At 37.8% G+C, this 134,572-nt stretch overlaps 14 protein-coding genes across 27 annotated transcripts; 7 read left to right on the top strand and 7 right to left on the bottom strand.

The window, feature by feature from the left end:
* Positions 1-6,864: 6,864 nt before the first annotated feature.
* Positions 6,865-10,720, top strand: LOC103415006 (IQ domain-containing protein IQM2). The gene is made up of 8 exons (XM_008353365.4): positions 6,865-7,180; positions 7,849-8,400; positions 8,505-8,619; positions 8,705-8,770; positions 8,870-9,049; positions 9,133-9,372; positions 9,498-9,599; positions 9,713-10,720. The coding sequence occupies exons 2-8, from the start codon at positions 7,892-7,894 to the stop codon at positions 10,448-10,450; spliced, it is 1,950 nt and encodes a 649-aa protein (XP_008351587.3). The 5' UTR covers positions 6,865-7,180; positions 7,849-7,891; the 3' UTR covers positions 10,451-10,720.
* Positions 10,721-11,254: 534 nt separating this feature from the next.
* On the top strand, positions 11,255-15,377 carry LOC103414997 (protochlorophyllide-dependent translocon component 52, chloroplastic). The gene is made up of 7 exons (XM_008353357.4): positions 11,255-12,176; positions 13,170-13,357; positions 13,624-13,712; positions 13,801-13,985; positions 14,068-14,256; positions 14,392-14,579; positions 14,893-15,377. The coding sequence occupies exons 1-7, from the start codon at positions 11,655-11,657 to the stop codon at positions 15,146-15,148; spliced, it is 1,617 nt and encodes a 538-aa protein (XP_008351579.3). The 5' UTR covers positions 11,255-11,654; the 3' UTR covers positions 15,149-15,377.
* A 3,975-nt stretch (positions 15,378-19,352) lies between these two features.
* Positions 19,353-21,691, top strand: LOC103414987 (uncharacterized). The gene has a single exon (XM_008353346.4). It carries the CDS (start codon positions 19,742-19,744, stop codon positions 21,422-21,424), a length of 1,683 nt encoding a protein of 560 aa, XP_008351568.1. The 5' UTR covers positions 19,353-19,741; the 3' UTR covers positions 21,425-21,691.
* A 178-nt stretch (positions 21,692-21,869) lies between these two features.
* Positions 21,870-25,356, bottom strand: LOC103414970 (cytokinin riboside 5'-monophosphate phosphoribohydrolase LOG8-like). 2 transcript variants are annotated; one of them, XM_008353331.4, is made up of 7 exons: positions 25,175-25,356; positions 24,926-25,023; positions 24,751-24,781; positions 24,522-24,621; positions 24,225-24,295; positions 22,414-22,563; positions 21,870-22,087 (listed from the first exon to the last, which is right to left on the bottom strand). In XM_008353331.4, exons 1-7 carry the CDS (start codon positions 25,277-25,279, stop codon positions 22,007-22,009), a joined length of 636 nt encoding a protein of 211 aa, XP_008351553.1. In that variant the 5' UTR covers positions 25,280-25,356; the 3' UTR covers positions 21,870-22,006. The 2 variants fall into 2 exon arrangements, with proteins under 2 accessions (XP_008351553.1, XP_008351559.1); XM_008353337.4 differs by having other exon boundaries at positions 22,420-22,563; positions 25,175-25,353.
* A 22,644-nt stretch (positions 25,357-48,000) lies between these two features.
* Positions 48,001-51,887, bottom strand: LOC103414961 (phosphatidylinositol N-acetylglucosaminyltransferase subunit A-like). Of its 9 annotated transcripts, none has more exons than XM_070818677.1 (9): positions 51,724-51,860; positions 51,342-51,478; positions 50,365-50,938; positions 49,918-50,072; positions 49,377-49,467; positions 49,166-49,282; positions 48,969-49,066; positions 48,417-48,510; positions 48,001-48,334 (listed from the first exon to the last, which is right to left on the bottom strand). In XM_070818677.1, the coding sequence occupies exons 3-9, from the start codon at positions 50,494-50,496 to the stop codon at positions 48,239-48,241; spliced, it is 783 nt and encodes a 260-aa protein (XP_070674778.1). In that variant the 5' UTR covers positions 50,497-50,938; positions 51,342-51,478; positions 51,724-51,860; the 3' UTR covers positions 48,001-48,238. The 9 variants fall into 9 exon arrangements, with proteins under 9 accessions (XP_070674778.1, XP_070674780.1, XP_070674784.1 ...); XM_070818679.1 differs by having other exon boundaries at positions 49,918-50,050; XM_070818683.1 differs by having other exon boundaries at positions 49,918-50,086; positions 50,365-51,478; positions 51,724-51,887.
* A 12,906-nt stretch (positions 51,888-64,793) lies between these two features.
* LOC103414944 (transcription repressor MYB5) lies at positions 64,794-66,506 on the bottom strand. Its single transcript, NM_001328802.1, has 2 exons — positions 66,068-66,506; positions 64,794-65,871 (listed from the first exon to the last, which is right to left on the bottom strand). The coding sequence occupies exons 1-2, from the start codon at positions 66,373-66,375 to the stop codon at positions 65,106-65,108; spliced, it is 1,074 nt and encodes a 357-aa protein (NP_001315731.1). The 5' UTR covers positions 66,376-66,506; the 3' UTR covers positions 64,794-65,105.
* Positions 66,507-69,037: 2,531 nt separating this feature from the next.
* Positions 69,038-72,174, bottom strand: LOC103414928 (peptidyl-tRNA hydrolase, mitochondrial). Of its 3 annotated transcripts, none has more exons than XM_070818674.1 (9): positions 71,707-71,943; positions 71,331-71,535; positions 71,136-71,220; positions 70,988-71,055; positions 70,660-70,710; positions 70,503-70,576; positions 69,985-70,043; positions 69,823-69,899; positions 69,038-69,377 (listed from the first exon to the last, which is right to left on the bottom strand). In XM_070818674.1, exons 2-9 carry the CDS (start codon positions 71,436-71,438, stop codon positions 69,246-69,248), a joined length of 654 nt encoding a protein of 217 aa, XP_070674775.1. In that variant the 5' UTR covers positions 71,439-71,535; positions 71,707-71,943; the 3' UTR covers positions 69,038-69,245. The 3 variants fall into 3 exon arrangements, with proteins under 3 accessions (XP_070674775.1, XP_070674776.1, XP_008351510.1); XM_070818675.1 differs by having other exon boundaries at positions 69,823-69,889; positions 71,707-71,886; XM_008353288.4 differs by having other exon boundaries at positions 71,331-72,174.
* A 652-nt stretch (positions 72,175-72,826) lies between these two features.
* On the bottom strand, positions 72,827-80,895 carry LOC103407527 (uncharacterized). The gene is made up of 20 exons (XM_008346445.4): positions 79,442-80,895; positions 78,890-79,093; positions 78,246-78,350; positions 78,067-78,132; positions 77,821-77,985; positions 77,310-77,384; positions 77,070-77,224; positions 76,571-76,706; positions 76,423-76,492; positions 76,192-76,319; positions 76,046-76,102; positions 75,166-75,351; positions 74,981-75,073; positions 74,693-74,778; positions 74,541-74,607; positions 74,384-74,450; positions 74,169-74,305; positions 73,864-73,955; positions 73,671-73,737; positions 72,827-73,390 (listed from the first exon to the last, which is right to left on the bottom strand). Exons 1-20 carry the CDS (start codon positions 80,666-80,668, stop codon positions 73,226-73,228), a joined length of 3,348 nt encoding a protein of 1,115 aa, XP_008344667.1. The 5' UTR covers positions 80,669-80,895; the 3' UTR covers positions 72,827-73,225.
* A 7,904-nt stretch (positions 80,896-88,799) lies between these two features.
* LOC103414914 (uncharacterized) lies at positions 88,800-97,337 on the top strand. Its single transcript, XM_070817990.1, has 20 exons — positions 88,800-90,221; positions 90,824-91,027; positions 91,637-91,741; positions 91,878-91,943; positions 92,025-92,189; positions 92,571-92,645; positions 92,728-92,882; positions 93,285-93,420; positions 93,494-93,563; positions 93,671-93,798; positions 93,888-93,944; positions 94,518-94,703; positions 94,835-94,927; positions 95,122-95,207; positions 95,298-95,364; positions 95,453-95,519; positions 95,599-95,735; positions 96,038-96,129; positions 96,256-96,322; positions 96,686-97,337. Exons 1-20 carry the CDS (start codon positions 88,995-88,997, stop codon positions 96,848-96,850), a joined length of 3,348 nt encoding a protein of 1,115 aa, XP_070674091.1. The 5' UTR covers positions 88,800-88,994; the 3' UTR covers positions 96,851-97,337.
* A 1,339-nt stretch (positions 97,338-98,676) lies between these two features.
* LOC103414905 (ethylene-responsive transcription factor ERN1-like) lies at positions 98,677-99,905 on the top strand. The gene has a single exon (XM_008353266.4). The coding sequence runs from the start codon at positions 98,854-98,856 to the stop codon at positions 99,694-99,696; it is 843 nt and encodes a 280-aa protein (XP_008351488.3). The 5' UTR covers positions 98,677-98,853; the 3' UTR covers positions 99,697-99,905.
* Positions 99,906-101,131: 1,226 nt separating this feature from the next.
* LOC103414895 (tubulin alpha-5 chain) lies at positions 101,132-104,476 on the bottom strand. Its single transcript, XM_008353257.4, has 5 exons — positions 104,046-104,476; positions 103,134-103,348; positions 102,847-103,046; positions 101,968-102,476; positions 101,132-101,678 (listed from the first exon to the last, which is right to left on the bottom strand). Exons 1-5 carry the CDS (start codon positions 104,156-104,158, stop codon positions 101,366-101,368), a joined length of 1,350 nt encoding a protein of 449 aa, XP_008351479.1. The 5' UTR covers positions 104,159-104,476; the 3' UTR covers positions 101,132-101,365.
* Positions 104,477-110,237: 5,761 nt separating this feature from the next.
* On the top strand, positions 110,238-113,672 carry LOC103414878 (mitochondrial dicarboxylate/tricarboxylate transporter DTC). 2 transcript variants are annotated; one of them, XM_070817989.1, is made up of 7 exons: positions 110,238-110,609; positions 110,875-110,958; positions 111,432-111,493; positions 111,684-112,045; positions 112,853-113,067; positions 113,171-113,245; positions 113,322-113,672. In XM_070817989.1, the coding sequence occupies exons 1-6, from the start codon at positions 110,493-110,495 to the stop codon at positions 113,225-113,227; spliced, it is 897 nt and encodes a 298-aa protein (XP_070674090.1). In that variant the 5' UTR covers positions 110,238-110,492; the 3' UTR covers positions 113,228-113,245; positions 113,322-113,672. The 2 variants fall into 2 exon arrangements, with proteins under 2 accessions (XP_070674090.1, XP_008351464.3); XM_008353242.3 differs by having other exon boundaries at positions 110,245-110,609; positions 113,171-113,672.
* A 714-nt stretch (positions 113,673-114,386) lies between these two features.
* Positions 114,387-117,022, bottom strand: LOC103415448 (uncharacterized). Its single transcript, XM_070818553.1, has 10 exons — positions 116,719-117,022; positions 116,599-116,629; positions 116,455-116,468; positions 116,315-116,365; positions 116,152-116,221; positions 115,611-115,853; positions 115,379-115,502; positions 114,894-114,933; positions 114,719-114,786; positions 114,387-114,612 (listed from the first exon to the last, which is right to left on the bottom strand). Exons 1-6 carry the CDS (start codon positions 116,950-116,952, stop codon positions 115,780-115,782), a joined length of 474 nt encoding a protein of 157 aa, XP_070674654.1. The 5' UTR covers positions 116,953-117,022; the 3' UTR covers positions 114,387-114,612; positions 114,719-114,786; positions 114,894-114,933; positions 115,379-115,502; positions 115,611-115,779.
* Positions 117,023-117,635: 613 nt separating this feature from the next.
* Positions 117,636-133,541, top strand: LOC103414861 (mediator of RNA polymerase II transcription subunit 13). Of its 2 annotated transcripts, XM_008353226.4 has the most exons (23): positions 117,636-117,921; positions 118,232-118,375; positions 120,358-120,431; positions 120,583-120,710; positions 120,981-121,067; positions 121,188-121,275; positions 121,358-121,438; positions 121,887-121,964; positions 122,050-122,129; positions 122,398-122,476; positions 122,581-122,904; positions 123,252-123,311; positions 123,720-123,963; positions 124,625-124,891; positions 125,320-126,663; positions 127,364-127,613; positions 127,685-127,832; positions 128,703-128,790; positions 128,934-129,012; positions 129,580-129,875; positions 130,170-131,250; positions 131,682-132,053; positions 132,567-133,541. In XM_008353226.4, the coding sequence occupies exons 2-23, from the start codon at positions 118,352-118,354 to the stop codon at positions 133,166-133,168; spliced, it is 5,874 nt and encodes a 1,957-aa protein (XP_008351448.3). In that variant the 5' UTR covers positions 117,636-117,921; positions 118,232-118,351; the 3' UTR covers positions 133,169-133,541. The 2 variants fall into 2 exon arrangements, with proteins under 2 accessions (XP_008351448.3, XP_070674089.1); XM_070817988.1 differs by lacking the exon at positions 123,252-123,311 and having other exon boundaries at positions 117,710-117,921.
* Positions 133,542-134,572: the final 1,031 nt, after the last annotated feature.

Below are 134,572 nucleotides of genomic sequence, written 5' to 3'. Positions count from 1 at the left end.
CGTGGGTACTTCAACATGAAACCTCGAATTCCCTTGCAGAAACAGATCAGTGGTCATTAATTCCTAAAGCTAGTAAGAAAGTACATATATAATTAATCTAGAGCGCCACCGCATAACACAAATCATTCGGTTAAGCTCGTGATTGTGCTAACATATAGGTAGATGTGTAAGTTGTAGACAATATCGTCGTGATTAGTCTGTGTTTTTTAATTTCTGACACAAACATTAATGCAGATAATTATATAAGGATTTTTATCTCAAATGGTTTGTGAAATTGACCTAACTCCTCATTCTGATCCCTCAATTTCAAAATCGATCAACATCATTCCTGAAATTGACTATCACACCTTATTTAAGTTTTTTTTATTGTTTTAAATCACTTTTGATTGTGGTTTTAAATTATATTTCAACACGACAACATTTAATTGAACTTGTAGACTCCAAACGTGTGTCATGTCAACACACTAACGAAATAACTAATAAATCTTAACGGAATGCCCAAATTGAGGTGCAATAGTCAATTTTAAAGACAATATATATTGATCCTTTCTAAAATTAAAAGACCAAAATAAGGAATTAGATTAATTTCAAGGATCATTTATGATAAAAATCCTATTTATAATTGTTCAAACTTTTGAGTTTTATTATCTCCATGCAGTGTGAATGGGAATGGGATGCATGGTTGGTGGTTTAATGGGATGCATGGTTGGTGGTTTAATTTATGAATCGTGCCGGCTTGCTCAGTAGGTAAGATCGGTCTGCAAGTGTTGACCACATCCACATCCTCTGAGCTACCTAGAGCATGCAATCCCTTAATTAATTTCTCCAAGCTCCTTCCATGTATGCCATGCAGTCTGAATCATCTAATATCCCGAAACACACCGGTATCATTAATTTTCTTATTTCCTAAGCGATCTACAGAGTCAAAGAGTGATCGGTCGATATTCTAATAAATGACATTTTGGATGCGGTCCTTAATTATCAATGTTTTTTTATTGAAATCTTGGTGGTTTTAACTTTTGATTGAAGTTCTTGATATTAATATAATAATGTATTTTTATGTAGATTATTATATTTTTAAATTGAAACTAAAATTTGTAGTTATTTATATTAATGAGATTTTAAATGAAACCCATATTTTATGGGATTAAAAATATTAAAGATGAATTATACTCTCCAATATATTGTGTATGTGTATATATGTATAAATGTGTGTGGGTGTGTGTAAGTATAAGTGTTTTGGTGGATCACGAGGATTCTAATGGGGGTTCTGACAGAACATCACCGTGTAGGATCACCCTCAGGTGTTGTATTCTTAGTACTTATCTTGCTTGACTGCACTTAGACTATTTATGCTTTGATTGTGTATTTCACACTTAATCTTGCTCTAGCACTGTATCTTAGCTAGTACTCTAGTTGATTTGGTTTTTGTTTATTCGTAATTCCTTATATCTATTGCTTCCGTACTGTGCACATGGCTACGTCACCCTCGCGTGACGGCCAACAAGCCTTGATTTAGGTGGGAGTGTGTCATTTTGGGTCCCTCTACAAGTGTTTTTCCATTTATATTTAATTATGTATTTGCCTTAAGTATTCTATTGAAAAAACATTTGTGACTCAATAAATAAAACTGCTATCAAATGCCTTATTGAGTTATTCTTACGCATGACGGAAAATAATTCTCAAAATATAAAATTTGAATTTTTCTCAAAAAACATGGGCTAACCATCACGGTTTTGGTGGTTTTGCAAAATAGTACAAAAATCATCTTAAAATTTATATGTTTTCACCTTCAACGCACCATGAGGTCTTGAAATTTCACGTAAGAATTTTTCGTTGATTTTCTTGTGGATAAAGTCCCGTTTTGGGCCTAAATATTCTATTGAATGGTAAACCCATTTTCAAATGCCTTATAAAGTTATTCTTAAATATGACGGAAAGTAATTTGCATAAGTTTTTTTTTGAATTTTTCTTGAATACAGTTTTACGTAGTTTTGCAAAATAGTACAAAAATCTTCTTAAAATCTATATGCATTCACCTTCAAAGCACCGTGAGGTCTTAAAATTTCATCTAGAATTTTCGTTGATATTATGTGGATAAAGTCCCATTTAGGCAACGTTTTGGGCATACTACAATTGTTTTTTCATTTATTTTTAAGTTTTTTCATTATATTGAAATTACATATGTGGCTCAATAAATGGCAAAACTGCTTTCAAATGCCTCATAATTTTTTTTTTAAACATGATGGAAAAAACATGGTTTGACATTGCCTATACATGTGTTTGAAACTTTTCAAAACCCTTTTGTTACTCTTACTCAGTTTATGTTTCAAAAATTGACTGATCGCGGTTCCTTGCTCGACAAGTTCTTTGTTGGGTACGTGCTGACTTGCTTGACAAGTTCTTGGGTTTATGGTTTGGAAAAGAAACTGGGATTAAATATAATACTCCCCACATTGAAACTTAGTTTCTTGGTGATTAAACACCTTTGAAAATTAAAGAAACACATGAAAATTAACCAAGACCAGATGGGTCAATGAACTTGAAGAGAAAGGAACAACGTCAACTGTCATGACACTACCCCTTACGGACTACCATGTAGATGGATAAGACCCTTTCTATGTGGTGCGAGATATGGGCGGTATGAAAAAATTTATTAAGTATTGTTGTTAATCTATGTTTTAATAATATAGAGTAAATAATAAGATGATAAGTGAACAAGTAACATCACCTAACGATCAAATCCTACTATCTATCCACCAACTATTCCAAGTCAATTAATCCATATTTGCTTTAATAACCGTCCAATATTAGTAAGTTCAAGCTATATATGATGACGTGCATTTTGAGACAAGAATATTTTATTGGTAGGTCTATGGTGAGTAATCGCTATGTGTATTAAGCTCAGATTTGGATCATCTCCTGAGCCAATAGAGAGGATGTTCCTAACCAACCATTATGGGCCTTTGAATTTTCATCTAACGACTATAATTATTATAACTTTAAAGGAATTCCTCTTGTTTGTAGTCATTGAATAAAAATACAACGATCCACAATGGTTAATCAGAAGGATCCCCTCCATTGGCTCAGGAGAGGATCCAAATCCATTAAGCTCAAACTGGACAGCCAACTTCTGGACCGGTTTGACCGGCATTGATCAACCATGACCCACCAAATTTCAAAAGCCAAAGGCCGAAAGCCAAATCCAGGAAACGTCATCATAAGAATTAGCATTCTCTCTGGATTCTCTTTGTGAGGATCATAAATATTTTTAAATCGTATCTATTTATTGTACATTATTTAGTCATAAATCATTTTAAATGCTTTTATTTTAAATTAAATATAAATAATATCTAACGAAAAATGATTGTATGATATACGATGAAATGACACGATTTGAGAATCCTCAAAATTCTCACAAAAAGGATCGGAGAAGATCCTCCTGGTCATACTGTTTTAATGCAGAAGCACAGTAAAGTTGAGTTCACCTTTACAGTTTACTTGGTCGGCACTACTACTGCTACTCCGTTTACCACCATAATGTTTTAATGCAGCGTTGCTCTATATAATACGTCGGTGCTGACGACTACTACTCACAGTTAGAAACGCGTTTTTTTTCTCTGTTTCTTTAGTATCTTTGAAGGTAAGAAAACTACTGAAAAGTGTTTGAAAACTTTGAGTTTTAACGATAAGGACAAAATAAAGGGTAAAATGAATAGTAACATAATTGACTTTTTAGTGTAAAAATATGGTTTTTCGTTAAAGTGAAGAGTACTGCGGGTTTTTCGTTAAAACTCTCTTGAAATTATGGGAGCTGGGATTTCACTGGGAATGTCAATAGGGCACAAACAATTAAGCAGTCAAAGCTTGGCTATATAAAAAAACACAAGTTTTAAATCATTAGATTAGTTCACTTTTAATGGTTGAGATGCAATCTGACATGATATTTATTTTGACATATAATTTTTCAAACAAATATACATTAGAAATAAAAATAAAATCCAAAACTTTCTTAATTAAGAATTTGATTCTCTCCTCAATACTAATTAGTTGTTCTTTGATTCTCTCTTGTATTCCCCTTTATTTCCTTTTTCTCTTCATCATCTCCTCTATTCTGAAAATTTTCTCCAACTTCGTGTTCACATCTTCCGGTCAATTGCACCACAAGTCTGTTTTTCCACGTAAAAGCTTCGTATCCAATGGAACACATCACTACTATGGCGCTCTTGTAACTAGATTTTATTCACACCCTTACACATACTTTGTATAGCCTTAGAAATCATGTATTTTTTTAATAATACTGAGAAAAAAATCCAGTTTCCTCTCTCTCAGAATACTTTACCACGACGACGACTACCATCCGGTGGTTGGGTCTGTATCTAGAGATTAAGGATGTTGAGGACTATATTACTCTAAAACCACCAAATTGAGTGCGAATCTAAACCCTAAAAATTGAAAACAATAAGTGGTACATATTATTTGACAGCTGCTATATATAGCGATATCATGTCAACATTTTAACATGAAAATACATGATTTTAACAAAATTAACCGTGAACAGTTTAATGGTTTTGGGTCTGAATCTAAACCGCTATATAGCTACGTCAACATTTTAACAAAATTAACAAAAACTTGTGTTTTTTTATGGTGCCACGAATCCACCCCTAAATAATATGTAGCATGCTGCATATCGCTATATATAGCAGCTGTCAAATAATATTTATAGACCACGCGTGCTCTCCAGCTATGTTGCTATGCTCACTGGTATATACGGTTACTTACCACCTCAGCTTAATTAGGATCCATTATTGCTATTTGGATAGCAATTAGGAAGATGTTTTATATTATTGTTCATCGGATTAGCAAATAGGAAGACTTTTACTAAAATCAAATTTCCTATGTAACCCCAATTAATCCCATTGAAATGAAAAGGAACAAAGTTTTATCGTTGGTATAAACTCAAAATTACATGTACATCAGTACATCTAATTGTAACTTTGTAATTAATCATGATGGAATGAATCATACAAAATTACATGTCATTGTGTATATATAGTAGACACAAAGAGTTATTAGTGTTTTACTAATTATTAATATATATATATATATATATATATACATGTGTATATATATATATATATATGTATACACACACACACGCAAATACATATATCCTTGTTAATTTTTCTTTCTTTAAAGGGTAATGCTAGGTATATGCAGTTTTTAGATAAATGCAAACCATATGTTGTGTCAGTGTCACCAATAGAAAATATAAGCACGTTAATTAACACCTAAGTAATAATTCAATCATCAATAATCACATCATATGATTTACAAAATATGATTTAAATAACTAGTCGCTTTAGCATTACCCTTTTTTAAATAGCAGGCAAACCAAAGAGCACACATATATATGTATGTTACACTGATTAATTATAGTAGGATATAAAGTAGTTTGTTATAATTAAATAAGAAATGTTTCGTACGAAAATGCATGCACATATACGCATATATTTCATATATGTATATTGTAGACAGACAGCCTATATATAAACGCTTTAGTTTTGTTTCCTTGGACAGATAATATATATAATGTTTCTTGAATGTGTGGGAACTAAACAGAACACAAGCTTTAGACTTTTCAAGGAATTTTTTTTGTTATTAACTCATCAAACCTCTTGCATTTTGGTATTTTCAAGTCAACTTGTACGACATAGCTCCAACTATAGAAGCGAATGCATGGAAATTTCAAAGACTTTGAACTTTCACTTTCGAATATACACATATATAGAACAAATTCAATAGAGACCAATATAATTAACACAACAAGCCAAATTAATCATGTCCAACAAGCAACAACTCATCATATCCATCTAAAACACTACACATGTTCAAACACATCATCCATATCAAACTGATCACTAATTAAATGCCAAGTGGCTAGCTCCCCTCTAATTAATCACCATCACAATTTACGTATGAATAGATAGAGGAATGCATTTGTACTCATCACCCTCAAGTGGGGGTAATATGCTCACCGTTTTATTTATCACTATTAGATAAGTTTTGAAATTTATGTTGATCCACTATACATATATCAAAATTTAAGCTCATCTAACATGATAAATAGGATGATGAACTAAAATATTTCTCAGATGTAATTTGAACACACAAAAGCTTGAGAGTTAAGCAACGTTACCCATATTACTTGGAGGTACGACGATTCTATATAATGACATAAGTGCTGGCGACTATATGTGAGAGTCAATCTCACTTTGTAAATTGACTATGATTTCAAGTGAAAATGACACATACATAGACAATCAATTATGTGATAGTTTTCATAATATATATGAGAATTGTGCTACGCGTATATTGAGATTGTTCAAATTATGATGAAGTCAAAGACTTAAAATAATACTAGTCTGCTAGATGGATTAACATGAAAAAGAAAATGGTAATTAAGATAGTAGATATTAATCACAACAAAATTTGAACTTTTTATTCTAATTACTTATGTGATAGTATTTTATATGTTTATGTATATGTAACTTCATCATGAACTTTTTGTTTTAATCTTTTTAGAATGGGTAATATGTTGTTATATTTTGTCATTTGTAAAACCATTTAAAAGTTATATTTTGTCATTTGTATGCAGTTTTGGGCACATATAAGATTTGCCGACTTGGTCAAGTATCAAAATTAGTTTTTGTGTGTGAATTCTTACAATTTCTCAGAAAGAGGGAAGGAAGAAAAAACAAACAAAAACATAAAGCTTTATTTTTTGGTAAAACAAAAATTAAAGGAAAAAGAAAATTCTTTCAAATTTTGGTTATTTTCCCAGTAAAATCCCCAAATCCACGTGGTTGACTCTCTCCCTTCCCCCCCCCCCCCCCCCCCCGCCACACCTCTCTCTCTCTCTCTCTCTCTCTCTCCATCACCTGTGATGTTCCTATATATTATGCATCAATGGAAGGGAGAGTTTGAAAAGCACAAGATATTTGTACAGCAAGGAAGGAAGAGAGAAACTAACTCTTCTTTTAATCCAAAAGAACCCTTTCAAACCAAACCAAACCAATCCAACTCTCTCACTCGCCATTCAAATTCAAAACCTTCGTTTCTATTTTTACACAAAAATCTCTGTCTGCTCTTTCGTTGGCTGCAAGATCCTCCTTTTAAGGTAACAATGCCCCCTTTAATTCTGTACATAATTTCGCATTTCGCTCTTCTTTTTCTACTTGTTTTGTCTGTTTGCTGTTTGGGTAAAGTGAAGTTAGAAATGGTAAAAGTTTCTTTCTTGGGTGAAAGTTTGTGTCTTTATGATACTTTGATGAAATGGGTTTCTCTGGGTTTGCTCGAGTTCATGGAAATGTGCTTGTTCTTCAGTGATTTTTGTTTGAGTTTGAGTGACCAAGTAATGGGTTTTGTGGATCCCTGCTCCTTGTTTAATGAGTTTGTATGCAAAGTTTGATCCAATAATGCAAAAGATTATTCACTAAATGTGGATTCATGGTCTTTTTCAATGGTTTATGCAGAAGCATAAAATGATACCTCTTGTTCTTCAATTGTTTGCACATTGACAGATTTTACCTTATAGGCAATGCTATTACGAGACAATAGTAATGCAATTGCATCTGGATGTGTATGTTTCGTCACCTTTTCGGTTGTATGCCAAATCTTCCCATAGGCTATAGGTTTTGTAGATTCAAGCTCTTTTCATGGTGGGATAATTTAACTGCATGTTTACACCGATAGCAGCTTGATTTACCTTCATTCATGCTTTTATGCTGTATGATGGATTGTATGATATGAAATGTTCACTAAACCTCATTTATTTTGTTCTCTCAGGAGTCCGATTTGTCTGGGTTGATAAAACCGCTTTCACTGTCGAATGGGGATTTCCTTTTCTTGCCCATTTTCGCAGTACGGTGATTTGGAAAGTGGGTTAGAATCAGTCATTGTAAGGTCTATCAGCTTTGGACACAATGAAGTTAAAACTCCGGTTAGATCAGTTAGTTTCAATAGTGGTGATGCAGAACCCACAATAATGAAATCCTTAGGTTCTGGAAAGATGACACTTGAAACTTCTGTTAGCTTTAAAGGGAGAGAGTTAGAGAAAATGATGTTGCACAAGGCTCCTTCGTTAGAAAAGAGCAAGAACGATGCATCAGTCGGCCCTTTCAGCAAAGAAATGACCGTTGCACCAATCAGCCCCATTAGAAAAGAGACTGACATTCACTCCCCAAGATCAGAGAGTCCTCCGGGGATGGTCTGGCCCTCGCAACTTTTGGATCCCGCCAGCCCCAAACACATGGCCGCAATTAAATTGCAGAAAGTATACAAAAGCTTCCGAACCAGACGAAAGCTAGCAGATTGTGCAGTTCTTGTTGAACAGAGCTGGTATGCATTTCATTATCATGTGCTAACTAATCTTTCCATTTTATAAAAAAAAAAAATTAATGTGCTTTTATCTTATTAATTTTAAATTCTTTGAAATAATGTAGGTGGAAGCTATTAGATTTCGCTGAGCTCAAGCGGAGTTCTATTTCCTTCTTTGAAATTGAGAAACATGAAACTGCCATTTCGCGTTGGTCTAGAGCAAGGACCAGAGCCGCAAAGGTAAAATTTTAACAGATTACTATACTTCACTTTTAAGTTTCTCATAATTTTTTCAGGAAAACTAAGAATTTCTTTGTCACTGCAGGTTGGAAAAGGCCTATCAAAGAATGAAAAAGCACAAAAGCTTGCTTTGCAGCACTGGCTTGAGGCGGTAAGTTGATTGCATTAGACTGTTGATTTTTTCTTCTTCTATCTGTTATGACTCATGAGCCATTACTGATCTTGATTCTTTGTTATTGATTAAAAACAGATTGATCCAAGGCATCGGTACGGACATAATCTACACTTTTACTACCTTAAATGGCTTCACTGTCAGAGTAGAGAACCGTTCTTCTACTGGCTAGACATAGGAGAAGGGAAGGAAGTAAATCTTGTTGAAAAATGCCCTCGATCGAAACTTCAACAGCAGTGTATCAAGTACCTCGGACCGGTGAGCCTTTATGTTCTTATTGGTGATCATTTAATCTGTTTCTTCTGAAATTTTGTTACTGATTTGTATTCTTCTCAATGTAGATGGAAAGAATGGCCTATGAAGTTGTTTTGGAGGATGGAAAATTATTCTTCAAGCAATCAGGGGAGCTCCTCCATACAACCGGAGAATCCGATGGTGCCAAATGGATTTTTGTCCTCAGTGCTTCTAGAACCTTATATGTAGGCAAGAAAAAGAAGGGGACATTTCAGCATTCAAGTTTTTTGGCTGGAGGAGCCACATCTGCTGCTGGGAGATTAGTTGTTGAACACGGTATTATTAAGGTACGGCTATAGTACGAAAAACTCGTAAAATCTTCCTACTCTTTGCATACATACCATCGTTTTGATGGCAGAGATTGACATATTGTGATTGTTTCTAACATTGATTTCTTGTTAATTTTGTACAGGCTGTATGGCCTCACAGTGGTCACTATCGGCCTACAGAAGAAAATTTCAGGGACTTACTTTCATTCCTTGAAGAGAACAACGTGGATCTCACAGATGTTAAGGTATAAATTAAGAAAAATAAAACTTTATATTCTTTTACTACGATTTAATAGGTTTCAAGAGAAAATTAGTGGAAATCTTTATACTAATAATCCCGCTTTTCTGTTATTTTCAGTTAAGTCCTGTTGATGAGGAAGAGGAGGGTTCGCTTAGCAAGAAAAGAAGCAGTGCTCATATTAGATGCAACTCATCTGAGGAGGACTTGCTCTCAAATGTATGTGATTTAAAGACTGAAGAGACTATTGATGAAGAATTGATTCCGGAGGACAATGATTCAGTAGGACAAGCTGCTGCAATCGACTCTCATATGTCAAGCCAGCCGCGCTGTGTTAGCAGAAAATTGTCTAATCTTGCAATACCAAACAGGGAAAGGAATTTGGAGAAGGTAGAGAGCGCAACTCAACCTGCTGGTTCAAGTTGCAGCGGTATTCCAGTAGAAAATCCAGTTGATGGTTATGAAACGGTGGATGAAACTCTCCCATCGGAACAGGATTACATGGTTTCAAAGAAGAACCTGTTTGAAGAAAACCATGAAGAGACGGAGGAAGAAGCGGTTCCTCAAGAATCAATTCTCAAAAGGATTAACTCACACAAGGGAATGGAATCATTCCAACTTGGAAGACAGTTATCATGCAAATGGACAACGGGAGCTGGACCTCGCATTGGTTGTATGAGGGACTATCCCTCGGAGCTCCAGTTCCAAGCACTGGAGCACGTGAACTTGTCTCCACGAAGTGCTGCCGGTTTGAGGTCATACTTCTCTCCGCGGATCACCAGCGCATTGTCCAAGGGTGTTGACACCCACAAAATGTGTCGGGGAGGTGGAAGCACTCGTAAGCTCCCTGGCACTTGAGAGAGTGAAGCTTTCTTCAGAAAGCATTAACCTTCCTAGAACTCAGTCCTTCCAACTTTTTACAGGAAGTAGAGCACCCGCCGTTGCTTATGTCTCATGACTGAAAAATATAGATTCATTTATTCTTTTGTGTATAGAAATGATGATAAAGCAACAATTGTGTTTGTTCATTCCTTCATCTTGTAGACTTGTACAAAAGGAGATGACAAATCCTAGAATTTTGGTGGGTTTGATGCCCTTTCAATTTTAATACAAATCAAGATTCAATTTTTTCTTCTTGTACTCTCAACCTCATCAGATTCCCTACTTCTTGGAGTAATGTTGCACTTACTATATTTTCTATACCGTATTTGTAACACTGCTTAGAGGCATGACTCATTAACATATGTGGATCTCATTTCTAATAGAGAGGTGGTACAAATATGGTAAGAGTAACGTTTTTGCTATTTGAAGATCACAATACTTGATGATAGTAAAGTGATAATAACCCTAATTTCAATATCACTGAGGAGTTTTTAACACGGGCTTTAATTGAGTTAGGGTTTTATTTAATTTCAATTTCATTTTTTGGATTTCATTTAAAAGTTTGATTTCAATCTCATTAGTTTGATTCTAATTCAACAAATTCGTGCAACGTAGAGTTTTCTGAATAAAGGGTTGATCTTTGAATTGAGGCTCTTGTGTTTGTTGCTGTTGCTTGACAGAGATAAAAATCTAAACCTTTTGCTTTATGTGATGGTGATTGCTTGCTGCAAATATGATAGGCAGTGTGGAAAAAAAATGAAGACCCAGTCATTGGTTTACTTTTCCTCAGTTTTCGTTTGCACAGTAGAGCTGGAAGGGTGCTTTTCCTCTCTTTTTTTCTCAAACGAAAAGATCATATCATACCATATTGGGTTGAAATTACTCACTCTATCAAGAAATCGTGTTGATATGAACCCTTTTTTCAAACAATAGCTTCTAGATTTAGATTAAAAATTTGATTTATATTAGTGCTGCTTTTGCATTTTTCCCACCAACCAATTTGTTCCTTGGGGGGGGGGGGGGGGGGGCCGGGGGGCTGAACATGGAAAAACAAGGCCAATCGGTCATGGTATAATAAGTACCATGCGGAAAACAACTACGACCATCAAGAAAAGTTTGAGTACACATAGAAGACAACACTTTTACTTCCAAGTTTTTACCTCCAAAGGTGGCAGCAGTCATGGAAGCTCTGAGAATTTCATCTCTTCCATCACTGCAACTCCCCTCCAAATTTGACAAATCCCAACCCAAAAAACTTACTTTCTCTGGTTTTAACCCGCAACTCAGTTCACCCTTTTCACCGTTTCAAAGAACCGCATCATCAGCATGCAAGACTTTCAACGCCGTACAATCCTCTGTTTCGACCGAGCCTGCAAACCCACCCGACTTATCACTTGAGAACCCGACCCAAGAGGAGAAATTCGACTGGTACGCCCAATGGTATCCGCTGATGCCCGTTTGTGATCTTGATAAGAGGGTCCCACATGGAAAGAAGGTTTTGGGGATAGACGTGGTGGTGTGGTGGGACCGGAACGAGAGTGCTTGGAAGGTTTTCGATGATGCTTGTCCGCACAGGTTGGCGCCGTTGTCGGAAGGGAGGATTGATCAGTGGGGCAGGTTGCAGTGTGTCTATCATGGTTGGTGTTTTAATGGCTCCGGTGACTGCAAGTTCATCCCTCAAGCACCAACTGATGGCCCTCCGGTAAATAATTCTTGAACGAAATCCTTCACCTTCATGCAAGTAATATATATATACGTGTGTGTGTGTATATATATATATATATATATATATATATATATATATATATATATATATATATATATATATAGCTACTTATGGCTACTTATGATTATGGTTGTTGATGCACAAAACCGGAGGGGTCTTGGAACAACATAAATTCGGCTGTGAATTTGCAAGAAAGTAAAGAACACAAGATGTATCGTGGTTCACCCCAATATTTGGGCTACGTCTATACTGATATTGTATTTCTCTATTTGTGAGAGGATTGTGAGGGAAAGAGAGTTTTTGGATTATGAGGTTGAGGAGACCCTTTTATATACTAAGGGCTCCTTCCTTTTTACATATTTGCCCATTTATTTATTACATAATTACATTTGAGTCATCCGAGTATTTATACAAGGTCTAAATATGAAGGCCTAAGTATGGTATAAACAATGGTAAACCTTCATACAAGTTAATCAGATAGACTGCTAGAGATGCCACATAATACCATAGTTTTGAATGAAAGTATGATTTTGGTTTCTCTAGTTTCGGGCGAAGTTCCTCTTCGATTTCTGTAGTTTCAGTTGTTGCAATCTGACGTTTTTGTGTTGTAGCTTACTAATTGTTGCAGTTCACGGACGATGGCTTAATTATGTTAATCCATCTAATTCCTCAATTATGACAATTTGGCAGTTGAAATTCATTTCTTATTTCACCATACATCGAATCTAGTGAGTTATTCATCACCCAATCCTAGAGACGAACTGTGGCCTTAGTAATAGTAATAGTAATAGAAATAGTATTCAAGCCTTAGTAATAGTAATAGTAATAGAAATAGTATTCAAGTTTGAATCGAAACTCCTATGGTTGTTCTTCTTGCAGAAATGGTTCTATGGCAATAAATTACATGCTGTGGATGATTTGTAGTTTAAATAAGATGAATAGGGATGATGCTTTCACCTTAATATGCAGATTCACACGAATAAAAAAACATGTGTAGCTGCTTATCCAACAACGGTGCAGAATGGTATTGTGTGGTTTTGGCCAAATTCCGATCCTCAATACAAAGATGTTCTTGCAGATAAAAAACCTCCCTACATACCCGAACTAGATGATCCATTGTATAGTGGTCCAATGGGAAACAGAGAGATTCCTTACGGGTAAGTAAAGATTTTTTTTTTTTCAAATAGTTCCGATATGAAACTATTTCTCTACTGAGGCATAATACTCCTTTATAAGAAACCTTGTGAATCTGCATCCAGGTCTTATTTCCTCTTTCATGTCAAAGATTTTTTAGGTGCATCGATATGTAATATCGATTATTCTTATGTGACTAATGGATTCGAGAAAGCTTTGGTATAGGGAATTTTCATTTTTCAGCTTTTCCTCTTTTTAACTTTGCTTGTCATCTTTATTGCAATTCCAGGTATGAGGTCTTGATTGAAAATCTTATGGACCCTGCTCATGTTCCATATGCACATTATGGAATATTGCAACCACTGGAAAAACCCAAAGGCAAATACTAGCTTATGCATTGCTTTCATTAAGTTAATTTCGCTTTGTGTAGGAGGTTCAGGATGATTTACATTTCATTTCTTTACAGTGAAAGCTGATAGAGAAGGAGGTAAACCATTGGATTTGAGTGTTCAGAAGTTAGACGTAAATGGTTTCATCGCAAAGCAGGAATGGGGTCAGAGTAAATTTTTGCCACCATGTGTGTTCTACGTTTCTCCTCTTGATCCGCTTGAGCAGGGTAATGTGGCTGCATCATCAGCTGAAACCAAAAAGGTAGAACATTCTATTTTTCGTTCAAATCCTTTATCTTTTTATCCTTTTGTACATCTGTTTATGTGTCTGGTGATTTGTGTAGGTGTCATCAGCCCAGGGGCCACTTGTTGTAGTTTTTATTTGCATCCCAGTTAGTCCGGGTAATAGCAGGATGATATGGACCTTACCGGGAAACTTCGGCATATGGGTTGACAGGATTGTTCCGCGGTGGGTGTTTCATATTGGACAAAATCTGATTCTGGACTCCGATTTATATCTTCTTCATGTTGAGGTGACTTTTAACTCTTGATAGTAGGTTTAGAAATTATCTTGCTTTTCACTTGCTGAATGTGGAAGACACTAATTTTTTGGTGGAGCCTTTTCTTCTGAACAATAAGAAAAACATTCTAACGAGTTCTTCGCACAGGAACGTAAGATAATGGAAGCTGGCCCTGCCCAGTGGCAGAAAGCATGTTTTGTGCCAACAAAGTCAGATGCCCTTGTGGTTGGTTTCAGAAAATGGTTAAACAAGTATGCTGGCGGTCAGGTAGATTGGAGAGGCAAGTTCAGTGGGGCTCTTCCCCCCTCTCCTCCTAGAGAACAGTTGATGGATAGGTAACTATCACATAGTTATGAAGCAGGACTTAAACAACAATTTGATTACTTAGTTTCCGAAAATTAGAACAGTTTTTACTCCTTTCCTGGAAATAACTTCAAGCATCTCTCAGTTTGTACTTCGAATCTTCAGCCATTAAAAGATATAGAATTTTCCGGGGCACATTAAAAAATTTGGGTTTATTAGTTGAAATGCAAGCATTTGCCTTACCGGGTTGTGTTGTGGCCTTGAGAACCAAGTTAGAGTGCGTTAAAACTTAAAAGTCGTATATTGTTGAATCGTCATCGATGGGTTTTTGCACAACCTTTTCAGGTACTGGTCCCATGTGGTGAACTGCAGCAGTTGCAGCGCCGGATACAAAGGTCTGAAAGTGCTTGAAGTTGTCTTGCAGGTCGTCGCTCTTTCTTTAGTTGGAATTGTTGCAGCAACCAAGCAGGCTGCCATATCGGTGGCTGCAAGAACTATGCTCGTTGCAGCTGCTGTACTGTCATTCGCAGCTTCAAAATGGTTGGCTCATTTTATCTACAAACAGTTTCACTTTCATGACTACAACCATGCTCTTCGGTGATCTGGTTAAGCTTTGCTCACTGCGCGTAAGGCGTTTGGGGTTGCTATGTTTTTATTATAACTGCTTCTACTGTGTTGTGAGAATAAATAGCTTAAGAAAAACATGCAAGGGTTTGGTAAACTGGTAAAACTGCTTTTAGTTAAAGAAAAGACTGTATCAAGAGTGTTTAATAAATTTTTATATAAAACTATTGAGTGTGTAAAATAATAAAAAAGGACATGTTGTAGGATGATTATTAATTTAATTAAGTAGTTAAAAACTTAAAATATGGCTTATTATATTAACACCCAATAAATTGTTGAATAAACCCCACATACTTAATATACCCTACATTTGTTTTTTCAATGAAAAATTATCTTAATACACCCCACATACTTTCCTATAATACCCTCACACCTCACATTTACACTATATACCTTACATTTTCTACATGCACCCCATATTTTCTATACATTCCACATTTCTCAAATCTTATAAAGCTTTTGACTTGGACAAAAAATGCCGACTGGAATTTTGACAAAATATGCCGCTTGGGATTTAAAGCATATGTGGATTGTTTTCAATTCCACCATTAAAACCAATGTCGTTTGTTTTTAATATTTGGTGGTTATTTTAGATGTTTAATTCTTCATGTAATCCCTGTGATCCCTAAAAGATGAATACGAACGTAGAAGCTTGAATAACGTAGCAAAAGTAAGATTCAATAATTATCGATGTTGTCAGAATCACTACAACAATAAAAAAATTGAAGTCTTACCTCATGTGAAGTTTACGAAACATCAATTTCGTGTTTTATTCGTCAAAAATAATTTTTCTCAATTAACGTGTTTGTAGTTTCATTGGTTAGAGTTTTGTTCAACAATGGAGGGTCGAAGAGATTTTGATAGCTAAATAAAATAAATAATACATTAAAAGTGATTTGGAGTGTATTTAGAATTTTTATTTATTTTTTAACTTGATAAGGTCAAAATTGTCATTACATAATAGGGTAAATAAGTAATTTAATATTAAATTTGAGTGTTACTAGACCCACCCCAATATCTTATTTTTTCACACACATTATAATCTCACACACCTCAAAAAGGTGAAAAAATTAAAATATTATTTTTCCACTCACTATTATTCCTAAAATAACCTTTAATATATATGCTATAATATATCTCTTCCTCCTCTACTTGCACTTGCAAAAAACTGAAATCAAATGATTAAACACCTTCGAAAACGAGTGTGAAATTTGAGAGAGAGGACATGAACAAAAATGAAATGGTGGTGTTATAGATGAAGGAAGAATGAAGTGACAGAGAGGTAAAGAGAGGTCCAAGGAGAGAAAATAAAGGGGTGGGAAGAAAAGGACCGCTTGCGTGATTAGAGACAAACCGATGTGGATTCTCTCACTCGTCTTGTTTTTTTGGTTTCAGGTTTTTTTTTTCGAGTTTGAAAATGGAGCATGAGAACAAATTGAACCAACTTTGATTGGAAAGAACCCAACAAGACGAGTGAGAGAATCCTTTGAGTTGCATTGAGAGATGTTGGGTTCTTTCCAATCAAAGTTGGTTCAATAATCAAATTCACATTCTCCACAGTTGAGGACGTATTTTTCAAGATAATCTGACCCGACATCTCTCAAAGCAACTCAAGGGATGATGAAGAGATAATTTTTTTTTTCTTTTTTGTGCTAGTCCTTGATGTCATTTTATAAAAGGGTAAAATTGATACTAAATTTTTTATTAAAAAATGGGGTGAATTAATAAGACAGTGAGATGGGTTTATCACCACTCTTAAATTTTAATGTGGGGTGCATTCAACATTTTGTGGGATGCTAATATAAAATACCTTAAAATATTGGTCAATTCCAATTTAATTTGTCTTACTTTACCCCAGATCTAAATAATTATCATGGAAAAAAAAATTATAATATTGAAATAAGGTAGTTAAAATAGGATAGTGATATCCGCACATTTATTTTGATATCTCAAACATTTTTGTTAATTTTTGTCGTTGATATTCTTCAATTCATTCAATTCGACGACCGAAAATTGAAAGAGGTGTATAAGAAGTAAAAATTGTGTGTGGATAACCTTACCCCTTAAGAATGAGGATCCTCTTTGTGAGGATCTCGGGGATCCTCCAATTGTGTCTGTTTTTTGTATATCGTGCGGTCATAAATCATTGTAAATTCTTTTATTTAAAATTGAATATAAATAGTACCTGACGAATGCTGGTCGCACAATATATGATAAACGAAGACGATTGGAGGATCCCTAGAATCCTCATCCACCCCTTAAAATAACATCGAATATATAATAATAGTGTTGTCTTTCTCGGATTAATTGAAATACCATTAACTATATCATACATACTTCAAAGAGAATAAATATGTACAAGTTCAATATAAAAATAGTCTAATGAGATGCATTCGTCAAATTGGTGACTATGCTATTTCTGAATGCTTCCATCTCTCTTTGATCATGGTGATTTAAGTCGTCTTCTTCTTTATCATCACTATACCCCTCTTTACTAAAGCCTTCAGAGTCATCAAAATGCCTATTTCGTACGGAACGTCTCTCCTATCACGTTTAGAATGCCTTTTTATATAGTTATGAAGAGTCATTGTGGCAATACACAATTGAAATGTAACATGGAAACCAAAATAAGAAAATTGAAAGAACAAACGATGATTAACCCAAACAAGGCAACAGAACTTAGGATTAATTAAGTGGAGCAAAAAGAAAAGGTTTGGCTCTTGTACTGTGTTTCTGAAGAAGATGGGGATTTTCCTCACAGTTTCTTCGGTTCTTTACCAAGTGGGCTAATCACTATCATTATTTTACGAACAAGACTACTCAAATATAAATACGAACTCATACTTAAAATTTCTTAAAATTATTCGTTATTAATTTATATAACTTCGTATTTATAATTAGAACCGTTCATATTATAAATCACCATATAAAGATCACATTTGCAAAAAATCAATTAAAATTAGGTCGTTTAATCATCAAATTGTTTAAAACAAATGAATGGTATTGGTAAAAGCATTACGAACCGTCTAAGTATTTGTAACAATGGATTGACTAAATGATCTTAGTTTTAATTTATTATTTATAGATGTGATCTTTACAATGTCATTCATAGTATGAACGATTCTGATCATAAGCACAAAACTCTGTGATTAAAATACTAAGAGTTTTGAATATGAGTTCCTACTCATCTTTAATCATCCAAGTATTGCTGTTATTTTACCATCCTCATCTGTGATACACTGAATACCAGGCCGGAAATGCACGGAGGAGACCTTGGGTAGTCTAGAGATGTATAAGAATCCAAAAAAGTAAACTCCCAGGTCTCACTTTTGAATGATCCCTTGAGTTATTACAGTTGATATTGAGCTGCAACCCATTTGTCTATGTTAAATTTCAATTTTTCTTCAATAGTCCAAACAGATTAGTAATGCGGAAAATAGACGATGAAAATTGCATTGAATAAATACCATTTTAATTAAGAAAAACTAATGAAAATAGCTTGAAAACTTTTTTAACGATAAAGACAAAATAAAGGGTAAAGTAAATAGTACCAAGATTGACTTTTTAATGTAAAAATATGGTTTTTCGTTAAAGTGAACAATACAATGAGTTTTTCGTTAAAGTTCCTAAATTTAACTTATCAATCTTATGGATAAAATGTCAGACCATCCAGTAGTCCAAACTACTGAACATATACTTGTTGAATTCATGGCCGATAGTGATGATGAATCTCCTTGACAATGAGGAAAAACAATTATTAAGATGACTATGTTTATATATAAGTATGGCGTGACATTGGCCATTTAAAAATAATTTTGTACAATATTATAATTCTGGACAAGATTATGTATAACTCGTTTGATTGAGGATGATCTAATGTGAAATCCATGGTCATGTTAAAGGTTGTGTGGCATATCTATGGAGGGGAGATTATGATACCCCGAGTCTCACATCGGAATTGCGTGGGAAGATCTTGGGGAGTCGAGCGATGTTTAGTACTCGAGAACTCAACTTCAGCTAGCACTTTTGAACGAGATCTTGCACGTTTTTACAAGCTTCTGTTTAAGGCCCAAAGAAAAAGTATGGTCGAAATTTTAGGCCCTCTCAAATCCATGCATCCAAAAGGGCCCTAACAAAAGTACTTGTCCTATTAAACGACTGACGTGGGCAAATGCAAGCAGTGCAACTGTGCAAGTGAAACAGTCAAAGACAAGCCAGCGGCCAGCCAGCCGAAACCTCCTTCCGTCCCTTACAACTGAAGCTCCCCAAGTCCAACACTCATCCGCTTCTACACTCCAAATCTGTCTCGCACGACATTAACATCCAACCCACCGTCCTCAAAACAAAAGTAAACAAAAAAACAACCACTCAAGTAAAACTCAAAAGTCTCACACTTTGGTCTCTCTGTGCAGATCTCATCAATCAATCGCCTGTAAGTAAATCCCAAACTCCGAATCTCTGTTTTCCTTTCCCCATTCATTTTCTTCCACTTTCTCTCAAAACCCACCATTTTTCTACATGTATTCATAAGATCTGATCGGTTTTCCCACCTGGGTTTTCTCGAAAACTCATGAAAGAATCGAATCCGACCACGGAGCCCATCGGGCAAAACATCATCAAACTCATCAGCAATCTCTGTTTCTCAGTTTTTGTATTTTCGGTGCTTATAATTACTGTAATTGCCATCACCTACCAACCCCCAGATCCATGGCTGGAGTCAGCTCCGGCCTTAACGAAACTCTTCACCGCTTCCGAGAACGCCACTTTCAAAAATGATGACTCTGTCCTCAAAACTGGCGAGGATTTACCTCTTTCCCCCGTCGTTCCCCCGGCTTCTTCGGGTTTTGCAATCACGGAGGCTGTGATTGCGAAAGCCGAAGCCGAGGTCTCCAGTCCGACCAATTCGACCCTGTCGGACGGGTTGAATTGTGAGGATTTGGAGAGAGTGAATTGCTCTGACCCACGGGCTTTGATTGCGGTGGAGAGATTTAATTTGAGGTTGTTTAAGAACATTGTGTTCTTGGAGTATCAGACGCCGGTTAACGGGTCGAAAGAGGATGAATGTGACGTGTTGTGGAAATTTAGGAACAAAAAGGAGAAGTCTTGGAGGAAGTATAGGGATTTTAGGAGGTTTAAGCTCGGATTCGGAGTGAATTGTACTTATAAGGTGGTGCACGCCAGAGGGTGGCATTCAGGTATTAATGCGAGGGGGGCGAGGAGGATTAGTAGTAATGGCACCAGGGGTGGTGGGAATGCTAGAATCGCCCCACCAGTACGTGATGAACAGATCAATGATACAATCCCAAGCTTGGGATCGGATAGGAATTTTAGGAGGGGGAGGTACTTGTACTATTCGCGTGGAGGGGATTATTGCAAGGGGATGAATCAGTTCCAATGGAGTTTCTTGTGTGGTTTAGGTGAGGCTATGTATTTGAACAGGACGTTTGTGATGGATTTGAGTGTCTGCTTGGCGGGGAGTTATACTGCAAGTAATAAAGATGAGGAGGAGAAAGATTTTCGGTACTACTTTGATTATGAACATCTGAAGGAAACTGCCTCAATTGTGGATGAGGTTGAATTTCTGCAAGATTGGAAGAAGTGGGATCGGAGCCATAAGAGGAAAGTGCCCGTTAAGAAGGTTGCGAGCCATAAGGTGACGCCAATGCAGCTGAAGAAAGAGAGGAGCACGATTATATGGAGGCAGTTTGATGGTCCGGAGCCAGAGAACTACTGGTACAGGGTGTGCGAAGGACAGGCTGCTAAGTACGTTCAGAGGCCGTGGCATGCCCTGTGGAAATCAAAGAGATTGATGAATATTGTTACGGAGATAAGTGGGAAAATGGACTGGGATTTTGACGCTGTTCATGTTGTGCGAGGAGAGAAGGCACAGAATAAGGAGCTTTGGCCTCACCTCGATTATGATACATCCCCCGACATGCTTCTTGAGAAGGTTAAGACGATGGTGCAGCCTTGGAGGAATCTGTATATAGCCACCAATGAACCGTTCTACAATTACTTCGATAAACTGAGGTCACAGTACAAGGTTCATTTGCTTGATGACTACAAAGAACTTTGGAGTAACACAAGTGAATGGTACAATGAGACTAGCATTTTAAACAACGGACGACCAGTTGACTTCGATGGATATATGAGGGTTGAAGTGGATACCGAGGTTCTTTACAGGGCAAAGACGCGTGTGGAAACATTCTATAATTTGACGGCAGATTGCAAGGACGGAATCAACACATGCTGACCCAGGTTGGAGAAACATCTAGTTCCTTATTCCATATTTTGATTCACTTTTCGAATGATACAGTTGAATTCGTGTGAGGCTTATTGCTGTTATTTGCTTGTTCTTTTATTGTATTGGATGTTGGCAATTCATATTGATCATCAAAGGCTATATATGTTGTATTATTGATCACATCAAAGCCTATATCAGTTTTATCTCTTACAAGTTGTAGTCAATTCCATTGAACGAAAATTTGAATTGAAAAGTGGAGATCTCTTACAAGGTCTAGATCGATGCAGCACATTTAGATTTACATTTCAACCTGCAGATAATTTGAAACTTTTTGCATCGGTTTAACTCCAAAATTCCTCATGTAGCCATATCGTTCCTTAAAGTCGTCATTGGTGTTCTTAGTTTTACAGAATGCTTACACAGTTTATAGTTTTATGCATATGGGAATGAAGAATTATGTCTTAAGAGGCACATTTGTTATTGCATCTGGAAGGAAATACCATATCAATTGTATCAATTACATCCACAATCTCAAGACGCAAATTAAACTATAGAAAATCAAATGTAATTAAATTCAATCCTTGCTTTCATCTAAAACAAACCTTTTGCATGGTTTTCCTCCACATCCCAGTTTTGGGTTGGAGCCACTTGATTCTGCGAAGGCATGTATTCCTGCGGAAAAATAAGAAAACACGAACTTTTTTTAAAGCAGAAAATGATGTAACCAAGCTAAGAGCATCTCCAGTGCTTGTCCTCAATGGTATTTCCACATTGAAGTGATTTCGGGAATGCTTTTGTAAGGGCTAAAAGTGCTTCCTGATAACCAAAAGTGCTTATGGTTTCTAAAGCAGTTTTTGGTGCTGGACAAGGAAAGACCAAGTAGAAAGCACTTCCGATAGCAAATATTTTGTTGAACTTTTACTAGAAGCGTTTATGAGCAGAAGTACTTTCTAAAACGGGAATTTGACATGGAATAGTATGAAAGGAGAGAGTGATACCAGTACCTCCATCTTCTGTATCAGCTCTGTAGCAGTTTTTGCAGATATGACAATATTCCTAGCAGATAAATTGATAAACCCCTCTTCCACACCTTTGTCAAACAGACGAAGCAAGCAATCATAATACCCATCAATGTTCAAGAGACCCACCTGATTTTTGCAGACAAAAATATGTGGTATATTCATATGTTAATGTCAAAGCTACAAATTCGTAATGACATAAATTTGGTGGGTTAATATTATTGAAAAAGGTCAAATGTCCTTTTCCTAGTGTAAGGGCATGCTAATAAGGATTTGTCAAGGAAAGAGTAAGGCTCAATCACATTATATATGGGCCTAAAATTGGTTGCCAAGTCTTATTCATGGCCCATCCGTATCACACATCCATGGCTATCAAGCTGAAAGCAAGATCTGACTTATAACCAAATAGAGCTAAATACTTGCTAGCTAATTTGAATGGATGGCAACTAAGAAGGTCAGCTGCGCGATGGCGCGCGAGCAATCCAACGCATTTAGATCTCATAGTGAGGTTGATATGTATGTACAATCATAAACTGTATATGCGTTTAATATGACAGATCGTAACAAGATTCATTAAGAAATTGAAAGTTCTATTATCAATTTTTAAAGAATCTATTCTCTTATCACAAATGATGGATCTATAATCAAAATCACATAATTAGATCACGAATATGTGAGCTTATACATGAACTATCACCTAAGACCCAATTCCCTCCATTGCATAGAATGTGCAATGATATTTTCCCTTCCAAATTAATAGGTTATTTCACTTGCACGCCATCATACAAGAAACTGAGGAGAGCTAGATGAATGTGTAGGATGCAGTTCTTAGGACCTAGGATGGACCTTTTTATAATCATTTCAAATGAAAAGCTTATATATACCAAGAAGTTTTTTGTTTTGATGAACCTTCACATGTAACAGTAATTATCACAAGAATGAAAAACAATGATATGCTATAGGTGTGATTGCACACGTTCAAGATTTACCTTAACACACTAAATTTGATGAACAAATATGTCATGTAGTCGTCTTTTCCGCAAAAAGAAAAAACCAAGTGAATTCTATTTTCTTTTTTTCTTTTTCAAATTTCATAAAAAAAAAATCCACAAGTATGTCAGAAATTATAGGATAATGATTATCCCCTTCCCCTTAGTAATATCGCATGTTAAAAAATATATATATTTATAGACTAAATTTTGTAAACTAAATGATATGGAAATTAATAACTGAATTATTACTTAAAAGTTGATAATCGTGTTATTCATATTAATAACGCATTATTTAGTTTGCAAAATTTGTCTACAAAGATTTTTCAGGATGCTTGGAACATAGTCTGGTGTAATAAGTGTTATAATACAAGTGGTTGGAAACTTAAAAAAAAAAAAAAAAAAAAAAAAAAAAAAAAACTTCTAACCACTTATACTATGAAACTTGGTATAACGGGCTATATTCCTGGCCTATTGAAAAGTTTCTAGAAAGAGTGGAGCGGGGAGGAATCTTATTGTTTCTTACAATCATTTTGTTGTGGAAAATTTGTACGAATTATTAAAATTTTCCAAATATCTGAGTAAACAATAATATCATTAACGATGCCTATAGTTTAGGGTTATGCATGCCTCCTCACCCTATAGCACATGCAATCAAATTATATATGCTAAGTCCAATAATTCTACTTAGGTTATTAGCTAGCTAGTTAATTAGTTAATCCCAACAAAAATTGACAACTGAAAATAAAACTAACATGCAATTGTTGATACAATATGTATATATAGTAATATACTACTTACTGGTTTATGATGGATTCCAAGCTGAGACCATGTTATCATCTCAAGCAACTCTTCCATGGTTCCATACCCACCTATAGCAATTCGCAGTTAAGCCAGGCAAATATACGATTAATTAACAATGAAAATGCATGATACATACATGCATGCAGCTTAATTAATTAACAATGAACTATCATCAGAAGTTTATACATACTCTGATATTTGTAACTTTAGTTAATTTGTTTTGCTGGTTAATTAATTCAAATTAATACTGTAATTAAGGAAGCATATGAAACATGTGTGTGTATATATATATACCAGGCAATGCAATGAAAGCATCAGCTCGACGTGCCATCTCAGCCTTTCTTTCATGCATATCCGATACAACCAATACTTCTCCTACTGAATTGCCTGATATCTAAATAACATTCAATCACAACACAAAACAAATACTCATGAGTTAGCATTTATATGTGTGCAGAATACACACACACACAGAGAGAGAGAGAGAGAGAGAGAGAGAGAGAGAGAGAGAGAGAGAGAGAACCTCAAGGGGAATTAGGACTGTTGGGATTACTCTAGCCAAAGCAAAAACAAGAATATTAATCACTTGATTAATTAACTAAAGATTCGCAAATCATATTAGCTAAGAATATATATCTTCGAAATCCAAAGTTTTCTATTTTTATAATATTCGTGCTCATTGATTAGTCTTATCTTACCCAAGAACATGACATCCGCCATCATAAACTGTTTGAGAAACCAATCCCATCAACCCTACACTTCCTCCTCCATACACCAAATCCATTTTCCTCTCCACCTGCAAAATTAATCGATTAACTAAGAACCCTTGCAATTAAAACCCTCAAATCCATCAAGCAAATTCAATAATTAAACAAAACAAATCAATTTATTAATTAACCAGTGTGTTTTATTAGCTATATATATATATATAGGTTAGAATTACCAACCAGTTCTTTCCCAAGTTGAAGAGCTGCATCACTGAATATCTTTCTGTGCCCTGAATTACTTCCACAAAATACACACATCCTTTTGAACTTACCCATCAATTGCATGTTTCTGCTGAATAAGTCGCAGATTAAGATGTCTACCTATATACACACACCCATATATATACTCGATTTAACAATTCTCTGTACTGTAGAACTTGCATGACACGTGAGAGGTGATGCTATATATGTATATGTATATGTATATGTATGTGTGTGTGTGTGTATATATATATATATGTATGAGGTCCCACGTATATGAAAATAATGCAAGTATTTATCAATTTTCAGTCAAACAAGATTCTGCCTTTCTTTCAATCTCTTGTATTCTATATCTCATTTGTGTTTGGTGGGTGCACCAATAATATATATACCCTTCTCGATCTGCACCTTCATAGAATTTAGGAATACTTCTGATGCGGTCCTTAATCATTACATTGATTGACATCCTATTAGTTTTTAGATTTTGATCAAAGTCATTTGACTTTGTATACATCAACATATTAGCATTAATCAATTTCCATGTCAAGTATTTTATATTTTAAATTAAAAATTATATTAAATATTGTAATATAGACATCCTTCAAATTAAAATTTGTCCGAACATTTAAAACAATTAAATAAAATAAATTACCATATTTATGGGATATAAAATCCCATAAGATTTGAACTTTAACGTTTATGGGATTAAACAACAAACTCCACCATTAGAAAAGAATTGTTTTTTTATTGAATGTCATGATAAAAGTTAAATGTTCCTATAAGAATGTACCCATGTACAATTATAGTAATTCACAAGAATGTATCCATATACAATTTCAACATTAAAACCCATATGTAACAAAAACAAGAAAAACATTGTACCCATATAAATTCTTAATGTAAAAAAATAATTAAAGGATAGAAAAATGGAAGCAAACCATAAGACCAAATTAGTTAAGGGTACATACTATATAAATCTTATAGGAAAAAGTTATACATATATGGGTACAAAAAAATAAAAAGTTACAATGGTAGTATAGAATAAAAGTTGGGTACATGGATTAAGGAACAAGAGAAGAGAATGTACCCAATGAAATTAAAATTGCATTTAGAGCAATATAATGTTCATTTGTTACGATTTTGCAATATGATGGTCATGGAGAAAAAATAAGTTTGAAATTTTTTTGGTGAAAATTAAATTTGAGGATACATATTCAATATAATAATGTTGAATTTGAACATAAGCATAAATTTGAGTGATAGAATTTTGGGATTTTCAATTACAAACGTGATAATGTGGAAGAAATTATAAATTAAAATTTGTTGTAAAAAAATAAAAAGATGACATGGAAATATTTTATAGTAAAGTGTGGAGGTGTACAAAGTCAAGAAGTTAAGGGACTTTAATCAAAAACTGAAAACCAATAAAGTTTCAATCTATGAACATTGGTGACTAGGGACTGGATCTTAATTTTCCCTAGAATTTATGTAGAGGAGATTCACGCTTACTTTGATTTGGAAAAATCTTATTTGATCAACTAATTAAGCTCTTTTATTGTATTCAAATGCCAAATACATTGGAAGGTTTCAATTTAGAAATCTCACTCCTAATTGAAGAAAAAAAAAACTCACGAAATGTCCAAAAAAACTTTAGTTTTAATGAAAAATGATAAATAAAGGTGTAGTGAATAGTACCAGGAAAAAGTAAAAGTATGGTTTTTCATTAAAAGTGAACAGTACCATAAATATTTCGTTAAAACTCAAAAAAAAAAAAACTCCTTTGATATTTGGGTTAAGTCATACCCTCTCTCGCCAATATCGCTTAAATAAATAATGAAAATAAAAACAAAATTACATTTTGATATGATATTGTCTTTTGGCAGACCTATCTAGTGGCTAAAAACATATTTGACTCAATCGTACTAATTAGTTTAAATGGTATACTTTAAAATATCCTTTAATTTTTCATCATATATATCGAGTATTGTTATTCACACGTTCATTTTTACTTCTCACACTCTTGTTAATTGTTGTTCATTAATTTTTTTCAATTCGTTTGATTAAACATTCGAAAATTGAGAAAAATACGTAAGAGATGAAAGTGGATATGCGAATACTAGCATCCTATACATACACACATAGCAAAAGTTAGTGAAATTCTCATAGGCATGCATGCACTTTAAGCACATTGACCGCCTAATCATAAGCAGTCGTATCAATATGTCATATTGCTGGTTACTCCTTTTGGTTTAATTATGACCACGCTTCAATCCTATTTGATAATCTTGATGATTATTATGGTGCTTAATCCCATTGTATAATTTGCTATGCATGATTCTCATAAGTTTTATATGTTGATGTAGTCATTTTTCTTCAATTCAAGCTAATATATATAGCAAAAATGAAACTTTTGACGTAAATGTAGAGAGCAAGTTATATCAACCGCGATGTCATAATTAGGGCTGGGCATGAGTCGGGCCGGACCCAATTTTGAAGGGACCAGACCAGACCTGGGTTTAAAAGAAATGGGCCCGACCGGAGTGGGTATAACAAATTCTAATACAAGAATCGAACCTAACCTGGCTCGTTTGAACCGGGCCGATTCGGCTGGGTCCACGGGATCTTTTTTTTTCTCTTCTTTTTTAGCTCTCTCGAATCTCGATCATTCCAGAGATGTCGGACCACCACCTTTTCCACAAAGGGTCTTCGACAAAAAGGTCGTCCCTTGCACTCTCGCCTTCAAGCTTAGATCCTTTGTGTCACCAACGAGATCTCTAACAAATTTAATCATCGAAAATCTGATGTCATCTCGCCAAAGACGGGAGATAGTAGAGATGATGGAGGCCAAAAGAGGCGTCTCGTTCCCTTTCGTCTTCTCCTACGGCGAGACCAAGATTGATATCAGCGACCTCGTTTACCCAAAGCTTGATTTCCTGCGGGAATGTGGATTGTGGGATTTAATCAATGGTGGAGATTAAATCTCCACATATTGGATAATAGATACGGTCTGGCCGGGGCCCTATTTTCTTAGCAATTTGGACCCGCCTTGCCCCGCAAGTAACATAGAACCGTTCCACCCCGCCTTGTTTTAGATTTATACAAATTAGACCCGTTCCATACCCGCCTTGACCCGCTTGTACTTGCCCCTATCTGCGGGTCCAAGACCCGTTTGCCCACCTCTAGTCATAATAGCAGGTTATTCAATCCATATATAAGTTTTTTTCATGAATCTATAAGAACCGTATATAGCTCCCTGTGCTTGGAACACTTGCCAACTTTTTTCTTTGAATATCTTATTCTAAATGATCAATATTGGTGCACCCTTGGGCCTTGACCATCCATGATTTAATTATGACAGGCATTGATACTAAAATGGGGGTTCAAGCGTGCAATATTTATGATGATGATGTACAAGAGCCCACAACGGATTTAATTAAAATAGAAATCTCTCATGCTTTAATATGGTGCTTCACTAATCATGTTTAATTGCCTTTGGACTTGGGCAAGTTACCTTTAAAGAAGGGAAGTGTTATTAGCACTCCAAAAATCTCATTCTACAATCATCACAAATATATTTTTCTTCCCAAATATAGAAAATTAGGAGTGTAAAATGAGAATTTTAGAGTGTTAATAACAATTCCCATAAAGAAATGAAAAACAAAGAACAAAGGTAGGAACAAGAGGCACCAAAAGAATTCACTTTTCTTTTTTGTTAGGGTTGTGGAAGTTGAGAGTTCATCCTTAAATCAATTTGACAATGAAATCGCCAAACTCTTTATAAACATGTTTTTTTTTTAACTTTCATGTGGAATAGTTCTTCACATCTTCACAAGTCCGCCGGAGGATTACCGTCATAAGCACGACCCGTGATCAATCTTTCTTGGATGAGGTTGTCTTACAATTTGTTTTTCTTATTTTTATTAGGTATACCTTCGATATAACCGGTGCATGAATTCTTTATTCCTATCTCTATCCTCATTCGACGCGAATAAGGTCAAAGCTCTAATAATAGTTCAAGAAAGAAAAAAGGAAATTTGATAGTGAAACAAAAACATGGGCAAATGAAAGTGTTGGTGAAATGTCTCTGGCTTAATTTTGTCTCTTTTCTCCATTTTATTATGAAGCAATATTGCCGACTTTATGTCATTTTGATCCTTGAGAATCTGCTACAGATTTAACACAAATCAGCATGCATCTTAGTTTTCACATGCGAAAAAAACTAATGAAGGAGACAGTAAAAAGCAAGCACTACAGACTAGGATCAATGTTTGTTCCTGCCTAATTTACAATAGCCCATCGTTATTTAGACAAACCAAATAATTAGTAATTCTAATGATTGATCTAATGACTGTAGTTTGTATTAATTATATTATTCTGCTGTATCCCATCCCATGAGTCCAAAATGTCTGATTTAGATCCTTTCCTGAGCCCAAGATGAGGATTCTTCTGATCAAAGAGTGTGGACCGTTGGATTTCATCCAACGGCTATAATTATTATAATTTTAAAAGAACCCTCTTATTTGTAGCCGTTAAATTTTCATCCAATGACCTACACTCCTTGGTCAGGAGGATTCTCATCTTAGGCTCATGCTCAGGAAAGGATCCAAATCCCAAGTCCAAAATGTCATGCTTTAACAGGACAGAAACAGTAAAAACCAATGACCTAAACACAGTATGCATGCATTCTAAACAAGATCTTAATTGTTCAAGTGTTCAAATCATCGTAAGGGACTAATCGGGTACTAATTTGAGTGCTAACGAGCATTTATTTTGTTTCTACGAATGACTCTGCATCCTTAAATCATTAACGACAGTTTTCAGGAGCTAATGATCTGACTTATTAAATCTAATTAGCAAAGAATTAATTAACTCTCTCCCAGTTGTGTACAAAATAATCCTCTAGCAAATTAATAGGCAACCAATGTAAAGAGTAAAACCATGTGCAAGTAAATTTAATGAAACCTCATATCATGCATCGAGCTAACGAAAATAGATATCTCTCGTGTCTCTGTGTGTGTGGAATTATGACTGTATTTAGCAATTTGTGCATGTAATACCTATAGCACTTAGTCGTCTGCTTATGACAAGTAATACGTGGATGATGTGGACCTCTTTGCTCCAAAACGATGAACCAAAACTAATGCCGGGCCACTATTGCCAGCATGCTGATATTGGATAGAATAACCCCTCCAATTCCATATACTACGGCACATAGGAGAAAGAACGTTAGAAATATGAGTCATGTTATTCTTACCATGTTTTTATGAGTAATATTATTCTTACTATGTTTTTATACCACATTTATATACCACCTTATGTGGCATCTGATGTGGATAGCCATATCATTTAAATGAATCAGAATTTAATTTAAATTAAAAACATTTAATAAACCAATAATTTAAAAAAAGTTGGAATTAAATGGTGATTGTGGCATATGAGGAGTCTTCTCCTTCCTTCCCCATTCAATCATGCTTCTTCTCCCGTTTCTTTTTCCACGCCAGTTCTTTTACGCCATTTTTTTTCACCCTAGTTTTTTTCACGTTAGTGTGGACTACCACCAACGCCAGTACTTTTGTACCCACCCCACACTACTCACACTAGACGCCTATTTTTTTCACTCCATAGTACAAAACCCCACCTCTCATTATCGAGTAAAAAAGCTCCACCACCTCTTTCCACCTCTGGTCTCTAAGACACGCACCGATCATGGCCGACCAAGAGTACAAATTTCTCTCATGCATTGCATAGAATTGAATAGAATTGGTGTCAATGCAAGATTGAAGTAAATTCATTTAAGTAGTGGAAGTTACCTTCGACCCACTTTTGGCAATGGAGTCAAGAACGGTGACAGCCTCCGTGAACTCGTCATTCTTGCGGAGGTAATTCAAGTGAGAGTCTGTGAATTTTGGGAGGGTTTTTTTTTTTTTGGAAAAGGAGATTGTGGGTTTGGTTTGTCGTGGTAAGAATTCAGATGGGTTGTTGAATTTGGAAGGTACTATGGGGATTGGAGGTGTGAGTAGTGTGAAGTGGGTACAAAAGTACAAGAGAGGAGGGTAGTCCACACTAACGAGAAAAAAACTTGGGTGAAAAAAAATGGCGTGAAAGAACTGGCGTGGAAGAAGAAATGGAGAAGAAGCAGGATTGAACGGGAAAGGAAGGAGAAGACTCCTCGTATGCCACAATCACTATTTAATTCTAGTGTTTTTTTTTTAATTATTGGTTTACTGCTTTTTCTCCGTTTCTTCTTCCACGCCAGTTCTTTCACCCTGTTTGTACCATACTTGACCAATCCTGAAACTATTGAACATCGGTCAACGTTATACCGTCAAGGATCCAGAAGAGTTTCCTTCCAACCAGGAGGCCAATCACAGCGCAACACGTGTCGACATCAGAAGCCAATCATAGCGCAACACGTGTCAACATCAGAAGCCAATCACAACACGACACGTGTCAATGTCAGAATGAAACTAGAAACTCTCTTATATAAATAGAGATCATTCTCTCACAATATTTCTTAATGTCATTTGTACTAAATCATTCACTAGTACTCACTAAAGGATAGCTTAAACCTATGTACTTGTGTAAACCCTTCACAATTAATGAGAACTCTTTTACTCCATGGATGTAGCCAATCTGGGTGAACCACGTACATCTTGTGTTTGTTTCCCTGTCCCTATCCATTTACATACTTATTCACACTAGTGACCGGAGCAATCTAGCAAAGGTCACAAACTTAACATTTTTTGTTGTACCAAAGTCCTCACTGATTTTGTGCATCAACATTTGGCGCCGTCTGTGGGAAACGACACTTATTCCCACTCTCTTCAGCTTTGTCAAGCTGGTTTCCACCATTCGTACACTCTCTTTTGACCAGGCATCCCTCTCCAACATGGGGAGTGAAGGAAACCACAGCACACAGAATGACACCCCTCTTGCACCTAGTGCGAAGCAACGAAAGAAGGAAGGAAAGAGGGTTGTTCTTCAAGCTAAAGTCGATGAGCTAGAAGCTCAAAACAACAAAATAGCAATGAAGAATGGGGTTCTCCAGGAGCAGTATGAGAAGCTCTTTGAGACGCTCCACGAAACTATGCGTACTCAAACACGCGAGCTTTTTGCCCCTGTGGACATCAACCATCATCTGGGTGCCCCCCAACACGGAGGGTCACCTGCCTTCGACATGGGTATCCCTAATAAGGAGCGAGCTAATCATCAAAACATTGATCAACATGAGACTTCTCTCAACCTAGCTGCTTCGACCCAAAGCTAGAGAAGTAGAGGAATACACCTCATTGCAGAAGGGTTGGAAGGATCGAAAGCCGTTTATCGTGACTGCCGAGACTTCCTAAAGCAACGTCGAGAGAATCCCCTCCACATATGCTCGAAGATCAATGACCCAAGGGTTTCTGAAAGACTCGATCCCCTCCCACGACCCAGGCCAGCTGCCAATATAGGGAAGGAACGACATGTCCTAGAGGAACATGAAGGTACATGAGACTTTGAGGTATCCCGACAGACTCGCCCTAGAAGTCAGTACGGCGAGTTTAAGGAAAAATCACACGCCCTTGCTCAAACTTTCCTACTTTAAAGAGATGATATAGACTTACGAAAGAAAATTCCAGTGGTACATGACTCCACTCAAGACCCTTTTATCCTACAACTCCTTGAGGAAGTAAACAAGTTAAAGGCCGAACGTCAGGCCGAGATACCTGACTGGAACCAACCCAGGCCTGGCCCTCTCACAAGGAGGATCCTTGACACCACCCTTCAAGCGAAGACAAAACAAAAGCTTAGTTTACAACTCTATACTTAAAGGGAGGACCCAATTGAACACCTTAACCTTTTTGAGTCCACCATGGCATATCGGATGTACACCGACGAAGAGCGATGTCTTCTCTTCCCTTCCACCCTCTCTGGCGGAACTCTAAACTGGTATTGCCGTCTTCCACCTGAGATAGTAGACTCATTTGAGGAACTAAGGAAACTGTTTGTCTCTCAACACATCTTCCAGACCGATCACTTGCATCCTGCAGATGACTTGTACACTATTCGCAAGAAACCGGACGAGTCACTACGAGAGTATGCTGGTCGTTTCAACCATGAGTATTCTCGCTACGCTAAGGCAGATGACAAGACCACCCTCAAGGCCTTCACGGCAAGCCTACGTGATTGTTTCTTCAAGTACATGATCAATGCCAACACTTGGAATACTTACTCTGAGGTGATGGCACAGGCTTACAACCATACCTCCGCCGAGGCAAGGATATATCAAGGGAAACCCCCCATAACCACCCTTTATCAGCAAGTAGGGAGTGGAAGCCAGATCCAACCAAATGAGAAGACATCGACCTTCCAAACGGCAGCGGTGCCTCCCCCTGCCTTACTTAATACTTTGCCAAGTCAACAGACATATCAATCTCAGGGCAAAAGGAAAGATTTCCATCCTCACCAGTCTTATTTTAGTAAAAAGAGTAAGGGACACTACCGCGATAACCAAGGGTATCGCCATGATAATCCCCAACCCCAGGCAGTCAACACAGTGGGTCAAACAAGTGTCAGGACAACCCCAACCTCGAAGTATGAGGCATACACACCTTTGAACGCCACATGTGTGGCCATTTACCCCAGCATAGTACACTTGATACCGAAGCCAAAGCCAAGGCACCCGGATTACAAGCCCACGAAGAACATGAGCACGTTTTGCTGCTACCATGAGCATAACAGCCATGACGGCGAGAAGTGTATCACCCTTCGTGATCATATTGAAGCTTTGGCACGTGAAGGAAAAATTGATCAATTCCTCTTTCACCCTCCAAGGGGTAACCGTAACCAACGCCAGATAAATGTGATATATTCCATAAATGGTGGCATACCCATATCTAAATCTTTCAACAGGGCCAAGAAAAATAGTGAACGAGCTTTAAGGTCTGACCACCAAGTGTTTCACGTGGAAGACATCAGGGGAGGTAAGTATCAAAAGCATAACTGGGATCCAATATGTTTCTACCCTGAGGAAGAAAGAGGTATCATCTACCCTCATGGAAGCTCACATAGCCAACTTTGAAGTACAACGAATCTTGGTAGACACGGGGGCTTCGGTCAATATCATGTTTGCTGAAGCTTTCAGGGCACTTAATGTAGCTGAACACTTGCTCGACCGCTCGATTTCCCTTCTGATAAGCTTCTCCAGTGATATCGTGCAACCTTTGGGGAGCATACACTTACCTTTCACCATTGGTACAAGCCCTTACACAGCTACCATTACCACTAACTTCCTGCTGGTTGATTACCCAACGACATACAATGTTATCTTCGAATGCACATGCATCAATGATCTCAAGGCCATGGTATCCACACATATGTTATTGATGAAATTTCCAACCCCCTATGGCAATGGTTACATCAGAGGAGATCAACTTAGTGCATGATCATGTTACAACACTTCATTCAAGCAACAACACCTGCATGTGCCCAAGGAAACCCTTTCTATACATGACCAAGTCATAAAGACCAGCCCAGACGAAGCCAACTTGGATCTTCACGGTGGCAACAGTCAACCTGACAATCCTCAAGATGACTCTTTCACCCAGCAAGCACAACCCTCTGAAGAGTTGGAGAATGTCTCTATCTCAAAAGATTATCCGGATCGCATGGTGAAGATTGGTACCACCTTGTCACCACCCATTCGGTTGGCATTGATCTCTTTTTTGCAAGAGAACACTGAGGTCTTCGCCTGGTCATACGAGGACATGCCAGGCATCTCTCCCGATATAATCTGTCATTGCTTAAGTATTGACCCCAAAACTAAGCCAGTGAGACAGAAGCGAAGATCTTATGATGCTGAACGGTACGAGGCAATGAAGGCAGAAGTTGAAAAACTCAAAGGCATAGGCTTCGTCCGCGAAGTCAATTATCCAACGTGGGTAGCAAATGTTGTCCTTGTTAAGAAGAATCCAACCAAGGAAAGTCTCATGCTCCAAAAGGTCTTGTGGAGAATATGTGTCGATTACACCGACCTAAACAAAGGATGCCTGAAGGATAGTTTTCCTTTTCCTCTCATAGACAGACTTATATACTCTACGACAGGGTGTGAACTCCTAAGCTTCATGGATGCTTACTCAGGATACAACCAAATCCTCATGAACCCTCTGCACCAAGAACACACAGCCTTCACTACTGACAGATGACTATATTGCTATAAAGTCATGCCCTTCGACCTAAAGAATGCAAGAGCGACTTATTAGAGACTGGTCAATTTAATGTTCGCTAAACAGATTGGGAAGAGCATGGAAGTTTACGTTGATGATATGCTAATCAAGAGAAAACATGCTGACCAACATATCACCAACCTATCTGAAACTTTCACCATTCTGAAAAGGTATCGAATGAGGTTGAACCCCAATAAATGTGCCTTCGGCGTAGGCTCTAGCAAATTCTTAGGCTTCATGATAAGCCAACGGGGCATTGAGGCTAATCCCGAGAAGATCAAAGCAATCCTCAACATGAAGGAACCGGTAACTTCAAAAGACATCTAGAGCCTTACTGGCAAGGTGGCAGCCTTAACTAGGTTCATCTCTAAGGCCACAGACAGATATGCTCATTTCTTCAAAGCACTTAAGGGAAGTAAGAAGTACATTACATGGACTGATGAATGTGCTGAGGCATTCAAGAACCTCAAAGACTACATGAGTAAAACCCATTTGCTCTCCAAACCTAAGGTTGGTGACACTCTCATTATCTATCTGTCGGTATCAACTTCAGCAGTAAGTTCCGTTCTCATTCGAAATGATGGTAATGTCGAACGGCCTGTCTACTACTCTAGCAATGCCTTACAAGATGCAGAGACACGATACTCCAACATTGAGAAATTGGCTCTAGCATTGGTCATGTCTGCTCGAAAACTTCGCCCTTACTTCCAAGCACACTCTATCATCATGCTTACCAATCATCCTCTTCGACAGATACTCCAAAGTCCTGACACTTCCGGACGAATGATCAAATGGGTGATAACATTGGGTGAGTTTGACATCTCTTACCAACCAAAGCCAGCTGAGAAGGGCCAAGCAGTGGCAGACTTCATCGCCGACTTCACATATCCTGTTGACATTGTTTCTACGCCTAAAGAAGTGGTTTCATTACCCTCGGAAGCACAGAAAATAGAACCAACAACCCCAGCATGGAGTCTATATGTTGATGGCTCGTCCAACCAACAGGGTTGTGGAGCAGGACTAATCCTTACGACCCCTGACAAAGTGGCGATGAAGTATGCTATTCGTTTCAAATTCAAGGCGTCGAACAATTAGGCCAAATATGAAGCCTCCTAGTAGGCTTACGTTTGGCCAAACACCTTAGGGTTAAACGAATTGATATCTTTAGTGACTCCTAATTAATGGTTAACCAGGTCACCAACAACTTTGATGCTAAGGATAGCTCTATGGCAGCATATCTGGCACAAACACAATTGTTGCTTAAGCACTTCCATTACCAGATCACCCAAATTCCTCGAGCGGCAAACAGTCATGCAGATGCTTTAGCTCACCTCGCCTCAGCGGTGGAAGACAAGATTGGGAGAAAAATTCAAGTCAAATTGTTGGCAGCACCAAGCACCATGGTTGCGGAAGTGTGCAACTTACAACAGGGGATAGTTGGATTACCCCAATTTATAAATTCCTTGCTCATAGCACCCTTCCAAATGACAAAGTTCAAGCTAAGTAGATTCGATACAAGGCTACCCGTTACTTGATCATTAATGACCAACTCTACAAACGGGGTTTTAACTTACCATACCTAAGATGCCTTACGCCCGCAGAGGCGGAAACTATCATTCGGGAAATACATGAAGGAGTATGCGGAGATCATGCTAGATCTCGATCCCTAGAACACAAGGCTTTTCGCCAAGGATATTACTGGTCAACACTCCACTAAGATGCCATCAGAATATCCCGCTCATGTGATAAATATCAACGCTACGTAACTATTCCTCACTCCCCTCCCGAGCCTCTCACTCCCATGATCAGCCCTTGGCCCTTGGCCCAATGGGGACTTGATTTAATCGGCCCAATGCCTGCAGGGAAGGGCAAGATCCGCTATGCAATCGTTGCAGTTGACTACTTCACAAAGTAGGCCAAAGTAGAACCCTTGGCAACATTACTGAGGTAAAAATAAAAGACTTCATATGGAAGAACATCCTTTACAGATTCGGCATTCCCAATGCGATAGTCACTGACAACGGGCGACAGTTCGACAACAATAAGTTCAGGATGTTTTGCTCTAAGTTCAACATCAACTTATGTTTTGCCTCCCCAGCTCATCCCCAGTCTAATGGACAAGTTAAAGTCATCAACAAAATAATCAAGCGAACTTTGAAAACCAGCTTGGACAAGGCTAAAGGTTGTTGGCCAGAATTTGTACCCCAAGTTCTTTGGTCATACCGCACTTCGTATCGGACATCAATAGGAGAAACCCCATTCTCACTTGCCTTTGGTACAGATGCAGTTGTCCTAGTTGACCTTGAGCAAGCAACGTTTCGAGTCCAGAACTACATGCAAAGCGAAAATGACAAACAACTTACCCTCAACTTAGATCTAGTCGAGGAACACAGAAACCAGGCTCACTTAAGGAATGTCGCCTACAAGCAGCGCATCTCCAACTACTATGACTCCAGGGTCAAACCTCGTTCTTTCAAAGTGGGGGACTGGGTATTGAAGAAAAGATTACTCTGCGACAAAGTCCTGAGTGAAGAAACACTTTGTCCAAACTGGGATGGACCGTTTGAAGTTGTTGGCATCAGTCGCCCTGGCTCCTACAAGCTTAGAAGCTTCGATGGCAAGACCCTTAGCCATCCATGGAACGCTGATCACTTGAAGTACTATTACAAGTAAATTCACATTGTACAAGTGTTAAGCTTCAGCCGTTCGGCATTCTATGTAATGAAGATTGTTTGGCATGAATTCAATAAAGAAGTGATTTAGACAACTCGATCCTAATCCTCTTACATTTCTAGCAATGAAACACTCAGGTTCAAAGCTTTAACATGAATGCTTCTAACATGAAACAAAGTCTAAGTATATGTCAACAAGACTATACAAATAAACGAACAGCTTCACAGTATATTCGTTCAATCATACATTCCAACACATTCATACATAAGCCAACTGTGCTTTGAAATGGTTCAACATATTTTGTGTCATTCAACACTTGCTACAATGTGCCTAGACACCTTGCCCTTATTCTCACCAACCAGGTGATGAAATGTGAAGAATGAACTCATCTTCATGCCACCAACCAGGTGATGAAATGTACAACCCGTACTCTCCTTCATGCCACCAACCAGGTGATGACATGTACAACTAGTACTCCAATATCATTTGGTAACTTGTCACTCATGCCACCAACCAGGTGATGAAATGTACAACCCATACTCTCATTCATGCCACCAACCAGGTGATGAAATGTACAACTCGTACTCTAATATCATTTGGCAACTCGTCATTCATGCCACCAACTAGGTGATGAAATGTACAACCCGTACTCTCCTTCCTGCCACCAACCAGGTGATGAAATGTACAACCCGTACTCTAATATCATTTGGCAACTTGCCACTCATACCACCAACCAGGTGAAAAAGGAACTCATATTCATGCTACCAACCAGTTGATGAAACGTACAACTTGTACTCTCCTTCATGCCACCAACCAGGTGATGAAATGTACAACCCGTACTCTAATATCATTTGGCAACTTGCCTTTGATGCCACCAACCAAGGGAAGAAGGAACTCACCTTCGTACCACCAACCAAGTGATGAAAGCAACTCACCATTCATTCCACCTACCAGAAGACGAGTGGTACAACTTGTACATGTGAACTTCTAGCACTCACAAATAATCAAAAACCCTCAAGCTTGACAACTCAACTAAAGGAGCACTTATGCCCAACAAGAGTTATAGTCACCAACAAAGTCATATTGCAAGCCAACAACAACTTCAGTGCATGGCATACGAAGATCAAACTATTCAGCCCTCTTGCATCTGCTTCAAACATCGTAGAAAGCTTCACACACTCTTGATCAAGACAGTATAAAGCAAAACCAATTTATAGTGCTAACAAGAACTTCATCAGCGGAGGGCAACCACAATTCTCAAAAGCTTCACACTCTTGATCAAGACAGTGTGAAGCAAAACCAATTTATGGTGCTAACAAGAACTTCATCAGCGGAGGGCAACCATAATTCTCAAAAGCTTCACACACTCTTGATCAAGACAGTGTGAAGCAAAACCAATTTATGGTGCCAACAAGAGCTTCATCAATAGAGGGCAACCACAAGTCTCAAAAGCTTCACACACTCTTGATCAAGACAGTGTGAAGCAAAACCAATTTATGGTGCCAACAAAAGCTTCATCAATGGAGGGCAACCACAATTTTCAAAAGCTTCACACACTCTATATCAAAACAGTGTGAAGCAAAACCAATTTATGGTGCCAACAAGAGCTTCATGAATGGAGGGCAACCACAATTCTCAAAAGCTTCACACACTATTGATCAAGACAGTGTAAAGCAAAACCAATTTATGGTGCCAACAAGAGCTTCATCAAATGAGTTCAACCACAACTCTCAAAAACTTCACACACTCTTGATCAAGACAGTGTGAAGCAAAACCAATTTATGGTGCCAACAAAAGCTTCATCAATGAAGGGCAACTACAATTCTCAAAAGCTTCACACACTCTTGATCAAGACAATGTGAAGCAAAACCAATTTATGGTGCCAACAAGAGCTTCATCAATGGAGGACAAACACAACTCTCAAAAGCTTCACACACTCTTGATCAAGACAGTGTGAAGTAAAACCAATTTATGGTGCTAACAAAAGCTTCATCAATGAAGGGCAACTACAATTCTCAAAAGCTTCACACACTCTTAATCAAGACAGTGTGAAGCAAAACCAATTTATGGTGCCAACAAGAGCTTCATCAATGGAGGACAAGCACAACTCTCAAAAGCTACACACACACTCTTGATCAAGACAGTGTGAAGCAAAACCAATTTATGGTGCCAACAAGAGCTTCATTAATGGAGGACAAGCACAACTCTCAAAAGTTTCACACACTTTTGATCAAGACAATGTGAAGCAAAACCAATTTATGGTGTCAACAAAAGCTTCATCAATGGAGGGCGACTACAATTCTCAAACCTTCGAAGCAAATTCAAGACTGTTCGAAGCAAATTCAATTTATATGGTTCATCTAAACCTTCGACTACTACAAGGTGTGGCTTGCATCACAATCTCTTGCTCAACAGTATGAAAGCAAAATTTGTATATGTTGTCTTTCCCACATTTTCAAATTTCTAGTTTCCCAAAAACAAAAAGGGAAATTCAACAAAGCTTCATCAATGGAGGACAACTACAAATTCTCAAAAGCTTCACACTATCTTGATCAAGATAGTGTGAAGCAAAATCAATTCATGGTATCCAAAAAAAATGCTTCACCTACAAAGCTTCAACTCCAAAGCTTGACCCACAAAAGCTTGACCCATAAAAGCTTGACCCACAAAAGGTTCACCTACAAAAGCTTGACCCACAAAAGCTTCACCTACAAAAACTTGACCCACAAAAGCTTGACCCATAAAAGCTTCACCTACAAAACTTCAACACAAAAGCTTCACATACAAAAGCTTCACACTATCTTCATCAAGATAGTGTGAAGCAAAATCAATTCATGGTGCCCAACAAAGCTTCAACCTTAAAGCTTCACCTACAAAGCTTCAACACCAAAACTTCACCTACAAAGCTTTAAAATATATATTTCGAAAATTCAAAAATTCAAAAATTCAAAAATTCAAAAATTCGAAAATTCAAAAATTCGGAAATTCAAAAATTCGAAAATTCGAAAAAAAAATGCCTAGGCCTCCTTTTCTTTGGGCCTAACAACTTTCATAACAAATATAAATGAAGGAGTTTTGGGCTACCACTTAGAAAGGAAATGCCTCACTCGTCAACTCCCTCGACCGGAGACTTGGGGGACTCCTACCATATGCTACTGCACCTTGATACTCGGAAGTCTCACGACCACTCAGTGACTTGGATTTTTCAAGTCTCCAAACGAGAAGTTTTCCTCACTCGGGAAATTAAGGGAGCACTACCTCAACCTACATGCTTCACTCACAAAGCTTCAACAAAATGAAAAATTCAAAGAACTTAGTGAAGAAGGCCTTGGTGTATTTAACACAATACGTTGAAATGAAGCAAAGCTTGTTTATTAATATCTCTGATAAGTTACAAATATGTACATATACATGAATCAAAATAAACAAACAAGAGGGAGCTTTCACAAAGGTTGCTCAGGAGAAGTCTCAGCAGTCGGCAGAGCCCCAGAAAGATGAGGCACCAGAGGGTGATTATTTGGAGCCTCAGTACTAGGCAGAACCCCAGAAGGAGGAGGCACCGAAGGTTGATCATTTGGAGCTTTATTACGTGGTACAGCCCTAGAAGACGAAGACAATAAATGCCTTTGGAATAAACCCACAAATCTCTGATGATCAAGTAAAATCTGACCATCAGATTCCTGCAGCTGGTCGAGCTTCTTCTTCATGTTTGTAGCATAGTCATGTGCGAGCCTGTGCAACTGTTTATTCTCATGCTTGAGCCCTCTGATCTCCTGTTTGAGACTTATCACTTCAGCTGCCAATGATTCAACTTGGCGGGTTCGAGCTAATAGGCGTTGGGCCATATTAGACACAGAACATGCACACTGAACACTAAGAGCCAGAGAATCTTTAACAGCCAACTTATCAGACTGTTTGGAAAGTAGTCTGTTATCTTTGGGAGTGAGAAGGTTCCTGGCCACCACCACAACGGTCATATCATTCTTCATCACAGAGTTCCCAACGGTAAGAGGACCAGTAGGGGATAAGAAGGATGGGCGCCATATGTTATCTTAAGAAGGCATGGCATTCTCAGAAATGATGAAGGAGAAATGAGGTGCAATGAATTTCTGAAGTAAGGGGCAAATTCCTACAAGCAATAACTCTCTGAATGTACTTATTGCACACAATTGGTACCCTTATAAAAGAAAGGGCAACAGGGTAGTTGGTTCAAAAATCGAAGAGGCACCACTCTCCGGATTTCGAAGAGGCACCACTTTCCACACGCATCATCAGCTCCTCAGGTACCACAGATAACTTTGCCAAAGATCTCTGACAAAGTTTAGACACATAAATTTTGAAGGTTCAACTACCCTACTATTACCCACAAGGGTAAAGAAACAGCACCACTGCTTGATAACTAGAAAGTCCCAATGTGTGTCAACCTCCGTGCTCCGTGGCAAGGCAAACTGGTAAAAATGCCTAACCTTTACTCACATTCAAGAAAACACTCCCAACTAGATTGCTTGCTCAAAAATCGAAGAGGTACCACTCTCCGAATCTCGAAAGCCAGACTCCCAACAGGATTATTTTCTCAAAAATCGAAGAGACACTGCTCTCCGAATCTCAAGAGTCAGACTCCTAATAGGATTGCTTTTTCAAAAATTGAAGAGGCACCATTCTCTGAATCTCGAGAGCCAGATCCCCGACAGGATTGCTTGTTCGAAAACTGAAGAGGCACCGCTCTCCGAACTTCGAAAGCCAGATTTCCTTGGATAAAGCTTGTCTGTAATCTTCACACGCAACATCAGCTTTCCAGATACCACAGACCACTTTTTCAAAGCGCTATGACAACGTTAAAACATGTGAGGCTTGCAGCTCCCACTACATTACTATGACCAAGGAGGGTAAATGAATAGCATTATTACTTGCTCAAAAATCGAAGAGGCACCGCCCTCCAAATCTCGAGAGCCAGACTCCCAACATGATTACTTTCTCAAAAATCGAAGAGGCACTGCTCTCCGAATCTCAAGAGCCAGACTCCCAACAGGATTGCTTTCTCAAAAATCGAAGAGGCACCGTTCTCCGAATCTCAAGAGCCAGATCCCCGGCAAGATTGCTTGTTTGAAAACCAAAGAAGCATCGCTCTCTGAACTTCGAGAGCCAGATTTCCTTGGATAAAGCTTGTCTGCAATCTTCACATGCAACATCAACTTTCCAGATACCACATACCACTTTTTCAAAGTGCTCTGACAAAGTTAAAACACGTGAAACTTGCAGCTCCCACTACATTGCCACAACCAAGAAGGGTAAAGGAATAGCATTACTACTTGTTGTTAGGGAGACTCCTATATATGTCGACATCCATCTTCCACAAACAGGCAGACCTGCAAAAATGCTCAACCCTTCCTCATATCTAAGAGGGCACTCCCAACGAAGCCTTTCGAAATACTCAGCTTTCTTCCCCCCCCCCCCCAATAATACCTATGCAAACTAGCCACACCAGAGCAAGAGTATCTCATATCATCAGGGTCAAAAGTAAGAGTATCTCATAGCATGCATTTTCCCTATCTTTTCCTTTGCCCTTATTCTTACATGCAAGACAAGGAGAAAAAGAACAATCAGTCAGCACTTGGAATCAAGCTTCCAGTCAGGAACTGACTGCCTAGAACCCCTTGTCTGACTACTTACCTGGCATTGCTCTCGAGTACTCATCTTCAACATCTTATGCTTCTAGAAAAGATACCACATCTGCCTGAGGAACAGATAGGGCAAGTGAGAAGGATACAAGGAAGCATGTGGAGACAAGCGCAACAGAACACGTGCCGATTCATCCACTACTTCGTCAACAGCAAAAATATCCCATATCATCAAGGTCGAACGCACTCTCGATTTGATGGACTTGTTTTGACCCTCAAATTCTTGAGTCGGCCTTATACTCTGGAGGAAACCAGAAAACCCTCCAGCCCAGTTTAAGAATAAGCCTGTGGAAAGTTACTTCTTCAAAAGCAAAAGTATCTCATATCATCTCTTCTCCATTTGCTTTTCCTTATCCTTGTTGCCGTTTACGACACAAGAAGAAGGAGAACAATCAACCGGAAGCCAAAGTCGAACCTCCGATCCAGGTTGCTTGCTTGGAAGTCTGATTGCTTACCTTGTATGTTACCTCTTTCGGCAAATCTCCTAGCTCGGCGACTTGGGGGACTCCTACTATAGGGTTTTGTATCGCACTTGACGAAGCCCGAAACTACAAGTAAGCTTCAAGTGAAATTGATACATTATCTTGTGCATCTTCATTGGTTAAAGATACCACCCCTAGATGGAGGAAAAGTACTTCCAGAGAAGATGACACATCTATGTATGAGACAGATAAGGTAAGTGAAAATGATACCACACTTCGGTACTTAGAAGTTTCGTGATTACTCAATGGCTTAGATCTTGCAAGTCTCAGCCGAGGAGCTTCCCTCATTCGGGAACTTAGGGAAGCACTGTTTGTACCATACTTAACCAATCCTGAAACTACTGAATACCGGTCAACGTTATACCGTCAAGGACCAAGAAGAGTTTCCCTCCAACCAGGAGGCCAATCACAGCGCGACACGTGTCGACATCAGAAGCCAATCATAGCGCGACACGTGTTAACATCAGAAGTCAATCACAACACGACACATGTCAATGTCAGAATGAAACTAGAAACTCTCTTCTATAAATAGAGATCATTCTCTCACAATATTTCCTAATGTCATTTGTACTAAATCATTCACTAGTACTCACTAAAGGAGAGCTTAAACCTATGTACTTGTGTAAACCCTTCACAATTAATGAGAACTCCTCTACTCCGTGGACGTAACCAATCTGGGTGAACCACGTACATCTTATGTTTGTTTCCCTGTCCCTATCCATTTACATACTTATTCACACTAGTGACCGGAGCAATCTAGCGAAGGTCACAAACTTAACATTTTCTGTTGTACCAAAGTCTTCACTGATTTTGTGCATCAACACACCCCATTTTTTTTTACCCAAGTTTTTTTCTCATTAGTGTGGACTACCACCATCTCTTGTACTTTTGTACCCACTTCACACTACTCACACCTCCAATACCCATAGTACCCTCCAAATTCAGCAACCCATCTGAATTCTTACCATGACAAACCAAACCCACAATCTCCTTTTCCAGAAAAAACCTCCCAAAATTCACAAACTCTCACTTGAATTACCTCCACAAGAATGGCGAGTTCACAGAGGCCGTCACCGTTCTTGACTCCATTGCCAAATGTGGGTTGAAGGTAACTTCCACTACTTTCATGAATTTACTTCAATCTTGCATTGACACCAATTTTATTCAATTCTACACAATGCGTGAGAGAAATTTGTACTCTTGGTCGGCTATGATCAGTGTGTGTCTTAGAGACCAGAGGTGGAAAGAGGTGGTTGAGCTTTTTTACTCGATGATGAGAGGTGGGGTTTTGTACCATAGGGTGAAAAAATGGGCGTCTAGTGTGAGTAGTGTGGAGTGGATACAGAAGTACTAGCGTGGGTGGTAGTCCACACTAACGTGACAAAAACTGGGGTGAAAAAAAATGGCGTAAAAGAACTGGCGTGGAAGAAGAAAATGGAAGAAGCAGGATTAAACGGGGAAGGAAAGGGAAGACTCCTCATATGCCACAATCACCATTTAATTCCATTTTTTTTTAATTATTGGCTTATTAAATGTTTTTAATTTAAATTAAATTTTGATTAATTTAAATGGTGTGGCTATCCACATCAGATACCACATGAGGTGGTATATAATGTGGTATAAAAACATGGTAAGAATAACATTACTCTAGAAATATAATCATAGAAAATGCAAATAATTCGTATCAATTACAATTCACTTGAAATAAAGGATCAAAGATACAATATAATGGTAACCGAAACTGGAACACTCTTTAAGACTATCTCCAATTAAAGGAGGGCCAGAGAGCTCGTTTTAGCCCTCTAGCCCTCCAAGAAATTAATATTTTAATGAACAGTGCATGACCATATTTATTACCGTCTCCAACTAAGGGCCAAAGGGTCATAAGGTCAAACATAATTTATTATTTTAATTGAATTACTATGGTTACTTAAATTAAATTACCTCAATAATTTTATGTTATGGATTGTCAATAATTTTCACGTTGTTAAATGTTTTTAAAAATGTTGTTTTAAGTTTTATGTTGTTAAATTTTTTTTAATGTTGTTTAATATTGTTTAATGTTGCTTCATGCGACGTAATGTTAAAAAAAATAATAAAAAACAAAAAAACTATTTAAAAAAATTTCAAATATGACTTCAACATGTGGCCCTGCCCGGGATCGACTGGTTGGCTCATTTGGGCCGGCCGGTTGGCCCTTTGGCCCTTCTTTGTCCAGTGGGGCCCACAAGCCTTTTGGCCTGACCCTCTGTTGGAGACGGTTTTCGGGCTATTTTCGGCCCTCTAGCCCTCTGCCCCTCTGGACCCTTCGATTGGAGATGGTCTGAGGCAACATCTGTGTTCAACTCTTATTAGCGGAATCTATATTGTGCCATATATCAAGTGGGGATCAAAAGCACAAGCTCTATAAAAGTACACGAGCAACTCCGGGTTCAAGTCTTACTAGAATTCCAACATGAGGCAGAGGTATCTCATCCAAGTTTCTCGTTTTTTTCCACTTTTAGTAGTTCGTATGAGCTCCACTTACCATGGTTCGACTTAGTTTGCATATGATGTTTTTAAGATTCAGCTACCTTCTGTCTCATTTTTTTTTCAGTTCTTACCGCTATGGTATATGCTGATTTTACCACAATTAAACTTAATATGCCTTGAGTATAAAGCTAACTTGGAGTATGAGTTATACCAAGTTCAATCAAAAGTTATTCAGGAAATTTGGTACAAAGGCCTTTTAGGGTCTGCAAAATAGTTGTCATACACTCCTTCCTAGGGAGGAAGGCAGAGTAACTATTTTGTAGTGCCAATTACAGCTCCCTAACTAAATTAAAGTCGTCTACTTCGATGATTTGATCCCCGAAGTTCCGTTTGGTTCCCATGAAACCGGAAATGAAGGACTTCACAATTGCTTCAGGTACTCCTACTCTCTAAAACCAAACAGAACCATGAAAAAAACGAATAAGAGAAAACTGAAAATATTACACCTGCTTTGAACTTGGACGTCAGACGCATTGTTTACTGAAGTGGTTTCTTCAACACTTGGAGGGTTGGTCTCAACAATCTGACCATTCAGAAAAGAAAACAGGACAAACCCGTTTGATTTAGTCCCTGAAAACTTGGACAACCTACGAGGAATCTTAACTTGGTGGACTTTTTGCGTGTTTCTTTGAGAGGAAAAGAGTGGAAAATCCAGTTTTGACAAAGAGCAAGGGAGCTGGTGCTTGCCATGGCTTTGACGAGAGAGAGAGAGAGAGAGAGAGAGAGAGCAATGGACTGATGAAGTTTGAAGTGAGATATGAAACTCATATGGGAGCTACAGATGGTATTGATTCTTGTGAAAGAGAGAAAGAGGTTGAAGATGAACCAACGGTTAGAGGTCAGCTTGTTTCATGTCTGGTTTGCTCCATGTACCCAACTTGCCAACTGCCATGTACCATTGTCCTTCCTTTTTATATTCTTTTTACGAAGAAACTTGTTTGTGGGCCCTTCATTTCTATCTCAAAATTTTCATTACACCATCATGCAGTGTTATTAATAAACTTTCAATACTATATAAGTTCGTAAAGTATCTATTTTGTCATTTATTCATAAGTTAAGTCTATAATGCGTGAATTAGTAACATCATATGACTCTATTGATTAGAGGTTTATAAATTTACATGTGTGAATCAGGCCAATGGGAAAGGTAATGTTTCCGTCCCCTTACACCCAAGTTGAATCTCTCACCCTGTAAATTAAAGTAGCTTATCAAATGAAAAATATTGACTTTGCAAGTTTTGTGCTATATAAGATTTCAAATATAAAATTTCCACCAAAATTTGGTCGAAAGTTGCCATACAAGCGACAGACAATCATCTTTTATGTCTTGTATATTCAAAATCTTGAACAAAATTGATTACTTGCAGAATTAAACTGATGCTACCAACTGAAATCAACACAAAGAATAATCAGGTCAATCCTATGCATCCCTACCAAAAAATAATAAAGAAAAAAAGGTCAATCTTGTATGCAGTCATCTCGAGCGTTGGTTTGCATTCTCCAGCGAGGTCCCTTCATCTTGATCATGGGATAGAACAAAATCGGGCACCTCTTCAATATCCTCTGCTGGCTGATGGACAATGAAAGGAAGGTAATTAAACATGGAAATCGTGTTAATCCGGAAATTCAAAGAACATGCACAGAAACTTTACAAGCTTCCAAAGTTGCAACAGATGCCATAACAGAAAGTCAATGATCATAACCAAGCAAAAAATCTTTCCTGCCCAAGTTCCACACGAAAGGTATCTACAATAAAGAAATTAAGCAATTAGCAACCCTTGCCCCTAAGATGTTTCTGCATATCGACATAATTATGTAATGTCATGAAGTTCTAAATCCATCACCGCCTCCTGATCAAGTTTACTTCTTGGCATCCAATTAAGGCAACTTAAATAAAAATCACCGTCAAATTTTACAACAACAAAGTACACAAACGCTCCCTCTCCCCTCCATCTTGCAATAAGCTAACGGAACTAGAGATACAACAACCGGCATTCTAAATGAAAAAATAATCACCAGTGCATCCTTTTCACCCCAAAGCAGTGAGGAAAAACTCAAATTGATCACTGTGCTTTTACAGACATTGATGTGATGAAGAGAACAGACAATTCACACTCTATGCACAGTGAATTTGTTCTAAGAACCAGACTCAGGCAAACATCTGTATGAGTATGCAATTTAGAAGTAAGCTCTGAAAAACACACCGTGAGAGTCGTTGTAAAAGATTTTGATTTGAGCATTTCAAAGCACGGTCATAAACAATTTCTGTCCGTTTCGCCACATCATGCCAATTGTACAGTTCCTTCACGTAGAAACAAATAAATAAACAAAGAAGCACATTTAACCACTGCACTAGTAGTCAACTTTGCCTAAAGATCACAATTAATGACAGTGTACTCACACGACTGTGCATATCTTGTGGGTCAATTCTAGGAAGTATAGATATTGCCTTCTCTATTGCTTGAACCATATCACTGGGATCTGGTTTTGCAAATACAATCATGTCATCTGGAAGTACCTATGTACAGAAATGAGGTTAGCTTAAATCTCAAACAAGCCCAGATTCCACATACACTATTCTACTAAGAGGTGGAAGATTTCACATATCATACCTCTGGGACACCTCCTACACGTGTACTGACTGTTAATAATCCACAACTTGCAGCCTCTAAGATCGCTATGCAAAAAGCTTCTGTTAAAGAACTGCAATAAGGGTAGAAATTGCATCAGGAAAAAATACAACAGAAGCAAGCATGCATGAGAACCGTACAATAAGTTGATTTCCCTATATGTTGGTACAAATTCCTGTAGTTGTTGTGATACTTTCCCCATAGTTTCAACAGTAAGCTAGTCAGAAAAAGAACCATGTAAAGATGTACATGCAAGCTATTGCACCTCCTAATTTACTTATGTTTCAAATTTTGTTGATAGTATCACCGCTTTGGTAGCACCACTGTTTAACTTAAGAATCTAATTCTTGCTGCTGTACTATTCCTATTAAAGAAAGTGAGAGCCAATTTGACCGGCAGTAAAGTAAACTACCAAAATCCAACATTAATCTTTTCACATAATTTGGTGTAGTTACAAAAGAAATTACACAAACTGTTCTCCAGTTCTTGAAAGAAGAGGAAGAAAGAAGAGATTGACAAGCACCTGTTTAAGAATATATGGCCAGAAACTAGGACAGATCGTAATTTAGAATGTTGCACGGCTCCTAGCATCTCAACTCGATCTTGAAGAGAATATTTTTCCCTCAGCTCTTCCAATCGCACATGTTTAGGTCCATCTCCTCCAACAATGAACCAAACCTTACCACATATTTCTGAATGAGATGATTGAGTGCTAATTAACTATGTCAATAATTACATCAATGATGCTATGCTTCAAACCACCCTCAACATTTTCGTTATGATAAAAGCATCCCCCTTAGGTTACGGCTTCATGCAACAAAATTATTTTACAGGAAATGCTGCCAAGTTATGCAAGCACTTAAATATTGATGCGCACATGGAAGTCCTTGTCAATATCAAAATTCATCAAACAGAAAACGCATATTAGAAATGTAATATCTCATCTAATGCTATGTCAAAAATAACTCACATTGGGGTATAAACGGCATACTTCTGGAATGACTTCAACAAGAAGATCTGCACCCTTTCGGTAAACCAATCTACTTATAACGACAATTACAATTTCATGACTACTCAGTCGTTCAGGTGCAGGCTTGATCATAGCTGTGTCAACAGCATTAGGTATTACAAAGACCTTTTTCTGGTGGCAAACCTGACCTTAGCACTGTGTTTTCCTTGCTTGTATGAGAAACACAAATAGCCTGACTTACTTCTGCCAAAGTAAACTGCAATACCTTGTTCATGTGTATGCTTCCCGCATCAGCAAAACCATAGAGTGAATGATCAGTAAATACGATTTTGTACCCCATTGTGCGTGCGTGCATCAAAGCCTCATGGCAAAGAGTTGAGAAAGCTTGATGTCAGTGTACCAGTGATATTTTTTCCCGAATAAGGATAGTCCTCACTATTGGAGGTGTCCCATAAAAGGTGGGAAATGTATTCTGCATGAGAAATGGTTTCCATGGTACATAATACACTTTCAGACCACCTGTCATATATCTCACCCCAGAACGATTGTTATAGGCATGAGTCATTACGACCACCTGAACACTCAAGCAATGAAAGTTCACCTAGTCAACAACTAATTGAACAAAGGAAGCTGACTTGTGTCATGAAAGAATTTCATTGATTTATAACTCAAAAGTTCACTTGGCAGCTAAACTGTTCCAATCACATTACAAAATAAAGAGTGAGTACCTACTAAATTATTTGGCACAACCCGCCTCCATGTTAATGATTATTACTCTAAACAAAATGGAGGTCCATCTAATGCTCCCATAACCACGATGGGAGCTGCAACATTATGTAATGGAAATGCAACATGATAGAACTGTGAAGTAATAAATCAGCAGTTGAAATTCGAACTTCCACCTTTCTGCTAAATAACTAAAGATACAAAAACACACAGACAGAACCCAGAAAGTGAAGGAGAATGTGTATACTGACTTTGTGACCAAGCTTGAGAAGGCATTGTGTGAGATAATAGATGTGATTCTATACCCCACCAAATTTGGGATAGAAAAAATCAGAGACCATCAAAATTTTAGGCCTTTTCCACTCGCCCATTTCTTCAATTCAATTTCCTGCAATGAACCAAAGAAATTCAATCTTTATGAGGAAAAAAAGCACTACCGCTTGTTGTAAATAATTGACTTTTGTTATGATCCAAACCCAGATAAAATAATGGCAAACTACATTGCAATAAAATCGAGAGTTCAATTATGTAAAATCTGAGCTTTGATTTGGAGATTCGATTAGACTTTGTTGTAGCCAATGAGCTTAAAATTTGAAATGGGATTTGTGAGAGAGAACGAGAGAGCCAAATTACTTGAAATTACAGAGCAGTTGGAAAAGGAAGCTGAAGGCTTCAGTGAATTTGATAAATCGCTTATCAAATTTGAAATCCCTAATTTGAGAAATTGGAATTGGGGGCGGAGAGAGAGTAACAGAGCGCGCGCATGCGCATATGGAAGTTCAATTTTGTAGTCAAACAGCTTTTTTTTTTGTTATGACATATTTTACAGTGAAATGTAAATTGTAAAATGATTTTCTTTATTATAACAACAATAACAACCAAACTTTATTACACTAATTATGTTCAGTATAAATTCCTGAACACCACTGCCCTGGTTTTAGGATGTAAAATAATTTTCTATCATGCCGAACCATTATAAAAAAAAAAAAGTAGATCTCAATCCAATAAGACTCTCATCTTTGCGAAAGTCGAATTACTATAATATCTTAAATTTTATTTAGCGAAAAAAAAATGATATAATAATTTTTATTTTTTGGGATGTAAAATAACTTTAATCTTTTTTTCTCTCTCAACAGATTTTTTTTCCAAGTAATATTGTCACGTCCCGATCTCGACATACGTCTAGAATCAACACGTGACTTCACCAAATACTCTAACATACATTGTCTACATGATATGAATAAAGCACCACTCAAGGTCCAAATTGCATAGTAATTTTCGTATATTTTATGGTTGCATCTAACATCCTCGTTAGACTGCCTATATACCTTCAACAAGGATCAAGCTATTTGTAGTTCATCCTTTCGTAGTTCGTCCTTCGCTACAACTCAACATATATCACAGCCCGTTCAAGCCGAAAGGCATAACATTCCTCCATCAAACATATGGACTTGACAAGCATGAATTATTCGATTCAAACTGCATAACGAACCCATATAACAATCAAGGTTTCTATTTCATCTATCATATAAACCATTATGTTTCAACAGAAAATCACAATTCATAACATGTAATATATCAAAGAATCAACAAAGCACAATAGTATCCTCCAGTCACATTGATCACTGATCTAATCGTATTAATAACAATCATATTCAGCATCATTCCACAATCACCTCAAGTAACCCATTCCATGAATCAAGGAGACACGATATTAACATTTAATTATATTAATCAGTCAACCAAATCACATATCAGTGCACGAAATTTAATAAAGGAATTCTATATAATTCCCTGCCTGGATTCAAAGTAATAACCTGGTAATTCTAATTTATATTCACAAGGTCTATTGTGAGTAATTCTCATTCACTCGAACCCAGGGTTCTAGTCTAACTTATAGAAATGAGTAAGAGTAGGGATTCCGGACTACTCAACGGAATCCAAAATATCAAGCGGTTTCTCGTAATCTCCCCATATCTTTTACATGTAAAATCAATGCCTAAATCATGGAAATTGTACATTGGGCCAATCAGACACTTAGATAAACTGCGAGGCTCGAGTGAGTGACAATAATATAAGTACGTGATATTTATTAAAAACAGACCATCGATTACAATCTATAAACATCAAGTATAGAATCATGCTTTATGAAATCATAATCAAGTCGCTGCAAACTCTGAATGAGTCACCCATACATCCAATGGCTTTTCTAATTCAAACCATAAGATTCTCAAAACCATCATTCATATGTGCATTAAAAACTAGGGCTAAAGGGACGCAGTTTGGCCGAAGCCTACATAAGTAACCAAATAGGAAATGGCCCCCCAAAAGGATTAACCAAGCAAAGCCACCCCTGAGAAAGTAACCAAGTAGGCAGTGACCCCCCAACGCGGATTAACCAAGCAGAGTCACTCTTACAGCTGTTAGGAAGTGATCACCCAACGCGGATTAACCAAGCATGATCACTCCTAAGCATACACGGCCACAAGGATCGCCCAATGCGGATTAACCAAGCACGATCCATATATAGTATGGTCCCCCAATGCGGATTAACCAAGTAGGACCACTAGTGACCCCCCAATACGGAGTAACCAAGCAGGGTCAAGAAAACCAAGTATGTAGTGACCCCCAAATGCGGATTAACCAAGCAGGGTCAAGATAACCAAGTAGGTAGTGACCCCCCAATACTAATTAACCAAGCAGAGTCACACTCACAGAACTGTTAAGCAGTGATCACCATATGCGGATTAACCAAGCATGATTACCCCTACGTATAAATGGCCATGAGGATCGCCCAATGCGGATTAACCAAGCGTGATCCATAAATAGTATGGTTCCCCAACGCGGATTAACCAAGCAGGACCATCCATGTACCACTGCTACATGGTGCAGTTAGATCAACACACAAACCACTTACCCTTATCTCATCCGCTATGATTGACATCGTAATCACTTACACTATCAACTTCTCATGATCACTATCTTATCATAAAAGCATAAAAGTTCTACATAATACTTCTCATAAAATGCTGGGTTCACATCGTCATAAAAACAATCATACACATCATACTAATCATACATATCTAACCACATTTCATAAACGTTTCCAAGCTATAGTCGATTCACAATTAATAAACATAGATTGATGCTAAAAATAAAAATAGCAATTCAATAGAAAGCACATTTAATAAACAAGTATAACTCAATACGGTGCCACTAATACATATATCGAGATACACATCAACTGGAAACGACACATCATCGTGATGAGCCAACTAAGCTTCATCAAGCCTCAACAACAAACTAGAGATAAACGACACTCTAGAGTAGAGCACATTGACTAGAACGTCAACCGTCGATAAAGTAGATCCATTAAGGTTAACAATCTAAGGTTATTCAATCCGAAAGATCCGCACATCGAACTTCTGATCCGTAAGTTCTCAAAAGTCCAACAACTGATAACTAGGGTGCTCACAAAGTTGTACAACGATCCAACGATCGGATTGTCGTCAATCACACAAACAAGTGGTGGTCCAATTTGATCACCACACCAAACAATTGAATTTCAGGAAACAAAGCTAGACATAGGTTCATAGGGTCACTATAAGGTATTTAGTACATAGAGAACACTCGTGAACGGTCCCACGTACCGCCACACGCGATGGTAAGCATGGTGAAGGGTTTGAAAACCCAAATTTTCAACCTTAACCAAAAAGGCTCATATTAACGTGGTAACTAGAGCTTAACAAGGGAAACATTATTCACAACTAGGCCAACGACAAATTCTAACCGGAAACCATCCAAATTCATCGGAGAAAACCTGGTTTCAAGAGTTCTAAACACCCAACTCTAAAACGAATACAAAAGCACAAACCAAGTATACCAACTTGAAGATTATGAAGAGTAGATGAAGTTGAATACCTCACTCGAAAGAAATGGTTGCCGAAATCACCAGAAAAATGATAAAATCGCTGGAAACCCATGAAACTTTGCTGCCTCGAACTGGAAAAATGGATAAGAAAATGGGAAATCTAACACTACAGAGATGTAGGGCTCGTCAAGAGCTTTCCATGGACACCAAGATCACCCAAAACGGAGCTCAGATGAAGGAGATACAAGTGAATCAAGTTTGTGGGTTAACGGGTCTAATTCGCCCCCAAAACGGGTTAGCAGCAACCCTTTCCCATTTTTTCAGAAACCTTCCCCTTTTTAATTTGATTCCTCCTTCCTCCTTCTAACTGATTGGTCCTCTTATTTTTGTTTAAATCTAATTAGGCTTCTTCCTTGTGGAAGTTTAAATGATTTAAAATCTATAGTTTAGTAAAATAATTTCAAATGCCCGTAACTATACCGTTATAATCCAGGAACGAGATTTCACAAATACACTAATGTCGTGGCCTATATTTAACTGACCGGTGCGGCATAGAGAGAAAGAGAGTGGAGAATGGACTTGAGGAATTGTGTGTTAATTCCTCAGTCCTTGTGCCTTTATTTATAGTAATAAGGAGGAGATAAACTTGATCTCTAAGTAATATAAAGTCTATTAGGAAAGATCTTCTAAATCCCAAAGGATTCCTAATCTATCTCTAATTAGAATTTACACAATCACAATATTGATTAAAACATATGTCACAACAACTAAAATGTTTTTTTTTTTTTTTTGTGTTTGGATGAATTAAATATTAAGATAAATTACACAAAATTACCTCAATTATTGGCCAATCACAGTTTCATACCATATCTTTCAAACATTTCAATGTCATACCTCATCTTACGAATTTGTTACGATTTCATACCTTCTGTCAGTTTGTCTGTCAATTCTTCCGTTAAATAGTGACGTTGCTTGAGACGAGATCCACTTTCTATTAAAAAATTAATAAAAATTTAAAAATTTAACTAAATATTAAAACAATTAAAAATCAAATCATTTAAATATTTTATAAAACATATATGGGACCCACCCCTTATTCCCATCACACTTCTTTCTCGCTCATGTCTTCCCCCAAGCCAAAACCAGAACCACCCCAAACCCAAATCCCACCCGCGCCAACATCTCCCCCTCCCTGGCCACTTATCCCACTCCCCGGCCAATCATCCCACTTCCCCACTCTTCTCTTCTCTCCCCAGAAACAAACAAATTTTGAAATAAAAAAACCCATAATTTTTTGTGCAAGTTATTGATTCCGCTGATTCTCTCCCCACTCTTCTGTACTCTTTTGGCTAATTCTGTCGTCGCTCTCATCCCCCCTGGCGCCCCCATGGCACATCAATGTCGCTCCCCGCCTCCTCTCCCGAACCCCAAACCAAAACCTAAAAAACCCGATCGAACCCCCTCTCCTTCGACCCCAAAATCCAAGCACAGCTACCTCCCATCCCCTGAGCCAAAACCCACAAACTCTTTAGCAAAGCCTGAAGCTTTCTCTGAAACAGGCGAATTCAAAATTTAGGATTGGGGGCGAGGCGGAGATTGGGATCGTGGGCAACGGCAATGATGGTGGAGATTAAGGTCGTGGGAGATGGCGGTGGTGGTGTTGTGGACATTGCTATGCAGATGATTAGTGCTAAGAATTTGAAAATTAGGGTTAAGGTTTGGGTGGAATTGGGGTATTTTGTTTGAAATTGGTTACATGGATTAATTTGGTGAGGGTGATGTGTGTAGGGGGAAGGGGAGGGGGAGGAGCACCATGGGAGAGAGGTGGAGATGGAGGAAGAGAGGGCGGCTGCCCAGGGGGTGGGGGTGAGTTTTGGGGGTGAAGGAAGGTTGGGAGAACTAGGTGGATGGGAAAGAAAGGGTGATGGGTTTGTGGGGGTGGGTCCCTTATACAAAAAAAAATATTAAATTAAATTATTTTTTTAGCTTTTAATACTTAATTAATTTTTTAATAGAAAGTGGATCCCATCTCAAGTCACATTACTATTTAACGGAAGAATTGACAGACAAACTGACAGAAGGTATGAAATTGTAATAAATTTGTAAGATGAGGTATAACATTGAAATGTTTTAAAGATGTGTATGAAACTGTTATTTGCCTAATAGTAAATGCAGTTTTATGTAATTTACCTTAAATATTAAATTGTTTATAGTTGTCAACTTGTGTGTGTGTGTATATATATATATATAGATATATATATATATTTGAACAAAATCAACTTGTATATTTTTTTTATTCATATAAAATTATCAAAGTTTTGCCAAATGACGTAGTGCTGGGAATTATTTGATGTAGTGACACTTTGCGGTTGACAGAGCAGGTTTGTATACTTGTGCATGTGAGATTATTTACTTTTAATTTCTTTGAAATGAGTTTATATCTGAATAGCTCCTTTAAATAATTAAGAATATTTATTTTTGTATTCGAGAATTAATGTGCGGTTTTCCTTCTCGCAGTATCACAATTTTTATTTTGGTTTTTTTTTGGGGGGGGGGCAATTGTTGAGTAGGATTCAAATTCAAATATAATCATAAGAATATTGGTTTTTTTAATCAAATTTTGGCATTTCCTATTGGAATGGGGAGAGATGTTTTAGTGTGACAAAGACACGACTAGATTCACCAAGTGCTACAATACAATTAGTTAAAAGCTTGAAATAAAACTACAATAAATTGTATTTTGACATTTAATATATCAACCGATGTTTTCGGCGCACTAAAATATCCTCCCAAGTGAGAATTGTATGTTGAGCTGTAGAATGGTAGGTTCTATGTCCTTAAATTAGATATGTTTGCCTTTTGAATAAAATAATAAAATTCTGACTGTTGCTAATTGGTGGTACTATGGAAGTACATTTGCATACAACGGTTTTTCATAGTGGTTCCATACTCTACTTGGTACAAAATTCTGTTTAAATCATCAACATTTGTTCTTTTTTTAAACTTTTACATCATCCACTTAAGCATAAACATATTCAATTAGTTGATCAGTTCTAAGCCCGCGACAGCATTGTTCATAATTTCTCAACCTTTTTTTTTGTTAAATCTCGGCCAAGCTATTAGAAACAAAAATCTTATTTTGTTAAAGAATGAGACGGCAATATACATGAAGCTAACACTTTTCCTCATGTCTAACCCCCATTATGTATTTGGAAATCAAAACTTATGTACACAACGGAACAAGTACAACCCCACCCTTCAACCAAGAACTGAAACTATATGTGGGGCATTCCCATATTCTTGCCCATGTGCAAGCAAACCACAACATCCCTCCCCATTAACTTGGAAATTTTCTTTTTCTCTTCTTTTTGTTTTTTTTTTCTTCCAAAAAATGGCACTTTGTTATAAACTTATAGTAAATAATATTGGGCACGGGGGTTGGAGGTTTCTAACCCTTACTAGAGCTCTAATAGCTTGTTATATATAGACAACTACTAATCTAAACTTCAAAAACAAAATAACTAACAATGCGTATCAAGCTAATAACTGCTACATTTGACGAAAACCTAGTTAGGTTAACATATGCACATACTCAAAAAGTTAGGTACACACACGGAATCCATAATTAAATGTTGAGTTAAGTGTTTGACAAGTGTGTAGAGTTCATTGCATTAAATTCCTCTGTTCCCAAATCCTCAAAGTTTAGTGTGGAGAACTGCAAAGATATGCTCATCCCTCCAACATAGTACACAAAAATACTACAGTGGCCCAATAAGCAGATGTTAAATTATATATAGTACCACAAAAAAATGCAGATAGAGACTGAGAGCTGATAGGCAGTTGGAAGAAGGGAAAGGAAGTATTTGGCAGCAAAGATTAAGATTAGAAAGTTTGGTCTGTCTAACAAAACACCATGACCTGTTTTTTCGGGTTAGAACGTTTGGTTGGGTCTTACAATTTTATCAGAAAGATTCTCAGCCGGTTATTTTCTTATAAACAATACAAATCTACCGGTCAAATCCCAGACAAAACCTTCCAACTATAAGCCCCCATTTCACTGGCTCTAGTCTAGGGAGGGAAAGGGATCCGGACACTGGCTCTAGGAGCGGATTCCTTTCCACCAAATTCACCTAATTATGAATCCGGATCGTTGAAATTTGATTCAACAGTTATAATTATTATAATTAAAGGAACCTCTTATTTATAATCGTTGGATCAAATTTCAACGTTCTGGATTCCGGATTAGGTGGATTTGATATAAATGGATCTTCTTGGATCCCTTTCCTCTAGGAGCTGCAACTTTTGGCCACCAAACACCTGACTGACACGTGTACCTTCCTATAAAAAAACTGGGTGCGTATAGAAAAATGATATATTGCAAGAGCTTTCTACAACACGAAGTTTCTTTCTCACAACTTTTTCCAGTTTCAACCCTTATTTTAAGTTACTGAGATTTCCATGACCCCGTTTGATCATTGCGCCAGTCTCATCGAGCAGCAATGCATTTGGCGAAAAGGGCTCGAACGGCGGAGATGTACAGTTTTTCGCGGATGAATATGAATCAGTAAGTCCTGAAAAACTTGTGCTTCTTGTTTTCTGTTTACATGGGGTTTTGCTTTCATCATTTTGTGTTGATACTTGCCTTCTTCATGTTTGCGGATGTTAAGTGCTTTTTGGAGAAGTAGGTTGGTTTATTTATGCATGGACATGGTAGCTTTTTCTTATCATCTTAGTTAATGAGCCTGGCCAAAAACGTTAATATCATGATTAAGTTAAATGGGGCTCACAGAAAATGCCTGTTTATATATGTTTTGTCTCTTTTCTCTGTTTTTCATGTTTATATGTTTTCTTTGCGACGAGAAAACTCTCACGACGCATTCCGTCTGTCTGTGTATGTTCCTTCTTCTTTCTTTTTTCACATTTTTATGATTATTTTTATTTTTTGGGATGTTTTCTTCAATTTATCATGTGAGAAAATATTATGGCATGAAAAAGTGCAGCATTGTTCCCATTGGAGACCCATTTGAAATTATGATAAAATACACGACCCACCAGAAGACAAATTCTCAAAGCTTGTTTCGGAGCCTTTGACCCACCCCTGAAATTTAATACAAAATAATATATGCACTCTTTTTTTGTTTCTTCATGAATTGGAAATGACTTGAATAAAGTTTTTAACCCTTTACTCGTAGAGTACCCCATGAAAAGAAAAAACCTTAAAATGTTTTGATGCATGTTAATCAAGACAAAGAACTGCAATTTGCTAAGAAAATAAAATGACAAACTGTTTTCTGTACAAGTCATATTAAGAATGAAAAAAAATCCAACATGATCTCAGACGGAGAAGTGAAAATAAATTTGCTCACTCACTTGAATTACAAGTCTGTAACTTGACAACACTAAGATTATAATCATGAAACCGTGTTTTTTTCTTTCTTTCCCACCCATTAGTTGACTATTCATATAAGATTAGATTGGTAGCTGATTCGCTAGCTTGTATCAATACGCAAAAAATGTTCATACACATGGACATCAATGGAGTGTTAGATATTTCATGAGGAAATAGATAGAGAACAAAGGTTTTAGGAATATGTTATTCACACACTCATTTTTATTTTCCATACATTCTTGTTAATTTTTAGCTATTGATCTTTTTCAATTCATTCAATCCGACAATCAAAAATTAAGAAAAATGTATGAGAAATAAAAATGAGTGTACAAATAGCATTACTCAAGTTTTAAATAATTAAACAAGTTGTATTAGAAGCAGCTACTAAATTGATATGCAACAAACCATCTACCAATCGCAGAAGACTGGTAGTTTGATCTTTTGAGTGGAGGGTTGGATTATCAGATATATAAATATTTGGATACTCAGGTCAAACCACAACGGTCCTGAACAGTTAGAAGACAACGACTAAGGTCAACTGTAAAGTGCATTATGTTAAATTTGATATTTTTTCCCCTTATGTAGACAAAAAGGCAAGTAATATAAGCTGGGCTAATGTTTAAAGGCCCATTTAGAATTCAATATAAATTAAAATCAGGCCACATACCCAATACCACGGTAGGTTTCTTTACTAGTTTGGACTGTGTTACCTACCACTTTGCTCGAGTTTCAGTTCTACCTGGTTAATTTCTAGATTTTTTTTTTTTGGTCAAACAACTAATTTCATTAAAAATAAAACACATTAATACAAAGTGGGGCAAATTCAAATGCAATGCACAACACTAAAGTAAAAGTGCAGCCAGTTATAAAAGTAAAATAAGAAAACAAGCTCCAAAAGTGAGCACATAACAATGCCTATGTCGAAACCCTATATCTGGAAACGAGAACCAGCCTCATCCATCAAATTAGTGTCACCACCATCGCCAAGCCACCACCAAAAAAAAGAACCTACATGCATAAATGATGAACAGAAAATGGGGTTGGGCAAGCCACCCACACTTAAACCACTCCCATAACCCTACCAAATAGAGCGAAATGCACTGTAGCAGCCACTGGAACCCAAAGCACACTCGATGGACTCGAGGAGCCGAATAGCCGAACTAGTAGGTGGACAGTGGCTCGCAACTAGGAACAACAATTTGGAAAGAAAAATGCATGAAACTTGGATCAGCGACAAGATTTGCCAACAATTGAGACAAAGCTTAAGAAAACTAAGACAAAGCTCAAGGAAAATGAGACATTCTCAGAACAAAACTATCAGAAATCAAGGGCAAGAAAAGGAAGAAGATAGAGTTAAGGAAGAAGAAGAAGGGTATTAGGGAAGAAGGAGATGGGGTTGCCACCGATCCCACCCAAGAGGAAGGGCTTAGCGGCTGAAGCTGAGATGGTTTTGGGGGTTCTTGACTTTGGGAGAGAGGGAGCCGCACGTTTTTTCTAGGTTGGGAGAGCTTTCTTCAAACATTATTATAGTTACTGAAAAGGTATCTAGTTTGTAGTAGAAATTAAACACTTGAATGTGCCTCTAACAAAGTGATCAAATACCCAAGATTGTGTTTGGGTGAGGGACTTTAATCCAAAGGAATATAGGTTTTTTTTTTTTTGTAAACGATATTATCTACACTAAGGGGAAGGGGGTAAGTTTAGCCTCATAATGGGTTAGCAATAATGCGATTCAATCTCACTTTTGGCGAGAATCAAACCAAAGACCTCTCACTTACAAATGAAGAAAAATAACACTAAACTATAGTACTAAATGGTAGGAATTTAGGTTAAACAAGGAAGAAATACACTAAAACATGGAATTGAAAATGTACTACATAATCATTTATAGAGACATATGTGTTCATAGTTCTCTTGTATTGCATTTGTAATACCCTTTGGCTAAATTTGGATAAGGTAGTTCCAAGTCATGGGATTAAAAGCCAAATTATAAAGAAAATGATAACAAAATGTTGGATTTAATGCATTAGGAAATGCATCATATATAGAGCAGTACAAAGACATGTAAGAGAGATTGCAAATGACACATCCCGCAAAGGGATTAGCTAATCTCTCCTATCAACATTTTGGCTTTTAATCCTATAACTTGGAAATCCTTCATCCAAATATAGCATTTATGTAACATTTTATAGTTTCATCTTTTTTACTAATTTGGCCTCGATGCCTTGAGACTTCTAAGTCCCTCATCTAAACACAACCCAACTAATTTTATAGCTCATAGTTTAAGACATGAAGTTTGTGAGTCCACATATTTAGAGGAGGTGCTCGTGAAAATATTTAGGCCTTTTATCAACAAAAAGAAAAATTAGAATTTTAATTCGTTGTAATATTTATTGTGCATCGGTCTATAAACAATATCTGTTTCTAGAGGCGAAGATGTAAATCAAGACATTTAGGGTCTCGCAAAGCAAGGCGTAAGCCTTGAGGTGTTGAGGAGTAAGCTTGTCGTGCCTTGTCCTGTTATGGTAAAATATACGATATGTCATAGAAGGAGAGAAGGTGCAATAAGCCAACAGCCTGGTGTCGTGAGCCATCTTCCATCTTAGATAATTAGAACGAACATGTTGATGTTATCCAACGGTCAGCATATGATTAACATGCATATATGCATCAAGGGCGTATACTCCGTTGATTTCATTTTATTCTCCATGCATGGTTCTGCAGGAAGCTCACACGACGATATCGCATCAGAAATGTTGGGAAACTAATTGAAATTGCTCACCGAAATCTTGTTCCACAGATATCAAGTGTACACACTCGAGAATTATTATTATCAGTTGAAACCAGATGATGTTATTTCATGCTCTGCCATTCTGAGTAAGTGATTTTCATCCTTGACACGTATGTATGCATATTGAATGATGGCTTAATTAAATAGCTTCTTGATTAATTGGTGCTTACGTGGAATTAACATAAGTGCTACGTACTGTTTCTATCTAAACAGAAACAGTGGTTTAATTAACCCCAGATTTTTCGTAGTATAAGTGTATAACTAGCTTGAGTTTAAAATTATATATAAGGTTAGAGCTTCATGACCTTAATGGAATTAATGTCTTCTAAGGTGTTATGTGTAGGTTTAAGTACTTCTGATCAAATTAAACATTATGTATATTCACATTATATATACAGAAAGCAAGAATACGTGCTCACTACTAAAGTTTGCACCAAAACATATTTCGAACTAATACCATACATTGATCTTTCATATATAAGAACTTAATTTTCTTTCTTTCTCTTTCTCTTGTTCCTTTCAACGTTAATTTACATCAGTAGTTGTGTCTATAACCTTGATGTTGTTGCCATATCCTCTTTCTGTTTATGTTTTGGAGCTATCGTATATATATGTAGGGAAATAATAAACACTACTATATATGTTTCGTGTTTTTGTCATTGCCTCAAATGTTTTTGATGATTTAGTAAAGAAACGCGGTATAAAAAAAGACCCGTTTTTTAAACTTAATTATATGAGAATCAAGAACAAGAAAATTCATAGTTAGAAATATTTAAAAAAAAATTAATACATTCTGAATGTGATATTTTAATTTCTACAATGATTATAGCCTTTCATGCACGCAATATCATTGTGCTGTAACGTATTTTGGAATCATATATATCATATAGATCATTATTTACTTATTTTGCATATACTTACCCTCCATGATCAATTTGTTTAAAGCATGGTTGTAGAACTAGTCTTTTTTCACTTAGATGCATTACATACTAGATGTAATAAGATTTTAGAAAGATGTCAAATATTTACCATGTTTATGCACCAAATGAATACAGATATACAAAACGGATTAGTACAAGATTTATTTGGGATTTAAGCAAAGAGGATTTATATGTTCATGTCATCTGTATATGTGTATCTGATTTATATGTTCATGATCCACGCATCTAGCTAGCTAGCTAGTAGATTTTGAATAGTGAAGCATATTAGTCTGGATATATCTGACTGACACTATATATGAGATATACAAACATCAAAGAATACATTAAGTGCCAATATTAATCATAAATGTAAAGTAAAAGCTTCACTATGTTATAGAACTTCTGGGATAATTTGCACCTTCTTCTGCGTTGAATTAACATATCGATCCCCCTCCATGAACTTTAATTTGCATGCGATGAAGATCACACTTTAGAAAGAATGAACATATATAATTTCCTTCCATGAAAATCAACTTTAATTGAGCATCTGACATTATAGTTTTGTATACAAAGTGTTTACATTATAATTTCGGTGCATTGTCATCAGGGTTATAAACCCTATACGTACATACATACATATATATATATATGTATGTATGTATGTATGCAAAGTGAGAAATGTGGCAGAGGTATAAAACATGAAATTGATTCACACATAAATTACTCTCTATATATTTATAAATACAAATTAATTAACATTGATCAAATGTTTGTTTTACAATACCGGTAACATATATATATATAACATTACAAACATGATCAACCATACAGTGATATACGCCCCTATCCGTAGTGCCAAAATGATCGATGCTGAAGTAGTCGAATAATTAAGAATAGAGATACCGCGTACCCACAAAATCACATTTCATATGATATTTCAAACCCTACCTAGGACTAATTTCCACATATAAATTAACTAATTAAGCAACTGCATTGCTTGTTTCAACATGCGCAGTGTGATTGATCAATCAAACAGGTGGCTAGCTACTGCTCCGTTTGATCAGTAACCCTCTGGTGATCATTTTGGTTGAAAGCAGAAGACATGAGCACAGCAGAGTCCCAGCCAAATGTTGACGGCGCCATAGTACTAGCACTAGTCATAGAAATCAAAGGAACGTGGTCGGAACCAGCACCAGCTGCGTGTGTACTAACATTCCCATTGTGCAGTACCTGTTGTTGCAATTGGTGTTGTACAGAAAATGGATCCTCGTTGATCAACGAATTCAGAAACGAAGAGAAGACATCGTCCGCACAACAGTTGATGTCCTCGTCCTCTTCATTTCCTCCTCCCCCAAGTAGTACTCCAGCGTGGCTATTGTTGTTGGTCCTTAAACTCAAAGTGCCCATTGCTGCGGCCGAAGAAGAAGCATCGGGATTGTTAATGGACGTGGTCATGTTTGCACAGCTATGGACTATAGTGCCCAGATCATGATCATCAATTGCGATGTTTCCATCATTACCGTTGATACTGGGATCCGCTCCTTGATGGACAAGACGATCAGAAGGAGGAGGACTAGGATTAGGGTTTGAGAATCGGTTATTGGCTTTGGAAGAAGCAGCAGCAGCAGCTGATTTATTTGTGTTGCCCACATCAGCATCGGCAGCAGCAGAGTGATGATCTGGATTGAGAGGCTTGTGGGTTCTGGGATCTATGCCTTGGCTTATCAGCTTCTTGCTCAGGTGTGTGTTCCAGTAGTTCTTTATCTCATTGTCCGTACGACCTGGAATCCTCCCAGCTATCAAAGACCACCTACAGACAAACACACATCCAAAATATTAATTAAACCCTAATTCAAAATAATATATATGAACAGTGAAACCCTAACCCTAAAAATTTAATGAAATGATGATAAATTTGTAGAGTGAACATATGGATAAGATAATGTTGTCGAGGAAAATTGATAATGTGTATGTATAAATGTATGTATGTATGTATATAGCTTTACCGATTGCCGAGGAGGCGATGGAGGCGGAGAATGAGATCTTCTTCATCGGGGGCGATCTGGCCGCGCTTAACGGAAGGGCGGAGGTAGTTCATCCAGCGGAGGCGACAGCTTTTTCCGCAGCGGAGCAACCCAGCCTGCTTGGGGAGGGTCCGCCACCGTCCTTCACCTTCTTTCTTGATGTAATTGGCTAGCAGCTCGTCCTCTTCGGGAGTCCACGGCCCCCTCTTCAAACCCACCTTTACGCAACACGGCGTCTTACTCCCTCCGGCAATCCCCGCCTTGCTCGACGACGGCGATGCTGTTGTCATCGTAGCACTTGCTGCTGCTGTTGCTTTCGACGAAGACGACGGGTTCCTCATTGTAAAGCTTTTTCAGTGTTGTTTTTCTTCTTCTTCTGAGTAGGAGTGGATCGAATGCGAAGACAAATGGAGATTTTGATATCTTGACAACCTGATCTTGTTTTTCTTTCTTTTTTTGTTTGTGTTTAAGTAGATATAGTTTTGTACTTTGGTATTGAGGAGGATGGGAGATGAGATCGAGAGATAAGAGATGGGGAGCCGAGACACAGCTCTGGATATTTGTTGTAATAATATTGTGATGGGCAGCTGAATATACTCTCACGCGCCTATCTATTGCTTTATCACCACTTGCTTTACCAGTGCTATATTTTCTCTACTGGAATTTAGAGGCAGCTGGTTAATTCCGTCTTACTCGTGTCAACGTGACAATTTCTCATTGAATGACTCTACGGATCCGACTAAGTGATGCCTTATAAAAAAAATTGCATCAATTTAGTGCACTCACAATGTTTTTACTTACAATTTCAGTATGGAGTTCTCCCATTGTGGCTATGTACATCTATATTAATTAGATACACTTGATGTATATCTCTTAGTTATTAGTAGCTTTTAAGCATTTATATGACGACTTTTAGTCATTGATTTTTATTAATTTATTTTATAATCCTGCATTTTTTAATTTATTATTATTAAGAGGAGTGGAAGGGTTTGAAAATATTGCAATAATTTAAAAAAAAAATAGAGTTTCAAATCTGAGACGCATTGAGAGCAAGTCCACCCTAAAGACCTTGCGCCAACATCCAGCGCATTTATCCACTCAAGTGAACAGTAATAGACCAAAGCATTTTCATCCCTAACAAAAAATAGCCTAGTCAATCTATCATGCTTCTCTCTCTCTCTGGTTTCTCACATCCCTCTCACCGCCTCGTCTCTCTCGCTCTGTCGTCCTTCACTCCTCATGGACTCGAATCTACGCTCTCTTTCCTTCGAAAGGTAAGTGGCTTTCAGGTTCCACTACCCTCTATACTCTCCCCTCTACATCCCCAACCGGTTCTCTCTCTCTCTCTCTCTCTCTCTCTCTCTCTCTCTCTCTCTCTCTCTCTCTCTCTCTCTCTCTCTCTCTCTCTCTCTTCCAGCTCACTCCGGCAGTTTATAATTCCGACGTTGAAGCGACGTGGGAGATCGTACATGTAGACCTTGAGAGCGCGGGGAGGTGGTGGCGCAGAGGGACCGGACAACCGGAGGCGGCAATGAGGGGAGGAGCGGGAGGAAGATGTCGACGGTGCCGATGAAGATTTAGTAGGTGAGGAGGAGGAGGAAGGCGAAGATGAGGGCGTCAGGCAACGGGTCACTAGCTTGATTTCGCCAGCGCCACCAGCTGCTTTTCTTCTTGCTCAGTCGTCTTGCGTTTCCTTAGCGCCATTCCCAAAAAACGCACGCTAATAGCCCGATCCCTAGCTCTGTCAATTCTAGGTTGGTCTAAAGACCAGCTTGGGCTGGGTGCCAGGCAATTGAACGGGTTGGAGTGGATTGACTGAGTCCCGGCCCCTTTTTTTGACTGGGTGCCGGCCTAATGGTGTTCTGGTGGAACTGCTCTGAAACACCATATCCACTAAAATATTAGACGATGTGTATATAATTCTATAGTTTTTAACCTCCAATATAACTCAAGTGCATGAATTAATCATCTTAACTACAGAGTTACAAACCTACAACCTCTACTCTGTTTTAACCTTATTTTTTCATATTCCTTTCAATTACGCTTTGCGTATGGGAGAGTATCGGTGTAACCTTTACTCGTATGCGCGTGGGACTGGGGAAGTTGAATCATTAAGTGCAGCAAAATTGACAGCACGGATGCCGGAGACGGGACCCGCAGAGCACTCAGCCATTATTTTCTTTTCTTTTCTATATTATTTTTCAGACAAACTTACAAATAAAACTACAACCAGCGGCAGCCACTCCCCCAGTCTTCCGCTTTATTCAACGAGTTTGACCGAAAGACGAGTCTTACGAAATTGTTGTTCTTCGAAAGATCACGAATTCGAATCCTGAAAGTAACCTTTATGCAAAGCAAAAATAAAACTCTCCACGACCATGAAGAGAGCTTGTTGACCTGAAGTCACACATTTATGATAAAATCATGCACTGGGTGCCCAACGGATCCCAACTACACCTGACATTTTAAACCCGACCTGATCCTACATGTTAATATTAGTATTTGGATAGATGCTTAACGAGTCGGATCGCTAACGGATGAACCCGTTAACAACCTATTAAATAACGGGTCATTTTGGGTCAACCCGTTAAACTCGTTAGCATCCTTTAGATGAAGATGTTTTAGTAATTTCAGTCAAATCTTAACAACAAAAAATAAACTCTATGCAAAAAAAAAAAAAAAATTGTTAACGGGTGAAATAAGTGACCCGTTACGCTAATGGATCGATCGGATAACCCGTTAACTTAACGGGTCAGATTGAACCCAACCCAAACCCGATAAACCCGATCCGTTAATAAGTCTAATCCCAACCCCTAGTCATGAGACATTGAGACTTCCGACTTCCTACTCCCCGGCAAAACTTTGAGAAATGATGGGTCAAGTTTATCGCTCTACCTTCATTGAAGAAATTTAAAGCTGATGGGTGACGGGTCACATTTATAGCACAAAAGATGATCTCAAAACAAAGGATAATCCTTTAGCCGTGATTGTTAGAACCCTACTCGATGACATGAATTGTCAACAATGCAACACCCGTACGTCCTCTTGATTTTAGATTCAACAACCGGTCGAGTTTCCATATATTCTGACAATCACAACCCAAGTGTTATCCCAAAAAACAAAAACCCATTTACTCATTTACAGATGCCACTGTGTAAATTCATGTTGGCAAGGTTTCTACTCTTAGATGCTTGTATTTCTGCTCTGAGTTGAAGCGTCTTGCACTTTCTGCAAAGCCTTTAGAAAGCACGACCTTCAATATATTAACTCCCTCTTGCAAAGCAGCATCAATCTAGATCAAACAGGCACATCATCATTATCCCTCCAAGTAATTACCAGACTTACATTAGGATATAAGGAATGATAACATAAACCAGATAAAGATTAGACATCAAATTGTTAAGCAGAAAACAAGTCCAATTACGTAAAATGCAGGATTCGATAATACTTGGCCAAATTTAAAATGAATGCAATCCATTTGGAATGAATGGATCTTACAAAGATCAGATTTCATATAGTTTTCTAAACAGCTAGGACTACCTCCTTAATTAACGTCTTATCCACAGTTGAATCAGTAAATAACAAGCAAACAAACGGTAGTGTAATCCTTCAAAATATACTTTTTATAAATTCTAAGTATCTGGTAATTGTTGTAATGCAATAGGAGAAACAAACTAAGAATATGGATGTGTTAAGAAATGTTGTTTGAGACAAATACACAACCAAAATATACTTACTCGTCCTTGAGCTGTGGCATTAAATTTTTGCAGCAAGAATGCTTTCGGATCCATTTGACCAGGAGGCCTTCCGATACCTTACAAGAAATTCAACATACTTTCTAGCACTTGGAAGTGATAATAACAGTAACAGAACTATGAAATTTGGACATTCAAACTCACCGATTCTTAGTCGAGGAAATTCTCTGTTCCCTCGAAAGTGATAGATCACACTCTTCAGCCTGAATAACAAAAAAAAAATTAGTGATAAGTACCGGATTCCACATATTTTCCCTAAGTTTGAAAGCGGGAGATGGCAAAATTGAAAGGCCTTTCAAGAGATAGAGGAAAGTTAATACATTTTCAGTAATTATATGAGTGCTTAATGGTTGATGAGCCCGAAAAAGGGAAGCTTGACCAGAAGAATTCTGGTAACACCACATAATAATGGTCTTTACTCTTCATGGTAGTAGTGATGGTCTACTAATACCAAAGAGCCATCCTAATATGCAGCTACTATACAATTAGCTCACCAATTATTGTGAACTCAGCAATTCAGGCTATGTAACTACAACCATGGTAAACATAAATGTCCAGGCGGGTTCTAACATTTGGGCAAGACATTTTTCATCATTGCTTAATCATAATATCATATAGAAGCATATATGCTTAAAACCCGAAAGTAATAAGTTTGATCATACCCATTGTGGCATAAGTGACCTCCATTTGGGTGAAGACGAAGTACCCCGCATGGTAAGGTCATGTCGTCATGAAACTGCAGCCAAGAATAAAAGGAATACTATAAAGATATGTACAGATGCTATAAGTACAAAAAAGCTTAAAATTAGAAGAAATTACCACTAGCACACGATTGAGAGGTAGCTTATAATAAGCAGCAAGAGGCCCCGTCTGTTTAACAAATAGAAACACGAGTTAAACCATTCACTGATATCTCTTTTACTAACATTAGTTACATAAGCAGTAGGATTAATAGCTCTAAGCCAAAAGTGAAGCAGTTCAAATCACGAAGGAATTGCAAATGGGTTTGGAAGTGTGCTAGAAGGAATGAAATGCACAGAACAAATATCATTTCAGTAGGCTAGATCAATGAATAACCTTTTTGCAAATAGAAGTAGAATATCATAATTCCATCAGATTGTGAAAAGGAAGTATATCAGCCACTTACAGATTCACCACTCAAATTCATATAAGTTTGAGGCTTTGCAAGAAAAACCGGAACTCCACCCACGAAACCTACAATACCAAACTTCCATGAACTTCACAAACAAACATAAAAAATGACGACAAAGTAACATATGCAAAGATTCACTTGCCTTGCCCAAAGATAGCTTTGCAATGGACCGTGTTCATTGCAATGCCTTGTGAATTAGCGAAAGCATCAATCATCTCAAACCCCGTCTGCTTCAAACCAAAGGAAAGTAATCTGAAACTTGTTATTAAAACAAAAAACAAGAAATACAACACATTATCAAATCAGGGTCTCTAGAATGCATGATATTGTATAGTACATTGTGTCTAGTTCCTTTGTACTTATCGCCGGGATTGCCCAAACCTACAAATAGCCATGGCCGTGGAGCAGCCGTGCAAAAGCAACGCCTACATAACCAATTAAGCATCTTCTCCCTTGTCCTCAGTGCCTCCCACTACGCCTCAGCACCATAATTCGTCGAAAAATGATCTCGAAACTCGAAAGCCCCCATCGGTCCAACCCACCTGCCACTCACAACTTTTCACAAACAGCTTGAGTGCATTCAAAATGTCAATAACGAGTGATCTTCTGAGCTGTCTGAAACTTGTAATTCGATGACGGAGTGTGCGATTACTAAAGTGACTGCAGACACAACAGAATCAAAGCCAAAGGCAAGTTTGAGATTATTAACTTGCCTCACATAACCAGTGAGAAGAGTGAGAGAGTGAGAGAGAAGGGGCGGGTTTTGGTTTGGCTTTGGCTTTGGACGCTTTAGATGCTCTGACAAGCAACCACGGCGGCGGTGAATTTGGTGAGACGGTTGTCGAGACTGCAAAAGTCACGGCTGCCGTGCTGATTCTGCTTAAGGCCCAAGCACACTCGTTTTCTTGGGACCTTCTGTTTATACCAGCAGATGACTATTCCCACCCAAAACAACAACAATAACAATGAAGTTTCTCCGCTAAGTTGTTTCAATCTTATATTTTCTTGTGTGCCCACATATCCATCAAAATATTCTCATACCGTCATAATAATTTTTTGCATGTGTTATTTTTTGACCTACCAACATTTTTCGTTATAAAACATTGTTGGTCTTCTTGACGTCCTGTATAACTTTTCTCTTGAGCTTTACAATATTCCAAACAAAACCAATGCACTCTTCCAACTTGCATTGCTAGCCTTATTGTCGTTCTCAAAAGAAAATTATTCTTCCATCCTAATCCAACTTGCATTTTCGTCCAACTGCCACAAATCTTTCAAGGTTTACTCATCTTTACGCACTTCAAATTTATAGGTTTACAAATTGTTCGGTATACGAAGGGACCTAACTTCCTTCATAATGTTCAGTTAACCAATAACTTATTTTGATGTGCTTTTAAAATGGATGAAAACATTTTTAAAGAAAATATTTTTAGGTTCCAAAAGCACTTTAAGTGGTTTTTGCAATAAACACCAGTTATGTGCTTCTTCTAGGAAACACTTTTAAGTGCTTTTCCAGGATTTACTTTCATTTTTACTAAAGATTAGTTCCAAAAACATTTTCACCAAAAACATTTTCAATTATTTTAAAAGTATATCTAAACGAGCTCCAAGTCTAGTCTAACTTTGATCGTGATCCCAATTTTGAAGTAATGACATTGAATGTAGGCCTTAAATTATAACCCAATACTCCTGGACATTTATTTGTACGAATTTGAACAGAAACGGCCCAAACACTCTTTCCACCGTTGCTTGAAGCGATTACGCGTGAAAGTAATGAAAAGACGAAAAATGTGAGAGTTGCCGAAGCTCAATCCAACACAACACATGAGCATCTACAGTCGTAAAAACCATAAAGCCAATTTATTGCCTTTTGGGATCAAAATTTCAAACAGAATGAAAGAATCAACCACTAGCAACAGACTCTCACAATATAAAACGTAGACATAGAATACATCAAACATGCAAACGAGACCAAAACTGGTACACAAATTTGTCGACCAACAACCCTCACGAACCTCAGCCACCCACAAAAAGAGCCCTCACAATTGACACTTGCATATACCCCGTCTTTACCAAAAGGAGTAGACGATCAAATCGCAACGATGACACCCACACTTGGCAAAACTAACTGCCGGGAACCATCTCAAGGAAAAGAATTGGTGACACAAATTACCACACAAGACAGATCTGTGTATCCGAAAGCAGAAATATGCACAATCCAAGCCAACATACTTATGAGGAGAGGATAGATTGCAGTGCAAGCTGTTGCTGAGGTTGCAAGGAGGACCACGTTGAGGCCAATGTAGCTGGCGGCAAAGTCTGCTGAAGCTGCTTTAATAGATTAATCATTCTGCTTACAGTTTGTTCTGTTGCTAAATCCTTACCCGCGCATAGAACCTACGAGAGAACAATCATACCCTTCAAAGTAAATATTCTCGCACTCTTGAATATGTATTACAAACAAAATCAGCAAGGGCAATGGGCAATATCATCGTGAAAAAAGTTTACAGCTATCAGCAAGACCGGTACAACAAAGCAAATTAGGCAATTGAACTTGTACTTTTATTAGTTAATGAGATGTGTTATTGAGGAAAAGAGAATATCACATATCATGATTTTCTAAGTGCGTATAAAATACTTGGTATAAAAGTGCTAAATCATTTTATGGATCACAAACCTCAGCAAACACGGCAACAATTTTAGGAAGACACTGATTGTTGAGACCCAAAAGTTCTCTGTCAGACCTGCAGATGGATTACAAAGGTGCACCTCTATAAATTTCATCGGTCATGGTGTTCTAAACGTTAATTGCATGAAAAGGCGAAAAGTAACAGGATTAGGCACAAAGTAAAAGACAGATGAAGCTCTACCTTTCCACCATAGAACAAAGTTGGTCATGAACAACTTTGGCTTCAATCAAGTCACCTTTAATTGGTAAACAGTTCAACCATGCAGGAATTACCTGCCAAATGACAGAAAGTTGACAAACCATAAAGCGAAGAAATAGAAAATTTGCAGCCAATAAAAGAAATATGTCAATAAATCTTGAAATAAAAGTTACAACAAAACAGTAGTGTTGTGCTAAAAAAAATCAGAAAACACTGTATAGTGCACACACTGCATACAGTGGCAACAAAACAAATGAATTTCACATGTCACAACAAAAATAAAGTACCTGAGCTGCATCAATACTGTCACGATGAAATTGACATATTTTTCCTAAAGCAGAAACAGCATTATCATATGCCATCACATTTTCAGCTTGCAGGGCATTAGGATGCTGAATCACAGCATTTAGCCTTGAAAGAGCCTCTGGATAAAGGCATCCGAAAGTGTTACAATAAGCAATCAGAAATATTCCAACTATGTAAGACATACAAGCAGACTTACCGCCAACAAGAGGTTTAATTACTATTCCGCCAAACTCTGAACAGACACCAAGTCCATATAGAGCTGCCTGAAAAGGAAACAAAAACAAAAAGAATCACATAAAACTTACGGAAAAAAGTACCCTTATACATACTAAAATAGATTGGTGAGATCAGACCTGTCGAACATCAGGGTTATCGTCATTGCAGGCCTCCAATAGAAAAGGAAGAAATGTGTCATAATATCTGATCCAACAACATCAGAACAAAAGATGAGTTCACAATAATATGACTTAGTTCAGCCCAAACATTTCTAATAGAACAAACATACTTTAAAGCTGCTTCACGGCACTGCTCCGCAACATCATCAAAGATGCATATTGCGATCCTTCTCTCTTCAGGTGTTTTATCCTTGGCCTGTTGGTTTGGACCCACTATTATAATTTAAACAAAGAAACTAACTCGAAAATAAAGATTGGCACAATAGAACATAAGTAATAAGATTTTCAAATGAACATTCTGGTTCCTCAAAATGACAATCAGAGGGAATGATACTAAGCAAATATAAACAAATAAGTTGGAATTGTAAAGTGGGAAGCTCCCTTGAGACGAAACTCACCCACATTGGTGTTAGATACGATGATAGCTCATCAAAGAAAGGTAAGAAAGAGGCTTTAAATGTTTTAATCAGAGTTCCTAAGATTTCCCCCACCTGGAATAAGAAAAAAAGTGTTCAAGAAAATCATGAAAACATCAGCAATAGTATTGATGGGCTACTTAAGGATTGTATTTGAGAAAACTTACTTGATCAAAAACTTCTTCCTCTTGTTCATTTTCCTCTTTAATTAGCTCTTTTTCCTCATCGTCAAAGTCTTCTGCTTTGGTCCTTTCTGCTCTCTCTCTCTTTCTACTTGAACTGGCAGTGATCACCTGCTTTATCTCCTCCACAATGGATCTGACCTGGTTTTCATCTAAAAGCGGTCCAGATATCTGAAAAAAAAAAGATGCAAAGAATGCATGAATGTTGTCTTATTCAAGCAATGATAAAGATGGAAATGCCAAAATAAAGTTATTGAATTTCGAACTAAGCAAAGTATGAATAAACTCAAATAGAACCCTTTTTTAGACAGTAGAGTAGCAACTACATAACAATTAGTATGCAGTAACTGTCTTCAATTCAAAGTTTAATACTAATTAAGATATAATGATAAACTATTATTCTTATAATTACTGCAGTTTTTTCTTTTGCAAAACGTTGAAATAAAAAGCAGAAAAACAGGGTAACTCGAGTATCCAATAGTATCCAGTATCAAATTGCAATCAAGATACATAGACTACTGGTGCCCAGCAAGATATGAGGCAACATTTCATCCCGGATCTTCCGAGGATTGGGTACCTCTCCGAGAGACCAGTCAAGCTCACCCGATTGGGCGACTCATGCTGGACAGTACCAAAGCATAAGCTCTAGCTTACCAACCATTCCAATGGGAGAGACACCGCGCACTCTAAGGAGGCAGGCTCGATCCCAGGTCAGAAGCGTAAAGCACTTTGGTGGGCCGCGCAAGGCACCCAAATCGGGTTTAGCAATTCCATCACCACAGAACTGAACTTGTGCAGAATAAGTACCACAAGTTAAACCAGGTCTCGAAGGAAATTTAATAAATTTCTTCAAAATATGGCATACCTGTAAACATTCATTTAGTGCATCCAAAATATTTGCACATATTTCTGTATCAGGTTCCTGCACAAAAATTGCACTCTCATACTTCAGAAAAACATCATATCATTACACCCTGATCGAGGAGGCTTAATTGACAAATAATAAACAACCTTGTGTAATGCTTCCACCAGAGCTGGAACAATGTAGTCAGACAATTGCTTTATATAGGTTTCATTACGACCTTGAGCTTGCCCTTTCTCTATGGCTAATTTTGCAGAAAGCAGCAGCTCCGGCATCGCTACAGACAAAAAATAGATCTTTCCTTATCAAACCTCCAACTACATCTTTATCAGAAGGGGAAACCCCAAATAAAAACGTTTAATATCAAAAATAAAAAATACCTGAAACAGCTGCCTTCCTAACTTCATCGTGAAAATAAAATTTAAGAAGTGGAACCAAAGTTGGGGCAACCTGCACAAACATTACATTTTTAAGTACCATTCATAGGAAACCGGGTAAGAAAAATAATTATGATACACTATGAAAGACCTGATCAATCCAAGGAAAAAATCCTTCTTTCAACTCGTCAGCATAGCAACAGAGCATATTGCAAGCAGTAGCTTTTTCCTCCAGGACACTAGTCTTGATTCCAATCCTCTTATCCCCAAGAGTAATTGTTTCAATACTGCAACGGAAAAGTAACATTTAGAGAAACAGCTACTAAAGAGCAGCATAATAACACTACCGCGACATGTAAATATCTTCTGCATTCAATTACACTAACTACACCTTGCAAACTTTAAAATGCTAAATTGGTACATTACACAGATAATCATCCAAAGGTTCACGAAGAGAAACATCATTTATGGATGTCAAAGCCATTATGTTTATTCATTTTGCGGCATGTAGATAATGGTGGAACGTGGTAAAAGTGAATATGAACCAACAATAAATCCAGATGCATTTATAACAACATTTAGGAAGGATAGCAAGAAATAGCTAATAATATCACATTCACATACATTAAAAAAATTGAAAAATATTCTACCTTTCATCATCAGAATCATCAATATCACTATTGTCATCTGCAGATGTAATGGTTACATCTGGCTTAAGTTGAGCAGAGTGAAGCAAAGGAGGCATTACAACACTCATGTAGGGGAGGAAATCTTGTCCTAAGCACTTGCAGAGTCTTGCCCATGCCTACACCATTGTAGATTAATTCTTATTGAAAATACTAGGTTGAAAGTATAGTAATGTTTGTGCAATTTAAGAAATAAGAACATACCTGTAGCATGTAACTTGTCGTTGGATCATCTGCCTCCATTCCAGATCCTTGTAAAGCCATCAGCACTTCCATGACCTTCAAGAATAATGGTACGATCAGTTTATGTGTCTATATAATTAGCTAAGTTAAAAGTTCAAACACACAACACAAGAAATTGTCAGCATATTCCAAACAGGTTTCTTATCTTAGATTAAGTAAAATGGTAGCAGAACTTTAACAGCTTGAAGATTCAATTTATCATTCCCATCCTAGAAACATAAACGAGCTTAAAAATATAAAACCGTAGAGTGCACAAGAAAAAGGAAAAGTTAAAATTCCAATGAAATCAAATTTCTATTGGGACGTGAGGGGGAGGTTACGAAATAAATTTAAAAAAAAAAAGCTTCAAAGCATCCAGACTTTTCCACCCATTCCATAACCAGTGGAATGCAAGATAATTATTTCAATACAAACTCAAAAACAAGGATGCTCTGATACAGTGAAAAATGGATACAAAGATATAATGTCTTACCTGCTTCGCATCATCCCTAAACTTATCCTTTCCAACAGCCATTCCAACCAAGCTAATGCACTCCATGGATTTGGCACGAAGCATGCGGTTAGACTTATCAGTTGCATTCACCAAGATAGCTTTCAGGTAAGGTATAACTGCATCATAGTATTTTTGGAAATGCTCCTACAAATCCCATTACCATCAAACTTAATCATCTATTAAAAAACATTAAACAAGAGGTAATACATTACATAGAAACAATACCTGAGATGAATCTGCAACAGATGCCAAAGCAGTAAGGGCTCCCTCTTGCACCATTTGTTTCCCATTCTGCATGAGACATAAATATTTAGAAGCACGTAAACTAATACTAGTTCAACAAGGTTATTATTATGCAAGTGTTTTTATTAGACGAATATGTTATTTTATTTAGAAGCACATACCTGTAAAAGTACAAGCAGTTTACTCACTATCCCATCCAAATAAGGTGTCAAAATATCTGGAGTACAATTCTCACTGAAGTTGAGCAACGCTGAAGCAGCATGTGCCTGCAGATATCAAATTACAAAGTGGAAGCAAATGAATAGATAATGAAGCAAATGCAATAACATGGTCCAGATAATGAGCTAATAAAAAGGGCATGTCATATTATCATCCAGAGCAATCACCGCATATTACAAATTCAATACATAAAGCAACTCAAACTCACAAAACTAAAGCACATAACAAATTGTTTCCTACCGTGATAAGTAGTGCTCACAAAACTAAAGCCTAATTTTTTTTTACTTCCAGCATAAATGACTCCTCAAGTAAACGTCAATCAGATGAATTATCTAATTAGATTATTGATTTAAGCAACTTTATACATACCATAATGCTCTACAGTGCACAACTCGTAAAGCATTAAGAAGATAAACTGTCTCTCAATATTTGTCTTATGGTGACAAGGTCAACATGAACCATACCTTTTTTTGGTAAATAGTGTTAGTTATAGTAGGTTAAAGATGACACTAGCATGGCAAAAACCAAATCCTTCACCAATTCAATTAATCAAAAAGAGAACCCAAAAACACAATCAGCAACTAACCTGAACGCGGGGATTCTGATAATCATCCATAGCTGCAGCCAATGCCGGGAGTACCCTTTGGTGATATTGAACTTGCAGATCTGGACCCAAATCTGTAGACAGCTGCCCAATTGCATTAATTGCTGCCCACCTTACACGAGGATGTGGATCTTGAAATGAGTTCAAGACCATTGCCACCACTTGCTCCAAATTTTTTGTCATTACCTGAAAGACCAAACAACAGATTAACAATAAGGTAAATGAAGACTCGGCGCTAATGGAAAACTCGGCGTAAAACTGAGCTCAGTGGCATTCTAGGATCCATACAGCCAACCCCACTTAGTGGGATAAGGCTTTGTGGTTGTTGTGTTAAAAAATTTCGTTTAGATGTGTCAAGTGTGAATGTAACAATAACCATCGACAATCAAGGTGTACTTTTCACAGATTCTACCACTTCAACAGAAAAACATCTGAAGTGGTTGGACAACAAAATATCCTATAATAGTGTAACTAACCAACAACATTTAGTTAACCTGGAAATACTACTCATGAATAATGAATAACAATTAATACCTTGCCACAACCCTCTGCAATTTGAGCGAGAGCAATCAATGCAGCATGGTGCTTCTGCCATTCAGGGGCAGCCAAATAAGCAGGCAACTGCTCGGATGCCACGGGAACAATGGTATTCCCACCCAGGGATATGGCAAGCCTATCCAAACACTCCTGCCCAACACTGTAATTACCAGTCTCACCCGCATCCTCATCTTCACTCTCGGCTGTATGCCATGAGGGTTCGTCCTCAATATCCAGAAGCATCCTCATCAAAATGGCAAACAATCGGCTTATAAACTGTGGCAACTTTCTCATCATCCCTGGAGCACGTTCCCTGGCCTCAGCAAGGGTGATTACGAACTCAATTGCCAAGTGCCGGGTAGCTTCTTCCAAGGTGTCAGCCTCGGCAATCTGTAACATTGCCCCGACAACCTCCACAATCTGCCGCCTGAGGAACCTGGGCTCGGTCCCTGCCAATTCAATCAACAATTCAAGAGCGTCCTGTGCTGTGGCCTCATTCCCGTTGTTCAAAGACTCCATCAACGTCTTCATCATCGCCGGCAACAGGTCCTGAAACCTATCCCTTTCGGCAGAGCTTGTCAAACACTGGATGAAATTGATGACGGCGTTCAAAGCTGCGATTTTAACGTCGGGGTTCGGCGAGTTCCCCAGGCTATGCAAGAACACGGCGTGCAACTCCTTTATGTGCGGCACCATGGTGTCGCCGATGTACTGCGATAACTGAGCAAATATCAAAAACGCCGATTCCTGAAGCTTGGGCGAATCGGACGAGACGCATTGGAACATGAACGGCAAGAGCTCCGGCCACCCGTTATCGGGCAAGATTCCGGAGGCGAGCTCGGAAATTGTATCGCAGAGCTTCTTGGAGATAGATTTGTTGTCCGCCTGCTGAATACAGGTCAGGAGAATCGTTTTCAGCGAGGATTGGGTCGTCGGATTCAATCGGGGCCAGAGGTACGAGTCGTCGCGAGTGAGCTGCTTGCGGAGGAGAATGGCAGACATTGCTCGGGCCTCGGCGGCGGGAGAGAACTGGAGGAGGTGAGCGAGTTTGAGGCAGAGGGAGTCAGGATCGGTCTGCTTGCAGAGATTGAAGAGGAGCTCGGCCTGGGAGCGCTGCTCATTGGCGGAGGACATGAGGTGGGAGATTAGGGTTTGGAAAGGAGCCGGGTCGGGACCGAGAATCGTCGCCAGTTGAGCTTGCTGTAGCTGAGTCGACTCGGCCATTGCTGCAGCGAACTCGAGAGTTGCAGGTAGGGTTTTTGAGACTTTGGCTGTGGATGATGAGGAAGGTGGCGGAGCTATCTCCCTATCTCTCTATCTCTCTATCTCTCTCCTCACTCTTTCTCACACTTCTTTTTCGAATTTAGGGTTTTTTGGGGTGTCGACTGCGGACAGAGGGTACGGTGCGTTAAAAGTAGGAGTGGGAGTAGATGAGTGGGGCTCCCTCGTTCGGCAAGAGACCGTCCATTTTGTAGATTATATGATGTGTTTTTGATAGTCAGACCCTTTGTTTAAAAATTTATTTTTAACTGTGATTTAGTAATATGGTTTAGTTGTATTTCATATCATTTGTAAATAAAATGTCTTATGTTTGATTATCGTCAAATTTGAACTTGAATCATATTATTATGGCTCGCCTATTATGAGGCTAGCCCATTTTTCCCCAACCTTCTTAGTGAATTTAATTATAAATCTTTTCTATTTATTAACATTCAACAATAAAAAAAAATATTAAGTTTAAAAGAATTGAAGAGATGAAAATAATAAAAAAGAAATTGATTAGCCTGATGCTCCCAAATCAAACTCATATAACAAAATTAACAGACCTAAGGCAATGTAAAGCGAGTTTGAAATTTGTTGATGCACAAACCTGGAGGTCTTGGAACAACGTAAATCCGACCGTGAATCTGCGAGAAATGTAAAGAACACAAGATGTATCGTGGTTTACCCCAATGTTTGGGTTACGTCCACACTGATATTGTATTTCTCTGTTTGTGAGAGGATTGTGAGGGAGAAAGAGCTTCAGAGAGCTCTCTGTTTGTGAGGATGAGAACTCTCCTTATTGTGAGGGTGAGGAGGCCTTTTTATAAACTAAAGGCTCCTCCCCTTTTTACATATTTGCCCCTTCATTTATTACATAATTACATTTGAGTCCCCTGAGTATTTATACGATATCTAAATACGGAGGCCCTAAGTATGATACAAACAGTAGTCCCCCAAGTGTTCAGTCAAGAAAGCTTTTTGGCTTGAGACTTGAAATCAGTCCATGTGTGGGCCAAAGTAACTAGATGTCGTCTAGAATTTGATACTCGATATAAGGTGGTGCCCAATCTGAAATGATGTTCAACTATAAGTAGCACATGTTGCGAGGCTACTCTATTTGTGGCTTATGTTGCTTTTGTTGGCTCAGCTTATGGTGTTGAAAGTGAGGGAGTCCCTTTTATAGAATAAGGGCTCGCTCCTCAATACATGAATGATGGGCTAGAGTTGATGCTCTCTAATGATGGTGAGGGAATCCATTTTATAGAATAAGGGCTCGCTCCTCAATACATAAGTGATGGGTTATGAGTGATGCTCGCGGCGAAGCGGTTGCTCGGCTAGCAGCGATACTCTCTAATGATGGTGAGGGAGTCCTTTTTATAGAATAAGGGTTCGCTCCTCAATACATGAATAATGGGTGCTCTCTAATGAAAGTGAGGGAGTCCTTTTTATAGAATAAGGGTTCGCTCCTCAATACATGAATAATAGGTGTTCTCTAATGAAAGTGAGAGAGTCCCTTTTATAGAATAAGAGTTCGTTCCTCAGTACATAAGTAATAGGCTAAGTCCCCTAAGTATTTTTCATGAGGCCCAGTTATGGAGGCCCAATATATGGTACATAGTGTAATCCCCAAAGTCTGCAGTCAATAGAGTCTGTTGGTTGGACACTTCAAATTTAATCCATGTATAGGCCGAAGTGGCGGTTGTTTGGATGCGGTATTTGCATACCCTGCATTAAAGCTTTGTAGGTGAAGCTTTGCAAGTGAAGCTTTCAAGCTGGAGCTTTTGTAAATGAAGCTTTGAAGTCGAAGCTTCGTAAATGAAGCTTTCGAAGCTGAAGCTCTATAAATAAAACTTTCAAAGCTGATTGACATAAGTGATGCTCATGAATTTTTATATGAGTGATACTTGTGAATGTTGACATGAGTGATGCTCATGAATGTTGACATGAATGATGTTCATGAATGTTTATGTATGATTGACATGAGTGATCCTCGTGAATGTTTATGTATGATTGACACGAGTGATGCTCATGTATAATTTTGGAGTATTTGACGTACTTTTGATCACCTGGTTGGTGATAATAACGGTAGGGTGCCGAATAATTTTGGAGTACTGGCGTACTTTTCATCACCTGGTTGGTGATAATAACGTTAAGGTGCTGAATAAATTTAGAGCCATAGGGCCTGGCTCTTTTGGGCATATGGGCATTCGTCATCCACATAACATTCTAGCCCATTATTTTAGGCTTGTCGTTCTTTTTTTTTATTATTACCCTCTGATGGGGTTATACAGATGTCTCCAAAAAATAAGAAAAATAAATCACATCATTCAAAAATAAATCTGACCCTCTGCTCAATGGGTCACGCCCATAATGTCATCACCACCACAATTATGCCTGCTTTTTTATCTTCTTTTGCTTTCTGCTTTTGTTTTTGTTTTTCTGCTTTGCTTTTCTTTTTTTTTTTTGCTTTACTTTTACTTTATTTTCTTTATGCTTTCTGCTTTTGTTTCCGACTGCGCCTCTTTCTTTTGCTTTTGTGTTGTAGCTCACTTGATTGCTTTTGTCTTTCCTCTGCACTTTTGTTGCTGCTGCTGCTTTTGGATTCATCGCCTTCGAGCTTTCGCCACAGAGCTTCAGTCTTGATCTCATCCAACATGTCGTCTGTAGCATACAGAGCATTTTTGAGTTCGTCGAGCCACTCCCATTTTTTGAAAAAGGCTCATGAAGTCATCACAGCACATCTCAATGAACTCGTTCCCTTACTGTCCACCTCAGCTTTTCATACACTGATTCTCTGTCAAACCTAAACCACCTTATACGACGCCTGTTCGCTTTTTGTTTTTGTTTTTTTTTTGTTTTTGGTTGCTGGTTGTTGCTGGTCATGGGGAAGACTAAAGCTAGACTGAAGTTGTTTCTGCTGATGTCTAATGTTGATTCCGAAGCTCAGGCTCTGGACTTGGAGACTTAAATCACAGATCTTTATTGAAGCTTCAAGCTCCAAAAGATTCGGCTGATTGAGAAAGATTTCCTTTGAGGCGGAGCCAAGCTGCAGTATTTCAGCCTTCGTGAGTTACACCTATTTGGTGGTTCGGCCATTCTTCGCTGCCACAAGCTTCCGTATAAGATCATTGACAATACTCTCGTCCATCACAGAAAATCACCCAGAATACCAAAACCCTAGCATTCTTGGTCGAGGTGAAAATTGAGAGGATAAAAGATGCGATTAACGCGAGAAACCCCAAAGACATCGAGAATCAGAATAACAGTAAGAGCGTCAAAATCAAAATAAGAGATTTTGAGATATGATATCTAGGGATTTATGGATTAGATGAATCAAAAGCTTATCACCTATCGGCCATGCATAAAATCCCAAAAGAGGCACCAAATTATGATGCCTTATGCACCCCAAAAGCCGAACAACTTCACCAAAATCTTGAACTTTTGCAGTGCAAACAGGCTTAAAAAACCTCAGCAACTTCACTAAGTTACTGCTCTGCAACAGCGCCTTAAACAGTGTCCGTAGTTCGATTTTCCGATCACTTCCCCCGGAGCATCCAAAATGTCACAGATTGTTAAGTCATCCCCATCTTGAAAAGTCACCAGCTCATTTGCCTCCACAACTTCCTCTTGATTCAGCTCTAATTTTTTTTTTCATATCCTTTTGCTCACTCTTTGCAATTTTCTTGCAGTAAAAGTAGATGAAAAGTAGGAAAAACACCAAAGTTGATGATGAAGTCAGTGCAAGAATCAAATTTAGCACCTGGGTTTTTTGGGTGGAGGCAGGGGGGCTACAGCTGCGAGAGCTGCCATTCCGAGACGGAGAGAAGGAAGAGGTGAAAGATCTGGAACGAGATCGGGAGCGAGAAAGCGAGCTGAAGTGGGAGTCGGAGCCGGAGAATGAGCAGGAACGTGAGCGGGAGCGGGAGGATTAGCCGGATGCAGAGCCTGACGGCGAGTGACGAGCTTGAGTTAGCTTTGTCATGGCAGACAGAGACGGAAATGGCAGGGAAAGTCTCCTACCGCCGTCTCCTATGCCAAAACTGCCACCAACGCAGGATCCATCATTTTTCTTTTGAATAAGAAACAGGGTATTTTGCAAGTCTGGAAAATGGGTGTTTAATGAAAAATCGCAGAGATTTATAATGGAAACAGATAAAATGATATAATGGAAACAGATAAAATGATGTACCAAGAAGCAGAGATTTCTGTTTAATTTGGGGTTTTCTTGCAGATTCACGGTGGAGGTGAAAAAATGAAAGAGAACCGACACAACTTTTCGTATCGTTTCCCACAGACGGCGCCAAATGTTGATGCACAAAACCGGAGGTCTTGGAACAACGTAAATCCGACCGTGAATCTGTGAGAAATGTAAAAAACACAAGATGTATCATGGTTCACCCTAATGTTTGGGCTATGTCAACACTTATATTGTATTTTTCTATTTGTGAGAGGATTGTGAGGGAGAGAGAGCTTGAGATAGCTCTTTGTTTGTGAGGATGAGAGCTCCCCTTATTGTGAGGGTGAGGAGACCCTTTTATAGACTAAAGGCTCATCCCATTTTTACATATTTGCCCCTTCATTTATTACATAATTACATTTGAGTCCCCCGAGTATTTATACGAGGTCTAAATACGGAGACCCTAAATATGGTACAAACAAAATTTATAAAGACAACTTTTGAGTTTTAGATGGTAAAATAAAATCAAAATCAAGTTATAAATGGTGTAGCTAGAAATAAGCCTTGTTCAAATCATTAATGAGTGTATCCAATCATCACCACCTAATCATATGGTCTACAAAATATTATCTAAAAAACATGATCTTCATAGTATTTTCCATTTTTTATGTTTGACAATGGGGCATCAACTGTAATCAGCATTAACAAAAAAGAGGTTGCTAAAAAACTATTACACTCAAATTGTACGATAAACATAGTCAAGCTAAACTATATAATTAACAAAGTTCTATTTACAGTAAATATGTTATATCTCATAATACACACTTTGATGCATAATGATCATGTCAAAATCATATTCAAACTCCCTAGAGGGTGATTACCACTTTCGCATTTAAAATCGATTAAACTGCAAGTATATACTAGGGGTAGGTTTTGTATCATTTGATTCAAATTTTTGCCAAAACCCAAAACTAAATCTATGGGGTATAATCAAACAAATCCCCATATGGGTACAATATAATTTCCCAAAGGAACAACCACCCACAAATGTATACTCAGGAATGGTGCGAACTAGGGGTGGGCAAACGAGTCATAAACCCACGAGTCGAGGCGATTCCATGCGGTTCGGGGCACTCACCCTCTCTATCTCTATCCCGACTCCAAAACTCTAAGTCTCTGACGACACCATTCCGAGTTTCCTCCCCAAGTCGAGGCAATTCCGTGCGGTTCGAGGCACTCACCCTTTCTATCTCTATCCCAACTCCAAGACTCTAAGTCTCTAACGACACCACTCCGAGTCTCCTCCCTCAATGAATCTCTTTTCTTCTCTCGTCTCAGACCTCAATCTTGAGCCTAGGCTCCTATCTTCGTACATCGACTCTCCACACTTGCTCGTTCTTCCCCCCACCTGTAGTGACTGAGTCGACCTCGATTGTGTCGACATCACAGCAGCCAGCCACCATCACCATCATGGCATCATGTCCTGACTCTCCATCGTGGCATCCCTAGGTAATTTATGAATTAGGGTTTCTAATTTAGGAATTTAGGGTTTTTGCATAAGCTTTTCGATTGATTTAGGGTTTCTAATTTTGTTTTGATTTTGTGTAATTTGTAATGGCGAGGTAGAGGTCTTGGATCCATGGGTCCCAGGCTCCTATTTCTCTTCTTCTCGGCATCTAATTTCAGTTTTATACTGATTTTGAATTTGGGGATTTAGGAATTAGGGATTCAGTTAATTTGCTTGAAAAATTCATAAAAATGTTGGGGATTTAGCTTAATTAGGGATTCAGTTTTATTTTTTGATGAATTTGAAATTTTATTTGAAGATTTTGTTTTTATTAATTTGTTATATTTGGGGATTTAGGTTGGGGCGTGAGAAATGCTTGAAAAACATTGGATTATTTATGAGAAGCCTGGTCTTTGATCCCATGCATAACCCAGATCACCAATTATTCAGAAGGGTTGCAGTTGCAAATCAAATTAGATGGGAGTTAAATAATTTACTTGCATTTATAGAGAGAGAAAGTAGAAGATGAACCCATGTTTTGGAAATATGTTGTTTGTTGATCGTTGAGATGTGGCAAGCAAACGACGGCGATGCCTTTACATAGTGGACTTTGCGATGGAAAACTGGGGTCGCGGGCTGGTGGCAGTATGCCCAAATCCGAAAAGAAAAAAAAATGTAGTTGGACCAATCTCGAACCACGGGCCGGGTTAGATTTGGTTCCCAAACTCAAAATACCTCTACTTGGCCCAACTTGTACCATTACATTTTTAAAAGGGTAATGCCAGGTGCCTCCAAATTTTAGCTCGACCCGGCCCGTGCCCAGCCTTAGTGTGAACAAGAGAAGAAAACATGAATCTAAATAAGAGGGGTTGAAAGAAAAGTTGCAGAGAGAGACCTGCACAAGAACTAGTCGCCCATCTGGGTTACAAAGAATTTCTATGGGCATCACTTCCTGTAATTTTTCAAAATCCCACCATTCATTCAAAGCAAAATCAGAGACCTTGCAATTAAGATCATGGGAGGAAGGAGACGCCCCTTAGTCCATTGAGAGAGAGTTGTAGAGAAAAAAAGAGAAATAAGATGAGATAGAAGGAAAGCGACATCAAAGAGATAAAATAAAGAATATAATAGGCTAGGGTTTCCCTATGAATAAGACATTTAGACTTTTTGCACCTCAAGTTGGGCTTGTGCAGACTTGTGTTGAAATTAATATTGGGTTTGGAAAATAAATACCCATGATAAATCAATATATAAAATATTAATTTAGATCTAATTCAGTTCGATTTCTAAACTTCTAAAGTCGAAACGAAACCAATAACTTTCAATTTAGTCCAATCCAGTTTCTTTGTTTTGGTTCAATTTTTTTCAATTTTTGAATCAGTGAATGGTTATGTTTTAATTTTCTTTTCGTTTTTCAAGCCCACCTCTATTTCAACTTCATCAATTCCGTCCTTCATATATTATTTTAGTAATCAATGTTGTCCTTGCTCTTGAATTAGTTGCATAAATATAAAAGATGAAGGAGGAGAACTTTAATTAATGAATTTGGAACATAAAAAACCAAAATAAGGAGTTGGCAAAGCATAAACATAAATTAAAAAAAATCTTTATTCAATATTTATAAGTGTAAGAAACAATAACTAGATTGTTGGTCCAATTAGATTGAAATTAAATCAATTAATTTTGAGCCCCCAAATACTTTTAAGCTCATTAAACAACAACAACAAACATTAAAATGGTCTTCATTACGAGACACTAGTTGGAGTACATTTATAACCATTGAATTAAGTAAATTAAAAAGATTATTTATAAATAAAGGAAAAAATAATATATAAAGTGACTTTGTTAAAAAGTTGGGCTTTGCTTTATAAACTAATTGGTCCAACTATTGTCGAGATAAAATTATATTAAATAGAACAAAATTTTAAATTAAATTTACAAAATCAAATTATGTGTTATTAATAAAAAATAATCAGATTAATCGATACTTAATTAATAATTTAATCATCAACAATTATATTATTTGATTTAAAAATTAGAAAAACTATCAAAAAGTCCAAAAAACTTTATTTTAAATAAAAAATGATAAATAAAGGTGTAGTAAATAATATCAAAAAAAAAATGATTTTTCGTTAAAAGTAAATAATACCAAAATTGTTTCGTTAAAACTCTCTTAAAAATTTAGTGTTCCTAATATTACTCTTTTGATAAAAAAAAAAAAATCAAAGATATGATTTTATACCACATTAAAGAAAAAAATGAGTCCCATGTCCCTTCCCTCCAAAAATATATTTGGTACGAAAAATAGTCATAAATCATGATTGATGAGTGACCCACGCCCAGCTAATCATCCATATGCATTTCATTCCTTTTTATGTACCGAGCCCCACTCCTCTGCTCCCGCTCCTACTTTAACTCCCCCGCACGCACCCTCCTTCCGCACTCCAAAACTCCCCAAAATTCCCCACTTTTGGTTTGATTCAAAAGTCTAGAGAGCGAAAGTGAGGAGAGAGAAAAAAGACATCTTCTCTTCGCGGGCTCATCACTGACACCAATCCACAGCCAAGGCAGGCAAAAACCCTAAACAACCGCAGCTGGTTGCGATGGCCGAGTCGACTCAGTTACAGCAAGCCCAACTGGCGACGATTCTCGGTCCCGACCCGGCCCCTTTCCAAACCCTGATCTCCCACCTCATGTCTTCCGCCAACGATCAGCGCTCTCAGGCGGAGCTCCTCTTCAACCTCTGCAAGCAGACCGATCCCGACTCCCTCTCCCTCAAGCTCGCCCACCTCATCCAGTTCTCCCCCGCCGCCGAGGCCCGCGCCATGTCCGCGATTCTCCTCCGCAAGCAGCTCACCCGCAACGACTCGTATCTCTGGCCCCGATTGAATCCGACGACCCAATCAACGCTGAAGACGATTCTGCTGACGTGTATTCAGCAGGAGGGCACGAAATCCATCTCCAAGAAGCTCTGCGATACGATTTCCGAGCTCGCCTCTGGGATTTTACCCGATAACGGATGGCCGGAGCTGCTGCCGTTTATGTTCCAGTGCGTCTCGTCTGTTTCGCCAAAGCTTCAAGAAGCGGCGTTCTTGATATTCGCTCAGTTATCGCAGTACATCGGCGACATCATGGTGCCGCACATAAAAGAATTGCACGCCGTGTTCTTGCATAGCCTGGGGAATTCGCCGAGCCCCGACGTGAAGATCGCGGCTTTGAACGCCGTCATCAATTTCATTCAGTGTTTGACCAGCTCTGCGGATAGGGATAGGTTTCAGGACCTGTTGCCGGCGATGATGAAGACGTTGATGGAGGCTCTGAACAACGGGAACGAAGCCACCGCGCAGGACGCTCTTGAATTGTTGATCGAATTGGCTGGGACTGAGCCGAGGTTCCTAAGGCGGCAGATTGTGGAAGTCGTTGGCGCAATGTTACAGATTGCTGAGGCCGATTCCTTGGAAGAATCAACAAGGCACTTGGCCATTGAGTTTGTCATCACTCTGGCTGAGGCCAGAGAGCGTGCTCCTGGCATGATGAGGAAGTTGCCGCAGTTTATAAGCCGATTGTTTGCCATTTTAATGAAAATGCTTCTGGATATTGAGGACGAACCGGCATGGCATGCGGCAGAGAGTGAAGATGAGGATGCCGGTGAGACCACTAATTACAGTGTTGGTCAAGAGTGTTTGGATCGGCTTTCGATTTCCCTTGGTGGGAATACCATAGTTCCAGTAGCTTCTGAGCAATTGCCTGCATATTTGGCTGCCCCTGAGTGGCAGAAGCACCATGCTGCATTGATTGCCCTTGCTCAGATTGCTGAGGGTTGTGCTAAGGTATCGATTTTTACCTTAATTGTTGTGCATTGTTTGTGAAATTGTATATCCAGGTTAACTAATTGTCATTAGTTAGTGATATTATGCTTGGAATTGTTGCCTTTCCAATTTTACATGGTTCCGCCATTAACCACATAATGTAATTCCCCACCCCTTAGTGTAGATAATATTGTATGCATTAAAAAAAAACATGCCCTTTCTGTTGGAGTAATTGAGTTGAGTTTTGGTAATAAAAGAGCCTAGGTTTTTGACATGTGTTGAATGTGCTATTGTGTGAACTCGAATATCTAACATCTTAGATGTGATGAGTAACATTCGTTTGAAATTATTCAATGTTTGTACGGTTTGATTGTCACATTCACACTTGCACAAAATAAATGAAAAGCTTTCATACCAGATATAACACACTGATGTAAGATGTTTCACATAAGCGATTGTATAATCCTACTATGCAGTTTCTGAGGGGGCACTTCTGTATCCACAAATAAGTGAATAGTACAGCTATAAAGTACTTTTTTTGCAGCTTTCTAGTTAAATGAATTTCCATTTACCTTATTATTAATGATGACCGTTAATCTGTTCCTTTCATTTTTTTTTTGCAGGTAATGATTAAAAATTTGGAGCAAGTGGTAGCAATGGTCTTGAACTCTTTTCAAGATCCACATCCTCGTGTAAGGTGGGCAGCGATTAATGCAATTGGGCAGTTGTCTACTGATTTGGGCCCAGATCTGCAAGTTCAATATCACCAAAGTGTGCTCCCAGCATTGGCTGGAGCTATGGATGATTTTCAGAACCCTCGTGTTCAGGTTAGTACCTGATCGTGGCATCTGGTCCTGTTTCTAAGCGATTGACGTGATATTCAGTTTCATTATTTGAATGGTATGGATTTGTATCTTGCAATGCAGGTCAGTTTTTTAATGTATTAGAGGGTGACCATGATACTAATTTCGACTGGCACTTTCTCATCTTAAGGATTCTTTACAAGTTGTGCACTGTAGAGCATTCTAGTGTGTGTTCTTAAATCAATGTTTTAAGTTGCCAGTTCATCTTATGTCCTTGACTTCAGGAGAACCCTAATTTATTTAGTTCACTGTTTGTCTCTGGTTGATGGGATGTTTGAATGAGTCCACTCAAAAGTCATACCTGCTTGACTGTATGTTTCTAGTCGAATTTAAGTATGAACTTTTTGAAAAGTACAGTAGAAAACTAATCGTTGGGCTTTTGTTGTGACTTGTGAGCTACCATCGGTGTCTATAGTTGCATGCCATCCTCCATATGAGGTTCTTTATTTTCTGAATTTGGAGAAAAGTGATCATTGTGGAATGTGCTTTATTCAGCTCATTATCGAGTTCATGTAATTACACATGCAAGATTATCTATTTATTGCTTCCTTTTATGTAATTTGTTACCTGCAGGCACATGCTGCTTCGGCTGTGCTGAATTTCAGTGAGAATTGCACTCCGGATATTTTAACACCGTATTTGGATGGAGTAGTGAGCAAATTGCTTGTACTTCTGCAGGTAATGCTTCACAAGATTATGTGTATATATATTATATATACAAACACCAAATTCATGATGTAAAACCTTACTTAATTTCATGCTTTTGAACTAGTATATTTTTTTACTTGTGCCTGATTTATCACATCTCATGCAGAACGGAAAACAAATGGTGCAAGAGGGTGCCTTGACTGCTTTGGCATCCGTTGCTGATTCATCTCAGGTATTGTACTATATAATGCAATATTATAGGTGAAGTTTTGTTATTTTTTATGGATGATTAACTTTGGTGGTAATTGCGTAGGAGCATTTTCAAAAATATTATGATGCAGTTATGCCTTACCTGAAAGCTATCTTGGTGAATGCCACTGATAAGTCTAATCGCATGCTTCGTGCTAAATCGATGGAGTGTATTAGTTTGGTTGGAATGGCAGTTGGAAAAGAGAAATTCAGGGAAGACGCTAAGCAAGTAAGTCATTATACATATGAAACTAGGTTTACTTTATTGGACTTGGGATATGAATGGCAATTTGATGAATGATTGGTTTCATGTTATTTTTTAAGGTGCTTGTTCATGCAGACTTATATTTTGCTATTTTGAACCATTTCCTACCTTACTCCCCCAAATAGAATTTTTATTTTGTCAAAATTCAGAAATTGACTTCTTTATTTTTCCTTTTCTACACTCTCCTATGCTCAAGTTAAATGCTTCAGCTCTTTTCTGCTTATAGTTGGGAATTTAAAAATTGAGTCTTTCAACCTGTGCATTTTGGCTAATCTAAAAACCAAATAGAAAAATGCTGCTGCCAATTTCTCTAATCACAGATTGCTGGTTACTGTTTCTCTAAAGGTCATGGAAGTGCTGATGGCTTTGCAAGGATCTCACATGGAGACGGATGATCCAACTACAAGTTACATGTTACAAGTATGCCCTATCGTTTAATTGCACTAAAACTACTTTAGAAAGAATTATTATTTGCAATAAAAATTTATCTACAATGTTGTAGGCCTGGGCTAGACTCTGCAAGTGCTTAGGACAAGATTTCCTCCCATATATGAGTGTTGTAATGCCTCCTTTGCTTCAGTCTGCTCAACTTAAGCCAGATGTAACCATCACATCTGCAGATGACGACAATGATATTGATGACTCTGATGATGATAGGTCTGAAACTTATTCTCATTTCCTTTTTTGCTTAAGTTCCATACCAACAGGCATGTACAATATCTCAAATGTTGCATCACTACCTACCTATTTCTTGGTATCCTTCCTAAAATTTGATATATAATGTACCTGAATCTAGTGTAGTTTCATATGAACTTTCACTGCATGGATAACCACAATGGCTTTAAGATCCACATCAACTTAAAATTTTATATAATGTACCTAAAATTTTATATGCTTCTATACTTGATAATTATTTGGTTAAGTTACCAATGTACTGATTTAGAGTGTGTGAGGTGTAGATTTGATAAGTGAGTGTGTAAAAGATATCAAGATCTGGAAATAGTGCTGTTATGTAGCTCTGTGTTACTTCTCTCGCTAAAAGCTGCTTTTGTGTTTCAGTATGGAAACAATTACTCTTGGGGATAAAAGGATTGGAATCAAGACTAGTGTCTTGGAGGAGAAAGCTACAGCTTGCAATATGCTGTGTTGCTATGCTGATGAGCTGAAAGAAGGATTCTTTCCCTGGATTGATCAGGTATTCGATAGTGTCACGATTATTTTTTTTGTCCGACTTTGGCTGAATACTTATTAAGGTCATATTTATGTAGGTTGCCCCCACTTTGGTTCCACTTCTTAAATTTTATTTCCATGAAGAAGTTAGGAAGGCAGCTGTTTCAGGTAGTACTAATTATTAATACTCGTTGTTCTTATTTTCTCCTTCCTCTACAAATTTTGTTGGAGATTACTCCATTTTTAAATAAAGAGATATCTACTTTTTTTCCTAGCAATGCCGGAGCTACTGCGTTCTGCAAAGTTAGCTATAGAGAAAGGCCAAGCTCAAGGTCGTAATGAAACATATATAAAGCAATTGTCTGACTACATTGTTCCAGCTCTTGTGGAAGCATTACATAAGGTTGTTCATTGTTTTTCACTTAAGCCTCCTTGATCTAGGTGTAATGATTTAAATATTCTCTGAATTATGAGATTGCAATTTATGTGCAGGAACCTGATACTGAAATCTGTGCAAATATATTGGATGCATTAAATGAATGCTTACAGGTTTGTCATTTTTCTTTAAGAAATTGTATGAATTTTCCATTGTGGCCCTGTTTATTTTACTTTTTGCACTTACTCCGCACCAACCGACCAATTCAGTAGTGCTGGAATTGCTATATTTTTCCCTGCAAGGAAGTTGTCAATACACTTATGATTAGAAATGTTAATTGGATACTGGATACTAGTCACATTCCATGCTTTGCCACTTCTATTTTAGTTTCTTTTCTTTGCAGAATAAAAAAATTGGTTTGATTTGCAAGAACTTTTATAATTAAATATCTGCCTTGATTTTGGGCTTGAACTTGGAAATGCTGGCAGTCACTGCAGTGTAGTACTAATTAATTGTTTTGTAGTGGCCAATCCTTTATTTCAGTTTGTATGGAAACAGCGAATGAGCCAGCTGCGTTGGGAGTAAATTTTTGTTGAATTAATCATACTTTGCTCTGTTCAAAAAACAAAAAATTTGTTTTTGCTTTGTTCACAAAACAAATAAATTGTTGTGGTGTTTTCATTTTTATATTGTGCATCATTTCTTGAGTATGGCCCCATTCATGCGCCTTGTATCTTTGCTTTCAGACATCTGGACCACTTTTAGATGAAAGCCAGGTCAAATCCATTGTGGAGGAGATAAAGCAGGTGATCACTGCCAGCGCCAGTAGAAAAAGAGAGAGAGCGGAAAGGACCAAAGCAGAAGACTTTGATGCTGAGGAACATGAGCTGATTAAAGAGGAAAACGAACAAGAGGAAGAAGTTTTTGATCAAGTGAGTTTTTTTAACACAATCCGTAGGTAGCTTGTCAATGATATTGTTGATTTTTTAATTTGTTGGCCATCGTTTATATAGTGTGGGACTTTGTCCTGGTTCTCTTCAACACTTTTTTTTAATTGTATCAGGTGGGAGAGATCATTGGAACTTTGATTAAAACGTTTAAAGCCTCTTTCTTGCCTTTCTTTGATGAGCTAGCATTGTATTTAACGCCTATGTGGGTAAGTTACGTCTCACGGGTGCAGCCTTTCTTTTGGTTCCAACTTTTGGATTTTAGTTGTTTATATTTGCTTGATCACTCCCTAGAAATCTTCACTCTGTGGAAGAAGAATTTTAATTTTTTTGTCAGCCATTATGTTTGAGCTAATTTGTTTGTCTTCTGAATTATATTATTCATTTTGGGTCCTAAACACAGGCCAAGGATAAAACACCTGAAGAGAGAAGGATTGCAATATGCATCTTTGATGAAGTTGCAGAGCAGTGTCGTGAAGCAGCTGTAAAGTAAGTCTTTTTTAAATAGAACCTCAGGATTTACTTTAAGTAATTCTTGTCATTCTATACTCATATTTGGTTCTGATTTGGTTGGATCAGATATTATGACACATTTCTTCCTTTTCTGTTGGAGGCTTGCAATGACGAAAACCCTGATGTTCGACAGGTCTGATCTCAACGAGCTGTTTCAATATGTATCAGGTTGCTTTTCCTCATTAGTGTTAAGTGGTTTTTGTTTAACTTTTGTGTTTCAGGCAGCTGTATATGGGCTTGGTGTTTGTTCAGAGTTTGGTGGAGCAGTAATTAAACCTCTCGTTGGCGGTAATTCTGCTTGCATATATTAAATAGATGAAATATTTGTGTATGTTTATGAGTAACATTTTCTTGTGGCTTTGTACAGAGGCTCTATCAAGGCTGAACGCTGTTATCCAGCATCCTAACGCCCAACAATCTGAAAATGTAATGGCATATGATAATGCTATTTCTGCTTTAGGAAAAATTAGCCAATTCCACCGTGACAGTATTGATGCAGCTCAGGTACTAACTTTTATTTGCTCTGTTGTCATATGGTTTGATCAGAATTTCTCATTGGTGTTGTTATGGAATATACGCACAAAAAAGTAACGATAGAGTCTTGACTGTGAGTATCCGACTACTGTGCTATACAGTACTCTCTAATACCTTTTTTGTGCGCATGCTCCTCAGTTTAGTGCAACGCTATAACTTATCTTGCCAACTATCTCTTTCAAGAATTAAGATTATATCTTTTTTATTGGTTTTATTTATTTGTTACTATTTATTTCATTTTTTTTCATTGTCAACCTTTTGGAATTTTGCAGGTCATTCCTGCTTGGTTGAACTGTTTACCGATTAAAGGTGACTTGGTTGAAGCCAAAGTTGTTCATGAACAACTTTGTTCTATGGTAGAGAGGTAGAGTTTCAATTTTCTTTTACTTGTGCCTTGTTCTGTTACTTGTTGCCTTTTCATATATTTTACTTTTGGAATATCATTACCAAGCAAATTCATAGAGGTGACACCCTTGTAATCCATCTACAGGTCTGATCGGGAACTTTTGGGTCCCAACAATCAGTATCTTCCCAAAATTGTTGCAGTGTTTGCAGAGGTTTGTAATCTAGAATCTAATTTAGCACTCGTAAGCTATATTTCTCAGTGTCATATACCATGATCAAAATCGATGCTTCCTCAACAATACATTTCTTATTATTCTATTCCATCGGTTTGTTTGAATATATGTATCTTATTTAATGATTGTTATTGAGGTGAAGCAATTATAGGCACAACATTTATTGTATATCATGATCAAAATCAATGCTTCCTCAATAATACATTTCTCATTCGTCTATTCCATCAGTTTGATTATACGTATCTTATTTAATGATTTATGGTATGGTACAGATGTGTGCACGGTAACATGTATTCAAGCTTTCCAGAATATTTACTTTGAGGGGTATGGTTATTCATGCAGGTTCTATGTGCCGGTAAGGATCTAGCAACAGAACAAACTGCAAGCCGAATGATTAATTTGTTAAAGCAGCTTCAGCAGACGTTGCCACCAGCTACATTGGCCTCAACGTGGTCGTCCTTGCAACCCCAACAACAGCTTGCACTGCAATCTATCCTCTCCTCATAAGTACCTTGGCTTGCATTGCGCACATTGCTGCTTTCAGATACACTGTTCCCTGGCCTGCGTGTTCATTGTACGTCACCAATTCTTTTCCATAATATGTTTCCCATCAGTCATTTTTGCGAAAAGTTCTACAGCAACCCCTCAGCATCTGATCAAGCGTGGAAGTCATTGTTGCGGTTTGGTCAAATCATTTTTTGTAGGGTGTATATGAAAGTGTTAATTTATAGTGACGATTTTGAGTCTAAAAGAAAAGAAGACTTGCTGTTCCTGTTGGTGCGGGTTTCTTTTTTTTTTTTTTTTTTTTGTTGGTGCCCGAGGTTATGAGGGCTGTTGGTGAGAAAATTCTCGTGGGAGTTTTGGTCTCATCCTGTCTTTGTATTTTCCTATACCTGCGATGTAAGAATCTGTTGATGAAATTATCGATGGCGATTCTTTCATTATGTTTTCAATTTTGATCCCCAAAGGCAATAAAATTGGCTTTATGGTATAATTTCAACGGTATATGCTGACATGCTGTTGTGTTGGATCGATATATCCTTGAGGAGTGCGAGAGTTTTAGAGCACCCAAAGATGACATTTCTGGTTCCATTTCTTTGAGAAACAATGCCAAAAAACAAAAGCTTGGCTCCTCAACGGCATGTGGGAGTTTCTAGAATCCCGGAACCAAAGTGAGCTAGTCATAATTGGACCCGTCTCGAGGACCCTAGAGCTTGAGAGGAGGGGCCAACGACATGTAGGAGTTTCTAGAATCCCGAAACCAAAGTGAGCTAGTCTCATAATTGGGCATATCTCAAGAACCCTAGAGCTTGAGAGGAGCCAACGATGTGTAGGAGTTTCTAGAATCCCGGAACCAAAGTGAGCTAATCATAATTGGGCCTGTCTCAAGGACCCTAGAGCCTGAGACAGAAACATGACTTGAGAAGCTTGACTTTCAGAAATCGGACCTAAAACGTGGTGCACGAGGCTCGGACAAAGCAACGATCCGTTACAATCCAATCCTATCGATCCATAGCCATTAGAGCTTTGAATCTTATTTATCTGTTTGGTTTTTGGTTTGTATCTTTTTATGATGCAATGCAAGCCAAGTGTTTGGCATGTTTTACGTAAAGATTCCACCAAACACAAGAGAGCGTGCAGCATGAGATTCCTTCCCCTTTTTTTATAAGAATACATTTGGAGGGGACCAAATTTGTGCTCCTTGTGTCATGCCTTCGTGCTCCCACGAATTTTGCTTCTATCTCCGTTGACCAACGACTTTGGTGGTGGTGAAGACAGAGGAGTGACCACGACAACTACTCACACCCCCCGGCCCTACCCTACTTTCTAACCGTTCTTTGACTTAACCCATTTGTTTCATTTTTATATTTTTCGTCTTCTTAACTTCTTATATTTAGAAATTCTAGGTGCAGGACGTATAATTATTCTTCTCTAGACAAGACAAAGTTTAAGATAGAGGGAAAACTTAAAGATGAAAATATCACAAAATAACTTACGTATGACACTATTATGTGACGGCTCAATAGTTAGAAACATATTTCAGGTCTGTATTCTAAATGAAACGTTTTGATTCAACTCATGAAACTGGTAAATCACACGATGATGATCAGAACTCAAAAGTGAATCGTCAAAAAAAAAAAAAAAACTAACGTATGATTTGGTCGCGAGTGAGCATTGAGAAATCAGCCATCCTTCAATAACGAACAAATACAAATTGACGTGCTGACAAGGGAAAGAAGACGAGCTTCCCACTACTACCAAGTACCAAACAAAACCTTTGCCTTGTCCCAACTTTATATACAAGACTCCCCCATTCTTTCTCTTTCATTCATTCACAACTTCTCTTCAAACATTCCTACGGAACATGAAGCCCCAAAGCACTTCGAATTTTCTTTTCTTTCCTTTTTAATGTCAAATGCTGTTAAAAGCGCTTTGATTTTCTGAAAGTGCTTTTAGCCATTACAGAAGCATTCTCAAACAAGCTAAGGTTCTCTCTTTCAGCATCTGCCATGGAACATCAAGCCCCGAAGCAGCAAAAGGGAGTCTTTGCCAACAAACAAGGCAAGTCCAAAGAGAGGACCAAATCCAAGTGCAAGTTCGTTGGGGTGAGACAAAGGCCATCCGGGAAGTGGGTTGCAGAGATCAAGGACACAACAAAGAAGATAAGAATGTGGCTTGGAACCTTTGAGACTGCCGAGGAAGCTGCTCGAGCTTACGACGAGGCTGCTTACCTTCTTCGGGGTTCGAATACCAGAACCAACTTCTCCACTCATGTCCCCTCCAACTCTCCACTTTCTTTGAAGATCAGAAACCTCCTCAACCAGAAAAAGGGCTTGAAACAAAGCCCTTCAAGTTCCAACCCCAACAGATTAAATTCCACCCCTATAGCTACGACTGCTACAATTACTAACAAATATACCACTTTCAGTGACGGTTCAGCCAACTCCATTGCTACTTTTAGTGAGATTTTTCTGCCTAATTGCAAAAGCCAGAAAAATGTTCAGGTGTTCGATGATGCATATAGACCAGACGTCAGCAACTGCATCGGTGTTCTTCAACCGGGGTTGTTTCATAACCATTTCGGTCGCCAGTGGCCACTCTTAACTGGGTTTGATCAGCTTCCAGTAACCCACGAAGGGAACGATCTAGCGAAAGACATTGGTATGACATCGTCACCTAATGTTGCAGCAGAGCCAGAAGTGACAGAATTTGAGCGCTTGAAGGTAGAGAGGCAGATTTCAGCTTCGATTTATGCAATGAACGGAGTGAACGAGTACTTGGACAATGGGTACGACTCCGGTGATGCTCTCTGGGATCTTCCTAGTCTCTCTCAGTTGTTCTGCCTCGGCTGATGGCCACTCTTCATCTCTTTTTCTGAGTGATCTTATAGTTTTGATTCTTTTGAACTGAGAGAATTTTAGGGTTATTCTTGAATCTTGAGAGTTTATGTTTAGTGCAATGCTTTTGAAAGCACGAGAAGCGTAGGAAGCTGTACGATATCAATAGCTTGTACTTCCATTTAAAGATGCAAAATGAACAACATCTTCAAAGTTGCATGGAAGGAATGAGTATTGTAATGATTATAATTCTTGAGTTTCTCGCGTTTACTGAAACATGGTTATCTGAATGATTCTAATTCCTTACTTCCCCTGTGTGTTTATTAACACGTATGGAATAGAAGAAGTCCGTAATTTGATAACTTAAGAATCAGGAATCATATCAACAGGGGTTGCTAGTTGATCTCATCACTCCCATTCCTTCTTTCCCTTCCTCGATTCGCGACTTCTTTCATTCTAAGTAAGTAACATGCCGTAGTATATTGATATTCGAGAATCACTTACCCGATATACAACAATTATATATGTTTGATCCACAATTTCTAACACGATATTACAAGGCATTCAATTAATACGAAGAAGCAGAAATGAGAGTAGTTGGTGCAATTTTCCAGTGTTGAGGGAAGGTGGAAAAAAATACCAGAACTAATCAACCAGGTTTATCGGTTGTTAAAACATCATATTGCTGCCAACTGATGAAAGCGAAAATTTATCAATGGACCGCATTTTAAAACACATACAAGCTCTTGATCTCTCAATGTTGAAAGATATCCTAAATTCGAATCTCTTCTCCCAAAAATATCAAAACAAAATAAGGTAAAGACTTTTCCGGTTCACCTTAACAAGTTAACATGTAACTGCATTTCAAGACAGTGGATTGGGGTACCGATGAGTGATATTAAGTTATGAACAATACTTAGCTACTCAAGGATGAATAAAAACTCTTTACTTAAAAATTCTCAAAATTGTTCGTTGTCAATTTATAGAACTTCGTATTTATAATCATAACCGTTTATATTATAAATTACCCTATAAAGATGGCTTCTGCAAAAAAAAAATCAATTAAAATTAAGATCGATTAGTCATCAAACTATTTAAAAACAAATTAATGGTATTGGTAAAAGCATTACAAACCGTCTATGTATTTGCTACAATAGATTGACTAAAAGACCTTAATTTTAATTTATTTTTAGTAGAGATGATCCTTACAATGTGATTCATAGTATGAACGGTTCAAATCATAAACACAAAGCTCTATTATTAAAACACTAAGAGTTTCGAGTAAGAATTCTTACTTACCTTTGAATAGCCAGGTATTGTTCATGAAACCTTCTTGTAGGAAAATGGAGAAACAACATAAAATCCATCATATAATGTGTATCGAATTCTCTTCGAAACACCTGGGAAACATATAGTGTAATAATATGAAAGAGAACCATAAACATTCAGGTTCTCAGAAATGTCACTTCATTGATACCACAAAAAAGAGCGAGAAATACATAATCAGAACTTAGTGACAATTGTGACAAATTCACAGCATGAATATGGAAAGTGTACTACACAACAAAAGGAGTGACAATTGTGACAATTTCACAGCATGAAGATGGAAAGTGTACTACACAACAAAAGGAGCACAGATAGTCGAAGATGAATGATAAAACACTGTTTCTCTCGCATTAGAACACTAGTAATCTTCACTTCCCGCTTCATCATCAACACCTTCGGCACCAACTTCCTCGTAATCTTTCTCTAGAGCAGCCAGATCTTCACGAGCTTCTGAAAACTCTCCTTCTTCCATTCCCTCACCGACATACCAGTGAACGAATGCCCTCTTGGAATACATGAGGTCAAATTTGTGGTCAATGCGTGAGAACACCTCAGCCACTGCCGTGTTGTTGCTGATCATGCACACTGCTCGCTGAACCTTGGCAAGATCACCCCCTGGTACAACTGTTGGAGGCTGATAGTTAATACCACATTTGAAACCTGTTGGGCACCTGGAGAATTGAACCACCGAACTCGTCAGATAAAACATATACGTGGACCAGAATTCAGACGGATGATGCACAAACTGTTTATCTGAAAGAAAACTGGTTATTAAAGATCTAAACAACTTGGCATCAAGATAACTTCAGCTTCATGTATACATCTCCATTCCTACTGTGTATACTGATGTTCGAGACAGTATGGCATTTGAACAAAGTAAGTTTCTTCAGATACATTGATGTGAAAAAATAAATGAGTATTTTTCATCGTTTTCTTTTCCCCTTTAGGCATTGTTCTTACCAGTCAACAAACTGCACAGTCCTTTTTGTTTTGATGGTTGCAACGGCAGCATTGACATCCTTGGGAACTACATCACCCCTGTACATTAGGCAGCAGGCCATGTATTTTCCATGCCGGGGATCACACTTGGCCATCATGCTTGAGGGTTCAAAAACTGCATTTGTGATCTCAGGGATTGAGATCTGCTCATGGTATGCCTTAGCAGCTGAGATAACAGGGGCATATGAGGAAAGCATGAAATGGATGCGGGGATATGGAACAAGGTTTGTCTGGAACTCTGTAACATCAACATTAATGGCTCCATCAAATCTCAATGATGTTGTCAAGGAGGATATGACTTGTGATATCAGTCTATTCAAATTGGTGTAAGTTGGTCTCTCAATGTCTAGAGATCTCCTGCAAATATCATAGATAGCTTCATTGTCCAAGAGCACAGATACATCTGTGTGTTCAAGGAGGGCATGAGTAGAGAGAACGCTATTATAAGGCTCAACAACTGCTGTTGAAACCTGCAATGCAAGAGAATTAAGGCAGACATGAGCTTCTTATCAGCAAGTCCTATAAGTCACATTATACATTATGAAATAACAAGTGCAGTTGATTTTATATTCTGATATAAGCTAGATAACACAGAAACGTCTTTTTCACCAGAACAATTTATAAATGCTCAAGTATATCCATTTCTAATTTCATGTTTTATTGCTATGCCAGAATAAGAAACTGCTGGAACTTATGCAGGATAGTCATAGTCTTTTTCACCAGAACAATTTATAAATGCTCAAGTATATCCATTTCTAATTTCATGTTTTATTGCTATGCCAGAATAAGAAACTGCTGGAACTTATGCAGGATAGTCATAGTATTTGTAAACGTAAGTACCTGCGGAGAAGGATAGATGGTGAACCCAAGCTTTGACTTCTTTCCATAATCCACCGACAAGCGTTCTAAGAGCAAGGACCCCAAACCAGAACCAGTACCACCACCAACAGCATTGAACACCAGAAATCCTTGTAAACCAGTGCAATTATCGGCCAATTTCCTAACTCGATCAAGACAGAGATCTACAATTTCCTTTCCAACTGCAGAACAGAACCAGAAAGGTTAACTCAACAAAATTAACATAATAAAAGAGTTCATTAATGCAAGATAGAAGCAGCATCCGTTACCTGTATAGTGTCCTCTTGCGAAATTATTAGCAGCATCTTCCTTTCCAGAAATGAGCTGCTCAGGGTGGAAGAGTTGGCGATAAGACCCAGTCCTAACTTCATCAATAACAGTTGGTTCGAGATCAACAAATATGGCTCTTGGGACATGCTTGCCTGATCCAGTCTCGCTGAAGAAGGTGTTGAAAGCATCGTGGCCACCGCCCACTGTGGTATCACTTTGAAGACACAAAACCATAACTGTCCATTAGGCACTCAAATCATCTACAAATTCAAACATAAAATTGCATGCACATGGACAAAATAAAACACATACAAGCTTGAATTCGCATTTGTCAATAAATCTTTATTATCACTAATCAACAAAGTTTTATTGTTATAACCATGTCCAGAAACCAAAGAACATCATATTTAGTTCCTTGATACTATCTCTAATCTCACCAGACTTGAGACGTATCGATTACAACAGCCTTGCAAAGAATGCAAATGCATCCGATCCAGTCGGATTCAAGCGAAATCAATTCTTTTTCTTTTATGGTAACTTTTAGTTTCGCCATCGACTACTTTCAGAAAATATGTTCTTGAGTTGAAAATATTTCTGAACCCTATGAGAGTCCACACAAAAGAACCAAAAACTCCAGCAAAATACTCATGTAATCAACAGATACACCCCCAAATAAATAGATAACAACAATCAGAGATCTGAAATTCATACAAAAGAAGATCTCAAACACCAATATGTTAAAAGCAACTATTCCAAATTTCCAAGAAACCCTTGAATAACCAATAATGATAGAATCAGAACACATTGATCCACACCACCATTTGAGACAAACACCCACCAAAATAAACAAAAAACCCACAAAAAGTGCATATATAAATAGAAATATCGACGGAGATATGAAAAAAACCTACCTGGGCATCTGGCCATCAGGTTGAATTCCATGCTCGAGGCAGTAGAGCTCCCAGCATGAATTGCCCACCTGAATTCCAGCCTGCCCAATATGAATGCTTATGATTTCTCTCATCTCTCTCTCTTTTCTCTGATAAAAATTGAAACTTTATGAACTGCAGAAGTCTGTCTCCCTGTTTTGGTATACGTGAGGGCTTTGTGTGGTGTGTTGCCCTTTTTCGATAAAATGGGAATGGACAAAGATTTGAAGTCCGCTGCTAAAAAGGGGGGAAAATGAGACAGCTCATCTCTCATCCTCACCCTCCACCTGCCAGCCTGTGGTTGTCCATGTGCAGCAAGCCAAGCGTCCTTCGCGTCTGATTAGCTGTTGTTAATGCTGGATGTTACAATCCACCAACTTCTCCTCTCTAATTTTAATTTATCATTTAATTGTTTCTTATTTTTGGGCCGATTTTGATATTTTATGCTTCGTCGCTTCTCCGCTTTCTTTGGAATTGGATTCTCTCCGAATTCAAAAAGATCTGAACCCACTAATCAATGCATTTAGATCATTGAAATTGATCAAACGACTACAATTATTATAACTTTTAGAAATATCTTTTATTTATAACCGTTAAATCAAATTTCAATGGTTCAGATGCATTGATTAGTGCGCTCAAATCCCTTGGATCCGGTTTTCTTCCTTCTAAACTGTACTCTCTTTTTTTTTCTTTTCCTTCTAAAAATCAATTTGTCTGTTTACAAGTATTTTCTCCGCACCGGCCCATTTGGCGTTGATTGCATGGGATCGAAAGATTTTTGGTTTTGTGGACAAATAGAGCAGGTAGGTGCTCCATATCGTTCCTGCAGTGGAGTGTAGTGTAGGTATAAGGTAATTTGGAAGCGATTTTAGAAACCAATTGCAATTGGAGAAAAAAATCTCAATACCGTATTCTTCGCTCAAAAGCGAAGCAATCTCGACCAAAGGACGAGTCTGACATTTCTGCTTCGTTTTGGTTGTGGGACTTTACTAGTTATTATTGTCTTGGGGACGTTTCTTTGTAATTTTTCTTTTCGACTAGATTTATTTTATTTTCTCACTTTTATTTTCCAATAATTTGGTGGAATAATGAGTGTGTATTTGAAAGAGTAACATCAATGAAAAGGCAGAAACAAAGCATAATAATTAGAGCAGAAATGAGTGCACCTTTTGAATTATTACTAGTAAAATATTGGTTGGTCTGCAACCACAACAAATGGGACAAGTAGAGCATGTGTCTATATATGCATATTATTGCATGACATAATATTATGAAGGTTGAATGCTAGAGGCTGTCTATTCTGCTTAAGTATGCGAAATGGATATATAATTCAAGTTGGAGGAGTTTTGAGAGAGATTTTTCTTTTATATATTAATTGTATAGTATAGCCAGGGTTCCATGCATTATTCTTGTTTGGGTTTATATTTAATATTGGTATTTGTGATAATAAAGGTTAAGAGATGCAAAAGCCAATGAAGACTTGCCCGAGCCCAGTCGATAGGCCCAAGATAAATTGGAAGTTATTTCAGCAAATGCATAGGCCACATGCCTATGTTTAAAGTGATGGGCAACATATAACAACTCACCACCAGCCAAAAATCACTTTTCAATGGCATGAATGAGTAAATAGATGATGACTCACTGCCCTCCAAAAGCTATCAACTAAAGGTAAAGCTGGGACAGTCGGGCCAAATTGTCTTTAAAAGTAGAGAAATACACCAAAGACAAAGATACTCAACCAATCAATCAAAAGACATCTCACTTTGCTATCAGACAAAGCCAAAAACTAGAAAGCTTTAGTTTGTCCAAACTTCCCCTTTTCAGTCGTAGAATCTCCATAGAAAGCTATATTTTGTCAAGTTTAGAAGCTCTACTACTTTCTCTTAGTGTTGTAGTATCGATTCCCTCTAGTAAAAACTATTTACTTTTCATCCTTCACTGCATACAAAACCTTGTAAACTTGAAAGAGAAGTGGTTGTAAGAAGTTCAACCTTGCCTGACAAGGTTAAAATATTGCCCGAGTCTCTTTTGTTTATACTTATATGTAGTAGATGTGTAGTTTAATGCATTTTCCTTCATGTATTCAAGTCATTTTCAACTATTTTCTACTTAAGAGTTTCATTTGCATTCAAATTTGTTTAAGTTAGTAAGCATGTTTTCATTAAACTTTATTGTTAGGGAAGAGATCGATGGAGATCAAATATACACCAGAGTGCATATGCATGACTGATTTCCACAAGTGAGATAAAACACCAAAGTGGGCCACGGGGTGGGTGTAGTTGGGTTAGGGGAGAGATTTTTCAGTGTGACCGGTACACGGGGTGGTACACCATGTGTTACTATAAAAATGGTGGGATATGTGTAAAAGATAAAATTTTCCACAACTCCTACTAAAACATGTGGTGTATCACTTGTGTTCCCATCACAACTAAAAATTTACCGATCGGGGGTGGGTGGGTGGATGTGGGGTGTGCTGCGGGGTAGGTTGATGCGAATTTGCAATATTTTAAAAGGGAGATATTAATAACTTTTTTAATTAATTTTAATATATAAACTATGACTATATATGATGAGATGCCTTGCTGCAGGCCATATGATCACGAACACGTAAATGAAACGTACTTAGGATATCTTTAAAGGAAATGATCTTCATTTTTTTATAAAAATAGGGATTAGTTGTGCAGTCTATATTACATAGAACTTTAATGATCCGAACCTTTTATTTTTCAAGTTGCACCTCATAGATAATCATTGCAAATTATTAGCCAAATCGGAAATGTTTAAGACATCTAATTGAGTTTAAAGAAATTAACGAATATTTTGTTATATAATAAACAATAAAATTTTATTTTAATAATTAAATAAGCAAATGGTTTCGGATTGAATTGAATTTTTGCAAGGATGATTTATAAATGAAGACTTACAAAATAGACAGTTCAGATCGTTGAAATTAGATGTAGAGTGAGCCTCACACCTAATCTTTTTTTTTTCTTAAATGAAGACCCCTTTACATAAGGGGCCTGTATAAACATATAATTAATCTCCATCGCGATATCACGCATCACTACAGATCCAAGTGGTTGATGGTCACTTGTGATTAGCATAGACTGAAAACTTCGATTCTAATTATTTTATTCTAGTAAATTCGTATTTGCTTCTTAGTACGTTGAGGTTTCACTAACTAAATAGTAATATAAAAAGTCGTCAAACTTTATAAGATTTCTTAATTTTTTGAGGTTGGATTTACATTTCCAACACGCTCTTTACGTATAATATGTGCACAACATGTATATTATATGACATTTGAACATGTGGATTGCTTTGAACTCAATACGTGATTTAACTAAATTATTCTGATATCACGAAAAAGTTGAGTCTTCATTATAAAACCAACTACGAAGTGTTCCCACTTGTTATAAGCACATATAGTGTTATTAACTTTTTACATCCTCACACTATCAACAACACCAATACCATCTAAATCTGTTTTATATAATAAATATGTGATTGATGTTCTAAACAATGTGTAGATTTTTAATTCTTAATCAGTCAACAATAAAAGATTCAAAATTAAAACATTTTTATATAAAAAAGAGAAGGTACCGTTATAGACTAATCGACTTAATTTACATTTATAAAAAACATTGATATTAGATCCTAACGTTTATTATAAAATAAAAAAAATAAAAAAAATAAAAAGAAGAACAAGGCCGAAAGTTTATGAGGATATAACTGAAAGTGACATGAACGATTTTCACAAGGTTGGTATCAAATGTTATTCCCACAAAAATCAAACTCCTCACGTTGGCGATGACTGGTTACTAAATCCTCTAATATTTCACCCATAAAATGAGAGAAACAGCTCCAAGATCCTGACCTGGACAGTTTTGTAATTTTATGTTTGTGAATAATCCTTTGGCTGGTTGGATAAGCTGAGGTCCTCGTGAGGCGGATAATGGGCAACACCAATCTTGATTTTGAATTTACCGAAATAGCCTACCAACACTACGTCGTTTGGAGACATCGAATTCCCCTGAAAATATCGATCCTTTAGTAATACGAGTGCATCTGTGCATGAAAAAATATTCTTAACGTCCATGCCAATAGACATGCTTAAGTTAATTACTTATTTGCCCTTGGAATTGCTTGTATTTATATCTATATTAAAGTGGGAGTGCATGCAGTCTAAGACAAGCAAATATGCATCGAGTTTCCCTCCTCATCAAACTCTTGCCAGAAAGTCAATGTTGCCACACTCAACTCAAACTCACGACTCACTGAGGTTTCTTTGAAGACAAAGAAAGGCAGCAACAACAGCAAACAACCACAACTAGGGAACTGACTGCTCTATCCATGCTTAACATGTGAGCTAGACCTAGATCTCAAGGTTATATTATAGTTTGACATTTGCCAATGTATGATCTCATTGTCAAACATGCATGCATAACAAAATTACTACCTTACGTCACTTAAAGCTCACGAGTAAATCAGTCAAGGACGGAATCGCTTTAGGCACATGCTGAGCGGATGCCCCCACTTAGTTTTTTTTTTTGTTGGAAACAAATGTACTTTTTCAGTTGCTATCATTGTTGAACAAATATTTTCAGCCATAAAATTTATGAGGAATGGATTAAGAATTTCGATGGGAGATCAATGGATGAATGATAACATGTAATTTTTATAGAGATATATTTGATGGGATTGGTAATGAAGTTGTTATATAACGCTTTCAAAACATGAAAATTCGTTGAGGGATACTGTATGTTAGTATGAAAAACTTTATGGATTAATATATGTACGTGTTTTGTTTATTAGATTCTTAAGCTTTTTAGTTTTTGACTTTATTGTTTGAGAATGCCCTCATTCATACAAATCTTTATCTTCGCCTCTGGAATCAATATAAGAGTTTCATAACCTAAATCAATTATTTTGCACATATCTTTATGTCCAAATAGATCCTTGCAACTATTTTGACTTGATCAATTTTCTTCTATCATCTCATAACATCTCCAAAGGTTTAGGGAGAACATTTATTAAAATGTGGGAAGGGAGAAAAAGCGAGTTGATCATGATCCCAATTCTCCTCGGTTTGGCCAGTCAAATTTGACTCCCTAGCTACTCTCTTTGGCCAACACATTAGCACTAATTATTTTATTACAAGCACGTTTTCTTTTAGTTAACAAAACAAAAAACCACACTGATATGGTTTTATTTTGAATTCAAAAAGTAATAAAAGTTTAGTTGAATATACCCCTAATAGAAGATTTTAAGTTCGATATCCATAAATCGCGAGTTAGATATTAACATTTTGCATAAGAGCAACTCCACCCTTGGAGCCCTCCCCCTGGCAATCCACTATTCAATCCACCTAGTAAACAGTAATTGCCCTTAATAAACAGTAATTGTCATTTGCATCTCCACCATTGGAACTCTCTCCCCTGGCAATTAGTAATAAAATATTAATATTTTTTTTTCTCACCCAATCCATAAAATATTATTATTTTATTTATTTCTCTTATTTTATTGATTTCTCTCTCTCTCTCTCTCTCTCTTCTCTTCGCCGTGGCTCCTCTTCTTCTTCACCTTCTTCACCCTCGCATTCACCCTCACCTCATCAGCACCACCATCCCCCAAACCCTCCCCGCCTCCTCCCTCACCCCCACCTCCGTACTCCCCATCCCGCCCGCTGTCCTGGACACACCTCCGTACTCCCCATCCCACCCACCTCACGCCTTCACCCGCCTCACCGCCCTCACTCGCCTCACCGCCGTCCTGGACGCACCTGCAGAACCTGACAGAAAAAAATATTAAAAAAGGCGTCTGACGTCAGCTGACGTCAGATCCACCTCAGGCGCTCGGGCTGGCACGAATCCACCGGCATGCTCGGGCTCCCTCGCCAACCAACGCTGGACTTTCTCCCACCAGCCCTCGGGCCCTTTCCTGAAGCCTGTCCCTCGAGCAACCACCAACGGTGGACTTGCTCTAAGAGTGTTCAATCTTACACTAAGAGACGCACTTTTCTGTTTTCTCTATCTTTTTAAATATTGATCATCTCAAAAGACAAATACCATTTCTTTTAGTTATTTTGTACAAATGGAAAATTAATTTTTATTTAAATTTAAAAATAAAGAATAGAGTGGGCTTAAATCACAGTAGGCCTGAAGTAGTCCTACCATTGTAATTTGGTAGACATCTGAGGTCATAGAACAAACTCCATTTTCATTTTCCTCTTTTTATTAAAGGAAATTTTTTCAGGTCGTGAGGAAAGCAAGGAGGCAGAGGAGGGTTTGTTGGGAGTGCAAGACAATCAGTCTAGCCTGTTAAGTTGCCTCTTTGTTTTCTCCTCTTCTGCAACTTCAAAGCAGAACCAGCCCCCGCACTTTCTCTCCCTTCTTCGAGCACCTCATTTGTTCATTTCCAATCCAAATAATGGGAGACAAAGGTACGCCCAAATCTGGTGTTTGGCCCACCGTTAAGCCCTTCGTCAATGGCGGAGCCTCTGGTATGCTTGCTACCTGTGTCATCCAACCGATTGATATGATCAAGGTGAGTTTTTAGACTATAAAGTTTGAATCTTTCTTTACAATTTTGAGATTTGGATTGAACCCATGTTTGTTTTTCGTTTTTTATTGATTCTCACTTCCATTTTTGAGCTGAAATCGCGTTTCCTTGATGATTTATAGATCTGGGATTTTTTTTTTCCTGAAAGTTTTTGTTTTGATTTGTGCTGTAATGTGGTTCATTGGGACTCACACTTTCTGGTTCATTGGGACTCACACTTTCTGGGTTCTTGTTAACTTGGCTGGAACAGGTGAGAATTCAATTGGGTCAGGGATCAGCTGCCCAGGTCACCAGGACCATGATTAAAGAGGAAGGCTTTGGTGCTTTGTATAAGGTATTGATCCAGTGTTGAATGACATTTCAAATTAAGTGATGCTTGTAGGGTGTTTAGATTTGAATTTGTATTGGTAAAGATGTTTCTAAGATAAGTTCTTTCAGTTTCGACCAAAAAATGTAAGTTCTTTCAGAAGTATCACTTGATATAGGCTTTCGAATAACACATTTTACCAAGCCGTTATCAAATTCATCATCACTTAAGTTTTAGTTCATCCATGTATTTGACTAAAAAGTGTTGTCTTTCATACTACATCCAACCAATTTAAACTTAAAATTGTATTCCAAATCCTGTCTCTCTGATTCCTGGATCCTAGTGCAATCTAAGGTCATTTTATTGTCAGATTTGAGGTTCGAAATGTGGAAGAACGTTTTTTTATTGATTTAAAGTTCTTGATGTTACGTGTGCTGATTGATTGACTTAAGTTAATGTGTTACAATGATAGTTTATCTAAACTTAAATTCTATGAGCAGGGACTCTCTGCTGGGCTACTAAGACAAGCTACATATACCACAGCTCGTCTTGGATCATTTAGGTGAGTCTTTTGCAAAATCCAGACTTAAGTCAGCTTTTGAAAGCTTTTAAATTTTTTAGTGAAAGATTTGCCTTTGTTTAGTTTTATTTTCTAGATCTTTTTAAGTACTTTTGTCATGTGATATTGTGATTTTATATGTACATTGTTTTTTAGATCATCTTGTTAATCTGAATCTGATAAACTTGTTCAGGATTCTGACAAACAAAGCAATTGAGGCCAATGATGGGAAGCCTCTACCTCTATACCAGAAAGCCTTGTGTGGGCTAACTGCTGGTGCCATTGGAGCATCTGTTGGAAGTCCAGCAGATTTAGCACTCATTCGTATGCAAGCTGATGCTACTTTGCCTGCTGCTCAGCGCCGTAACTACACAAATGCTTTCCATGCTCTATATCGTATTACTGCAGATGAAGGGGTTTTGGCACTTTGGAAAGGTGCAGGCCCTACTGTAGTTAGAGCAATGGCGTTGAACATGGGAATGCTTGCCTCTTATGATCAAAGTGTTGAATTTTTCAAGGATTCCCTTGGATTTGGTGAAGGTGCTACTGTCTTGGGTAAGGTTCTTTGCAAGTAGTATAAAAATGTGATTCTCTTCTGTTTTAAATTATTTTGGATGTGATTAAAATTAGGCTTGACTTTGTTCAATCTACTCTTTATACGACCGATCCTTTTTGTGAGTAATGAAAATATCCAGTATTGTTAACATGGAATGAAGAGTAATGGACTTCATATATTAAGGCAGGTTTTGCTTTATGTGAGGAAAGATTTGGAATGAACAATGAACATTGTAGAGTTAAACCTATATAGCCAAAACATCTCTCTTTTTAGTCCAGAATTTATTATTGAACAACATTGTCATCGGCAACTATGAATGGTGATGGTTGATCTGTAGAGAAGTTGGACAGATTTTCCTGAGTCTTATTATGACCCTAGGCCGGTCCACGTCAGATTTTGAGTTCATCTTGTTTAAGATTGTGAATTTTGATAGTTGAGGGATATCGATGATATTTTCTTTTCCAGTTATTCTATTTGAATGTTGATCTCTCTCTCTCTCTCACTCTCTCTCTCTCTCTCTCTCTCTCTCTCTCTCTTTCATTTGTATCTACATTATCAAATTGAAATTATATTTTATGACCAAAAAGTGAAACTATATTGTTGTTTCCTTTTAATGAGTTGGTGGCATGCCATTAAATAATTTACATGGTATTTCATCCAACCCTGTCCTGCAAACAGCAGTAAATAAACTCTAGTTTTGGCCATCAACATAGTAATGGAATGTTAACTCTTATTCTCTCTATTCCGTGGTTAATATTAGTCGTATGATTATCGTTGAATTGACATGTGCTTCCTTTATCTTGTAGGTGCCAGTACCGTTTCAGGGTTTTTCGCTGCCGCTTGCAGTTTGCCCTTTGACTATGTGAAAACCCAAATTCAGAAAATGCAGCCTGATGCTGAGGGAAAGTATCCATACACTGGCTCTTTTGATTGTGCCATGAAAACCTTGAAAGCAGGAGGACCATTGAAATTTTACACTGGGTTTCCTGTATATTGTGTTAGAATTGCCCCCCATGTCATGGTACTCTCTCTTTCTCACATTGCAAGTGGCCTTTCATTTACTTTTGAATGCATCAGACATTTTTCTCGATGATATTCTAATTGTTTGGTTTTTGATTGTGCAGATGACATGGATTTTCCTCAACCAGATCCAGAAGTTGGAAAAGAACTTTGGGTTGTAGTTTTCTTCGTGGACGGATATTTCTGCTGGAGTTCAGTTCAAACTTCAAACAATAATTTTTCTAGTTGTGTTGTAGTCTTGTTCTGCGAAAACACGCCTACAAAGTCGAACTAATTATTGGGAATTCTAATATCGGAGTTGGGAGTAGGATTTACTGGAATTTATGATATTTGTACTAGTAATTTTTCGGGTGTGACTGGAATTGTAGGAGGATTACACCCCGTCTTATTGATTCTGAAGTTGAGTACTTGAGAGGGATCCTCTCGTTAGGAACAATTGGACAAGAAATGAATGTCGAAGCGAAATAATGAGTTTTGTACACCACATTAGAAAGCGGGGTTTGGCATTTTGAAGCATACTCTGCAAGTTTATAGTTTGTGTTCCTTGTAGTGCATGATCATGTTAAATAATTATGTTTTTGATTGAGGGCGTAAATCCCCAGTGAATTTGTTTGTTGGAATGAATTCTAAAGCTTAAACCACTTGGGTAACCAAAATTATATCGACATCTTCGATCCCTTGTGTTGGAGAGAACTTTGGTGCAACGTGGTGTATACCCAATCTGAGCTCATCCCTCTTCTCACGTTGCACATCAAATGAGGAGAGAGCTATGCATTCAGTAGTCATAAAATTACTGTCTTATGAAGCTCCTTATGGAGTTTTCTGGTTTAGTCTTACCAATTTCACTCTTCGGTACTTTATGATTTCCATTCCTAACCCCAACCCCATTTGGGGTCGGACACCTATTCCACTGAACTTGCGCTCGACATACTCAGTCTTTAACCTACTTAGGCGAAGACCCTTAGATTTCAACACTTTCCGCCAAAGATTAAGGTAAAACAGTAGTTTAATAAAAATGCGAAACTTTTTTCCTACTGATAAACTAAACTGCACCAAGAAAACAATTGTTCATCAAGTCAGAGCAAAACTATCATCCTGCCTAAACAGCGGTATCATTTCCGCTGCCAAACTATGTTGAACGAGTAAAAGTACATCACTTTGAATCAGCTACGTCAAGATGGTAAGAAATCAGTCATCGTGGAGTTGAGCAATTGAATCTCCACCTCTCCATCCACTTGAAGCTATGATATTAAGCATTATGGCTTGGCCCTGATAGCAAAACGAAAAAAGAAACGAAATAAGGGAACAGACTTGCTGCAAAATCCAGAAACGCTTCACAGTGCGCGAGGAGAGTTACGATTATACAGGCATTAACTTCAACATATCAATCATCAGCATCATTCTAGTTACAAAGCAAAACTAACTATCTTGTATGATATTGTTGCCCCAACCACCACATTTCCGAGCGAGCAGAGCCCAGGAAACTGGGAGCCCGTCAAAGCTAGCCGCTGGCGGTTGAGTATGAAGACGAGAAATCCTGCTCTCACTTCAAGAAGATGTGAAATGAAATGCCGATCTTATATTTAACTGTGCAAGTAAATAGAAACTTACAAGGATGTGAAACAAGCCCGCAGAGATAATTATAAAATTACCTTTTAACATAAGAGTCGTCACCGGTGTCAACCACCACAGCTTCACCTTCTACGACGTGAGGTGGTACCTAGGAGAAGTTCGAAAATAAAATTTACAAAAAACATTAAACACAAACATTAGCTACGAAGATGAGTAGATTTAAATATCGAATGTATTCAGAAAAATTAATCTTACTTTGACAGTGAAGCCCTGTTCCATCACGGCTAATATTTCCCTGCATTTGAGAGAGTTATCAAGGGATAGCACAAGCGCACAAATGATATAATAATATTACAGTGTACACTAGTGTCAACATGGGAACCGAAAACCGCTTCAGAATTTAGCTACAAGATTCGTAGGAGAAAAAAAGGAATGCGAAGTACACCAGATAATCAACAACCCGATTGTGATCAACTGCAGCAAAGTCCTCAAACCAGCACACATAAAGGTATCACTTGATGCCTTGATGGAGGCAAGTCCATGATGATTAAAAGGTCTTATGTTAGCAAGCTTTAGTTTCACAGGTTAATTGAGAAATCAATGGTTTAGGAATTGCAGGGTTTTTTTGTTCAATCGCATACTGACAATGTAATAACTTCCATAAATACAGATACTGGAAGAGAAAACAAGTAGTGATATGAAGTCTGAACAAGCAATAATATTTCACAATGAAAACATACTTAGGTGCTTGTGCAGTCCCCCTCACAGGAGTTTGTGCTTCCTTGACAACGCACGTAACGTGTTTTGGAACTTTAACAGATAAAGGTTTATCGTTGTACAGCTCCACTGTCACTTTCATTTCCTCTATTCACAGTGAATAACATATTTTAGTCACTTTCATTTCCTCTATTCAAAGTAATATCATGGAAAATAGCTGAACAAAAAGGAACATGTACTATAATAAGTGTCGACCTTGTAGGTATTTAGCCTTCTTTGCAAACAAGTCCTCCGGCACATCGAGTTGATCAAGTGTATCAGGGCTGATAAGAATTACAAATAGAACACATTATTGAAGGGAAATTAGCAGCAGAAAGTGAAAAGGAAGGTGATGCTAGAAGGAAGTTTTGATAACATATAATACTCACTCTATCAAACATACTATGCCATCACGATCTGTGCACATGTAAACGTAAGTTTTTGATTCAACAAACACCTCTGCAGCAAATTTATGTGAGATTTATCATCTTACGCACCACATGCTTAATAGCTCAAACAATGGCACATGACTAGGATTAAAGGAACTCGGCCAACTGGAGTTCGTCAGTATTATCAAAACGGACATTAAAAACGGCGTGAAACAAAAAAAGAATATTGACGGGCAATGCATAAATACATATCCAAGAAACTAAGATGATACGACAACCAAATAATGGTAAAATTGACCGTCCATTTATGAACATTGTAGACAATTAAGCAACTAGTAATAGGAATTTACAAAGTTAAAGTTTCGTACTATCGAGTTGCTCATCCGTCGACAATCGTAGGGATGTCTTGTTCCCCGAGTCAAGATCACGAACCTCCACCTGCAACGAAAACACAGCTTAAGATATCAGCTTGGTAAATTACAATCACAGCTTGTGAGCAATATTCTAATAATGATAAGGTCAGAAACACACCTTAACAACCGCTTTTCCCCTTCCTTCATGTGAATGCTCCGCCTTTAACACCTAAATAACAACAAATTATGCAACAATAAACCCCATTATATTAATTAACAACACCAATCACCATTAAAAGAGATAATAAGCAAACTCACCTGATAAATACGATCTGAACAAGGTATTGCAAACCATAACCCCGACCGCGACAGCAATATTTTTCAATATTCACAAACTTGGTTAGTAAAAATTTAAACTTTGAACGAAAAATCAAACTGAACGCAAAGAAATTCCAAACCCACCATTCCTTTCAATGATATTTCCAGGTTTTACCTGCAGAATCAGGAACTTACAAACAACAGTTACAACTCAAAAAATTCGTATACATAGTATGAAAAACCAAAACGGATTCAGGAACTTACATCAGCGCCCTGGACAACGGCTCCACGGTGTTGAATGGCGGACCAGGGAAAACGAAGCAGAGTTCTTCCGGTGAGACACGTGTTTGTGGTCTGCATGATGGCGGAGTCACAGCCCGGTGAGGATAGCGAGTGTGATAAAGAAGAAGAAGAAGTGAGGGTGGTTAAGGTTCTGGGAGCGAGGAGGAGGAAGAGAGGGCGGGGGAGATTCTTGCTCAGTTTTGCCACTGCTTGCATGGTTTTTTGATTTTTTGCTACCGTGCTGGAGAAATTTGAGACTTTGAGAGAGTGAGAGATTATGGTTCACAGCATAAGAGCCGCGCTTAAAGTGAAGGGTTATTGATATGTGCTTAAATTACTTGGAGGCTACGCAAAAATTTGTATTTGAAGTAACTTTGTGATGTGCAAGAAAGGGTTTGTAATAAATTTGATACTGCATATCATCAGCCCTAATGATGGTAGATATGGAGAAGTTTGGTGTAACAAGATGTCACGAGGACGGTATTTTAACTTTATCAAACACTTTTAATCAAAGCAGCTCTGATACATAATAGTATTTTTTGAAGAAATGATACATAATAGTTGAAGAAAACATATGAAAACAAAATTAACTTGAGATAACTACAACGTAACATCTGGTTTGTAATTGACTTGTTGGATTTTACATAATTAACTTGAACTTAATAAGTTGATGCGGGAAAAGGATCCTGAACCGAAGTTTGAATCATCATCTCGTAGTTTAAAAAACCTAAAATTTCATCCATCCTTTTCCCAATGCCATTTGTGGTAACTCTCGAGCTTGTGGTTATTGTATGGGGCAAAAGTGTGTGTGTGGTCCAAAGAAATTTGAAGTTTCATTTGGGCCTTGTGCAGTTTTAATGGTATGGAAGAGCCTTAATTGGATCTTGTAATTGGACAAAGGGTAAGGAACGAACCAGGATCCGCAACGTCAACCCATCGGGTCGCGGACAAATAACAACAAACATTCATATTTTATTTCTACCGCAGCTCCCGTAAGATAAGAGTGACATAAAGGATCCGAATGAGTGTGTAATAGGATCCGGACGAGATCCGACGCTCTACACTTCTTACTTGATTCGATCCAAAATTCATTCCACTTGGACTGTTGAGACTTGAGTGAAGAAGAAAACCCCTCTGTTAGAAAATCCCCGATTGAATTTTCCCGGTAACCAAACAGCACACAAGGTACGCTTATGTTCTATTGCAAATTTTCTTCCTTTTTCTCTCCGTCTTTCCGTTGCCAAGAAAATCTTCGGAATTGGGAAAGAGATGCATACGAAATCGAGCAGCTTGTATCTGAAATTTCAAATTTTTAATTTGTTTTCCCTCTCCATTTGTTGCCACCAAACGGGTTGTTAGGGTTTGTAGCTCTTTACACAGAGATAGGGTTTAGAAACGTGTATGAAGTTTCATTATGGATACAATTTTCTTAATTTGCTATATTTCTCTCTGCGTTGGAAACGTGTATGAATTTTAATTGTGGTATTATTTGCAGAGGTGAGAGATGCTTGGGGATTGGATTTGATATGAGTTTAGTATCATAAAAGAAGGGTCCTGAGTAGTGAATAGCTGAGGGGCAAGGAGCTTTGCAGCTTTACCATCATATTCACAAGGAATGTGGACGAATGTTTTCAAAATCGTATGTTCATTTACCCCCGTTCTCTTCTCTTCATTCGTTTTGTTAGCTTTGAATTCTTAAAGTTTCGTTTATTGAGTTCATTCTTAATATGGCATACTTGCATTGCATCATGGCTTGAATGCAGTTACATTTTATAACTTTTCAAGAGAAAAAGAAACGATTAATACAAAGAAAATATCGCCTAATATAATCCTAAATGCTAACTAAATAAAAGAGAGAAAAACCCTTTATTACTGTTAGCATATGGATTCTGTTCAGGAGCCACAAATACAAGTACAACCACATAATTGAACACAGATGTGTAATCCTTAAATTGTTTTACCATCTAACGGCTGAAATGCATCTGACATAACTAGAGAAACAATTGCTTTATATTGCATAACATACACTGTATGTCTTTAATTACTCTCTATGTTAGTTGTAGCTTCCTTACTAACTTTTTTTATTTCCTCTTTTAATCGATATCGTTATTAGATCCTAGGGTTGTAATAATTTTTCGAGACTATGAGAGGAACCAATTACCTTTTTAAATGATCATGGAGAGAGGAAAAATGGACGCTGTGCATTTTCTCACCTTAACCAATCAAGTTCAATCGCTTCCCTCTGTTCATCAATCTAACCTGCTGGATAAGGAAAGCTAATAATAACCTGACACCATTATATTGGGAGTTAGGGAGGTAACCCTGTTGTGATTTACGGCTCAAAATTAGGATGATGCATAAATTAGGTTTGTGTTACCTATTTCGTTTTGGTGTCCTATCTGTTTTTTATTTTGACTTCTTGGTTGGATTTCCTTGCTTGGTGGAGAGATTTTGTTGATTAACTATTTGATTAGGATTTGGATTTACTTCCAATTAGGATTAGGATTCTTATTGAAACCTAAGTCCTATGCACTATAAATAGGACCTTGGGGGTAGTTTTATTTTGTGTGTTGGCACCATTGTTCTAGGGAGTTTTCTGTAATTGTGTTTTGGGTGGAGGTCACCGTTTGGAGTTATGAGAGTGTGGCTTATTTGCGTGGCAATTTGGTGAGAGTCAATTTGTGAGTTTGAGAGTTCGAGAACAATTTGGGAGAATCTCTTCCGTTTGTTTGGATTCTCTACTTGTTTGGTTTAGGGTTTGTAATGTGTGGGATTTGGGTTGTGAGAGTAAAACACTCTTTTGCAATCTCCGTTTGTTTAGTGAAATTCCTCGTCGTACTTTACCCGTGGACGTACGTAGGCTTTTACGCCGAACCACGTTAATCTCTTGAGTTCTTATTTTGATATTGTTTGTTTCTTCACTTACGCCGTAATTTGTTAGAACTGTTTCCGCTTGTGCATAAAGGTACAACAAAACCCACTTTGATGATAAATGGAACCATGATTGATCATTTGCAACCATGTATTTTGTCAATCTATTATTAATTCTTGTTGATTAATTTTGTACTTGGACACCCCTAGAGAAAAGGTTACATTTATTGTGATATCTGAGGCTACAAAAGACAAGCATTTGGCTGTTTTGTTGCAAATCCTTCTTTATTATATTGTTGTTGTCATATGGTAAATTCAATCATGATGATAGGTATGAATACTTCTTTTGTTTGATTCATTGCTTTCTTACATTATAATTCAAAATGGATCTTAATAAAAAATCTGTGTGAGGAAGTAAAACATATACATGCAGAATATGTATGATTGTGATATTAACATACAAAATAAATCCCCATTAAATTTACCCTGTTTTTACCGCTGAAGAAAATAATGTGTCATCGTCAAGAAAGCCGTTTATCTTTGTACAGGGAGAGAGAGTAGACAGTCGGGTTTGAAGGAGATTTCCTTTTTCGGTGGGTGTCAGAGAGAGAGAGAGAGAGAGAGAGAGAGAGAGAGAGAGAGCTATATTTCTTTAGTTCTTATTTGAAAAGAATATAATCCTCCAAAAATATTTGCATGATGGCTATGCTAGTTAATAGAATTTTTAACCAGTATTGATTGCTTCAACAGGGTGGTTTTCATCAAGTATCATGGTTTCAGTTTCTTCCCCATGAGTCTGAGTTGATCCCACTACCAGATAAAAGGTAAAAATCCACCCCGTATCTTTCTTCCTAGTTTCCTAATAGTTAGGCAAAAGGCTCTCTGTCATGATCTCTAAGCATTAGCAAAGCTTACTCTCCTTGTCATGCTCTCTAAACATTATCAAAGCTAACTCTCATTCGCACTGTTGAGCAGTGCGAAAGATGCTGCCACACGGCTGGTACTTTCATCACATGTACAGTTGCAGAAGGATGGATTTCTCAGCACATGGACCAATTCCTTTGTTGGGCCTTGGGATCCATCTCAAGGTGTGCACAATCCAGGTGAGAAATGGATCCTTTAGTTCCTTAGTACACATAACTTTTTGGTTGGCAATGTTGAAGAAATAAATCCCATACTGGTTGTAGATATAATATAATATAAGTACAAATATGAAATGGTCTTGTATACCTAATGGCTTAGTTGTTGGGACTTGGGGTGGATGCTCATTTGATACTTGTTTAACAGAATAGGGAGAAAGATGCCATAAATTCCGTGTGCTATGGGTGACAAAAATTTGGTTACTTAACTGCTGCTTTATACAACATGCACAGATGAGAAAATTAAACTCTGGCTTTTTCTTCCTGGGCGGCATTCAACTGTTGCTGACTCTGCTCAAGCTGCAGTCTCTAAATTAAGAGGTACTATGTGTTTGGTTTTTGTTATCACGGTTTTGTACAATAGCCAAATAGTAGATTTATTATGGTATAAAATTGTATCTGCTAAGTTATATGTTAATTTTATAAATTTTTGGTGAGAAGTTGTTGCATCTGGACTTTGGATGTCCCCTGGGGACTCAGAAGAGGTTGCAGCCGCCCTTTCTCAGGCTTTAAGGAATCGTATAGAAAGGTCAGTGCTTATCAATCAGCGAAAACCCAAGCAGTAAAGTCCTCTCACTAGTATCTTGACAATGATTTTTTGGTATTTACAGAGCACTATCTGGACTTGCCTACATGAGATTTGGAGATGTATTTTCAAAGTTCCACCCATCAGAAAGTGAAGAGCTTCTCAGGTAATTTATGCATTCAATTTTAATTCCTGTGGTAGAAAGGCTTTATAAAGTTGTATTTTTCAATAAGAACGATGGCAGTGATAACCAGCATTTAATGACAATGATAAATATTTAGTCTGGTATTCAATGCTTTATTATTTCATCTCAAATCATCATAGCCTTGGTTCCTTAACTTAATTATATATAAGTTATTTTCAGATAAATCATCTGACTGCCTACATCTTTTTGTTGGTGGTTGGGGGGGTGCGGGTGCTACTGTTAAAAGGTTTTATTATATTTAACATCAACTTGTTCACAAGTAACAATCTTCCCAAGTAAATGATCTTTTTTATTCCATTCTTGGTTTGTGCATGCATGTATGGGCGATTCTACAATAATTAGTTGCCAAATAAATTGGTACTTTCATGATGCTTGTTGAGTTGCCTAATGATTGATTTATGTTTTTCAGGAAAGGGCAGCCTACAGTTGAATTTATCTTTGCTGCCACTGACGAGGGAATCTTTGTGCATGCTTTAGTATCTGCAAAGTATGTAAAACTACACCATACTTTATACTCGCAAATTTTGTGTGATACTTGTTCAAGCAGATTCTTTTGTGCTTTATGTTTATAGGCATGTCCGAGCACTTTCCAATGGAGATCTAGAGAGAAGACTAAAGCATTCTTCCAAAAATAGTGGTTGTGGGCTTCCAGGTTGGTCTACTTTCTATACTATGCTTCTGATTCCCAATTTACTTTGAGGTGTGTGCTAGAACTCTTTAATGTTGTCCTTTAAATTGCGATTTGAGTTTGAATATAGGGAGATGGATCTACTCAGATTTTCTAATCCAGTTTGCATTTTGTTAAATGGAGTACAAAATCAGATTAGTATACCAAATTTGACCTGAAAAGGCTGTTGTTCTTTATGTTATCAACTGACAATCTAATCATCATTGATTGTGTATTGAATCGGCGGTCGCAGTGATTGTTTCTCCTCATGGAATGTGTGGTAGGCTAACTGGATGCTGTCCAAGTGATCTTGTCAAACAAGTGTATTTTAGGTTGAATTTACTCCTTTATCATCCTGCGCAACTATTCTTACTATTTTCTTCCTTTATAAGAAACAAAATATTATTATATTAATGATTATGTTTTGTTCAAGCAGTTCTAGCAAGTTTAAGACTGGAAACGGTTTTATTGGTTTGGCAAACCATGCCTCACAAGGTTCTGGTTGCCAACTAAGGGGTCAAAATTGCTATGTTGAAGTTACCCTTGGTTGTCCTAGACCTGGAAGTGACAGGTCCTTGCAAGCAAACTCAAACTCCTTAAGAAATACAGGAAAGCATAACCTTTCTGAATCTCCTGCTTTGGGAAGAGGTGATCAGAAGTTGGCATTGGATAATTCATCCGTTTATGAAAAAACATTTGTATATCCGGCTGAGGCAGTGCTTGTCCCGGCCCTGCAAGTGGCCAGATCATCTCTGAAGAGGTACCTTTAGTTTTTCTGTGCCTGGTGTTGCTGCAATTGATGAGTTAAATTTCTTAACATGATATAGAGCTTGGCTCAAATTGGAGGCAATTGTCTAACCCCGCGGGGTGTTTTGTGTACATATGTATGTGCTAAGATATTTTAGGAGCTTAGGAACTTATGCAAGAAGAATAACTTGGATGCTTCGCAAGCACCGATATGAAATATGATTTTATTACTATATTATGCGAGGTTCAAAACTGTTTAAAACTATAATATGTGGTCCAATTATTGCACTGCTCATTCTTATTTAGCTCCTTATATGTTAGCATGTTACTTGACCTAAAACTGTTGATGTAAACATGTAGATTATGGCTACAAAATTGGATTGGACCCTCCATGGCTGGCTCATCTTTCTTTATGCTTTGGTTAGTGATTTATTGTTTATATTTAAGTGTTTCTCGAGCCAAGATAATTTTATTTTCACATTGCGACTCTTTTAGTATATTTATTTAGTTTATTTTGAGGTTCGCTCTACTGCTTCAATACACAATACACACTCACATGTACACCTAAATTTGCAACTTTCTTGGGAGATTATAGTGGTTGTTTCCATTTCCATCAACACACAAGTTAGATCAAGAATATTGCTTGTCATTCTTTTGTCACATAATCTGGTTTGATTTTCTAAACTATATGTTCTACCTTTGCCTATAATTTAAGTCTTTCCTAAACTTCTGTATTACTGATGTTCATTATGACAATCACTATAGATAGAGTCAAAATACGGTGGCTGAATTGTATTTTCTCTTACTTCTGGCTGTTGGTCTCTGCAGTTCTGAAAACATAGAACCTGTGGAGGACTGGAATGAAACCGATGGGATTCGCACTCAACGTTGGTATAATAGTAGCAGCAACAGTAATAGTAGCAGCATTAGTAGCATAAGCAGCAGCTCCAGCGATAGTGATTACACGATGGCTACAGGAGCCAGCGAACTAGAGGCAGATGCCGATTCTTTAACCTGTAGACAGTCTGGGTTATCTTTTAATGATCGGTTGGGAAATGATATCTCCAAATCGGTATCACATCTATCCATTAATCAGGCTTTTTATTAGCAATTTTTATTGTCTGTTAAAGAAAAAAAAAATCAAATGTAAAAAAATCACGGCATTTGCACACTCGTTTAGGAATTAAAAAAACAAAGGATTTTTAGCCAAAATGGTCCCTGAGATTGTCAAAACTTCTCACTTTGGTCCCTGAGATTTAAAATCGATAGAAGTGGTCCCTGAGATTTTCCACCATCAATCATTTTGGTTCTCCTTTGAAGGATCTCCGTTAAATTGAAGAAACCACTAGTTCAGGGGGAGGGGCTGATTTGACAAAAATACCCTCAATTTAACGGAGATTTCTCATAGAAGGACAAAAATGATTGAGGTGGACAATCTCAGGGACCACTTCTTTCGATTTTAAATCTTAGGGACCAAAATGAGGAGTTATACCAATCTCAGAGACCATTTTGGATAAGAAGCCTTAAAAAAATGTGTACTCAAATGTATATCAATAGTTAATGTGAACTTGACTGTATCAAGACGTAGTACTTCATGTTGATAAATAGTGAATGGGAATATGACTTTGTATCAGAATGTATTTGCTTCAAAGTTCTTATTACAGATTCCCTAATATTATTGCTTGTTTATGTGAGGTGAGTTTATGGGATAAATGATTATTATTTATCTACAGGGTTTTAAGCGTCCGCGAGCTGGAATGGCAGATTCATTTGCTGAAGTAGGTACAGCTACAAGTGCTTCTCTGCAGGATGCATACAACTCTGATTTTAGTTCCATGGAAGTTAGCAACTCAGCAATCCCTGGACTTGCAAATGAGCAGATTGGATCTCATTGGGATTGGGATGTTGATGACAGAGATGGCACTGATATCCATGCTTTGATTAATGAATTTGGAGATTTCGGTGACCTCTTTGAAGATGATGTTTTGCCTTTTGGGGAGGTATTTTCTTATCCTGTCTGACATCATAAAGCAGTGCATATTTCCAGGATTTTCATTTACAAGGCTTCTTGTTTGCAGTTGGTGTTGCAATATGTTTTTGCTTGATGTATATGTTAATTTATTGTCTTTGACAATGATGAGGTCAAGCTTTATTTGACGGTGGAGGATAGTGTTATTTATCAGTAAGTTGATATTAAGATCCGAGACCAGATATATGGACTTTAAGGATGACATTCATATGGATTGATATATGCGACTCAAGCCTTGTATATTACTTGAATTGAGTAATAAATTTTTTTCTCGCCTTTTCTTACACCCCTGGGTGTGGGGGAGGTGTTCTTAGACCTGCATTGTGTTGTCCCTGCCTTTCCTTGTATTGACATGATTGTGGTTCTTTTGATCTGATCCCGTTTCTTTGTTTTGTGAAGCCCCCAGGAACTGCCGAATCTCAGTCTCTCATGTTTTCTGCACCAGACCCTGGCGATGTAGTTGACAATCCAGTTGGGATGATGGATGTTTCTGATCAGTTGCTTTTGTCTGACGGCTTTGCATCCTTTGAAAGCTTTATTCCACCCCCTCCAGCAGCCATGGAAGAGCCGCTCATTAAAAATCAAGAAGTCATCAATAGTGTGATGTCCTCAGCTCCAGTCAACTGCTCTTCAGCATCTAATATAAGTGAATTTGATCATATAATAAAAGCTGAGGCACTGATGACATTTGCTCCTGAATATGGAGCTGTTGAAACACCTACAAGTGAAGTTTCATCGTCCGTTTTTAGAAGCCCATACTTGCCAAAATCTCGAAAAGCGGAGAGTTCAAATTCAAACTCAAGCATTTACACATATGGTCCAACACCACCTTCTTCTTGCTTTGATGGATCTGATGAGAAGACTGGCATGCCAATAAATTCAAAATCATGTCCTGGAAAGAAGGATGCAAGCAATATTATCCGGTCGAAGAATTATTACACTCATGTGGAGAGTGGAAAAGATCAACAAGATGGAAGATTGCTTACAGGTAGTAATGGAATTGTGCTCGCCCATGATGGTGCAGCATCATCTCCTTTCCCAATTCTCAATTCTACAAATGCTGTTAAAGTGGCCCAGAGGAAAATCACTGAAGGCAGATTTGAGTCAGAAAATCCCTTTCTGTCTATGAGGACCATTCTTGCGACTGAAGTTGAGTGCATTCTATTTCAAACTTCAATGTGTAGAATACGGCACACCCTATTGTCTTCAAGCAGTCTCTCATCTACTGGTTTCAGTAGTCTGCCAGGTGACCAAAGTGTCATGCCAGAAAACATGTCTGGAAAGTATGAGGCTAAGAGGAAAGAATCGATACCCGTTAGAATTGCTGGTGATATTGATAGAGGAATGACAGATGGGCATCCTAATGCACCTGTGGGTGTCTGGCGCACTGTAGGAGCTCCTAGAGCCCCTAAACCCACAAGTTCATCTAGTAAAGAAATTAGCTCTTTGCCTCATTCTTCCTTCAATGAAGAAAGTTTACTATCCTATGGGCAAAGACAACCACTTCAGGAACTTCTGGATGGATTTACATTACTCGTACAGCAAGCTACATCCTTTGTTGATTTGGCCCTAGACTCAGATTGTGGTGATGGTCCTTATGGTTGGCTGGCATTACAAGAGCAATGGAGGAAGGGATTTTCTTGTGGGCCTTCTATGGTCCATGCAGGTTGTGGGGGCACACTGGCTTCTTGTCACTCCCTGGACATTGCTGGTGTGGAGTTAGTTGATCCACTCTCTGCAGATGTAAGCTTTTGTTATAAACTTATATATGGTGTTCTTCTACGCCGAAAATTGATGTTCTTGTTCCAGTAGCATGCTCATGCTGATCTTTAGTATAGAGACTTTGAGATTGATTATATATGAACCTTGGATTAGTATATTATTATTAGGTAATAGTTATTATAGGAACTGCACTAAATTAAATTTACTTATGCCTTACAAATTACGGGTACAGACTGCTATGGAGGTGAAGATTTATTAAAGTCTAACTAGATATGTCAGAACTTTCTTGGATAATGGAGCTAGATTCCTAACAGACTGATTGAATCAATGGACATGCAGTGCTTTGGCATCTATACTAGGATTTAAGTTGAGTTACTTACTGTCATGCTTTTAGTAGCAGTGTTAAATGGTTCCCTTTAATCTTGCAAGTCCTTTTCTTAAAGATGTCCTCCTCCAAGTCAATATTAATGTTATTTTCAAAGAAACCATGTTATGCCAGTTCCAGTTCTTACTTGTTTTGTAGAAAAGCAACCTCGTGGTTGGGTTTTAAGTACCTTCTGAGACAATGATATTATATGACAGTCTATTAGGTTTGCCAATTATTGTATTCTGTATGTTACTCTTTTACCTTGTAGATTCTTTTTGTGACCTACTTTCGGGTTATGTTTAATATATTGATGAAACAGATATTAGAGCATGACTCTTGTTCACTCCATTTCAGGTTCATGCTTCATCTGTGATTAGTTTGCTGCAGTCTGACATAAAGACGGCACTAAAGTCTGCATTTGGTATTCTGGATGGGCCAATGTCAGTCACTGATTGGTGTAGAGGTCGCAACCAATCAGGTGAAAGCACGCTTGATGGATATTCTGCTGAGTCCGCTATAAGTGAATGTAGAGATGTTGCACCTTCTATTGGAGAACCATTGAGCCCGTCTCCATCTAGTTCTGCTGGATCAACTTACATTAAAGGTATTGTTTGCTTGTATGTACCTTGATGAGGTGGTTGATTTTAATATATTTAACAGTTTGAAGTTCAACAGTTTCCAGTGCAATGGATGGAGTAAAAGCGGAAGAGACATCCCAAAGAAGATCAAACCAAGACAACTGCACTTCTGAGTCTGACCTGCAGACATGCTCCCGGCTAAGACCTACACTTTTTGTTAATCCGTTGCCTGCTATACTTGTTGGGTATGTGTGTCCACAACTTTTTTTACAACATCTGGAAGTGAGATTAGGCATTGATTTTGACTTGTTTAAGAGCAAGGATTCATAAATAAGGAGGCATATTCAACATAGTATGGAGGATTCTATGACCTCCTGGATAGAGAAGGTTGAGAGTTGAAATAGCCGAGTAACATCATACTAACCCCAAAGATAATTATCATTTAGCTGCCTTTTTTTTAATCAACTCATAGCTCCCTGCAACCAGACAAAATTATATAAATACACGAGAGTAAATCCCTCATGAGTGCTATTTCTATCAAGTGCAAATGCGACCAATGCAATCTCCTTTCATCTAGGTGGACCTCAGATAAAAAAAAGATCTTGCATTTTGGTAATGTAACCATACATCTCAAAAGGTTCTTGTTATATGATTTACTGGTGTTTTCAAAGGATTTGGTGAGGTGTGCACTTCTATCCAAAAGGCTTAGGCTTTGCTTCGTGGTGGGTGGTAAAGCCCTCATTGACCAGTAATATGTATATGCGTAGTTTCAATATACCAGACCTTTTGAAAAGTGTTCAGCCTAGGAAATATGTCAATTGTCCCCCTTGTGCAATTATTTTGGTTCTAGCCTTGTATGAAGTCATTAGACATTGAATGCCCATGAGAAACCACCTCAGGATTCATGAAACTGTCTGTAGTTCTGTATTAAACTTATTGATGGTCAAAAGAAAAGGATAGTTAGGATAGAAAAATAGCTTGTTGAAATGGTTGTGGCATCTTCGTACTGATTTTCTAGAGGATATGAATTTGTTGCCATATTTGGAATAATTATTCTACCTCTTTTTGCGTGAGTCACATACAGAGAAATGTGCAAATGATCATTTGTGTATTAGGTATCAGGATGACTGGCTTAAGACATCAGCAAGCTCTCTGAAACATTGGGAAAAGGCTCCGCTTGAGCCATATGCTCTACAAAAACCTGTAAGTTCATCGAACTGAATTTGCAACAAATGCCAGATAGAAATGATCATGCTGTTATCTCTGTATACCAATTGTTGGAAGAATATTTAAGATGCTTGTAATTGCCAATAATTTCGTCACTTTCTGTTTATTTATTGTTGCAGATTACTTATTCTGTTGTATGTCCAGACATTGATCCCCTTACATCTGCTGCTGCTGATTTTTTCCAACAACTAGGAACTGGTAAGTGGTATTTTGCTTCAATTGAGGTTATTATCATCCGCTTTTTGGGTTTACAAGATTTGAATTGTTATTGTTGTCTGTTACACAATTGCCTGAAGTATCATAGCAAAGAAACTAACAATCTGCCTATACAAAAATGTAGAATTGTAGATCCTACTTTTAAGTTTCTCTTGGTTCTGCATCATCATCTTAGTGATAGTATCCCATCATTAGATAAGGATGAAGAAGCTCTAACATTTTAACTCAAACTCACAATCACACAAGGGAATACCTAATGTTACGAAATAATTCTGCCACATAGGCTTTTAAACAGTATAAATTATGTTGAAGTCATACATTGACTAGTCAACCCCTGAAAATGTGTAAATTCAAATTTCAAAGAGACATTTAGGAGTTATTACTTGAATGGAAAATAAAAGTTTGTGCATAATTCAGTTATCTTTGGTGAATCTGCATGCTTTCAGATGTTCTCTGTTTAGAAAGAGAAATATTTGTCTTCCACCTGATCTCTTACCCCTCCCCTTTTTCTGTGTGTTTTAATTCTACCTTTTGCTTCCTTTTCTCCAGTCTATGAAACATGCAAACTGGGAACTCATTTACCCCAGATTGTTGGGAACCAAATGGAGGTGGACTCTGGGAGAAGGCCATCTCCTGGGTTTGTCCTACTTGATTGCCCTCAAGCAATGAAGATGGAAAGCAGGAATGCATCTTTTGTGAGCTCAATAAGTGATTATTTTCTCTCTCTTTCGAATGGATGGGACCTGACAAGCTACCTTAAGTCTCTCTCAAAGGCACTCAGAGGTTTGAAACTTGGTCACTGCTTGTCCACAAACGCAAAAGAAGGAAGTAGTGGTCCTTCAACGGTGAGTAAAGTAGGCCTTCAATTACTGTTGTATTTCGACCTGTCCTTTTTCTTTCCTGATTATGGAAATTTAGTGGTGTTCCTATATCTGGATAAATTTTTTATTATCCTAAGTTGCAAAGCTTTCTTAACTTAATTCATTTGGGACTCTGTTGAGTACGCTGGAAAGCCAATTTAACCTTATTTTGATAGTTACTTGAAAAATGTATTTTCTGCTAATTGCTCAAGATAATTATGAAACTATTTTAACTGCTTGTGATTGACATCCTATATTATGTTGGTTCTTTGTATCCAGGTGATTTATGTTGTGTGCCCCTTCCCTGAGCCTATTGCAGTTTTACAGACTGTCATTGAGTCTTCTGTTTCTATCGGATCGGTCATTTTCCAATCAGACAGAGAAAGGAGATCTCTATTGCACAGTCAGGTTTCCAAGGCATTGAGCTATTCGGCAACAGTGGATGAGGCATCAATATCAAATATTTTAGTACTTTCTGGTTTTAGTATTCCTAAATTGGTACTGCAGATTGTGACAGTGGATGCCATTTTTAAAGTTACAAGCCCATCACTGAATGAGCTTGTAATTCTCAAGGAGACTGCTTTTACTGTTTACAACAAGGCTCGCCGAATATCACGAGGAGCATCTAGTGATGCAGTGCAATCATCATCACTGTCTAATAGACCACATGCTGTCCTCACACAAATGTCGTCTCCTACTCCGGGGATGTGGAAGGATTGTGTTGGCTCTCGAATTACTGGGCATTCCCTTCCAAGAGAGGGTGAAATTGATGCTAGTTTGAGGACTGGTGGCTGGGATAGTTCATGGCAAACAACAAGAAGTGGAGCAGTAAGCTGTGATCCCAACAGAATTGGAGATTTTTTTCCGCAAGATGAGACTCGCTACATGTTTGAGCCACTTTTTATCCTTGCGGAACCTGGTTCTCTAGAGCGTGCATTGTCACCCTTAGCTTTTGGTAATTTGTCATTAGAATCTTCAAAGCCATTGTCAGATGACAGTAGTGGAGGCTTTCTGCAGAATGCAAGTTTGGGTGGAAGTGCGGATTCTGGATCAGGCTCTCAAGATGGATCTGAGCTAGATAAGACTCCAAGCCTGCATTGTTGCTACGGATGGACAGAGGACTGGCGTTGGCTAATATGTATCTGGACAGATTCAAGGGGAGAATTACTTGATAGCCACATATTCCCTTTTGGTGGAATCAGCAGTAGACAGGACACAAAGGGGTTGGAATGCCTTTTTGTGCAAGTTCTGCAGCAAGGCTGTCAGATACTGCAGGCATGCTCTTCTGATACCGGTGTTGCCAAGCCAAGGGACTTTGTGATTGCACGCATTGGAAGTTTCTATGAACTTGAATACCAAGGTATACTGAGTTTCATTCCCATCATTTTATGTTTCATAGTTCTTATCTTCTCCGTTTAAAGTTGACGTTGTGTGTTGGTGCGGTTACAAAGCTGCAACATATTGAGTAGATTAATAATTTTGAAGATGAACTGTGATGGAAGATGAAATCTACATTAGGGATTTTAGGGTGACAATTGTATCATGAGATACAGTGCCCAAATGGGTGAGAAATAAATTATGAGATAAAGTGCCCACATCCACATGCATTTAGAATTCTTATTAACCTCTTTTTCTGTTGGTAATTGCAATCAATTTGGTTATTATTTGTACATCTTATATGTTGAGATCACTTTCACTGATGCAGTAAATTTTAATTCACAGCTTTTATTCTCTTTTCTCAAATTGGCATCGGTGTTGAATTTTCAAATTTTCCCATCTAATTGTGAACAGAGTGGCAGAAAGCAATTAATTCAGTTGGGGGTTCAGAAGTGAAAAAATGGCACTTGCAACTGCGGCGATCTGTGTCTGATGGGATGTCTGCTAGTAGTAATGGGCCTTCCATGCAACAGCAGGAAATGAGTATGATTCAAGAAAGAACCCTACCTTCTTCACCTGGCCCTCTGTATGGCAGCTCTCACTCAAAAATGTCTGGATATATGAAAGGTGGCTTAGGACAACCTTCTGTCAGAAAGCAGCTCATGGGCACACAGTTAATGGACAGCTCAAGGAGTTTGCTTCAGTGGGTGCAAAGTATCAGCTTTGTTACAATTGCAATTGATCACTCTTTGCATCTTGTTTTTCAAGCAGATACACAATCTCCGGGTCAGTTATATCTTCCAGTCCTTATTTGTACATTTTTTTACACTCTTTGTATTTTCTGTTAATTTATATCTGACTGATAAGGAAAATTTAATACCCAGCACCTCTGTTGTGCTTTGTTCTTTAAGGGGGCCAATACATGAACTTGGTATTTTTGGAATGATAGTTTTACACTGAACTGAACAGCACCGTACACATCTTTTCCGTTTGCTTAGCGAAGTGCTCTTTCTTCTTTTGTTTTCTTTCTTTTGCGTGTCTTAAAAAAGAGGGGAAAAGAAGTATTGAGAACAAAAGCTAACAGCATTAATTGGGACATTTTTTTTATGCGATATGAACCAGGGTTCTATAGATCCACACAAACAAGAGAAATTTTCTTATGAAAATAGTTCCGTTAGCTAAATCACGCGAGTTTGTTTCTGAGACACTTCAAACCTTTTTTCTTTTATTAATATGCCAAGCGGATCAGAGAAGTTATTGTGAAATTTGATTATAATATTGACTCCAATTTCTAAGCAGGTGCTCAAGGTGCTGTCGGTATGGGCTCGTCAGCATATCTGGAAGGCTTCACACCTGTGAAGTCTCTTGGTTCCACACCTGCTTCTCACATTCTGATCCCATCACCGAGCATGCGATTCCTCCCGCCAACACCTCTTCAGCTGCCCACGTGCCTCACTGCCGAATCACCTCCACTAGCCCATCTCCTTCATAGTAAAGGCTCTGCTATCCCCCTTTCTACTTGTTTTGTGGTTTCCAAAGCTGTACCTACTGTGAGGAGAGATCGTAGGAGCAACTTGAAAGAAGAATGGCCTTCATCTCTTTTGGTCAGTCTTATTGATCATTATGGAGGTAATAGCTTTAGCCAAGACAAACTCATGAGGGGTAATACCAAACAAGCTGGAAGGAGTCCAAGCTTGGAAGCTAGAGAATTGGAGTTTGAGACTCATGTCATTCTGGAATCCCTGGCAACCGAGCTTCATGCGCTCTCATGGATGACTGCGAGTCCAGCGTACCTGGAGAGGCGAAGTGCACTGCCGTTTCATTGCGATATGGTTTTGAGATTGAGGAGGCTTTTGCATTTTGCTGACAAGGAGCTCTCCAGGCATCAAGAGAAGGCTTAGAGAAGGTAAAATCAAGTGATCACTTGGCCATGTATTGGTAAATATATATGTATGTTTAGGTATGAAATCCCCAAGTGAACTGTCGAAGGCCGTGGCACAGTTTAGTACGATTTTTGTAAGATGGGGAATCCTAGATGTAATTTTAACCTGCTAATTCATAGCCATCTTTTTCCAGATGGATGTAAACGAAAATAGGCGGTTTGGGAAGAAATAGTTAGATCTGATAGGTGTAGATTATCATGATGTATATCAACAGTTGGAAGGATAGATTAATATGAAGATTAAGGTGGTTGGAAGGAGATTATCAATGTGTTCCTCTTGTTCTGCATGAATAGTTTGTAATAAATGAATCAAGGCGTGATTACAGTTTCAATTTGTTTATTTTTATTCCACAACACAGCAAACTTTGGAACATGAGATTTTGAACCTACGACCCCAACACAAACCACGGCAGTTTATTGCACAATGATTATGTCACATGTATGTCAAATATGCCTTGTCGTTGGTTCATAAGACTCGGATAGGCCGGCAGCATAGGAAAAGGGCACTGCAACTGCAACATGATACTCTCCATTTTCGGTTTAGCTGTCCTTTATCCATACCATCCCCTTCGATTACTCTATTTTTCTCCGCATGGGACCAAAACTGATACTTTATTTTTGCCAAATATTTTTTGTAATGATTAAGAATTTTTTTTTATAAGGCATTTATTGAGTCATAAATGTATTTTTATAATATATTTAAGCTGAAAACTGAAAAATAAACAAAGAAATAACATTGCCAAAACATTATTTCACCCTCAAGAATATCAACGAATAGTATTACATGAATTCTCAAAACCTCACGCTGCTATGAAGGTGAAAGTAAGTCGATTTTATGACAACTTTTGTCCAAATTTGCAAAACAGACTAAAAATTGTCAATTGTCCCCTTTTTTTTGTTGAGAAAAATGCAATTTTTTTTTTGGCGAAATATTTTTCATCATGATCATGAAAAACTTTATAAGGAATAGGGAAGTAGTTTATCATTTATTGAACCACAAATGAATTTCTTATAGAATATTTAAGCAGAAAATTAGGAAAAAGAAAATAGTGGGGGCGAAAATATTGCCGAAATAGAGTTCCAAACTCAAGAATATCAACGGAAGGTCTTACATGAATTTTCTAAACCTTACGGTGCAACAAACATGAAATAAAATAAACTTTATGACAACTTTTGTACAAATTTGCAAAACCATCTAAAAACCGTGATGGTTAGCCCATATTTTAAAAAAAAATGAAATTTTTTTATTTTTGCGAAATTTTTTTCCTCATGATTAAGAAAAATTTTATAAGGCACTTGAAAGTGGTTTTCCTGTATATTGAGCACAAATATATTTTTGAATAGAACATTTAAGCCGATAATT

Source organism: Malus domestica, chromosome 03 (assembly GCF_042453785.1).
Source record: "Malus domestica chromosome 03, GDT2T_hap1".
Classification (NCBI taxonomy): domain Eukaryota; kingdom Viridiplantae; phylum Streptophyta; class Magnoliopsida; order Rosales; family Rosaceae; genus Malus; species Malus domestica.
Note: the sequence above shows the minus strand (reverse complement) of the source record. Positions and strands in the feature narration are given on the sequence as shown.

What these genes read in the sequence shown, in the direction of transcription:
- LOC103415006 (XM_008353365.4), top strand. Translation starts at nt 7,892, where the DNA reads ATGGGGATTTCCTTTTCTTGCCCATTTTCGCAGTACGGTGATTTGGAA. An exon ending in TGCAGCACTGGCTTGAGGCG is followed by an intron (nt 8,771 to 8,869) that starts GTAAGTTGATTG and finishes GATTAAAAACAG; the next exon opens with ATTGATCCAAGGCATCGGTA. An exon ending in TTGAACACGGTATTATTAAG is followed by an intron (nt 9,373 to 9,497) that starts GTACGGCTATAG and finishes AATTTTGTACAG; the next exon opens with GCTGTATGGCCTCACAGTGG.
- LOC103414997 (XM_008353357.4), top strand. Translation starts at nt 11,655, where the DNA reads ATGGAAGCTCTGAGAATTTCATCTCTTCCATCACTGCAACTCCCCTCC. An exon ending in CACCAACTGATGGCCCTCCG is followed by an intron (nt 12,177 to 13,169) that starts GTAAATAATTCT and finishes CTTAATATGCAG; the next exon opens with ATTCACACGAATAAAAAAAC. An exon ending in ACCACTGGAAAAACCCAAAG is followed by an intron (nt 13,713 to 13,800) that starts GCAAATACTAGC and finishes ATTTCTTTACAG; the next exon opens with TGAAAGCTGATAGAGAAGGA.
- LOC103414987 (XM_008353346.4), top strand. Translation starts at nt 19,742, where the DNA reads ATGAAAGAATCGAATCCGACCACGGAGCCCATCGGGCAAAACATCATC.
- LOC103414970 (XM_008353331.4), bottom strand. Translation starts at nt 25,279, where the DNA reads ATGCAATTGATGGGTAAGTTCAAAAGGATGTGTGTATTTTGTGGAAGT. An exon ending in CAGTCCTAATTCCCCTTGAG is followed by an intron (nt 24,622 to 24,750) that starts GTTCTCTCTCTC and finishes AATGTTATTTAG; the next exon opens with ATATCAGGCAATTCAGTAGG. An exon ending in TTGGAATCCATCATAAACCA is followed by an intron (nt 22,564 to 24,224) that starts GTAAGTAGTATA and finishes TGCAAAAATCAG; the next exon opens with GTGGGTCTCTTGAACATTGA.
- LOC103414961 (XM_070818676.1), bottom strand. Translation starts at nt 50,496, where the DNA reads ATGATCAAGCCTGCACCTGAACGACTGAGTAGTCATGAAATTGTAATT. An exon ending in CTTTTACAACGACTCTCACG is followed by an intron (nt 48,511 to 48,968) that starts GTGTGTTTTTCA and finishes TCTTTATTGTAG; the next exon opens with ATACCTTTCGTGTGGAACTT. An exon ending in TGTTGCAACTTTGGAAGCTT is followed by an intron (nt 48,335 to 48,416) that starts GTAAAGTTTCTG and finishes ATTGTCCATCAG; the next exon opens with CCAGCAGAGGATATTGAAGA.
- LOC103414944 (NM_001328802.1), bottom strand. Translation starts at nt 66,375, where the DNA reads ATGACAACAGCATCGCCGTCGTCGAGCAAGGCGGGGATTGCCGGAGGG. An exon ending in CATCGCCTCCTCGGCAATCG is followed by an intron (nt 65,872 to 66,067) that starts GTAAAGCTATAT and finishes GTTTGTCTGTAG; the next exon opens with GTGGTCTTTGATAGCTGGGA.
- LOC103414928 (XM_008353288.4), bottom strand. Translation starts at nt 71,438, where the DNA reads ATGCTTAATTGGTTATGTAGGCGTTGCTTTTGCACGGCTGCTCCACGG. An exon ending in TGAATTTGAGTGGTGAATCT is followed by an intron (nt 70,711 to 70,987) that starts GTAAGTGGCTGA and finishes TTTGTTAAACAG; the next exon opens with ACGGGGCCTCTTGCTGCTTA. An exon ending in CTCTCAATCGTGTGCTAGTG is followed by an intron (nt 70,577 to 70,659) that starts GTAATTTCTTCT and finishes TCTTGGCTGCAG; the next exon opens with TTTCATGACGACATGACCTT.
- LOC103407527 (XM_008346445.4), bottom strand. Translation starts at nt 80,668, where the DNA reads ATGGCCGAGTCGACTCAGCTACAGCAAGCTCAACTGGCGACGATTCTC. An exon ending in ATCAGAATCCCCGCGTTCAG is followed by an intron (nt 78,351 to 78,889) that starts GTTAGTTGCTGA and finishes TGATATCTGCAG; the next exon opens with GCACATGCTGCTTCAGCGTT. An exon ending in TGCCGTGAAGCAGCTTTAAA is followed by an intron (nt 74,608 to 74,692) that starts GTATGTTTGTTC and finishes TTGTTGGATCAG; the next exon opens with ATATTATGACACATTTCTTC.
- LOC103414914 (XM_070817990.1), top strand. Translation starts at nt 88,995, where the DNA reads ATGGCCGAGTCGACTCAGTTACAGCAAGCCCAACTGGCGACGATTCTC. An exon ending in CATTAAATGAATGCTTACAG is followed by an intron (nt 93,945 to 94,517) that starts GTTTGTCATTTT and finishes CTTTGCTTTCAG; the next exon opens with ACATCTGGACCACTTTTAGA. An exon ending in AATTAAACCTCTCGTTGGCG is followed by an intron (nt 95,520 to 95,598) that starts GTAATTCTGCTT and finishes GGCTTTGTACAG; the next exon opens with AGGCTCTATCAAGGCTGAAC.
- LOC103414905 (XM_008353266.4), top strand. Translation starts at nt 98,854, where the DNA reads ATGGAACATCAAGCCCCGAAGCAGCAAAAGGGAGTCTTTGCCAACAAA.
- LOC103414895 (XM_008353257.4), bottom strand. Translation starts at nt 104,158, where the DNA reads ATGAGAGAAATCATAAGCATTCATATTGGGCAGGCTGGAATTCAGGTG. An exon ending in CGCAAGAGGACACTATACAG is followed by an intron (nt 103,047 to 103,133) that starts GTAACGGATGCT and finishes TCTGTTCTGCAG; the next exon opens with TTGGAAAGGAAATTGTAGAT. An exon ending in ACTGTGCAGTTTGTTGACTG is followed by an intron (nt 101,679 to 101,967) that starts GTAAGAACAATG and finishes TCAATTCTCCAG; the next exon opens with GTGCCCAACAGGTTTCAAAT.
- LOC103414878 (XM_070817989.1), top strand. Translation starts at nt 110,493, where the DNA reads ATGGGAGACAAAGGTACGCCCAAATCTGGTGTTTGGCCCACCGTTAAG. An exon ending in TGAAGGTGCTACTGTCTTGG is followed by an intron (nt 112,046 to 112,852) that starts GTAAGGTTCTTT and finishes TTTATCTTGTAG; the next exon opens with GTGCCAGTACCGTTTCAGGG. An exon ending in GAATTGCCCCCCATGTCATG is followed by an intron (nt 113,068 to 113,170) that starts GTACTCTCTCTT and finishes TTGATTGTGCAG; the next exon opens with ATGACATGGATTTTCCTCAA.
- LOC103415448 (XM_070818553.1), bottom strand. Translation starts at nt 116,952, where the DNA reads ATGCAAGCAGTGGCAAAACTGAGCAAGAATCTCCCCCGCCCTCTCTTC. An exon ending in GGGGAAAAGCGGTTGTTAAG is followed by an intron (nt 116,222 to 116,314) that starts GTGTGTTTCTGA and finishes TTTTCGTTGCAG; the next exon opens with GTGGAGGTTCGTGATCTTGA. An exon ending in GACGGATGAGCAACTCGATA is followed by an intron (nt 115,854 to 116,151) that starts GTACGAAACTTT and finishes AATTTGCTGCAG; the next exon opens with AGGTGTTTGTTGAATCAAAA.
- LOC103414861 (XM_008353226.4), top strand. Translation starts at nt 118,352, where the DNA reads ATGTGGACGAATGTTTTCAAAATC. An exon ending in GGACGAATGTTTTCAAAATC is followed by an intron (nt 118,376 to 120,357) that starts GTATGTTCATTT and finishes TTGCTTCAACAG; the next exon opens with GGTGGTTTTCATCAAGTATC. An exon ending in ATCCCACTACCAGATAAAAG is followed by an intron (nt 120,432 to 120,582) that starts GTAAAAATCCAC and finishes ACTGTTGAGCAG; the next exon opens with TGCGAAAGATGCTGCCACAC.